The following is a 144,179-nucleotide window of genomic DNA, read 5'->3' as shown; positions in this document are numbered from 1 at the left end:
TTGAAAATATTCATCGCACGCCATCAGTGTGACATTTTTTTTCACGTTGTAATCTATATGTCTTATGTGATAAACAACCGGTAACTGTAATTCTGACGATTCATTTTTCGTCAACGTCTAATGTAGGATATCTCTAATGAAACGATGTCCTTTCTACATCTACATCTAGATCCATACTCCGCAAGCCACCTGACGGTGTGTGGCGGAGGGTACCCTGAGTACCTCTATCGGTTCTCCCTTCTATTCCAGTCTCGTATCGTTCGTGGAAAGAAGGATTGTCGGTATGCTTCTGTGTGGGCTCTAATCTCTCTGATTTTATCCTCATGGTCTCTTCGCGAGATATACGTAGGAGGGAGCAATATACTGCTTGACTCTTCGGTGAAGGTATGTTCTCGAAACTTTAACAAAAGCCCGTACCGAGCTACTGAGCGTCTCTCCCGCAGAGTCTTCCACTGGAGTTTATCTATCATCTCCGTAACGCTTTCGCGATTACTAAATGATCCTGTAACGAAGCGCGCTGCTCTCCGTTGGATCTTCTCTATCTCTTCTATCAACCCTATCTGGTACGGATCCCACACTGCTGAGCAGTATTCAAACAGTGAGCGAACAAGCGTACTGTAACCTACTTCCTTTGCTTTCGGATTGCATTTCGTTAGGATTCTTCCAATGAACCTCAGTCTGGCATCTGCTTTACCGACGATCAACTTTATATGATCATTCCATTTTAAATCACTCCTAATGCGTACTCCCAGATAATTTATGGAATTAGCTGCTTCCAGTTGCTGACCTGCTATTTTGTAGCTAAATGATAATGGATCTATCTTTCTATGTATTCGCAGTACATTACACTTGTCTACATTGAGATTCAATTGCCATTCCCTGCACCATGCGTCAATTCGCTGCAGATCCTCCTGCATTTCAGTACAATTTTCCATTGCTACAACCTCTCGATACACCACAGCATCACCTGCAAAAAGCCTCAGTGAACTTCCGATGTCATCCACAAGGTCATCTATGTATATTGTGAATAGCAACGGTCCTATGACACTACCCTGCGGCACACCTGAAATCACTCTTACTTCGGAAGACTTCTCTCCATTGAGAATGACATGCTGCGTTCTGTCATCTAGCAACTCTTCAATCCAATTACACAATTGGTCTGATAGTCCATATGCTCTTACTTTTTTCATTAAACGACTGTGGGGAACTGTATCGAACGCCTTGCCGAAGTCAAGAAACACAGCATCTACCTGTGAACCCGTGTCAATGGCCCTCTGAGTCTCGTGGACGAATAGCGCGAGCTGGGTTTCGCACGACCGTCTTTTTCGAAACCCATGCTGATTCCTACAGAGTAGATTTCTAGTCTCCAGAAAAGTCATTATACTCGAACATAATACGTGTTCCAAAATTCTACAACTGATCGACGTTAGAGATATAGGTCTATAGTTTCTTTCGCTCATGACCTCTCGTTTATTCTGTGGCCTTTTAAAGGGAAATCCCATAAGCAGAAATATTTTTTTTTTTTTAAATTTCTTACTAAACATGACGTCAAATTTCGAGCAACAGAACCTGAAAACGTTTTACGAAGCTTGTGTTTGTATTTTTATAATATCGCCGAAATTTCCGTTTTATAGCACAGTAATCCACCACACTGTCAACTCAATGTTTATTGTCTGATCATATTCTGTTAACTTAGGTTCACAGTCCTGGAATACCAACATTTTCTACCTTGCCGCCTGTGGAATCCTGCCACCGGTTCTGGAATACTCCGGGCACAGCACGGAAGCATAGCCCATTCCGCTGCCGTGTGGAGATGGATTTCCCTGCCACAACAAAGCTCGGCAGACCAAAAAAAAAAAAAAAAAAAAAACGAGACGCTACTAGACCTGATGACACCAGGGATCACGCCGGTGCTACCAAGAGGGTATCACGACCAGGGTGACTTCACCCGTCTCTGGGCGTCTCCAAGTCGTCCTCGTTTGAGGGCCTGCTAACAATCTACCGCAAACGTGTGTAACACATGACTAAATAACGAAAAGTGACACGTTATCCACATGAGTGCTAAAAGGAATCCGTTTACCTTCGGTTACACGATAAATCAGTCAAGTCTAAAGGCCGTAAATTCAACAAAATACCTAGGTATTATAATACGGACAAATTAAATTGGAAGGAACACACAGAAAATGTTGTGTGGAAGGCTAACCGAAGACTGTATTTTATTGGCAGGACACTTAGAAAATGTAACAGTCCTACTAAGGAAACTGCCTACACTACCCTTGTCCGTCCTCTTTTAGAATACTGCTGCGCGGTATGAAATTCTTACCAGATAGAATTGACTGAGTACATCGAAAAAGTTCAAAGAAGGACAGCAGGTTTTCTTTTATCGTGAAATATGGGAGAGAGTGTGTCACTAAAATGACACAGGATTTGGGCTGGACATAATTTAAACAAAGGCCTTTTTCGTTTCGACGCAATCTTCTCACGAAATTCCAATCACCAACTTTCTCCTCCGAATGCAAAAATATTTTGTTGACACCGACTTACATGGGGAGAAACGGTCACCACGATAAAATAAGGGAAATCAGAACTCGTACGGATAGATATAGGTGTTCGTTCTTTTGTAGTGCTGTGCGCGATTGGAATAATAAAGAATTGTGAAGATGGTCCGATGAACCTTCTGCCAGGAACTTAAATGCGATTTGCAGAGTATACATGGAGATTTATTTGTAGGTTGTCTCCTTCAAAACGCCTGACATCAATCTTGCGCCTGCAACGCGACATCAGCCGTTGTCCCTGAGCAGTAGCACTGCTGCAGGCTAAGTACGCTGCCGCGTGCTTTACTGGGTAGCAGTCGCTGCCTTGGAGACTACTCCCTCAACCTCCTTACAAGCGTCTTAATGAATAAGAAATGCTACCGTTAAGTGAGGTCTTGATTTTTCTTTAGCCTTGCTTCCATTATTAGCCGTAACGTCAGAATTGCCTCTCTCGTCCATTTACTTTTCCTAAAGCCAAACTGATCGTCACCTAGCGCATTCTCAATTTTCTTTTCCGTTCTTCTGTATATTATGCTTGTAAGCAGCTTCGATGCATGAGCTGTTAAGCTGATTGTGCGATAATTCTCGCACTTGTCAGCTCTTGCCGTCTTCGGAATTGTGTGGATGATGCTTTTCCGAAAGTCAGATGGTATGTCGCCAGACTCATATATTCTACACACAAACGTGAATAGTCGTTTTGTTGCCACTTCCCCCAATGATTTTAGAAATTCTGATGGAATGTTATCTATCCCTTCTGCCTTATTTGACCGTAAGTCCTCCAAAGCTCTTTTAAATTCCGATTCTAATACTGGATCCCCTATCTCTTCCAAATCGACTCCTGTTTCTTCTTCTATCACATCACTTTCATAGGATTTGTCGACCTGGAAAAAGCGTTCGACAATATAAAATGGTGCTAGCTGTTCGAGATTCTGAAAAAAGTAGGGGTAAGCTATAGGGAGAGACGGGTCATATACAATATGTACAACAACCAAGAGGGAATAATAAGAGTGGACGATCAGGAACGAAGTGCTCGTATTAAGAAGGGTGTAAGACAAGGCAGTAGCCTTTCGCCCCTACTCTTCAATCTGTACATCGAGGAAGCAATGATGGAAATAAATGAAAGGTTCAGGAGTGGAATTAAAATACAAGGTGAAAGGATATCAAGGATACGATTCGCTGATGACGTTGCTATCCTGAGTGAAACTGAAGAAGAATTAAATGATCTGCTGAACGGAATGAACAGTCTAATGAGTACACAGTATGGTTTGAGAGTAAATCGGAGAAAGACGAAGGTAATGAGAAGTAGTAGAAATGAGAACAGCAAGAAACTTAACATCAGGATTGATGGTCACGAAGTCAATGAACTTAAGGAATTCCGCTACCTAGGCAGTAAAATAACCAATGACGGACGGAGCAAGGAGGACATCAAAAGCAGACTCGCTATGGCAAAAAAGGCATTTCTGGCCAAGAGAAGTCTACTAATATCAACTACCGGCCTTAATTTGAGGAAGAAATTTCTGAGGATGTACGTCTGGAGTACAGCATTGTATGGTAGTGAAACATGGACTGTGGAAAAACCGGAACAGAAGAGAATCGAAGCATTTGAGATGTGGTGCTATAGACGAATGTTGAAAATTAGGTGGACTGATAAGGTAAGGAATGAGGAGGTTCTACGCAGAATCGGAGAGGAAAGGAATATGTGGAAAACACTGATAAGGAGAAGGGACAGGACATCTGCTAAGACATGAGGGAATGACTTCCATGGTACCAAAGGGAGCTGTAGAGGGCAAAAACTGTAGAGGAAGACAGAGATTGGAATACGTCAAGCAAATATGAGGACGTAGGTTGCAAGTGCTACTCTGAGATGAAGAGGTTAGCACAGGTAAGGAATTCGTGGCGGGCCGCATAAAACCAGTCAGTAGACTGATGACCAAAAAAAAAAAAAAAAAAAAGTGAGGTCTTCTGACTCAATGACCACCAGCAAGCCAGTGGTAAGAAACGCATTCCCCGCCACTTGCCATCCTGAGGGTTGGGTTGTTTGGGGGGAGGAGACCAGACAGCAAGGTCATCGGTCTCATCGGATTAGGGAAGGACAGGGAAGGAAGTCGGCCGTGCTCTTTCAAAGGAGCCATCCCGGCATTTACCTGGAGCGATTTAGGGACATCACGGAAAACCTAAATCAGGATGGCCGGACGCGGTGCCATCCTGAGACGACCATCCTGGTACTTAATGGTGTCCGCACCCTCGATATTAATAAAAATATTATTACAAAAGACCGTAGCACTTCACGCGACAATTCTTATCGAATTTATGTCATCTGCGCTCCTGATTTTCATTGCACGTGCACGATGTATGAAATTTGAAATCTAACATTAGTTGTCGAATGTCACACAGCAAAACTAAATTCTGAATTATAACATTCTGCCGCAATGGTCGTTATGGGTAGGAGTAAAATACCATTTGATCTGTTTAGTCACCACTAAGCAGTTTTGGCTAAAAACGGGAAGCCCGTCTCCGCTGGTGCGGCCACGTCATGAGAAATCAAGACAACTCAGTCGCAAAAACGGCGCTCCACATCAATCCAGGGATCACAATGAAGAAAACAACTTTCATCACCTCTGAGACTTCGCTTCAGTAATTCTGGGTTCAGTTCCACTTATTCCAAGGTATCAGCTGGCGTAACCCTCCGTTTATCTTGCTGTGTGACATATTTGGGAATCATTTTAGTACAATGTTTTCTCATTCCAGGATTTTCAGTCAGTATCAGGCGAACACTTGACAATTACTGTACTGTACGTTTGCAGTCGTTTTCACGGTCAATCTTCGAGCAGCTCGCACAAGTTGACTCGTCATTGCTGTGTTCTCATCTCTTCATACTGTTGACAGTCACCCTGTGTGGTGTTCATCTTCCATATCAGTTCCGCCATCAGGAAATAATTTGTGGCAGCGCAATAGTAGTGCATTTGATAAAACCTCGTTCCTTAAAGCCTGATGAAGCTTCTCGTATGTTACAGTGACGTTGTCACCGAGTTTCACACAGGAAGAGATGGCCTACCACTCCACAGTTTTTCGAGATTCCGCCGTTACGTCGAGGAGCGACACAGGACTTCACTCTTCAAGTTCATACTCCTAATTGAAACAATGAACTTGGATGCCACTTGTGGTTGCGGTTGAAAACATCGATGTTACACGCTGCCTCCGGTAGTAGCTTGGAGGTTTGCCATCCTACGATGGAAAACAATGAGTCTCATTACTTTATTTTCTCACGTCACATAAAAACTCAGTATTTATTCTTTAAATTTTTTGAGGTACAGAGCTGCCACAAGGTGAGCTCAGTCACATTATACATGACGTTGTCGCCTCCTGCTGGATTCTGTGATTGCTCACACCCACTGAAAAAGAACAGCGAACTGACACAGATCACTTCTTCATTCCCCTAGTAACCATTGACTAGTTCAATATGTATCAAAGTGACTCAAAGACCACGGACCAGAGCAAGAAGTGGAAACATGTGGATTCACCACCGCGGAAATAAGCATAGATCAAATGGTTCAAATGGCTCTGAGCACTATGGGACTTAACATCTGAGGTCATCAGTCCCCTAGAACTTAAAACTACTTAAACCTTACTAACATAAGGACAGCACACACATCCATGCCCGAGGCAGGGTTCGAACCTGCGACCGTAGCAGCAGCGCGGTTCCAGACTGTAGCGCCTAGAACCGCTCGGCCACCACTGCCGGCTAAGCATAGATCCTGCCATCATCTCGTCAGATTATGTTGTGCGTTTTTCGGGACTGCTACTGTATGGTCCTAATGTATTATACTCGTAACGATCAATTAGTCACAGAATAATACTAGAAAAGCCTTTTGACGAGGTTGCAGGAGTATGTCAAGAGGAAGTGTCCAGAGAAGTCGTCCAACGGGTGTCTTTGTTGTGCAACAGCGTCCCAACTCCTCCTGCACAGAACTCATTCATATGTCCAACTTCCTTGGACTATCAAATTTTGCTTCGACTCCGGTATTGTCCAGAAATGGCACGCAGTGACTTCGTACTCTTACCTCGGACGAAGAAACCATTGTGAGGCACGCATTTCTAGAACAGCGACGAGGAACCTGTGAAATGGCGGAACGGTATTCCCAGCTATGTGGCTTGGAAACAAGAATCAATTTTCCTCTTCTCTGTACTAACCGAACAGAAGCCATGACATTCATTTCCTACTAAGAACGTAATTCAACCCTGTCCACAAGACCACAGGAGAGTATATTCTGCGCGATGTGGACGTGGAAAAAGGTGGGGTAGCACAAGTGTACTGAAATAATAGTCGACTACAGATTGTTTTAAGCAGGTGTAATGTGAAAGGAAAAGACTAAAGTTACATCAATAACGAAAGTTGCTGAAAGTAAAATGACACTGACATAGGTGGTGAACGTGTCTGGATACGAGGTAATGATTATAGGAGTAAGAGGCAACGATTTGTATCTCAAGATAAACTGCATACATACATTATATTAGAGAACACTTGCAAAAGGAAAAAGTGAAACACGTAACTAAGGGCAAGTGAGAGACATACGGTTTACTGATAGCACATGAGAATGGATAAGGCATATTTACTTAGCAGGGCCGTGGAGGTTTCGCTGGTCCGGTTGCGATCCTACGAGGCCTGTTCAGAAAGTAAGCTCCGATTGATTGCCAAATTGAAACCACAGTGAACATCAGAAATGTTTTACTTGTAACAATTAGCTACACCTTTCAGCTACTTCTCTACGTAGTCGCCGTTCTGACTTAGACTTTTGTCATAGCGTTGTACCAACTTTTCAATAGCCTCATCATAGAAGGCAGCCGCCAGTGCTTTCCGCCAATTCTCCACGCTGGCCTACACCTCGTTGTCTGTGTCAAAATGTTGTCTTCAAAGACAGCGGTTCATGTGACCAGAGATGAAACTCAGGGGGAGACAATTGCGGACTGTATTGTGGGTAATCTCACATTTCCATTTGAAAACGATGCAGGAGCATCTTCATTGCCCCTGCAGAATGCGGCTGAGAATTGTCTTGAAGAAGAAACAGCACGACAGTTATGTAATGTTAGCTGCATAGCTTCAGGCGAAATTTCTCACCAGGCCCTCGTACTTGGCGGCAGACACTATTTTCTAGACATCTTTACGCACTCACTGCGAGCTCAGAAATGAGAAGAGCGACGTGATGCTAACTGGGGTTATACTAGAGACACTACCCAACACATCTGTGCAAAGCTTTATCGGATTTTCATATTCGTTTCCATTTCGCGACCGATCGGAGCTTACTTTCTGAACGCCCCTCGTAATTACAAGTGGCCCTCACAATTTAGAATGACTGTCGCAACTAGCGGGCAAGGAGGCCGTGTATTGATTCTTTAACGACCCGAAGATATTAGATCGACCTCCTGGTGGTAGCTAAATAGTTAACAGGTAAATTATTTCCCAGTGGCTCCTGTGGGTAGGCCCGTTTGATCTGGAGGCCACGGAAACGCAAGTTCGCAGCGGAATAACTTGGGCCCCAAAAATGCGCAGTTCTAACTGTGAGGGTTATGTAACACCTTGGGTTTCAGAAGAATCAGCCAACTGCGCAGAGGACTCTACTTTTCATAGCCAGCCTAAATGGGCTCATTTGCTCAGTTTTGGGAAGGCTGCAAAGACAGGTAGCCTTGCACTACCTTCCTCTGATGGCCAGTATCATTTATTCTGAGGCCGCTCTGGTATATTCCTCCACGAAAGACCGTTTAAACACAGCACATAAAAATCCATATTTGCCAAAAATACCAACCTTTGAATTATTGGTAGTCACTACCCGAAAAATGGGTAAGCTATACTCCTGCACTGTAGCATTACCACTATCTACACGAAATTGAGTACGAAAATAACTTTAGCATGATGTTTCAGGAGTAAAACAGCTTGATGAAACTTGTGCCACAAGTAGTAATAACTTCTACAGTAAGTTGAGTACATTACAGAAAAGAACAGAATGGAACAGAACAGAGGGTAACGGAAGATTTACGGAATGAGACGAACAGAAATGAAACATTTACTCAAAGACAGTAATGACACTGATGTCACGGTGATTCATGAATCTCCCCTGGACATTAGAAACCACGGTAAATGTTTCTTAATAGGGTGATCCATCACTACGGTCGGCGTTGTATCGTCTGCGACGTGCTCCCATGCTAAACACAAGTTTGGCAAGGAGTTCCTTTCGTAGGGCGTTCTATTCCTGCAACAGCGCGGTTAGCAAATGCTGTATGATCGTTGGTGCATGTGCACGTGCTGCGATACGTCTCCCCAACATAAAAAATGGTTCAAGTGGCTCTGAGAACTATGGGACTTAACTGCTGAGGTCATCAGTCCCCTAGAACTTAGAACTACTTAAACCTAACTAACCTAAGGACATCACACACATCCATGCCCGAGGCAGGATTCGAACCTGCGACCGTAGCGGTCGCGCGGTTCCAGACTGTAGCGCCTAGAACCGCTCGGCCACCCCGGCCGGCTCCCCAACACATCCCGCAAGGGGGATTTATGTCGGGAAAACGAGCAGGGCAGTCAATTCATCGAATATTCTTTCGATCTAAGAACTCCTCCACTTCCCCTGTTAGAGTCAGTCAAGCATTGTCATCCATAAAGATAAACTAAGGCTCGAAAGCATCCCTGAAGATATGTGCATGCGGAAGTATATTTTCACAATAACTCTGATGATCAGTGTTCCGTGTTCAGAAATTTTCAGGTCAGAACGGACTGACATGAAACATTATCCCTCCCCATGCGTAAAACCTGGATAACCAAAACGATCATGTTCGACAATGCCGAACTTGTCCTCCTGCGGCGAGAGGTGGAAACGGGTAAGGCTCGCAGTTACATTACTACTGTTTCGGTGATCCAAGTGGTGTTGTACTGGCAGATATAATGTTGCGTGGGCACATTACCCTCCAAATCTTTGAACTCGATACTCTCATTAGTGAATGTTATCCTGATACTGCACTCATTCCGCATGTGCGTATTTTGAGAGACGCATTCGGGCCTGACTTCATTTTTAGGATTCTGTGGCTTGGTAAAAACGGAACCTTCATAGGATCTTAATTTTAATTTTAATAGTCAACAGCCTCAGTTGCACCGTTTGCCTAGAATTTACCTAGGTTTCCGTCTGGATAACCCAACCTTCTCCAGAATAAAAGTAACTACCGTTTGTCCACAGTGGACATCGTCAAGATAAAACCACAAATCCATAAATTGTCGTCAGACTATAAAACTTATTTGGAACTGCCTCCGCCCCAGTTCGCGACCGCTATGCGGCAGCCACGAGTGCTGTACTGGAATTCTACAGTTTTTAGAAGGAGTATCGCCAAGATTCACGGTCGCAGCTTGATTTTTCTCGAAGAACTGTAGAGTTCCAGTACACCTCTCGTGGCTGCCGCATCGCGGTCGCGAAGTGGGGCTGAGGCAGTTTCCGATAAGTTTTTACAGTCTGACGATAATTTATGGATTTGTAACTTTAGCTTGACGATGCCCACTATGGACAAACGGTAGTTACTGTTATTCTGAAGAAGGCTGGGTTATCCCGATTGAAACGTAGGTAAATTCTAGGCAAACGGTGCAACTGAGGCTATTGACTTTTAAAATTAATATTAATATTTTTACAGTTGCTGATAGGGCCGCGAAATGTTGAAGATATTTAACTTCATAGGATCACTTTGTTGTCAGTTTGTCTGTATGTCTGCCTGTCTGTCTTTCCGTCCGACTATTCAAAACTCTTTTCCTCGTGTAGGGATAAACATATCAAGTTGGAATCTGTGTTACATACTAACGTCTATGGTTTCTTGGCGTTAAGTTTGTAGTCAAAATATACGGCCATTTACATAACACATTTTGATATCCGCAACTTAACTAATTTATTGCCTGTTAACCTAGAATCACGAAACTGGGTATGAAGAAAGGGTTCACAGTACAAATAAAGGAAGAAGAAGATAAAAAATTGTCAATCTGTAATGGTATCTCACGAAATGTTATTTCTTTTTTCGTTTGTTATAGGACTTCAGACCTCAAGTTAAAACATTATAGAAATCCCTGTGACGAATATGTTCCCAATGTCAATGTCAATAACGGGAAAAAATCATGAAAGGCCTCAATTTCCGAAGTGAATTAACCGACTGTATGCATAGTTAAGATTGTAAGGAACCCTCGGTGGCCGGCCGCGGTGGCCGTGTGGTCCTAGGCGCTCCAGTCCGGAGCCGCGCTGCTGCTACGGTCGCAGGTTCGAATCCTGCCTCGGGCATGGGTGTGTGTGATGTCCTTAGGTTAGTTAGGTTTAAGTAGTTGTAAGTTCTAGGGGAGTGATGACCACAGCAGTTGAGTCCCATAGTGCTAGAGCCATTTGAACCATTTTGAACCCTTGGTGCGTGAGTCCTACGTGCAGTTGGGCAATTTTATGAACGACTAGATCTCGCTGACGTGAGTGTGGCTATTGTCTTCGAATAAAAGTGTCACTCCTTTTGGTCTCAATGCGTATTAGTTTCACTTACCTCGCGTACTATACTGTATTAGTTGTTTTTTTCTTTATGGTACAAGGTTCATCGAGCTTTGTTACTTGGAAGTGATACATAACGCGAAATTTGTTTTCGTGCTTAAACTTTGCACGCCATTGTGTTTCGTATCTGACGTCAGTCCCAGAAACACACAACTTGAATTAATTTGTATAGAAATATCTTTTATAGAATTTGAGGCTTTATAAGTAGCAATCCCCCTAGCACAGATCTGGCACCACAAACAATTCCTGAATAGCCAAACAGCTCACCTTTACAGCCAAGGTATCCGCCAAATCATCCATCGTTGTAAAAATGTGACGTATTTTGTGTGAATATGTAGAGAGGGAGCATCGCCAAGTTCCACGCTCGCAGCTGGATTTTCCTAGAAGTGATAATTAACTACCCCTTATAGTTCACATTCGTGAGCCACCGTAGTGTCACTTGCCAGCAGATATTATGAAATTCGAAGGATTGCTGGTGGATTCTCCTTACTACGTCCATCAGCTGACGGCTGCTCCCGTGGCCAGATAATTACGAGTGCCGGAAGACGCCCCGAGTACTGCGAGTGGCGATTCCTGCACTCTTCCGCGTAGCGAGCGCTCTGGAGTCCTCCAGAGCTGAGAACAGTACGGGAGAGGCCAGGAGAGGCTCTCGAAAGAGCGATGCGTCGCGTCGCGCGCCCTGCCTTTCATTACGGCCGAGACCCCGGCCGTCATTAAGCAAACGACGGCTCGAGCCGGCCTGAGCCGAGCCGCGCTGAGGTGGCGCTTCCTTTCTTCGGGGCCCGCCTGTCCAAAGAAAAGTCGCCAGATGCGACACTCCGCTACTTTTATTGTCTGCATTTAGGCGCCGCGCGGCGCCGGCTGCAAAGGAGAGCCTACTCAAAGGCAGGTGCAGCCTAAATTTTTTGCGGAACGAGCCTGTGACGAGTAACAGTATGCATAACTGAGCCGCTTCCTTTGTTCCCTGAATAGCGTAACTTGCTCTGTGTAACAGTATGGAGTCCAGTCTAACACAAGTTTCTGCATATATCCTCGGGAGGTTAGGCTTCGCCTTGCGATTACAAATTCTCCAGTGGTCTCAGACTAAACTGCCTAGAAAATATAGTCAAGCACCCAGCAGTGCAAGAGAAAATGGAATAAAATTTCATGAATTCAGCGACGGCTCATCCTCTGACGGAAACACCAAGAAATAATTAATATCGAGTGATAAAATTTCTGTAATAAATTTATCCAGGTAACATATTTAAGTGATCCACATTGTAAGGTAATAGATTAAGGGGCTCCGGAAAGGCTCAAAATCATGAAAAGTTCAATTTTTACTTTTTTGCGTTTTCTGAATCTGCAGACTATTACCTTTTAATAGATATATAATTTATTCAATTCCGAAGACTACAACTATTTTTAAATTTTTTTTGAAATGTGTTCTACATGGGCGTGACCCACTGTGGCGCTGTTAAACTGCTGTCAAATGGTGTTACTATTAACGTCCGTGTTCATCAGGTACATTTTAGTGATGTGAGATAAAGTATGTGTTGTGGCTAACCTGTGATGGTTCAATATATATCGCTGGTGTGATTGTCGATTGTTTCATATTTATTTACTCTGTCGTTATTTCGAAAATATTCGTAATTAATTCTGTTTCTTGAGTCTCTGTTTTGTTGAAGTATAATAATGAGTAAAAGTAAAGTTATTAGAAATCCTCTGAAGGCTTTTAAGAAAAGGAGAAATGTTGGAAAGCCAAAGGTATGTGTTATTACTGTAAACAATAAAGACGATGAAAATCCCCAACATAGCTTGTGTCCCTAAGAAGAAGACAGTTGGTGTAAATATAACAAAGGATTGCTAACTGGTGAAGTGTACACTCATAAGCATAGTCTGCCTCATGCAATAATGGAGGTGATAAAACCTATTTTCAGAGACATAGCAGCACCTGAACTGTTGAAAAAGTGTATTCACGGAAAAACTCAAAACCCCAATGAAAGTGTAAATAGTGTTATATGGTCGAGAATCCCCAAGACTGTATTTGTTGGAATAGAAACACTTCACTTTGGTGTGTATGATGCTGTTGCGACTTTCAATGATGGCAACATTGTAAGGTGCAAGGTATTTAGAAATATGGGAATGAAGATAGGTTCTAACATGGTACGAGCGATGCTTGCTTTAGACAAGGAACGCCTTCGGGCTGCAGACAGGGCTGTAAAGAGTCTAGAAATACAAGCAAGAGTAAACAGGGGGAGGAACAAGAGGAAGCTGGAGGAGGAGTTTGCAGAGGATGAAGATAATCCATCCTATGGACCTGGAATGCACTAAAAAGTTAATCCAATCTTTGTCGCTCGATTCCCAAAACTTTTATTTTCTCATACTAATTACATGTTTTCTAAGGATCTTCCAAACATATTTGTTTCAAACTTTCAGTAAATGTTACACAGTACCTTCTGCATAATTTAACACAGCCTTTTTCCAAAAAACTGTATATTTTTGAATATATAAATAAAAAATTGCAAAAAAATGTTGTGAATTTTCATTACAATTGAAAAAAAAATCATCTTTAATAACTGAACTAAAATTTTGTAAAATCCCTGTGTTAAGTAGTAGCCCATATTCCAATAAATAATCTGTAAAAAGTTCAACTTCCTACCTCAAATACTTTGTGAGGAAAGATGTAATTTATAAGCGTTATTTTAACATTGCAAGTATAGGGCGTTCCGGAGCCCCTTAATGGAAGCACGAGGAAAGACATTGCAAATATGAAATGCTGTTAAATTAATAACCTTTGTAGCCGTCAGAATATCGAATGCAAGCATGCAAATTTTGAATTTATTTAGTCGTACAAGTGCCGGATGTCAGATTGTGGGATTGAGTTTCCATTCTGTTGCTCTTAGTCGGTCAATACTGGTCCCTAGCCCGGTTGATAAACACCTGCTGGAAGACACGACTTTTATACAGGATGGCGCCCCACCCCATATTGCGACACGTGTGAATGATCTCTTGCGCGGTTCGCTTGGTGAGTATCGCGTGCTGTGACGCCACGTCCGTCATGCTATGCCTCCTAGGTCCGTGTGATCACCTGAAATCGCAAATCTATTGCCATCGTCCACCTCATTAGGAGTACCAAAAGACAACAACCGATGATAGTTTCTCACCGTAGCTACTGACAGGACACTGTACAGTTAATGCTGGTTGTGGATCACGCTGGAAATTTCATCTGATGATGTTCCACACGTACTCGATTAGAGACAGGTCTGCTTCTCAAGCAGGGCAAGGAAATGTGTCGACACTGTGTAGAGAGTGTTGGGTTAAAACAGCAGTATGTGGCTGAGCGTTATGCTGTTGGAAAATCATCCCCTGGGATGAAGATCAGGAATGAAAACATGTCAAATCACCATAATGACCCACAGATTTGCAGTCAGGGAGCGTGGGATAACCACGAATGTGCTCCAGCTGCCATACGAAATCGCATCACAGACTATAACTCAAGGTGTGGCCCCTCTAGGCTGCAGACAAGTTGGTTCCAGGCGCTCATCATCCCTTCATCTAACCAAAACACGGTCGTCACTGGCACCGAGGCAGAAGTCGGTTTCATCAGAAAACACAATGGACCTCCATTCCGCACTCCAATGAGCTCTGGCTCGACATCACTGAAGTCGTGAGTGGCGGTAGTCTGGGGTCAGCGGAATGCACGCCCCGGGGTGTCTGTATCGGACTTACGTCATAAACAATGAGACGCCTGCAAAACTGCCGCATCATAAAAATGGTTCAAATGGCTCTGAGCACTATGGGACTCAACTGCTGTGGTCATCAGTCCCCTAGAACTTAGAACTACTGAAACCTAACTAACCTAAGGACATTACACACATCCATGCCCGAGGCAGGATTCGAACCTGCGACCGTAGCAGTCGCACGGTTCCGGACTGCGCGCCTAGAACCGCGAGACCACCGCGGCCGGCTGCCTCATCATAGATGACGTTTGATTGTATTACGTCTGTGCAGCGAAAGGCATTCACAAAAAATTTCGCAGGCAGTATTTTGATTGCATTACGTCTGTGCAGCCAATTGTATTCGCAATAAACTTCGCAAGCAGTATTCACATACACCTTTAAATGAACCTACAAAAGCATATCATGGTAACACACACAGTTCAGGAGATATTACATCAGAAATACTGAGATGCGTGAAAAACTGCTGCATCATGCTTGACGTTTAAATGTGTAACTCCTTTGCTACTATCTCTATTGACAACATAACAAGCAGACAGTATCTACATATGCTGCTGAATGTACCTGCACAAATACATCATTGTACGACACATAGTTCGAGAGTTATGACGTCATAAATACTGAGATGTGTGAAAATTTGCGTATCATGTATGAACTTTTGATACATTTATTCTTTAGTATTACTAAGCCACTCGTACAGTCGCGTGACCTTAAGGAAATCCTTCACACGGGGCAGTGCTTTTTATAGCTTTCAACTGCGAAGCGCCTTCGGCTGTAGGCAGAAACGATTGCCGTATGTAGAGCTATGAAGAGGCGTTGCCATAGGCAATTTTTGAGAATCGCGTCGAAGACATGCAGAGCAGCTGCGTCCAGAGCACATAAACTGTCTGGAGTCGTGTTTCATACTTTTAGACACTGTGTTTATACGTTCATGCATTATGCATATTTATTTGTATGACTATTTGATTTCAAAGTTATTTTCGAGAATATACGTAAATTAAAGTTCTTCGATACTACAGTAGAAACAGAATGCATTGTTGTTTTCGTTTCTCATAAAAAATTTTAATACCTGGCAATTTAGAGTTTCTCGGATACTATCGGAATAAATAAACATAAAAATTCCATCATTACACGCTCTTAGGAAGACACAGTGACCATATAAGAACTTTGACACGAATCCATTCATTGCAGTCAGCAGATCAAGACACATTATTAACCACGATAAGTCGCTAGGAAAGACGTATCTGTACTGTATACGCTATAACTGCATCTTGTGCCGATGCCTGTCGCCACATTTTCGGGCAAAGTCTCGAGAGCGGCGTTTCAGCACACAGGAAATGCCAGAAAGGAAACGAAGATTAAGAGCGGGCAGTGCCAGGGGCGGGAATGGGCGTCGCAGTAACAGACGGCGCTCTCAGTGAGTGTGCTGCCCCAACAGGACTCGCCACTCAACGGCGGACCCCCGCGTCCGCCCGGCGCCGTATAGCCACAAGTTACACAGCCATTCGAGGCGATTTAGGCGGCTCAGGCTGTGTACACACCCATACACCGCCACAAGTGGCATGCTGCGAACTACTTTTTCTAAGGAAAAACAAAATGAACGAGGCATCAAAATTATCGTAAGAAACCTACAGTTGTCTTTAAAATCTAAATGTGGGAGGAAAATCTCACACTCTTCCGATGCGTGAGTGTCCTATTTCTCACTCTGAAGAAGTAATTTATCTATATTCACATTTAATTTCAATCTGTTTTGGTAGCCCCAAAATATTTTGTCGAAAAAAAAAATTATTACACCTTGAAAGACGACGTAGATTTTGATCCGATAGTGGAATATGCCACCTGGGATATAGTAGCTATACTGATAATGGCTATAAATGCATCGGCCAAAAGACAGCATAGTGGCATAGCTAGCAGGGCACCATATCTGCTCTTTAATAGGGAATGCTCACAGCCAGATGGCAGGCTTTGGTGCAAATGTGTGAAGCAAGCAGGCAAATGAGGCACGGAGACGTACTCGTGCTTCCAACAACCAACCAAGCGAGTTTGAAAGGGGTCAAATTGTGGCATTCCGACAGGTTGGATGGTCATTTCTGAGAACTGTCGCATAACTGGGACGTGCTACGTCAATTGTGCAACGAAGCTAGTAACAGTGGTCAGGCCCGCCCGGTTATCTGTGCGGTCTGACGCACTGCTTTTCGGGTGGGAAGGCGTGCCGGTCCCCGGGACGATTCCGCCTGGCGTATTAATGTTAAGGTCTGGTGTGTCGAGAAGTTTGTGGATGGTTTGTAAGGCGGTTTTCCATCTGCCTCGGCGAATGCGGGCTGGTCAGTATCAGTTACACTATGTTGGCTATTGCCGCTCAAACACTTTCTCCACGTACGCGTACACCATAATCACTCTGCGAAGCAAACTAGTCTAGTGTGAGACGTTCCCGGGGGGGGGGGGGGGGGGAGGGGTAGTTCCACTGGGGACCGGACCGCTCAATAACCCTGGGTTCGGTGTGGGGCGGCGGTGGGGTGAGTGGACTGCTGTAGCGTGTGAGGGCTACGGCAGTGACGAAGCCTCTACGTCGTTTCTTGGTCCCCAGTTCCATACAGTACAATACAATCAGTGGTCACGTGAATATCGTCTTACAAGCAGGCGAGGCCCTGGACGTCAAGGCAGCGCAGAGCCCCGCCTGGATCGTTGTACTGTGACGGCAGATAGTACAACTACCACAGCACAGAAAAGAGGCCTTTTGAGCCCAGACGTGTCGACACGAACTATTGCTAACTGGTTATTATCAGTTTGACTACGAGCAGGTACACTTCTAGCTCGTCTTCCACTTACACCACACGATCGATTGCACGGCTCGACTGGTGCAATCAGAGCATTACTTGGAAAGTGGAAGCTAATTATCTCTGCACGTAAATGATGGTCGTTTGCATATACGACGTAGGCCTGGTGAGCACTGTTTCGTAGAACGCATTCTTCCGCGACACAGTGGACAGCAGGCCCATGATCTGGGTTGCGATGAGATGCTACTCTCGTTCACCTTTGTTGTTACTGAAGGGGACGCCAACCAGCGCCAGGTTTCAACAGGAAGGGGATGTATTCGTCAACAGGATAAATCTCGCCCGCACGCTGCGCAGGAGACTCAACGTCCTCTGCAAGACGTGCAGCAACGTCCCTGGTCAGCACGATCTCCAGATTTGTCTCCAGTCGAGGTCATGTGGGATATGGTGGGACGAAAAGTCACTCGTGCGACTAGTCAACCAACAAATCGTACCCAACTACGTGAACAGATCGAGCACTCGTGGAATAACGTATCGCAGGAAACTATTCGCCGTCCGTACTTTTCATTAGAAATGAGCGTCTACTTTACCGCCCTTGGAGGCTACTCCACGTACTAACAAGGGTGTTTCAGCATAGGGCGATACCTGGAAATTGAGAACCATTTGTGCTTGTGATTTGTTAATGTAACCATTTCATGTACTCCGTATGCACTTCTGCAACAATAAATCTTAAGTAAACTGGAAGCCTCTAAAACGGTGTACTTTTTTTATTTTCTTTCTTTTGCGGCAGCCTGATATATACAGAAATATCGAGGCCATAGCACTTTCCTTTCTTCATCAGTCTGTCGATTGGTCTTATCCAGTCTTCAATCTTTCCCTACTTTCTGTTATCCTTTCCATCTCTATGTAATTAAAAACTCAACGTATTCTATAACCTGGTTTCCATGCCAGAGTTCTTTATGTAAAGCCACATTTTTTTCATATTCCTAATTCCAACGTCAAATATTCCAACGTCTGACCACCTGTACATCATTCTGGAAAGGGTCTTCTACACACTTCGTTGCACATCAGTTCACTTGTATAACTCTTCATTTCGTAGCTCATCTGCCTACTTCATTTTTAAGGTTCGCGATGCGCTCACATTTAAAATTCTTCCACTTTCTTCTTCTCTGACTTTCCTATGAGCCACGTTTCATTTCGTTTCAATACTACACTACAGTCTTTCACTTTCGAAAACAATGTTATCATTTCCGTATCAGTATCCATTACATCAGGTGTAGCTATTAAATAACGGGATTATTGCTGTAAAACATTTTATTTCAGTAAATCCGATGATGTCCCAAAAGGGCGAAACGCGTCAGTTCCTGTAAATAAAAAATGTCTTTGTATCCGAGACTGTCTCATTTCAAGTATGGAATGGAACCAATTTTACATGCATATATAGTTACTGTCACCTTCAATATACTCCCCTCTTGTATCACTACGTTGCTCCATTGTGAATTTTCCATTGGTGAAAATAGTGATGGAGGTCATCCATTGTGAGGTCTTTGACGAAGCGTGCCGTTTTATCTCTCACTGCTGCACTGGACTGAAATCTTGTTTCTTGTAATGCAGATTTGAACTTGGGCAATAGACAAAAGTCACATGGTGCTACGTCAGCCTAATAAGGTGGCAGTCCAACACCGCCATGCTGTACTTTGCTAGAAACCCCTTAAAAGACAATGCGTTAAGAGCCGGTGCGTGGTCTTGATGCAAAACCACTGACTTGTTCTCCTACAAATCGTGTCTCTTTTTTGCTTTCTCACGGAGATGTGCAAGAGTCCCAAGGTAGTAACGCTGATTAATAGTTTGATCTTTAGGAACACAGACAAAATACATAGTTCCATGAATATCCAGTAAAAGAGAACCAATCGTCATCGCCTTTAACCTAGATTTTCTCATTCGCGCTTTTTACTTTCTCAGTGAATCTGGGCGCTCCCAGTGCATAGATTTATGCTTATTTTCTGGTTTATATATGAAAAAACAAGATTCTACGCATGTTGTCATGCTTTCCATGTAATTAGGATGATTTTCAGTGGTCTTCAAAGTATCGGTGCAAACAATTTAACGATCTTCTTTTCATTCAATCTTGACAATTTTCGGCAACAGTTTCCCACACCCTTTTCTTGTGTTAAACTGATCATGTAACATTTGCCTTACACAATCTTTATCAATTCCTATAGTTTCAGCAAATGTTCGAATACCCAAGACACGGTAAAATCAAATCAGATTAACTACTTCTGCGGTATTTACATCTTTTTTTGATGTAGAATGATGACTAGGGCATCAGTCACCAGCGTCTTCTCGGACATCTTGGAAATGCTTGAATCAATCAAAAACTTACGTACGTGATAAACAATCTACGTCATACACTTCTTTTTGCAGCAGATTTTCGAGTTTCATGTAAAACTTCACAACAGTTCGTTGCTTCATTATTACACATCAATTTTCCGGCCAAACAAAATATCAGCTCTTAAGCTGCTGAAGGCCACGGACACACCAATTTGTTTGCAGACACCAGTGATGCCGCATTCGTCTTAGAAGGCTTGACGCTTCACAACTATTTGTCTTTCATCTTTTGGTTTTGCGTACTTAGTCTGTGACAGCATCAGTACCGTTAAGTTACAGCTACATCTCGTCTGTAGAGCTCTGCTGTTTAAGAAAGCTTTTTTTGCAAGTGCTTATCTACTCCTGCTACCTTCTGTACCTCGACAATTTCGTGTATTTTATTTTTATTTTTAAGAGAATCTGTAACCTGACATTTTATCTTTTATAGTTTTCTATAGCCTATACGTAATGGTTTGCTTTTTTTGTGTATATTCAGCCATTATTTACGTTTATTTTTACTTTGTATTAATTATTAGCCATTAATACATATGTAAAAGCTGTGAAAATATTATCTGGATTATATAATTGTAATGACAGAATGGGAAAAGCTGGAGGGAGGCCCCTCTGATCTGATCAGGCAAAAGCCCCAATGGAGAAGATGCCTGTAGTACAGCCCACCGCGCATTCCTCTGCCCTGTTGTATTCTTCTGAAATGGCACCCGGCGATTTCTTCGTCTTTCCTCGGTGAAGAAACCATTGTGTAGTGGGCATATCAATAATGACAACGAGTTGGTTTTCGATGTGGAATAATTCCTGAATAAGATCAATGCAGCCTTCCATAACCAACGTCTCCGCAATGTCATCCATCGGTAGGAAATGTGTCCCATTAAAAGGTGAATCTGTACATGGGGACTGAAACCACCACCGGGTTTTATGTCGCTACTGACAAACGTTGTAAGCCGCTAAAATTAGAATTGGTCCTGTATAACACATGTGAAATCATAAAATAGCATAGGATTCTGCGGCTAACGTCAGTCAACACACAAGCTTTTCGAGTACAATGAAAAAAATTGTACTGAGGAAACTAACGTTTCGGTCACTGTTACAGTGGCCTTCATCTGAATTTACTGGTGATCCAGAAGGAGGTCACTGTATCCGCGGCCAAAACGTTGATTTCTGCCATATAAGTTTTAATAACAGGCGATCAAGATATTTCCGTTCAAAGGGCCGTACAGATCAGAATCGGTATGCCAATCAGGCAAAAACGTTGTGAGCATTGAGGCAATCATGCAAAGTCCGTAGCTGCCTGCTGCACGTCATTGTTAGATAGGAATTGTTCACCCTTCAAGGCTTTTTTAAGAAATTCAAATGGTTCTGATCACTATGGGACTTAGATTCTGTGATAATCAGTCCCATAGAAATTAGAACTATTTAAACCTAACTAACCTAAGGACATCACACACATCCAAGCCCGAGGCAGGATTCGAACCTGCGACCGTAGCGGTCGCACGGTTCCCGACTGAAGCGCCAAGAACCGCACGGCCACACCGGCCGGCTTTTTTTTAAGAGACCTAAAGCTTGGTAACCACAAGGGGAGAAATGAGGACTATAGGACAGGTGCTCGAGTGCTTCCCATTTCTTGTTATCCGTAGCCTATAAGGGTGGGCTCCCAAATCGACTGGCGTCTTGTGTCGAATCGCGACCAGCACGGAACTTTGCGCACCATTCCACAACGTTGGTTTTTGGCAGAAATGGTTCCCCATACACCTTCATTCTCCGATAGCACTCTACTGGTGTCTGTCCTTCGGTAGTCAAGAAGAGAATAACAGCACGTTGCTCCTGTCTATTTGGTTACAACGTCGCTATTCTTCACGTTTCTGCATGTACCGCACGCACGTCACAAGGACACAAATGCGGCACAGATCTCTTCCCTACATCTCCACTCGCTTCTGAGTCGCTCTACGTTGCATATATGCTGCTGCAACACCCTCAAACAGAAACTTCTTGGTCCCACCTTATGCATTATCAAGGGGGATCATATTAGAAAAAACTTTTATACCACCCGTGAAATCATTTTAAAGTAGCGGTCGAATATGGAATACTGTGCAATTCTATATGACCGACGTAGGGTCGCACAATTCTCCCCTTTGACTGTTTATTACAGGAAACTTCAAAGTATTCTGTAAATTTTTTTCTTTATTTTTCGCGTAATATCGAGACCTCACCCTAACGCGTGTACCTACAGCAGGATGTTCAGACTCTCTCCGTGGGAAACTGTGTCTGCTTCCTCCCCTGAGACCGACTGTGTACACAAGTTTTAAAGGAAACATACCGACAGTCAGTAGACGGGGGACAGGCACACAGCCAGTGCGGCCAGCTCAGCAGGTGTGTTTCTGCCGCTCTGCCAGCAGAGGCGAGGGTCGCGCGACCTCCTTTTGTTCCAACTTCCGGGACCCTCGCGACTTAATTTTTAATCCTGCGCTCCCCCGCCTGTAATCACAGGGCACACGCACGTAAAGCGCGCAGAAAAATAGTCCCTTCCGTACAATGCGGCCGCAACGCAGCACGCGGCTTTTGTCCGCTGTAACTCTCGGCGTGGTATTAATAGCTAACACACGGCATGTTCCTTGTACCACAGTATCCCTCGCACCGTTTGGGTTCGTACAGTGGATCAGTTGCGCAACACTACCACCCGCGGAAATTTACCATGTTTTCGTTTAAGGCTTGTTTTCCGATTATAGTGAGACGGATTTCTCCGGTCCCCCGTTTTTCCAGCTATTCTCTATATTTCAGAATAACAGCTGCGTCTTATATTACTAACGATATGCCTCTCCTAATGTGTTAGATCTATGGTGCCGAAATTCGTATAAACAAAATGTAGACGATCCGTAACCTGGTGTCAAGAAGGGACGTTCATGAAATTGACCAAAAATTACAGTTTTCAATTTTTTTTTCTTAGTACAACTCATGGACAGTAATTTCCCAAAGATTCAATATCGGAATCGCATCCGAAGTGTCTGAAAATTAATTAAAAGTGTGACGTGGCCTCCCTGCCACGCCCACGTTTTGAAGCAGCACTTCAATACCAGCTCAGTGAACAACGATTCTGTGTATTAATTTCAACCAAACGTGTGCGGGATGCATCTAGAAGGCCGTGATAAATACTCTTTGGTTTTATAGATCATCTTTGGCCGATCCTGCACTACTCAAAAAGTGTGTTCATGGCAAAACCCAAAATCCAAATGGGTCTCTAAATTCACACATATGGAAACGATGCCCTGAAAACACATTTGCATCTGCTACAGTTGTCAGAATTGCAACTTATGATGCAGTTATTGTATTTAATGATGTGAACGTCGGGAGAATGAAGGTATTAGAAAGAATGGGCTTCAAGGTAGGTAATTTTACTCAAGACGTCCTGAGAAAAATAGATTTACAAAGCGTCTCTGCAGCTGAAAAGTCAGTTGCAGACCTGGTAAAGGAAAGAAGACAGACAACAAGAAACCAGGAGAGAAGCCCTGAAGGGAAAGACGACCTAGATTACAAATGTGGTGCCTTCTGAAGAAGTGACATAAGGAAAAAAGTTATGTTGAACTTTAAATTGCGTTTCTGACAAGTTTGTTCTTCATGTACCTTTCCCTCAGGTTCTATGAATTCTACAATTATGAAATTTTGTACACATATTTCTGTAAACCTAATAAACGTTGTCTCAAGAGAAAATTTTGAAATACTAATTGCAAGCTGAGATATGGGGCAAAGTGCTTGGAATTTTACGTGAATTTAAAATTGAACTTGTGGAACTATAATTAAAAAATTACGAAAATTCTCCAATTTGACCTATTTCAAAAACCTCATGAGAGAAGCTCACAACATATAAAGAGATGAAACAAAGAAATTTTTGTAGAAATCTCTTGAATGTTTTCCAAGAAACAGGAACATACATTATTTTTTGAAAATAAAACTTCAAATTTCATTCAAAAAAAGTAGAATATATATAATCAAGGGATTTTATATGTAAATGTGTTACTTTCATGTAGAGCGTGGTACAATATTTCATTGCCATATCTCCAAAACTGTGGATTTGATGCTTTTTTGAAATAGTGTGTGTTCATCAACGTCCTCCCTTAAGGGGACGAAATAGATAGATATAAATTCCGGGAGCACCCAAATACGACTTACAGGGCCATTAATATTTCCTATATAACTGCTGAAAAAAATGCAACACCATCGGGGTAAGGTACTTGTTCTTAAAGGGACCAACTCGACAGATGTAAATTTCGGGAGTACCCCAATACGAATTTATAGGACCATTACTATTTCCTGTATACACTGCAAGAAAAAATTGCAACACCATCAAGGACAAGGTCATTTCTTGACAAGTAAAATGTCAAGTATTTCATCACTGTAAGTGTATATGATGACAAATGACTCTGAGCACTATGGGACTTAACATCTGAGGTCATCAGTCCCCTAGAACTTAGAACTACTTAAACCTAACTAACCTAAGGACATCACACACATCCATGCCCGAGGCAGGATTCGAACCTGCGACCGTAGCGGTCGCGCGGTTCCAGACTGTAGCACCTAGAACCGCTCGGCCACCCCGGTCGGCGTATATGATAACAAATGAGACCTAATGAATCATAAAAGTCACAGTAAAGGGCGGCCATACAGTCGCATCAATACACAGTGTACCCACCCTAGCGAAAACGCAGACGTGGATTCTTATATGGAAACGGAAATAGAAGTAGCTAATGGCATCCTGCCGTAGACTGTCCCAAGCATCTTACACCTGTGGTTGCAATTCGGCATTGGGTTTTGCAGCAGGACGATTTAGTTCCTGCGCCGTAATGTCACGTACATCTTCAATCGATGAGAGGGCAATTGTTGTACACAACGAATAGCACGTACGTCGCAGCAGTTGTATGTGAACGTGCAGTTAGCTGCTGAAGAAGTATATCATGTTCCCGTCGGAGAAATGACAGCAGCAAGGGGACAATACCTCATGCAAATTAACAGGCACTGACTACTTTACCCTGCAGAAACAGCAAATGTGACAGCGAGTTGTAACTCATAGGCTCAACACATGAAGCCTGAGATGTGACCTGTGTATCGTGGGCTAAAGCACTACGGAATAGGCAGCTCACCAGACCTATGCCATACACGTGTACATTCATCACTGGCATACAGACAGAACCTACTCTCGCTCTTCAGTTAACTCTTGCACGACACCTGAGTAGCAATGCTTTGCGGTGTTGCAGTCTCAGACGTATGCTGGCCAGATTCACACATGATCATAACCCTGCTGCAAGCGTAGGACACCCAGTAGTCCCTGATTGACACAGCAGGGGCAAAATGTTCCCGGATTTCGTCCCTGGATGATGTTTTGTCGGCCGACACTGCTCGCGCGATGCGGACGTCCAGCACTCAGTTTACAGGTAAGGGAATGTGATAGAGATCACTGTTGCAAGCATGGACACACCACTGATACGTTGTACCCATCCGCCGATATGTCCACCTAGCTTCCCGCTTGGTGGTGGGGCATGGGTGAACCTTAGAATAAATGTTACGAACACAGTTCACCTCTAAAATCAGCATAGATACTGCCTATAGCTTTATAACAGAGGCTGCTAGGACAGGCCTCCAGGGCTCCATCTGATGTTCAAATGTTCAAATGTGTTTGCATTCCTAAGGGACTAAACTGCTGAGGTCTTCGGTCCCTAGACTTATACACTACTTAAACTAATTTATGCTATGATCAACACACGCACACACACACACACACACACACACACACACACACACACACACACATCCATGCTCGAGGGAGGTTGCGAACTTCCGGCGGGAGAGGACGCGCAATCCGTCACATACTTCCGTAAACCGCGCGGCCACTCCGTGCGATTCCCATCTGATTACCACGACGAGTGAATCAATAACATTACAAACCTACAATATGCACATAATATACCCTGGTGCCACTGAACACAGGCTGTGTTTATATGAGTTATGTAGTAGATAGAGTCAGAAACCTCAAGGCACTGTTCACACACGATTCTTTTGTATAGGAAGAATAAAACGCCAGAAGGCTGTAGCGAGATCCAGGAAGACGTCCGTAGGTCTGTGATTGATGCAGTGATTGGCCTTTCGCCCTGAACTACGTGAACGTAGATTAGCAGAATTACTATTGTTCGATTACACTTCTATGCCTACCGGGCACGGAGTCTCACGAAGTACAGCAGTCACCGGGGTTGGCTGAGCGGCAGGTATGCAAGGGGACACCGTAGCAGCAGCCGAGCTGGCAGGGGACGCCACTGTCGCACTGAGGCAGCTCCTGTCTCGTGGGGGTATCAGAGTGCTACGTAAACTAAAACCTCCATATATCAGTCAGTCAGATCGGTACCAAATTCTGTATACTGACAGAGTACCAGGCAGAACTCCGATATAGGTTGTGCTACGTGCTCCCATCCACGTGAACGTGTGTAAACGATAGGTAATAAGAAACACGTAACCCAAGGGCTACAGGAAAAAATATAACTGCGAGTGTCTCTCATATAGAGCTCCCGTTAGACGGTCAGTTATTCATACCAAATGTACCAGGTTGTTGCCCTAGGTAGGCCAGTTTCTGTACTGTAGTACGTGTGAAACTGTTACAGGGTACAACACGTTCCTGACACTCAAAACGTCTGTTTGGACTTTATAACAATTTTCTATTGGCAGTCCGCCTCCGTTTCGTTTATTTGAATGTAACGAACGTAGATGACAGATTGGTTTAGAAGCTGAGGAAAGGGACCAAACAGCTAAGTCATCGGGCCCTTGTTTCGAATAAGACAATGCCACAAGAGTGAGAATAAAACAAGCAAGACTGACAACACAAAATGGAGAGAAAGGAAAAAAAACAACAATAACGACGGAAGTGTAACAAACACTTAAATGGAAAAAAGAGGAGAAGAAAACCATAGATACGAAGGAAACAGGAGGATGAGATTAAAATGACAAAACAGATTACCATGGCTGGATGACCATGAGAATAAAAAGGAGAAGCCAGGAATATGCAACACATTAATATGGCTGGCTCTGAGCACTATGGGACTTAACTTCTGAGGTCATCAGTCCCCTAGAACTTAGAACTACCCTGAAAGCACTAGGGTGGAGGACACGGAGCGACAAAGGACATGCGCTAAAATTTAGATCAAATGATAAAACCCACCCTCACGAATAAAAGGTAAAAATAAATTAGCCGAAGAGTCGTTGTCAGATAAAATTAGCGGCAACGAATCCGGTAACCGAAGATTTCGTCGCAGGGCAGTCAAAGTGGGACAGTGCACCAGAATATGGGTCACTGTCCACCAGGCGCCGCGTCGACGCTGAGGTGGCTCAGGACCTATACTTGAGTATTGCTCATCAGTGTGGGATCCGGACCAGATCGGGTTGACGGAGGAGATAGAGAAGATCCAAAGAAGAGCGGCGCGTTTCGTCACAGGGTTATTTGGTAACCGTGATAGCGTTACGGAGATGTTTAGCAAACTCAAGTGGCAGACTGTGCAAGGGAGGCGCTCTGCATCGCGGTGTAGCTTGCTCGCCAGGTTTCAAGAGGGTGCATATCTGGATGAGGTATCGAATATATTGCTTCCCCCTACTTATACCTCCCGAGGAGATCACGAATGTAAAATTAGAGAGGTTCGAGCGCGCACGGAGGCTTTCCGGCAGTCGTTCTTCCCGCGAACCATACGCGACTGGAACAGGAAAGGGAGGTAATGACAGTGGCACGTAAAGTGCCCTCCGCCACATACCGTTGGGTGGCGTGCTGAGTATAAATGTAGACGTAGATGTAGATGATGTCGTCAGTTTCCACAGGCCGCTGCCGGGTATTATCAGGTTGGCGCCGACTGCTGTCAGACTATTCTTTCCCCACTCAAAGGGGTGGAATCAGTCGTTAGTATAGGATGCAAACTGCCAACGGACTTTTCATGGCAAAGTTTAATATGGGGAACCACTAATGACAGCAAGAGCTCCAATAAAACCACTTTCCGATTGTAGATCTGTAATTGTTGACTACAAAGGCTCCCAGGGGAAGTTCAGTGACTGTAGGAAGAGACAAGGTGACTTAAACAGAATTTCCAGATGTTGAGATGATGGAAAATGTAAGTTAATGCGGATTAATAGCAAGATAAAATTTGTAATGTTCGGATGCAGGAGAACTAGTGACTTGCTTGACAAAGTCATATCATTTACATATCTGGTCATAACGTTGGAAAGCGATATAAGGTGGAACGAGCATGTGAGAACTGTGGTAAGGAAGGCGAATCGTCGACTTCGATTTATTGGGAGAATTCCAGGAACGAGTGGTTCACCTGTAAAGTAGACCGCATGTAGGACGCTGGTGCGACTTAGTCTTGAGTACTGCTCCAGTATTTGGGGCCCATGAAATGCCGGATTGAAGGAATACGTCGAAGCAAATCAGAGGATGGCTGCTAGATTTGCTACCGGAGGTTCGAACAACACGTAAGTGTTACCGAGAGGCATCGGGAAATCAAATGGGAATCCCTGGAGGGAAGACGACGTAAAATTAATTGTTGAGATTCATTGGGAGAGTTCTTAGAAAATGTAGTCCATCAACAAAGGAGGTGGCTTACAAAACACTCGTTCGACCTATACTTGAGTATTGCTCATCAGTATGGGATCCGTACCAGGTCGGGTTGGCGGAGGAGACAGAGAAGATCCACAGAAGAGCGGCGCGTTTCGTCACAGGGTTATTTGGTAAGCGTGATAGCGTTACGGAGATGTTTAATAAACTCAAGTGGCAGACTGTGCAAGAGAGGCGCTCTGAATCGCGGTGTAGCTTGCTCGCCAGGTCTCAAGAGGGTGCGTATCTGGATGAGGTATCGAATATATTGCTTCCCTCTACTTATATCTTCCGAGGAGATCACGAATGTAAAATTAGAGAGATTAGAGCGAGCACGGAGGCTTTCAGTCGTTCTTCCCGCGAACTATACGCGACTGGAACAGGAAAGGGAGGTAATGACAGTGGCATGTTAAGTGCCCTCGGCCACACACCGTTGGGTGGCTTGCGGAGCATAAATGTAGAAATTTAGATGTAGAGGTAGCTGTGGGTTGCCCAAGTGTGACCAATGCGGAGCCGGCAGAGAACCACAGAGGCCCGCATGGAGGACAGCCACACATTCGTAGTCTCCTTAGTGGCAAGCAGTTTATTGTGCATACTGAGACAATTCCATTCCGTCTCCCAAAGCCGAAAAACCTGGTGACGTAAAAACGAAAGAAGGTCAGTTAATGGAATGTCGATCTCCATAAGCGCTTTCCTGTTTGTCCAGCGTGTCAGCAAGTTCGTAGCCTGGGATCCCGACGTGTCCTGGGGTCCACACAACCACCACTCAACGACCGGACCGTTCCAGGGCATAGATTGACTCTTGGATGGTCGCTACCAAAAGGCGACGAGGGTAGCACTGGTCGATAGCTTGTAACCTGCTCAAGGAACAGTACACAGAAGAAACGACTACCCAGGGCATGAACGGATGTGCTCAGGAGCACGACATATAGCCACCAGCTCCATCGGGCAAGAAACGCTGTTCAATACGTCTTCCACGGACATACGCAAAGACGACGTGACAATTAGCCATCGAGCCGTCGGTGTAAATCACTTTATGGCCTCGGTACATGTCAAGAATCGAAATGGAGTGACAGCAGAGAGCCGCGGGGTGAAGTGAGTCCGCTGGGCCATGTCAAATGTCCAGGCGAAGCCGCGGCCTAGGTGTACACCATGGAGGTGTACGCGATTGGACCTCGAGTATAGGTGGTAAAGGCAATGGCTTCAGTTCAGATAGAAAAGATCGGACGTGAACTGCAATTGTAAGCCCTGACCTAGGCCGCCGATGCGGGAGATGAACCGCCATGCGTGGGAAAAGGAGACGGTAATTTGGATGGACAGCAGAACTACGAACGTGTTCAACGTGACTGGCTAGCAGTTGTCCACGTCTGACCTGCAGTGGAAGAATTCCGCAAGGACGCAGGTCACTGGACTCGTCCTAAAAGCTTCCGTCGCTAGTCGAAGGCCACAGTGGTGGAATAGGTCGCGTAAACGCAACGCTGAGGGCGCAACCGAACTATAAACCAGACTCCCATAGTAGGGGGGGGGGGAGTGAACAAGGGCTCTGTATAGCTGCAGCAGCGTAGACCGATCTGCACCCCAGTTGGTGTTGCTCAGGCAGCAGAGGGCATTGAGGTGCTGCCAGCACTTCCGCTTAAGCTGACGAAAACCAGTTCTAAAAATTGATACGTCTCCACTATAGTTAGGAGATCGTGAGGAAGTTAAAATTCTGGTTCCAGATGCACGGTACGACGCCGACAGAAGTGCATAGCACACGACTTTGCGGCCAAAAACTGAAAGCCGTGGGCTAGGGATCATGACTGGGCCTTGTGGATGGCTCCTTGTAGGGGTCGCTCACCAACACCAGTACTGGAGCAGTATGAAATGCAGAGGTCGTCTGCATACAGAGATCGTGAGGCGGATAGCCCTACTGCTGCTGCTAGACCGTTAATGGCCACTAAAAATAGAGATACACTCAATACAGAGCCCTGCGGGATGCCATTCACCTGTATATGGGGGGAACTATGGGAGGCACCAACATGGACACGGAAAGTACTAAGAGACAGGAAATTCTGGATAAAATCGGGAGCGGGCCTCGTATATCCCACTCGTATAATGAGCCAAGGATATGATGTCACCAGGTGGGCGGCGCCCCCCGTAGGAGGTTCGAGTCCTCCGTCGAGTCCTCCTTAGCGTAAGTTAGTTTAAGTTAGAATAAGTAGTGTGTAAGCTTAGGGACCGATGACCTCAGCAGTTCGGTCCCATAAAACCTTACCGCAAATTTCTAAATTTTACCAGGTGGTGTAATACGTTTTTCGTAAATCAAAAAAGACGGCAACAAGGTGTTGGGATCTGGAAAATTCTGTTCGGAAGGCAGAACCGAGGGACCAAGATTATCAGTGGTAGAGCGTCCGAGGCTGAAGCCAACCTGGCACGGAGCCAGTAAGCCACGTGACTCCAGGACCCAACCCAACCACCGACACACCATACGTTCCAGCAGCTTACAAAGAACGTTGGTGAGGCTTATAGGTCGATAGCTATCCGCACCAAGTAGGTTTTTGCCGGGTTTGAGCACCGTTATGATGGTGATATCCCGCTAGTGCGATGGAAAGACGCCATCGCACCAGATCCAGTTGAAGATGACAAGGAGATGTCGATTGTAGTCAGACGAGAGATGTTTAATCATTTGACATTGGATCAGCAAGTGCAAGAGCACTGAGGAGATCCACTCTCTAAATGGGGCATTAGAGGGTTCACTGTGGCGTGTAGTGAACGAGAGGACTTTCTCTTCCATGCGCCGTTTGAGAGTGCGAAAGGCTGGGGTAATTCTCCGACGCAGAGTCGCGAGCATAGTGCTCGGCAAAATGCTAAGCAATCGCCTTTGCGTCGGTAAATAACACGCCATTTACGGTAATACCAGGAACACCTGTTGGGGTCTGATACCCAAAAATTTGTCTGACCTTTTCCCAGACTTGGGAAGGTGACGTATGGCACCCAATGGTCGACACTTACATGTCCCAAGACTCCTGTTTCCGCCTTTTGATAAGCTGGTGAATGCGGGTACGGAGCCGTTTAAAGGCTATGACGTGCTCCGGGAAGTGTGCCACTTATGCCGCTGTAGAGCTCGCCGATGCTCCTTAATAGCGTCAGCGACTTCCGGCGACCACCAAGGTACTGTCTTTCGCCGGGGAACCCTAAAGAGCGAGGGATCACGTTTTCCACTGCAGTAACGATGGTTGTAGTCACCTGCTCAACCACCACATCGATTTAACCGTCTGAGGTAGATTCAACAGTGACAGAAGAGGTGAAGGTTCTCAGTCCACCTTCTTTAAAGTCCATCTGGGCAGGCGTCCTTGGGCCTGACGCCGGGGCAGTGACAGGAAGATGGGGAAGTGGTCACTACCACACAGGTTGTCATGGGCTCTGCAATGGACAGATGGGAGAAGGCCAGGACTGCAAACCATCAATGGCCGAATATGTATATGTGCCACACTGAAATGTGTGGTGGCCCCAGTGTTTAAGAGGCAGGGGTCGAATGGTGACAGTAAATTTTCGACATCTCTGCCTCGGCCAGTAAGAACCCTGCCACCCCACACGGGGTTATGAGCGTTGAAATCTCCCAATAGTAGGAAAGGTTTAGGGAGTTGATCAATCAGTGCAGCCAATGCATTCAAGGGTACTGCGCCATCTGTAGGAAGATATATGCTGCAGACAGTTATTTCCTGCGTCGTCCAAATCCTGACAGCCACTGCTTCAAGAGGGATTTGAAGGGGCGCAGGTTCACTGCGTACTCAGGACATAGACACAAAATGCACCTGACAATTATAGTTGCTACGGTTTCTGTAATATCCCTCATAGCCACGGAGGGTAGGGGTCCACATTGCCGGGAACCAGGTTTCCTGTAGGGAAATGCAAAAAGCAGGTGTAAAGCTTAACTGTTGCTGTAGCTCATCCAGGTGGTGGAAAAAACAGCCGCATTCCACTCGAGGATTACGTTATCGAAAGGCTGGGAAGGCATGAAAGGCGCAGAAAGTCTGTTGCTTCTCCAGCTGGGGGGAGGGGATCGATGTCCCCAGCGTTTGGGGGGTCGTGCTCCCGAAGTAGGTGCTTTGGGAGCAATGGAGGAAGATTTGCCCCCTACCACCAAGGGTGCGGATGTATTCTGGTGGACTGTAGGGCCCACGGTTCGTGGCACAGAGTGAGGAACCACTGGCACTTGGGACGGCGATGGTGATGTAGCTGCAGCGTCTGTCGACGTCAACCGAGTGGAGTGTAATCTTTCGAATTTTCGTTTAGCCTCTGTGTAAGTCAACGGTCCAGGGTATTGTACTCCATAATTTTCTGCTACTTTCGGAGTATTGGGCAGTCTGGTGAGCAGGGGGGAGTGGTGCTCTCCACAGTTGGTGCAAGTTAGAGGTGGCGCACATGACACTGACAGTGTGAAAAGCAGCATTTCCTCGAAGAAAAAGGGCCCGATCACAATTGATATGGTAAATCGACACAGCTGCGTGACCTTCTCGTAGTGTGGGGTTTCCATGATAATTCTACGATTTTCGGTAGCCCGAATTCTTTAGTTTTAATTGTCGACCGATCCTTGGAGTGTGAAATATGTGCTATATGTTTTCTAGGTCTTGCACTCATTTTAGATTTCAATAAATCGCGTTTTACCTCTCTCTACCTTCATTATTCAGTAAATTAGTTCGCCTTGAAATAATACTTACCTTTTTGGTCATCCTATACTATTTATTAATACTGGTACCATATTGAAAACCAAGTGGATGATTCTTTTGTAGCTCGGAAATGAGACACGACTGAAAATATGCTTGCACCTCTAACTTCAAGATCTCAAAACTAGGCAAATACACGTTTAGAAACCAGATGCTGAAACAAATTCAATTTGTTGAATGGTGTTCACGTCCAAAATTAAAAAGATCCCATTGTACGTCACTGGTATAGGTACAAATGCCAGGCAGAGGTCGCAGGCACGAGGTGAACGCTAATTTCCGACGTCGCGGCGTTATCAGAGTCCAGTAGGAGGAGCAGACGCCTGGGGTCGTGACGCCACAGCAATTTCCCCTTTGTTTGCGCGGCCGCGCGCGTGATTTCGGACCGCGCTGACACCGCCTGCCGCGTCGCCTCTTATTGGACGCGGACGGCCAGATACGCTATCACCGGCAGGCCGCTGAAAGCTGATGCGCGCTATCGCCAACCGCAAACATTTTTTGTGTCGCGGGCGCCGAGCGTTTATGCAGCGGCCCGGCATATGGTGCTGCCGGCGCGTAATTTATGACCGGGTGGCGTACGGTCAGAATCCGGAAGGCGTGACGGGGAGTGGGCTGCATTGTTCATCCCACGCCGCACCTGCAACTGGGCTGTTACGGATGTAGGCAGGTCCAACAAGACAACAGTGATAGCTTTACAGCAGCTAACATGAACGCATTTTTTACCTTCTCAGCACCCGAAATCCATCAGCTTCCCAAAACGTCCCTTACTCCCAATATCAATATCATTGAAACTCTCCCCGAAGAGGTCATGAAGGCACAACGATATCGACCGCCCGCCATATCACCCTCAGCTTACAGGCGTCACTGGATGCGTATACGGAGGAGCATATAGCCAGCACACGGTCCTCCGCAACGTACATCTACATCTACATCTACATCCATACTCCGCAAGCCACCTGACGGTGTGTAACGGAGAGTACCTTGAGTACCTCTGTCGGTTCTCCCTTCTATTCCAGTCTCGTATTTTTCGTGGAAGAAGGATTGTCGGTATGCCTCTGTGTAGGCTCTAACCTCTGATTTGATCATCATGGTCTCTTCGCGAGATATACGTAGGAGGGAGCAATATACTGCTTGACTCCTCGGTGAAGGTATGTTCTCTAAGCTTCAACAAAAGCCCGTACTGAGCTACTGTGTGTCTCTCCTACAGAGTATTCCACTGGAGTTTATCTATCATCTCCGTAACGCTTTCGTGATTACTAACTGATCCTGTAACGAAGCGCGCTGCTCTCCGTTGGATCTTCTCTACCTCTTCTATCAACCCTATCTGGTACGGATCCCACACTGCTGAGCAGTATTCAAGCAGTGGGCGAACAAGTGTACTGTAACCTACTTCCTGTGTTTTCGCATTGCATTTCCTTAGGATTCTTCCAATGAATCTCAGTCTGGCATCTGTTTTACCGACGATCAACTTTATATGATCATTCCATTTTAAATCACTCCTAATGCGTACTCCCAGATAATTTATGGAATTAACTGTTTCCAGTTGCTGACCTGCTATATTGTAGCGAAATGATAAGGGATCTTTCTTTCTATGTATTCGCAACACATTACACTTGTCTACATTGAGATTCAATTGCTATTCCCTGCATCACGCGTCAATTCGCTGCAGATCCTCCTGCATTTCAGTACAATTTTCCATTGTTACAACCTCTCGATATACCACTGCATCATCCGCAAAAAGCCTCAGTGAACATCCGATGTCATCCACAAGGTCATTTATGTATATTGTGAATAGCAACAGTCCTACGACACTCCCCTGCGGCACACCTGAACTCACTCTTACTTCGGAAGACTTCTCTCCATTGAGAATGAACGTATGTGAGTTTACGAGACAGGAGTCGCTATTTCTCAATCAAGTAGCAGCTTGCCTCACAAGGGCTAAGTGCATCCTGCTTGCGAACAGCGCTCGGCAGACCGGCTAGTCATCCGTCCAAGTACTAGCCCAGCCCCACAGCACTTGACTTCGGTGATCTGAAGGGAACCGGTGTTACCACTGCGGGAAGGGCGTTGGCCCGAATACCCATACCCTGCAAATAACAGCAGACTTCTCATTATCTCTTGGGCAGAAAGTCGTACTGTGGAAATGTAGAAAAAAATGGTTCAAATGGCTCTGAGCACTATCGAACTTAACTTCTGAGGTCATCAGTCCTCTAGAACTTAGAACTACTTAAACCTAAGTAACCTAAGGACATCACACACATCCATTCCCGAGGCAGGATTCGAACCTGCGACGGAAGCGGTCGTGCGGTTCCAGACTGTAGCGCCTAGAACCGCTCGGCCACCACGGCCGACGGAAATGTAGAAATGGTGAGTTAAAGAGCACTAATTTTTGTTACATTATTTTGAAACACTAGATTGTAATCTTATATGTCCTAAATGGATGGGATAACGAAAAGTGTTTAAACAAAAGTAAGTAATGAGGTGCTGCAATTACAAGTCCCGTTACTGAGAAAATATTCTTAAGCTGATGGGACCATTCACTTTTGCACGAAAAAAAATTCTATATCTGTACTCCGCCATCCACATTACGGCGCGTGGTGGCGTCTACATCATACTCCGCAAGCCACCAATGGTGTGCGGTGGAGAGTACTTACGGTACTACTAACTGAGCCCTCTAACCCTGTTCCACTCGCGAATAGTGCGTGGGAAGAATGATTGTCGGTAAGCCTCTGTATTGGCTCTAATTTTTCGAATTTTCTCCTTGTGGTCAATACACGAGATGTATGTCGGGGGAAGTAATATGTTGCCTGACTCCTCCTGAAAAGTACTGTCCCGAAATTTCGATAGTAAATCTCTTCGTGATGCAAAACGTTTCTCTTGTAACATCTACCACTGGAGTTTGTTTAGCGTTTCTGTAACGCTCTCCCCCCAGCTAAACGATCCCGCGACGAAACGCGCCGCTCTTCATTGGATCTTCTCTGTCTCTTCTATCAGTCCTACCTGATAGGGACCCCAGACAGATGAACAACACTCAAGAATCAGGCGAACAAGCGCCTTATAAACCACCTCTTTCGTGGATGAGTTACGTTTTCTTAAGATTTTACCGATGATTCTGAGTCTAGTGTCTGCTTTTCCCACTATCTGTTTGATATGGTCATTTCACTTAAGGTCGCTCTGGATAGTTACGCCTAAATATTTTACGGCAGACGCTGTCTCCAGCTGTCTGTCATCCATAGTGTAGTTGTACAGTAATGGATTTCTTTTTCAATGTATGCGCATTATGTTACATTTATTCACATTCAGGGTCAACTGCCAGAATCTGTACCATTCAATAATTCTCTGCCGGTCGTTCTGCAAATTCTTACTATCTTCTGGTGCTGCAACATCGGTAGAAACAAGTGCATCACCTGCTCAATAGCCTTAAAGAGCTTCCGACGCTTTCTGCTACATCATTTATTTATACTGTGAACAGCAACGGTCCTATCACACTTCCCTATGGTACTCCGGATATTACCTTTACATCTGTCGATTTAGTTCCGTTAAGAGCCACGTGTTGAGTTCTATCTGCAAGAATGTCTTGAATCCAATCGCAGGTCTGCTCCGATACTCCGTAAGCTCGTATTTTTTTCATTTAACGGCAATACGGGACGGTGTCAAATACCTTACTGAAATCAAGGAACACGGCATCAACCTGAGCGCCGTTGTCCACTGCGCTGTGGATCTCATGGAGGAACAGAGCGATCTGAGTTTCGCAGGATCTCTGCTTGCGGAATCCATGATGATTTTCAAAGAGGGTCTGTTCATTTTCCAAGAACGTCATAACATGAAACATGTTCCATAATTCTACAACAGATCGACGTCAACGATATATGTCTATAATTGTGTGGATCTGTCTTATGGCCTTTCTTAAAAACGGGAATGACCTAATCTTTTTTCCAGTCATTAGGTACCTTACGTTGATCAAACGATCTACTATAGATTACTGCTAGACAGGGAGCCAGTTTTTGGAGTAATATTTATAGTATCTCATCTGGTCCTGAAGTCTTTCCACTACTAAGCGATTGTAGCTGCTTTTCAATTCCGCGATCGGCTATCTCAATATCTGCCATTTCGTCGTTCGCACGACGGTTGAAAGAAGGGACAGTGTTACGATCTTCCACGGTGAAACAACTTCCGAAGACCAAATTCAGTATTTCGGCCTACTCTCTCTTACCTTACCTTTCGGTGCCGGTGTGGTTGCTGAGAGAATGAAAAGATGATTTTCACTCATTGATTTTACATACGACCAAAGTTTCTTAGAGTTTTTACTCCGGTGATCGACAACGTCTTGCTTTCAAAATCATTGAACGTTTCTCTCATTGCTCTCCTTACGCTTATTTTCACTTCATTCAGGTTTTGTTTGTCAGCTAGGTTTTTACTTCTCTTGAATCTGAAATGAAGTGCTCTTCCTTTCCTTAGCGCTTTTCTAACACGGCTAGTAAACCATGGTGGGTTTTTCCCATCACTTGTAACCTTACTCGGAACATACTTGTATAGGGCATATTGAACGATGATTTTGAATTTTTTCCGTTTGTTCTTCACATATTCGTCCTCATCGCCGAGAGTTTGATGCTGACTGCTGAGATATTCTGAATTTTGTATCCTGTCACCCTTGCTGAGCGAATATATCTTCCTACCTTCCTTAACATTCCTTGTAGGACCAGTCGTAATAGACGGCATCTCCTTTCCTGTTTCACTCCAAAATAGAACTAGGGAAAAACGACTTCTCATATCATGTATTCGTGGTCCTTACGTGCAATGTACACTACTGGCCATTAAAACTGCTACACCAAGATGGAATACAGATGAACAACGGGTATTCATTGGACAAATATATTATGCTAGAACTGACATGTGATTACATTTTCACGCAATTTGGGTACATAGATCCTGAGAAATCAGTAACAAGAACAACCATCTCTAGCCGTAATAACGGCCTTGATACGCCTGGGCATTGAGTCAAACAGAGCTTGGATGGCGTGTACAAGTACAGCTGCCCATGCAGCTTCAACACGATACTTCATCAAGAGTAGTGACTGGCGTATTGTGACGAGCCGGCTGCTCGGCCACCATTCACCAGACGTTTTCAATTGATGAGAGATCTGGAGAATGTGCTGGCCACGGTAGCAGTCGAAGATTTTCTGTATCCAGATAGGCCCGTAGAGGACCTGCAACATGTGGTCGTGCATTATCCTGCTGAAATGTAGGGTTTAGCAGGGATCGAATGAAGGGTAGAGCCATGGGTCGTAACACATCTGAAACGTAACGTGCACTGTTCAAAGTGCCGTCAATACGAACAAGACGTGACCGAGGCGTGTAAACAATGGCATCCCATACCATCACGCCCGGTGATACGCCAGTATGGCGATGACGAATACACGCTTCCAATGTGCGTTCACGGCGATGTCGACAATCACGGATGCGACCACCATGATGCTGTAAACAGAACCTGGATTCATCCGAAAAAATGACGTTTTGCTATGTGTGCACCCAGGTTCGTCGTTGAGTTCACTATCGCAGGCGCTCCTGTCTGTGATGCTGCGTCAAGGGTAACCGCAGCCATCGTCTCCGAGCTGATAGTCCATGCTCCTGCAAACGTCGTCGAACTGTTCGTGCAGATGGTTGTTGTCTTGCAAACGTCAACATCTGTTGACTCAGGGATCGAGACGTGGCTGCACGATCCGTTACAGCCATGCGGTTAAGATGCCTGTCATCTCGACTGCTAGTGATACGAGGCCGTTGGGATCCAGCACAGCGTTCCTTGTTACCCTCCTGAACCCACCGATTCCATATTCTGCTAACAGTCATTGGATCTCGACCAACGCGAGCAGCAATGTCGCGATACGATAAACCGCAATCGCGATAGGCTACAATCCGACCTTTATCAACGTCGGAAACGTGATGGTACGCATTTCTCCTCCTCACACGAGGCATCACAACAACGCTTCACCAGGCGAAGCCGGTCAACGGCTGTCTGTGTATGAGCAATCGGTTGGAAACATTCTGCATGTCAGCACGTTGTAGGTATCGCCACCGGCGCCAACCTTTTGTGAATGCTCTGAAAAGCTAATCATTTGCATATCACTGCATCTTCTTCCTGTCGATTAAATTTCTCGTCTGTAGCACGTCATCTTCGTGGTGTAGCAATTTTAATGCCAGTAGTGTATTCTGGAAGCAACAGAATCGTGTTGAAGTTAACTTCAAACGCCGGTTCTCTGAATTTTCTGAATAGTATTCCCCGAAAAGGCCAACGGCCTTGCCACGCTGGTACCACTGATTCCAGTCAGATCACCGAAGTTAAGCGCTGCAGAGCTTGGCTAGCGCTTGAATATGTCACTGGCCGAGTCTTCCGCGTACTACTGGCACTCAGCCCTCGTCAGCCCAATTGGGGAGCTACTTGAGTGAGAAGTAGCGACACCGGTCACGAAAAGTGACTTCGGCCGGGAGAGCGGTCTGCTGACCACATGCTCCTCCGCATCCGCGTAAGGCAACGCCTAAAGGCTGATTCTGAGACGTAAGCCGGTCTGTATCGTTGCGCCCTCATGACCTACTCGGACGGTGTTTGTTTGTATTTTTCCTCGGAAAGAATGTCGCCTCCGTGAAGGGCTTCTCATTTGAGCTCCAGAAGAATCTTCATAAGACTTGCATGTTGTTCGAACCCACCAGTACCAAGTCTAGCAACCAGCCTCTGAATCGCTTCGATGTCTTTCCTTAATCCGACCTGGTACAATGCCAAACACTCGAGCAGTATTTAAGAACAGGTCGCAGTGTCGTCCTATACGCGGTCTCCTTTACCCATGAACCAGACTTATCTTGAATTATCCCAATAAACCGATGTCGACCATTCAACTTTCCATCTTCAAATGCTCGTTCTATTTCATATCGCCGTGCAACGTTAAATCCAAATACTGTGTCAAGCAGTATACTAATAGGGCTGTATCCAGACATTACAAGTTTGTTTTTCTTATTATCCACATTACCTAATATTTTTCTGCATTTAGAGATAGTTGCCATTCATCGCTCAAGCATCAAGAGGGGATGTCTCTCCACTACACCGTTTTGCTGTCAGTTAGATAAACATTTACTTGACAAACAACATGTCAAACTAAGACTATTTCCCTGTTCCTTCCGCCAAGCTCTGTCTTTCACGACTTTTACCAATAGTTCACAACATGTTGAATGACGATGTAGATGGTGGCCGTCCTCTCCTTCGCCACCTACCCCTCAGATGCCACACAGTCCTTGTCCAGTTACCACTGTCTGTCCTCGACAATTACCCACGCCACTCCACTTCTTGGCGCAAAGTGTTTTTCCAAACAACCGTTACCCTGGTTGTACCACTTGTGTATACAGGATGTTTTGAAGTCTTTGCATCAAAAGTATAGAAGCGACAGATCACGTCATGGTTAAACTCTTAGAGAATAAATGTTCGGTTATCTCTCCCAGCGATGCTAAACATCGAGTTTTATTGGTTATGCCCCTGATAGGTGGCAAGGCGTAAGCACACATACTTTACGTGCCTTGTGTGTTATCAATAACCCAGTCATCTGTATGAAAGAGGGGGGGGGGGGTACTCTAAAGTACTTGAGTCGCTTCTAATGTGCAAGGTATAACTAAACTCCATTTACAGTCTTTGAGAATAGGTCCCTTACACCAAAACAAGAAAAAATATTGAAGTCCTTAAGAGCTTCGGGTTCTTGTTTATGTTCGATACTGTGAAACACATCTCTTCTATTTGACAAGTGCTCATAGCTCTCACAGTATACCTTTTACTCCTGAGAACATTGCTGAGTAAATTTTACTTCTGAAATATTAATGAAGAATGTCAGCCACCCGAATGCAATATTAGAAATTAATTACTGAACAGTCCAGATCGCAAAGGCACATTTATTAATAGGTGACCGGTTTCGATCATAACATGATCATCTTCGTATCTTCAATCATAATAATGACCAATGGCTGCGCATAGAGCAGGGACAGCTTAATAACGGTAATCGCCTGCAGCAGTTGACTGTCGTCATTCAGCGGTTCCTCCTCCATGCATAGTCATCGGCCATCAATACGGCTGAAGGTCTGAAAATGATCCTGATATGATCAAAGCTGGTCACCTTTTAATAAACGTGCCTTTTCCATCCACACAGTTTTATAATTAATTTCAGGTAAACATTTGTGTCATATTTAGTGGATATTTTTTTCTTGTTTTGGCCCATACTACCTCCTCCCAAAATGCGGACGGCAAAGAGCCTGCTGGAGAAGAGAACTAAGGTATGCATTTTAGAGTCTACTAGACTTTTCTTCCTGCCTTGGTGTAAGGAACCTGTCTTCAAAGTTACCCCCTGTATTCTTCACCGCTTACATTCATTGTTGATTTTCTTGTTCAAAATTCAGATAGGTAGTAAGAAACACAAGTGTTTCGTAAACTGTGCTAGTTCGATGAAATCTCGTCGCTCTAAGACCGACGAATACTAAAGGACGCTTAGCGTCACGGGAAAGCGTCAGTGGACATTTAACCTTTAAGAACCGTTACTCCAGGTGACGTAATGTATCACCGACAGACGTTTGATGCAAAAGCTTTGAAACACACTGCATATTCTAGTGTGACATCGGAAAACTTCATCTTTCTCTGGTCTGCTATAAATTGCTTCTGCAATTTGATAAATGACGAAGCACCATAAATAAAGAAAACAAAAAAAACAAGTGAAAGTTTTTCTCTCCTGACCTTAACAATGTGATTCTTATTAAGACAGAAACTGAGTGAAAAATATCTGTTTTAAGTGTTTTCTGCTTTTATCCCCGTTTTGTTGCTCTAAAAATTTAATGAAGTACTACAAAAGCAGTGGCTATCACTCCAATATGTTGAGCAGAAGCATATCTAGCTTTATTCATTGAGTTAAGTTATTTCCTATCGAGTAAAACTCTACATATCTCTCTTCATAGCCGACCATGGTATGGGAGTAATCTCACTTTACAATATTTTTAACCATTCTATGTGTTGGAATGTATCACGAAGTAGACAGTTAGCAGACTTACGGGATACTGCACTATCTTTATGGACTTCTAATTTTGAAGGATCTTCCAGCTGACTGAAGGTTGCAGTTCACTCATTTTGGAGGATCTTCCAGCTGACTGAAGGTTCCATTTCACTCTGTTTCATTGATATGTCGGTTGAGAAGCTATGGAAATCGGCTTCTCAACTGCTTAATCTGCTAGAGTATTCAAGAAATATGTCTTTACACGAAACCAATAACATAGTTATTTAAATTCAGACAAAGAATACATGAGCGTTCAACGAAATCTGTGTAATTTCATTTACAATTTCTTTCATTATAATCACTACTAACTAATCTCACATTTACTATCTACGGACAGCGTAGCTCTATTAAGATACAGTGACAGAGAAGAGGAAGATTACAAAGAAGAAGTGATAACAACCAATACGTGTATAGCAACAGAGAAATCAAGAGGTAAGCGAAAGTTTACACATACGAAGAATGCCAGTATGAAAGTTCAGACAGAGGTAGAAGTAACTACGTGATATCAACGCCTTCTTTCTACAGCATCTACACTGGTACACATTTGACAACAACTTAGCTACAGAGAAGGGTGAAGACAGTCGTAGAGAGACAGAAGACAGATTGCGAAGTGTTAAGTCGGAGTACTTACTCGAGTTGTGCCCTGGAAGTCCGCAGGAGGCCAGCAGGAAAGACACAGAGACAAGCAGCGTTAGTTTCAAGAGAATGGCTGCCGCCTTGCGAAGAGTGCTAGCGCGCTGCCCGTAAGCGGGTAAACAAACTCTGGTCGTTTATCAGTCCAACGGTTAGCGTGTAAGAGAGTTATGTGTTTGGGGACCCTCCAGGAAGAGCATAGCATACGGCAAATTTGAAATATGTACTTGCACAAAACACGTGTTTCATAACTGTTGTAGGAATTGCTCTAACAATTCATACATAAGCTTTTCTGCTTCTGTGCAACACTACACACGGTCTTATTGTTACAGCTCAGCTGAAAGGACGGTCATTAATTGTAATGAAGCAAATAATTTCTCGGTGAATGTTACTGCTTCCTCTTTTGCTTCTGGACACAGAATATTCGAAGTGTAGAGTCGAAGTGAAGTTGAACTGAAAAAAAGAGGTTACCATTTGTAGGAGCATCATGCAAACGTGGACAATTGACAATGGTTGGTCATTTGTAACAGGTATAGCCCTAAACAGTTTATAAAAATCTAAACTGAAATAAGCTTTATGCTTTTCACTACATAATGTTTCACAGAAATAGGTAAATATTTGTAACACATGATTGCTGTTTCTGGAGCCGGTACCGAACCGAACAATGCCGCATTACGTTGTATAGCAGAATAATATACAGGATGGTCAGCAACACTGTGAAAAGTCTGAAATGGCGTTGCTGGATAGGTTTTTCTGAGAATTCGCTGCTTAGCGCCGTTTGTGACTTAATTGACATTAAAATTAGGCAGTCAGGTCTTTGCCGGCGGAAATTCAGGTGGCCCGCTAGAGACAGTGTCGCCAAATGTATTCTTCGTTTTGTTTCGTAAAACCGAAAAAGACAGCGATACAGAAGTTGGACACAGGATGGTAATTATGCTGGAACACGTGACAAGGGTTGACCAGTGTCGCGAGCTATCGTGTGCACCTGATTGGCTAACATTTATGATAATTAACTCGGAAACAGTGCAACGTACCGATTTTCTTTTAACAATTATTTCTCAGCACTAAACAGTCTGCAACAACTTACAAGCTTTGCAAACTCCTCCTGATCACTCGCTATAGCTTAAAAAAATATAGCAAATCTCCTACGTTCACTTTCAGTCAACTTCAATATGATATCTAAGTTTTATTTCATTGCATTTTGTATTATAATGCAGCATTTTTCACAGCTGGATTTTGTCCAGACCACGTTCGGCAGCTTTCCCTAACAGTTGTAACAGGTTTGACGACGTGGCTGATACTAAGAAAACATTGCAAATTAAGAAGAGCGGCATGATTGATTTCAACAGTACAAGAGGTAATAGCAGAATTACGTATGAATTATTTTTCCCCTCGTGTCTGTGTTTTATTCACATCTCAGTCTGCCACCAAACCAAGTAAAAATATCTCTTACGATTATCGTATAGGAATAATATGGTGCTTTTAATTACTTTAATAGCCTCCTACACGCGAGACGGTTCCCCTTTCAGGTGTTCTTTTGAAGGAAGTGAAAGGAAGCGACGCTCCTAATAAGTTTAAAGGGGCTTATTTTGGCAGCTAGCGTGGGCACCTTCTGCGGAGTGACTGTGGCCCTGTCCTTTGTAAAGCCGCTTACCAGAGCTTGCATTATCGGCTTAGGGCAGCGTGAGGTAACTACCGCTTAAGCGACGCCCGGGAAGGAGAAGATCGGTCCCAAGGAGAACGGAGCCAAATAGGTGGTGGAGGGGTTGGGGGGTAAGGTTTGGGGGTGGGACAGGGAGAGTGTTGCGGGAGGAGGAAAAGGCTGAAAGGGATGTGCAGGTAACATTCAGGAAAAAGAAACAACAATAATAAACACAGAGATCGCCAAGCAGTATACTTTGTTAGCCTTCTTCTTAATTGTTACCGACATTTCAGTTTTTGTTAAACAAAATTTTGATTTTCTTTGCAAATGAACAATGTGATAATATAAATAACGACTGCATAAACTACTGTTCCACGAGTAGGAAACAAGTTCTAGTGAAAATAAGCCCGTAATTAAGAAATATTCTTTCGATACAAAATCAATAGTGATTATTAAATATTACATTTGTCAATACAGAATCGATTTTTTGTACAGAATGGGCATAATAAAACTGACTTTTAAAATTGTTCGAGTAATTTAAAACAGACGACCGAACTCCACGTACATGAAATATTTTCTGGGCCAGAAGCAACCATAGATGATGTTTACTGCTACAATTTTGAGTAGAGAGTAGAACTGAACAGGTGGCAGGCAGTTTATTTCCTTATCATTTACTGTGAAAACTACTTGCATTGTAAACTGCAGGTAAGACACGTTTCTCTCGGAGTATTCCTCGCTAGCGATGCTCTAAATCACAAAAGATCTACAGTATAGAATGACTACTGCGGTAGCGTACGAGCTATACATCGAATGTTAAGGTTTCAAGCTGAAGTGAGTGAGGATGTGCCATACCATTCACTATGCAGAGTAGTTAATGGTGTGGGGAGGCATGAGGGAAAGTGCATATGATGGCATGAAGTTTGTGGCTTGGTGGGAGGAGGTTATCATGGTATGGTGAAACTGTGGCGAATGGTCATAGCTGGCATTTCTTTGTCTGCTTCTTTTCCTATATGAGTTTTGAATTTCATGTATAGGTAGGATTAAAGTCAACAGCTTGAAACGTGTTTTCTCGGTCGGATCAAGCAATCCATTTCAGTATATCTAATAGGGGAATGAATACCCTCTTAACTGTATATGATTACACGCAATTCCAGCTATGCTACCTTCTCTGGATTATGTGCTTGGTGCAAAGATTAAATATTCAGAGGATATGGGCCAAAGCACGTGAAATTAGTTAATTAAATAGCAAAATCCAAACTTGGACATCACAGAAGGGTGTTGTATCGAGTTGAGACACGTTCCACACTTCACGTAACGTGTCTGTCTCTCATTTTTACAATAATTCTCATATGGTATGCGTATTTCTCGCATCTAACAGAGCATAAATAGGAGAATAAAAAGGATCAGCTGATAGGTGGTCAGTTATAGAAACATAGTATTCTTTTTATAATGCCCAGTGACGATTTACAGTCTAAGAAAAAAAATTAAAAAAGCAACACTCACCATGAAGAAAATATCCGCATGGTACGGAACTCAGTAGTGTGATGTACATATACAGATAAACTAATGATCACAATTTCGGAAAAATTTGATGATTTATTTAGAGAGAAACCGTTCCAGAGATGGAGCAAGACAATAACGTGTTGTTTAAGCTCTCGTCTTTACCAAAAACCACACCCACGCAAAAGTGCTCTAGCATCAGGGAGAGAATTAAGTAAGTTTGTTTCTTTATTTCTTTCTTTACTCATTTATCTACTTTTCCCAAAAGATCCTATGGTTACCGTAATGAATCTTAGAACACGGGTGTAGGAATATATGTCATCAAAGCAGTCTAAAAACTATCGGCTGGTTGCATACATTTCTTCGCCGGTGGGAAAAGTAAAAAAGCATATCTTTCACGTAATTTTTGGTTTTTATTTTACTTTGGAAGTGGTTTAGCTACTCTACAGCCCACCTAAATACTGTTCATGGCTTTATGGATGTTTTATGCACTGTTTTGACGATGTTTACACAGTCGGCATACTCTATAGTTACGACTTTCTTTTCTTTTTCCACCACATGCCACAGTGACCTGTTCTTAATAGGTGATACTCATTTGTATTTGCTATTCAGTGTCTATTTGTACTTCGATGATCTTCTGGCGTACTGCTAGATCCAGTCGTTTCAAACCCTTGACGTTTCCGCGGAACGTCGAACAAGTGAAGCATCACATACTCTGGAATGCCGCAGATCCTACACTTGATTTATGTTTATAGCGTATTTCCATATCTTTAGTTATACATGGTCGTAAGACACAGGGTCCAACCATTCATAGTTCCTTTTTTATTTATGGAATGTTAACGAGGTCCGCTCTTGGACTGTTCGTTCGGATAAATTCATGGAATAGTTACAAATTCGTTCCTTCTTCATGACAAATATCTCTCTTGCAAAGGACAGAAACAACCAGCGTGGAGCACATCTTTCCACATGATCAAAAGTATAAAGAAATGACTAGAGGAGCGAAAACTTTCTTGGCTCTTAATGACTGAAGTGTTTACTGAACATGCAAGAGTACTGCGGTCATTGCTTTCACTGTCTGAACCCTCCACCATACTGCGTAGAAGCACAGACGCATTTAATGGTATGTGGCTCCTTATTTTTGAGTGTACAAGAACTAATCAAAGAATAACCAACATTTAATAAGCAACTTTTTATTAGGAGAACAACTTTTCAAGTAACATCAGTTCTATACTAATACCCGTCAGCCTTTAATTACTTGGTTCGTTCTCTTGATTAGCTTCCTACTCAGTCCTGGAATAAGGTACGTTGCAGTGTGGTCTTACATTTCTGCACCAGCTTCGAAACTTCGACATTCCGTTAAAGATTTGATTAAACCAGGTGTTCCTTCAATATATGAAAAGAATTTGAGTTACTTTAAATCTATACGATGTTTGCTCCAGGATCTCAAATCAGCGATTCTAAAAGTGCTTGATTATTTTCACACCTGTATGAGAACAGACGTAATCTTGAAGAAAACTCACACAGTCCCTCTTCTTCGTTTGTATTTTCGATTTCATATCTCATTGCAATGCTCACTATCCACGGTTTGACCTTTAGGAGTGTAATGAATCAGGAGTGGACATTTCAGATCCAAAAATATAGTCGTTTATCAGCTGCCCAGTAGAAGCAATGTTTGTGAACACTTCTTACTGTAGGCAAAGTTGGAGTTTACTACACCATACTCCAATGCTTACGCTGTGGGCTGTAGCAATGGACCCACGTCTCATCCACCGTTTCCACGCGACCGCGAAAAAAAAAAAAATGGTTCAAATGGTTGGTTGGTTGGGTTGTTTTGGGGAAGGAGACCAGACAGCGAGGTCAACGGTCTCATCGGATTAGGGAAGGATGTCGGCCGTGCCTTTTCAAAGGAACCATCCCGGCATTTGGCTGGAGCGGTTTAGGGAAATCACGGAAATCCTAAATCAGGATGGCTGGACGCGGGATTGAACCGTCGTCCTCCCGAATGCGAGGCCAGTGTGCTAACCACTGCGATGGTTCAAATGGCTTTGAGCACTATGGGACTTACCTTCTGAGATCATCAGTCCCCTAGAACAGAACTACTTAAACCTAACCTAAGCACATCACACATCCATGCCCGAGGCAGGAATCCAAATTGCGACCGTAGCGACCGCGAAAGTATTATCCTTTCCCTTCAGTATCTTGTTGGTGTTTGTCAGATGACGTGGTGCCCAGCAATATAAAAACAATAAAATAAAAAAATAACAACTTTTTAACAGTTTAGAGACTGAAGGACGGTTGCGTATGCTGAACCGTTGCTAGTGTTCATCTCATGCGCAATATAATCAGTTCTAACTGATGATCATTCGGTCATCTGTCTCGATGTTCCTGCCCATATTCAAATTGGGTGACCTACCCGGACGCTCTTCATCTGACACAGATACACTTCCAGTTTTAAATTGATTTATACACTCGTAAATTTATCGTGTATAAAGACAGCTATGAACAAACTGCAGGTTCGTTATTCGATTTATCTATCCCAACTTTACTCCCTGCAGAGTGCAACAAAACGAATATTTCAACTCATTTCCTCCTAGGAGCAAACAGAAAATGGAGCACACATAGTAAAGTGCTCCGAAATTACTTAGGGATAGAGCTCTTCACTGAACCAACGCATCTTAAATCACAGCAGGCTATCGCCGGGATGGTTCCTTTGGAAGCGCATGACCGATTTCCTTCCACTTCCTTGCCACAATCGGAGCTTGTTGCACCCTATCTGATGACCTCGATATTGACTGGAGGTTAAAACGAATCTTCATTCCTTCGTGACGCATAAAAATAACAGCGAAGTTGTTTCGAATTAGCAATTCATTCCTATGGCGATTGTAAAATGTTTGCTATTTACGTTTTACCATTATTTACAAAAACATCCTTGTCAGAAATACTATTCAATGGGCTAGGAATTTGAAACATAGGCCGCAAAAGAAAGTAACTACGGAAACAAGAGGTGAGTGTGTGTGTTTGTACGCAATATTGTATCTCCAGGTGCATTCCAATGAAATCAAGATAAATTAAAAATTTATAATCTTTACACATCAAGTTGCCGTTGCAAATTAGACAAAAGGAAGAGGTCACGAAAAGAAATTGCTAACTCAGAAGGGTGTACTTGGCATTACTGCATGCTACAGGTCACGTTCAATTCAGAGATTCGAACATAAATACGCTACGTCAGCGCCGTTTTAGCAGGGAATTTCAATAGAAATGGTAAATTCTTTAGGAGATGGTAGCATAGACAATGCAACGTTACATAAGACACGTGTGCAAATTTTATTGGTTACGAAGATAGAGCTAGTTACAAAAATAAGTTTTCGTTTTGCTTGCTGGTATTCTAGTTACTCTGTGTTGTCAGTTTTGCTTCAAGAATTTTTCAGTTCTGCTGGTATTTACATAATTGAGTTTTTCTGGTTTGTAGCAGTGTACCTTTCAAGCATGGTGGTCGTGTTTGGAAACAGTGTGTATCCCGAAATGATACTTGCGTACGGTGTCCTTAACAGAAACACTACTGTTGCCTTTAGAGTAAACGGTGGACAATTATCTAACCACACAGTACCAGATTAACGATGGTTAACTTAGATTTTTTGTTTTCACTAAAATGAGCGACTCCAGTGCAATGCTTAGTACTTATTTTCCATCAGAACGTTGAAATGAATAATAGCTGAATGAAGTACAAAATGTTATTCTGTTGCATTTTTTTTTCATTCGGTAGTTGCAAATCGTTGAATAATCGCATTAATACTCTTTACAGATGATGCCACTTTCATCCGTGGCTGTATCAATATCATTCGTAAGTCACATATGTGATCCGTCAAAATACCACGTACCTTTATGGAGACACAATTTCAAAAACACTTCTCTCTAAATATGTGGTGTGGTATGATTGAAATTCTGTTGATTGTGTCTGTTCTGTTTTTAAATGAGTCTCACAATGTCCCATGACTGTATCATATCGAAAACTGGCTTCCAGCGTTATTGGAAGAAATTCCTTTAGCTACAAGGATAATGGAGCCTCAGCACGTACTAGCCATCATGTTACATATCTTCTACACGTGACACTTTCTGGACGATGGGTAAGCAGAGACTGTCACGTGCCCTCGAGATCACTATTCCTGGACTTCAGCACTTTACATTTTGCCTTTTGAGACGACATCAGAAGAGCTACACATGGTGCTGTCAGGCAAATTAGGATGTGCGTTGAAGTCCGAGGTGCAATTAATGCAAATCAACTTGATCCTAATCATTTATGTTTACATAAAACCGTGTGTATATATTTATTTGGGTTATTTCTTAACAGCTGCATCACTAAAAAATAAAAACAGGAGACACCTTTAGCTGAGTTAGCGCTATCCTGCTGCAGTAGAGGCTTCCTCCAGCAAATCTGAGAGGTGCAAAGGGTTTGCCCGCCTAGAGCCATCTACGAATTCGTCAAGAGTTATCTCTGTACATGTACGTTTTTAAGATGCTAACAGAGGTGCTTGGGTGGCGCCGGAGGTCTCAGAAAGACGATTTTCTGTTTTATTCACGCATTTGGCTATGTTGTGCCCCCCACACCCCTATCCTTGTGATCACACCATAGGAGGGCAGAAAAAGAATAACCACCCTTTGCTGATTCAGATTATGTTCAGATTTTTTGAATAGTTTTGAAAGGTCTTTAGTGGTTTCACCCTGTATATGAGAGCAAAAATTGTTGTCGCACTGCGCTTCAAATGAGTCAGATCACGTTAGGTGGGGTTACAGTGCCCAGTGTCCTCAGAGAAGGGCTGAGTCATCCGGTGGGTGTCAGCAGTAGCAAAGGTGATCAAGAACGTCGTTCTGTAACACGTTACAATGGCAACTGTTGTTGCCGATCATGAAATGTGTGTTATGAGAGCCCTAAGGGAAGCGGTGGTGTCATAGACACCCATCAACCAACCACCTGAGACCTTTTCGTGTCAATTCTGAGCAGCAGTCAATCTAAAATGTCTTACTCAGACACAAATATTAAAACCATGTGACTGTAACGCAGGGCGTCGTAAGTCAGAGATGTGAAGAGAGAGTGGTAGCTGTGTAAGAAATGGGTTGTAATCACCATCGCATCGTATGAGACGTCCACAGTGTCGTTGAGGAGAATTGTAGTGAAATGTGGTCCCAGCCTAAGCTCTTTAATCCCAACCTAAGATCTTTAAGCGACTGTACGGCTAACTTTTGCCTCTGACCTCTGACGTTTCCTTTCACATGTGTCGACACATTGGTGTTTTAGGCGTCACTGTGCCCAGGAGCGACGTCGTGGGGAGTCACGTTTTTGCACGTTTACAAAGATATGTTGTAGAGGCCTTTAAGCCAAATGTTAAATTCCTATGTCGCAGTAGGGGATAAGTGTTCCAAAAAAGCCATTCTTCACTTTCTTATGCATTGTATTTACTATTACTCCTGTAGCACTCTGCATTGTAGAAAGAATTTTCTGGGGATGCATATGGAACCACTTGTTGCCAACATCTTGTTGAATTCTAAAATACAACAGATTCTTTCTTTCTTTCACTGGTGCCATGTCCCGTGTTGACGCAGGGTCGGCATTGTATGGAACGGATTTGGCAAGGTTAGTGGAAAGGGGTGGCCGGATGCCATTCCTGCCGCCACCCCGAACCCCCCGGGACGGAATTAATGTACCCCTGCTGTCTGCGTCGGGTGTAATTAATGGAATAGTGCGAGCGAGTTCAGATGTCTGCGAGTCGTGTAACTGAAGCGGAACGTGGGGACCATCCCGGTATTCACCTAGTGGGATGTGGAAAACCGCCTGAAACCCACATCCAGGCTGGCCGGCACACTGACCGACGACGGTACTCCGCCGGGCGGATTCGATCCGGGTCCGGTGCGCCTACCTGAGTCCAGGAAGCAGGTCATTAGCGCTCTCGGCTAACCTGGCGGGTCTCTAAAACGCAACAGATAATGTAGTCATATTAATCCTTACGAAATTGGGGTTAACAGGCTCTTCCGCCGACTTCTTGAATTTGTGAAGTGTGCTATCTTTAAACACGTCGCTCGGATTGTAAAAGGCTGTTGATCAAACGCAGGAGACGAGCACACGGACTGGAGCGGTAGCCAGCGGTGCGTGTTCCCCGCTACCGGCGGCGAGCTCCTCTGGCGCGGCTGCGAGTCAAGGGAGCCGCGCGGCCTGTGACCTTTGGACGCTCTTAGCCGCGCTGCGCGCTAAGCGAGGGCGCCTGTTGGCAGCGGCGGAAAATTCTTTGATGTCGGCTGCACTGTGTCTGTAGGCCTGCACGGCGGCACCTGTAGGAGGAACCGTCGCGCCCCACTGCCCCTCATCGCTGGCGACGCGTCCTCCACCTCCTACGGCCGCCATTGACCCAATTACAGGTCTCACGCAACCACAGCAAGGTCCCCTGCCACTAAGAAGTTATCGCTTCTCGTTGATTCTATAACGACACCATCGTAAGCACTTCAATACTACGAAGTAGTGTTAATTGAAGCCTTCGATACCAACCGTAGACTCTAAACAACGATCTCATCGAAATAGTTGGGCTCTGAGCACTATGGGACTTAACATCTATGGTCATCAGTCCCCTAGAACTTAGAACTACTTAAACCTAACTAACCTAAGGACAGCACACAACACCCAGCCATCACGAGGCAGAGAAAATCCCAGACCCCGCCGGGAATCGAACCCGGGAACCCGGGCGTGGGAAGCGAGAACGCTACCGCACGACCACGAGATGCGGGCTCGAAATAGTTCACGTGTAAGATGGATAAGAGGAATTTTAGTTATTCTGATGACATTACTTTCGTTGGTTTCGCCAAATAACAACTAAATTGTCGCATTTCAATCTAACCTAGACGTCGGGCTACGATACACAGCAATCAGTAACCACAAAATATATTCAACAACATAATATTAACCGAAGAAGAGGTTCTGTCCCGTTTCAGTTTGTACACGAATGAAGTCACACGCCACAGCACCGTCATGTCGCGGGTCAAGGCTCGTAGGTTAAGTGACTCACGAAATTTGTCGCTAACACACCCTGCTGTAATGAACGGTCCATTATATTAGCAAAGGATTATTATCTCGTAGTACCTGTCCGGTACCACACGCCATGGAATTTGAATCCCTGCCAGACGTCATGGACGTCGGAAACCGGTCTGACTGCTGCGCCTGAGTCGCCGTTCCAGACAGTCAAGAAGTACCAGAGATTTTGTATGGGATTAAAATCGAACGATTCAGCCTGCCAGCGGAGGTTGAGATATGGTGCCTGAGTGTTTGTCAAACCAGGAACCTAGACTACGAACATGACTGTTTCAGAATGAGATTTTCACTCTGCAGCGGATTGTGCGCTGGTATGAAACGTCCTAGCAGATTAAAACTGTGTGCCGGACCGAGACTCGAACTCGGGACATTTGCCTTTCGCGGGAAAGTGCTCAACCATCTGAGCTACCCAAGCACGACTCTCGACCCTTCCTCACAGCTCAAATTCTGCCAGTATCTTGTCTCCACAGAAGCTCTTCCGTGAACCTAAGAGAACTAGCACCCCTGGAAGAAAGGATATTGCGGAGACATGGCTTAGCCACAGCCTGGGGGATGTTTCCAGAACGAGATTTTCACTCTGCAGCGGAGCTGCTGTGAAGTTTGGACGGTAGGAGACGAGGTACTGGCAGAAGCTGTGAGGACGGGTCGTGAGTCGTGCTTGGGTAGCTCAGGTGGTAGAGCATTTTCCCGCGAAAGGCAAATGTCCAGAGTTCGAGTCTGGGTCCGGCACACAGTTTTCATCTGCCAGGAAGTTTCATGACCGAGTATTGCTATACGGGACTATGCTCAACACACTCATTAGTCAGGTACAAATGCAAATACAACACTTGGTGGCAGAAAATGGTAAAATAAATACATGGAGTTTCACCACACGGTTAAAAATTTCCAGGATGGACAGTATAAACTTAGACTATGCATTGTAACATAGTAGCCTATTGTCGGAAATGACTTCTCGCCACGGTAGAGACGGAACAAATCACAAGAAAGAAAGGACATGAACAGTGTGAGAAAACATGCTTAGTACACCAGAAAACAAGAAATAACAAGAAAAACAGACAACGATCGTAATCAAAGAAGGTGTTAGAAATTACGAGCCTGGACATTGATGCAGGTCTCACATCTCTGGCACCTGTCATGTGATGTTCTGAAAAATACCGGGCATGTCCAGGCCTTCCACAGAAGCTGCCACGATGTGTGCAACAAGTTCCTCAGCACTGTTAACACGGGTTTTCTACACCAGTATCTTGATGTATACCGAGAGGTAGTATTCCAGCCAAGAGAGGTCTGGTGATCTCGCTGGGCCGGCCGCGGTGGTCTAGCGGTTCTAGGCGCTCAGTCCGGAACCGCGCGACTGCTACGGTCGCAGGTTCGAATCCTGCCTCGGGCATGGATGTGTGTGATGTCCTTAGGTTAGTTAGGTTTAAGTAGTTCTAAGTTCTAGGGGACTGATGACCACAGATGTTCCATAGTGCTCAGAGCCATTTGAACCATTTTTGATCTCGCTGGCCAATGCACTGGACCACAGTGGTCGATCTGAAACTGACGCTATATTCCATTTAGATGACAATGCACATCAAGCCTGTTATATGACGTTGCTCCATCGTGCTGAAACCATATGGCAGAAGGCATGGCAGTGGATACGTGTGCGTCTTCCAATAGCTGCGTCACTTCTTGCCAAAAAAGATGAAATTTGTTGAACCTGTCAAATATCGGGGCAAAATGTATAGCCCAGAGGATGCCGGCCTGTACGTTAAATGAAAACCGTCTCTGGGAAACAGAGGTTCCTGCTGGATGCGGGTCCTCCTTCGACAGTATGTGGATCTAATGTGAGTAGAACGTTCCCTTCCGTGTGAAGATTGCCTCATCGATGAACAACATGTTGACTGGGAAACGGGGATCTGATGCACGCAGCAATAAACACAACTGTGTAGTGGCCACCCATAGAGCGAAATCGTCTTCGTCCAGTGACTGAAAGGCTTGGTTGTGATAGGAATGCATCGAGTCGTTATGCAGGATGCGCCAGAGGCTGGTGTGGGAAATCCCGGCATAGCTGGGATACAGTACGTGTGTTGGTACCAGCCCCAGCGCGGTCTCCTCATTGGATACTGTTCAACTGTTCACTCACTCTGTTGTGTCTGGTCGCTGAAGCACCCCCATTTTGGTCAACCTTATGTGTAAGCGTGCAATGAAGGTGCGGCAGGAGTTTTCCTCATGGGTCGTAAGACCGCAGTGGGCCTCGCCCGGTGCAATCACCGGCCTTACAGGCTAGATGAGTATCAGCGAGTTTCGCGTTCGTGCAACGTGCCATGCTACATCCATTCTGTCGGCTGGCGAAATGAGCGACGCCGCAGCGAATGGACACATGCTGCGTCATCTGAATTTCAGGTGTATGTAGCTCCATCTACAGCGTTCACCTGCCGAAACTGTCCCAGCATTTTAAATGCAGCAAGAATAATTAACGTTTTTATCATCCTGTTCGTGTGCTTCCTTTCTTGTTTTGTGTGTCGTCACTACCGCAACAGGAAAGCTGCTATGTGATTTTTGATCATCCAGGTGTATTCTAGCCCTGCTGAATGTTTGTAGCCGCTATACTGAATTACCCTGTATATTCGCTCAGATTCACTGTCATCTGAAACGACGGAAATTACGTTACGAGAAACACTCCCGAAACATCACACAGTCACCTCGACCATTGTTGAATCCTCCACGCTGAGTGTTAAACGGCCCATTGGGCTGTCACTGCACTCCTCAGTTGAAGAGATGTGAAATCGCGATTCGGAGGATCATACTGTACCTTATTGTGCAATCACTAGCCTGTCGGGCTTAAAACCGGTTGTTATTACGGAGGCAAGATAGTCGTCTGCGGGTCCTGTCGGTTAGGATCTTATTAACAGCACAGCACTTATGTTGTTCTGGCTGTGATTAGTACACTAGCCACGTTAGACAGTCCGCGTCAATGCACCGAAAATTTGGACAACTCGCGGTGTGGTCATGGACACGTCCAGGCACGACAGCTGTTTCTGAAACTCTTTGGTTTGACCAAATTTCCTGCATCGTTTCTTGAAAGTGTCAACCATCATTCTCACGGGCTCGTCAGAATGAAATTTTCACTCTACAGCGGAGTGTGGGCTGATATGAAACTTCCTGGCACATTAAAACCTTGTGCCGGACCGAGAGATGGAAATGCCGTGTCGCTAGGGTCTCCCGTCGGATAGACCGTTCGCCTGGTGCAAGTCTTTCGAGTTGACGCCACTTGTCGATGGGCATGAAATGATCATGATACAGACAACACAACATCCAGTCTCTGAGCCGAGAAAATCTCCGACCCAGCCGGGAATCGAACCCGGGCCTTTAGGTATGACATTCCGTCGCTCTGACCACACAGCTACCAGGGGCGGACACCGAGAGATTACTGGCGGAATTAAAGCCTTGAGGACGGGTAGGCAGTCGGTAGAGCACTTGCCCGCGATAGGTGAGTGTCGCTCCGGCACAGAGTTTTAATCTGCCAGTAAGATTCTCACAGTGTGTTCGTTTTTTAGATGGAGTGGGCCAGTCTTTCCTCTTCTTCAAATTCACATACAGTCAGCATTTGTGCTCACTTATCGAGTGGTACCAAGGAATAACATGTGTCTACGAAAAGCCAAACAGTAAAGGGCCAGCGAGGAGGAACATACTGTTATTGGCTGGTTTTTTGGTGACGCATAAGAGACGTATAAGTAAGCACTGAATTTCCGCAGCTAATCCAACGAATGCAACTGGCGCATAGTGCGGTCACATTCCGCCTCTGGCCTTCGTTCCGAAATCGAGAAAAGTGTTGGACAGCCCCCGATTCCCCGTAGAACGGCCCCAGCCACGTCGCCACTGTGCGGTCGATGCTGGGACCGGGACGGACGGCCAGCGACAGTTTTTGCAGAGCCGCTGCAGGTGATTTAGCGGTGGCTCTATCAGCTGCGTCTCCCGGATGAGCTGCCGCGACCTTTCGCGACTCCCAGGTGGCGCGTGGGCGTTCTTGCGGGGACACATCGCGCCAAACTAGCCAGTGGCGAACGGGCGATGGGCGGGCAGCACGATCTCTGGTTTACCGATGTGGGCGCTCTGCTTGAGACGCAAAGGTTACGCATCGGAATTTGCACGGTTTAAGTGAGGCGTAAGGTCAAAAGTCGGTGCCCTCTGACATCGAGGTCAGCGTGTGGCCTATGTCGCGCGTCTTACGAGGTAAAGCTCTCAGACAGGGCCAACCGATGCGGCTCGTATTTGGTACGTGGCTTGTGTATAACTGAAATTGAAAGTCTCTAAAATACTTAGGCTCAACACCTGTCTGGTAAACTACCCCAAAATTCCATGTCGCTCTATCGACTCAGGTTTGACTGGATCGCTAAACAATTGAAAACTCGGCATTTTTCATCGTCGTATACAATGTACTGAAACCCATGCTTTCCTAGAACTCGAGGTAAGAAACTGTTACGACTAATTTATTTGTATTTTGTTCCTTGTCGGAATTGCTAGGGGGATTAATGAGGTAATCAGTAAGGAGCATAGCAAGGTAGGCATACAAATTTCTCAAACGATGGATATTCGTAAATCCAGTTCACACCAACATTAAGCGGAACTGGAAGGACGTGCTGGAAAGTAATGTCTCCGAATTTTTTTTACATCAAAACCGTTATTGTTATTAATATTCTGTGTCTTTAGTCTTCATATTCACATATTTCCAGCACTGTCTCGCTAAAGGCCTGCTAATTGTAGTTTGTAACATCGCGGTATGTAACGTAAGTATGTCAGTTCATGAGAAACAGTGTGCTGTAATTGAGTTTCGAAATCGAACAGTTCGTCCACACTTCGAGAACCCTCAGCAAGTGATTGCCAGACTGGACATGAGCACTATCACGTCTGCAATAGTTCACTGTCATCAATCACCCTGCATACAAATCAGACTAGGCGCCATTAAATTTTCTTATGTTTCAAAAACATAATAAATTTTACCTTTGTAGAGAAGAAGCGGTGCAAGCAGAGGTGAGGTTGTGGCTCCGCCACTAAGTAAAACATTCTGCATTGATAGTATCAACAAACTGAACTTTCCTTGGTAGAGTGCTTCGTCGCCAAGGTGACTGTTGAGATAGAAGTGTTTAGATATGAAGAACCAAGGAGGCGGGATGTTAATGGCGATTCTTTTACTTTAATGGCTTTAGAGGGTTTTCAAATACAAAAATTGGTGTAATTACTTTTCAGCGCTCCTTGTATTTTCTTACAACAAGGTTTAAAATTTTAATTCTGTACAAAACCATGTCGTAAGAGAAATTTTTTTGCTTACCATGTCATTATTCGTTATTTATTACCTTATTAACCTTCCCATGCACACCAATTTCGATACGGGAAAGATACAAATGGGAAAAAAAAATTGCAGTTCCATTTGAGACTCGGAGATGTCTGCTCCGCAGCCAGATGCCTCGGTCGCTATGCCACTGGGGCTTTGCTTGAAGATTTTACCTTATGGGTGCTTAAACAGCAGTCATAACAATTCCTAGCCTCGGTTTCTAGGAAAATACGAGTTTGCGACTGCACACATGACGATGAAAAACGCTCATCCTTCAGTAATCTGTCGATGAGTTTAATTTTGAATCGATTACGCGTCTTGAACTCTAGGGGCGATTGCGTCAAAAATGGAAGGATAGTGCTGTGTTAGAAAGGGGGGGGGGGCGTGGAGCCAGCATACTTCATTCTTACATTTGTGGTTGCAGAGCTGCCACATATGAGGCAAAATGGTTGCCCTTGAGTGGGGCCTTGTCCCTGCCGGGCCATACCATCGAACGCTACTCTCTTTTGCGGGAAGGCGCAAGACAGGATATGCAGCTCTTTTTGAGCTGTAAAACTACTTCTTCCATCGGCAGCCATCTCTCGTAATTTATTTCGATGAGAGTAATAATTTTTGAACGACATCTGTCCTGGCTGATAATAGTAATTGAATGTTACTTGCCACAATGACAACTTTCAGAACTAATCTTTTCTTCACATTTTCTGTACCGTACGTTTACTGCAAAAGTACTCTGTACGGACTGATCGATCAGTGAAGGTATCACTGTCTTTGTCTAGCCGAGAAGGGGTCTCTGATGTAAGCCAGCTTGGTGAGATGAAGCGGTAGCCAATAGTTATTCAGCACGGACGGCTGCTCTCTGTGTGCATGAGCGTTTGAAAAACAGAAAGCGGTCTAGGGGGGGGGGGGGGGCTGGTCTGCTCATTTCCTCTCGGCGCTTCCGCGCGGTCACTCGCTGCAGCTCCGCTACGGACGAGTGGTGGGTTTTGAAGCTGCTATCTGATGGTCGTTCTCATATGCCGCGTTACGAATGGATGGTGAGATTTCAGTTAGCATCGCGCAGGTCGGCATAATACCGTTTGCAACATTTTCCGAATTCTGTTGTGCATTCACTTATATTCAAAGTTAAGGTTTGTTGTTGAGAGAGGCTACGCGCTTCGTTCAGAATCAACTTTCCACCAACCCACCCGAACAAAAGGGTTGTGAATTTCATCACACTCTTTTTTTGAGTAAATGTATAGAGCATTTTCCTAAGCATGTATAATTCGTTGGTGTTGAAGTCTTTTTTTCGTGCTTAAGTATTATGCCACGTGTATCACGTGCAGACTGTTACATTCTTTCTTAACTATATCAGTGATAATGCCTTGAGCTGAAATTATTATTACGGCAACATAAAGAGCTTATAAGTTTTGTTGAAGTTCCTGTTCTGATTATAAATTCATTTCTAGGGACTATTATGTTAGTAGCACTGTGTGCACGTTTTAACGTGCATTTAACTACAGCTTGTGCCTTTGTATCCTCTCTACCTTCAGCAGAAATATTAGTCAATGTGTGCCTATATGGTAAACAGTATACACATTTCGGGCTTTTGCCGTTCTTCGCATGCGCTGAAAGTTAGAACGCAAGTGACAGCTTGGTGTTTCCGAGAATGGTGACTGCTTATCGGATCAAGTTCCACGTATGAGATTTTCACACTGCAGCCGAGTGTGCGCTAATATGAAACTTCCTGAAGATTAAAACTGTGTGCCGGAACGAGACTCGAAATCGGGACCTTTGCCTTTCACGGGCAAGTGCTCTACTTGCCGGGAGAGCACTTTCCCGTGAAAGGCAAAGGTCCCGAGTTCGAGTCTCGGTCCGGCACGCAATTTTAATCTGTCAGGAAGTTTCAAGTTCTACGTGATTGTCTTTCAAGTATCAGACTCAGCCAAGTAACATACCCCGCCTATAAGGTGAGTTACAGACACGTTCTCTAAATCAAACTATGAACTCGCAGGAAGTAACTGTCGTCATAAAATTCACTTAAATTTTCATTAATACCGTCTATCTTTACAATTGGAAATAGTAAGCAGTAACTACACTATATGACATTCCTCTTTAACAAAAATTCAATTATGTTATAAAACGTCTTGGATCTAAACGTCACGCAAAAATGGACATTTCATTCAAGACATGTTTCTAATTACGTACTTTTATGAACTCAGGACCAAGTGGAATAGAGTAGTTCACTTACATATTTGTATAAAATAGTCTCTTAGAGTTGCAACATAATTTTAGTGATTGAAGTCTTAAATAGCACTGCTTTTATTAACATATTGCTTTAACACAACTATTCCTTTCAATATTAATTTATATTTCCAAAATTAACATTTTTGCTTGACTTGAAACACATATCACAGCTTCTTCAAAATGCGGAATAATCACTACAAGTTTTCCAAAGGAAATAATATTAGGTCTACTCTTGTGCTTGTTATATTTAAACGATTTTCCATCAATGCAATGACTTCGCACTTTCTAAGCGGAAGACAATTTTGTCGATATGCAGTGTGAGAAAAGGTATAGTCTCTAAAGTGAAAAATTGGATCACTTACTTGATGACCTGAAACTTCGAAGTGATGAACAGAGTGAAGAAACCCATAAAATGAGTCCTTGTTTAACCAAATAAATACCTGAGCACATACTAGGAGGGAACGTCTCACATTCATTGTGAAGTGTTGAAACAAGCCCTTGCTCTTTTGATCTCACTGCCACCTCCAACCAGCGATCCCAGGGGACACACCGATTCATAAAAGACCGCCTGCGATGAATTACTGAAAACATCATGTTTGTTAGAGTGAATCTAGTAATAAGTAAGCAACTTATACGTGACGTGTGGCCAGGTGACTTTATACTAATACCACAACTACTACATGTTGAAAGTGCATTTAGGGCAATTTCAATTAATCGTATTAAAGGTAGACATGTTTTTTTTTTACCAGTGCCTGTTATTTGAATAAAATCTCCTGTTGCTGCATGACCAATGAAACATTTCATTCAAATTACAGACAGCCTCAGCGGAGTCATGACTCCTTTTAAACGATGTTCGATGATTGTGGACGGAAAAATAACAAAATCGTTTAGAAATACTGTGCCCAACATATAATTGGCGGAAAAGTTACCTTGATTTAGCCCATGTTGAAAATAGCACATGGAAGAACTGTAGCAAAAAATTAAATACGTAATAGTAAATCATCCACTGCGAAACATTTTGCTGCCAAAACTTAGTGAAAATAAATAAATATGGTAATTGCTGTTTGTCCGTCCCCTCCGGCTTTCCTGCAGACTTTAACCTTAATCAGCATTACACTCCATCTAACCATGAGATAAGGTTCGTTATTAACTTTCCATCAACGTGAACTGGATGAAGATATTCTTGAGGGCCGTAGTATACCTTTTTTCCCGTACAGTCAACACGTGGCAAGTTTGTAATTCTGTTTGCAGAGGTAAGTGTTGACTAACTTCTTTTCTTTAACCTACGCACCGGAAGTTTCGGAAACTCCATCTCGCGCGTCACCTAACTTCTCGTAGTAGGGGCGTTGCGCTGGTAATCTGGCTCCTCCACATTCCCAGTGATCTGATGGAAGAGGCGACTTCGTGTGATGGAACCTCCACTGTACTGTCCTAAACTGTGGGCGGAAGCGAGTGTCGACAGCCTTCATGAGGGTATAAAACTATCAATGAAAGAAAAATAAAATAATCCTCACGTTACAGTTTGTGCATTCAGAAAAATTTTGGCGATTTTCTTCTACAGTTCTGTCTCGATGCGGTTTTGTTTTCCAAACTGTAAATATTCAGTCACATAAACTTCATTAAGTTCCTCCATACTGATGCAGGGTAGGACCAGCAACTGCCGAAGCAATTTTTTCCCAGTATCCGTATAGTTGCAAGAATAGTCATTTGTTTATGGTGACTAGTTTCGGACTATCACATAAATGGATCTAAGTTCATCTTACTGCCGACTGGCGAGACTGGCGCGCAGACGAAGTATTCTGTCTACATCACAAAACTTCGTAGCTTTTCGTTCATCTTTGTCAGTTTAACGATATTCATCTGTCTACTGAATTAACGCGTTTACTACATGGTGATATTATGGCATGAAAACCCTGGTAACCCGTAGTATTTGCTATGTCAAAAGTGGACTTTAATATCTAATATTAAGGACAGGAAATTCTGAGATCCGCATAAGAACGCTTGTGGTTCCTTTCGTATCGACTGCGAAGTAAGATTAGCTGTCGGGGCTCCGAACGTCTCCCCACTCCTATTATTCACTAACGCGCATCATGGTCCACTGTCCACTAATCAACCACTACCCTTGTGGGAACCAACTTCCTACTCGCTGACATCGTCCTTCGCAGCCCTACATTAGGCAGCGAATTACATCTGCTACTTGATGATTTCTAATAAACGTAAAATTTCGAAAATGGGGTGTTCAATAAGCAATCCAACACAGTTTTTGGAAAGCTTGTTGGTTTTACTCACAATTCCAATACATCATAAAATTCCCCTCTCTTTTGGCTTCGACATAATCTCCACTCAATGCGACCGCCTTACTCCACGTCGCTGGTAGGGCCTGTATGCCCGCGTAGTACCACTCTGCTGGTCAACGATGGAGCCAAAGACCAGCTGAATCAATAACCTCCTCCTCATCCACGTACTTTTTCTTGCAGAGTACATCCTTCATTGCGTCAAACAGATGGAAGTGTGAAGGTGCGAGGTCCTAGCTGTAGGGAGGATCCCAGCTGGAACAAACGTCTGAGTATGCCAAGTGGTGGGTGAAAGTGTGTCACTACTACCGACAGAGACGGCCACTTGTATAGCGAAATGTTTGTCATCCGTCGATAACCGTGAATGAGAGTGTCCGCACGTTCCAATACTGCTGCAGTCACATTTGTCTGCGACCGGCGGGCACGTGGGAGATCGGGCAAGTTCGAGCTCTCCGAACTTTTCCCTACTCCTCCCACTCCTATTACTCACTAACGCGGTAATGGCAGACCCCTCCCCCTTCGAACGACTCTCCGCGCTTTTGTTCAGTGACATATCTTTGTACATATTCTACAAAGGCCTATGAATAACTACGATGCTCTGGTTTTCCGCTGGAAGAAACTCAATGGCAGCTTTTGTATGTATATCCTTGTGACTGGAGGTTTGTGGACCTTCGCAGTTCACTTATGTAATAAAATGGAACACCTACAACTGTTCTTACGATGTTATTTATTGTATGGCAACCATATTATATGATTGCCATTCAATAATTAACATCATACGGACCTCTGCTGGGTTTCATTTTATTACGTCAATGACGCTTCTGCTAGGAATGTACTCCCTCTATAGACGCTATTTTTAAGGCTACGTATAGCGTCACCTCGTATCGGAAGTTCATCAAAATATAGGCCCTGAAGCGGGAATATCGCACGCTTTGTATGTTTGTTTTGTTATGTTTTAGGGCCTAAAAACAACTGGGGTCGGAAATGCCCAAGTCAAAACTGTAGAACACAAAGAGGAGTTAAAACATGACATAATACAAGACAAATAAAAACAAGCACGTGGAAAAAGGACTAAAAAGATACCATACAGAAACGAAGGTCCAAAACTAATAATTAAATGCCCGTCGCCATATTGCTTTAGTCCGCAGCTCGTGGTCGTGCAGTAACGTTCTCGCTTACCGCGCCCGGGTTCCCGGGTTCGATTCCCGGCGGGGTTAGGGATTTTCTCTGCCTCGTGATGACTGGGTGTTGTGTGATGTCCTTAGGTTAGTTAGGTTTAATTAGTTCTAAGTTCTAGGGGACTGATGACCGTAGATGTTAAGTCCCATAGTGCTCAGAGCCATTTGAACCATATTGCTTTAGCGGGTAAAAAGTAAAACTCGGTCAACAGTCCGAGCGTCTTTTGCTAAAACGGCCGATAACTCAGACGGCAAACCCAAACGGGAAGGTTAAAAAATGGACATTCCATCAGCAAGTGTCGGACAGTTAAAACTTGGACCCAATGTGTACAAAGTGGTGGGGTAGCGCCACTTAGCAAATGACGATGGTTAAAAAAGCAGTGCCCAATACGCAGTCGAGTTAAAATAACTTCCTCATGGCGGGAGGGCCGAGAGGAGTTCGTCCAAGCCACTGCAAGATGCTTAATAAGCGGGAGTTTATTCTGGTGGAGGGAGGACCATTGGCGGTGCCAAAGGAACAGAACGTACTGACATATGGCAACACAGAGATCATCTGAGTGAACACAGGTACTTGCGGGCTGAGGTACAAGGACAGCAGCTTTGGCAACAGCGTCAGAAACATCGTTTCCTGGCAGACCGACATGATCAGGGACCCACAGAATCTTCGTACTGGCTCCATCAGGAGTGAGCAGTTGGCAGTTTTCCTGGACCCGCTGCACTAAGGGATGGGCAGTGTACAGCGCACAAAGACTTTGAAGGGCACTGAGTGAGTCTGAGCAGAGGACACAATTGTAAAGGCGATGTCGCCGGATGTACTCCTTGGCCTGATACAAGGCGAAGAGTTCGCCTGTAAATACTGAGGAGTGTGCCGGAAGCCGGTATCGAGAGACACGGGTGCCAGTGACAAAGGCACATCCGACCCCACTGTAAGTCCGAGAGTCATCAGTGTATACGAAGGTACTATCGAGAAGTTCCATGTGAAGGTCGTGAAACTGAAGGCGATAGACCGAGGCCGAGTAGTGTCCTTAGGAAGCGAATTAAGGCCTAGGTTAACATGGGCCGCTTCAAGAAGCCAAAATGGTTAAGGGTTCACACCCACTGGCTGGGAAATATGCAGGTAGTGTGAAGTTCAGCCGCCGTAGTAAGTGTCGAAAGTGGACTCCAGGAGATAACAGAGGAGGGACGCACCCCATACTGACGATCAAAGGAATCATCAAAGAAGGACGCATAGGATGGCTGGCCACGCATGGCAGACAAGTTGCATGCATACCTGCTGAGGAGCGAGTCACGGGAGTAGGACAGGGGTATTTCAGCAGCTTCAGCATACAGAATCTCAACCGGACTGGTGTAAAATGCACTCGTTGCCAAACAGATGCCACGATGGTGGACAGTGTTGAGACAGCGTAAGAGTGAGAGCAGGCAGACGCATAAACAAAGCACCCATAGTCGAGTTTCGAATGGAAAAGGGACCTGTGCAAACGAAGGAGGTTGGTTCTATCGGCACCCCAGGAAATACCATTGAGGACACATAGGATATTGAGGAACTGCGTAGGTAAGATACATGGGAGAATCAGAATGTCGTAGTTTCAACGAACGGAAGGGCACCAGGTCCGAGATGTAAAGATGGTGGGAGAAACCTCTTACGGCACCAAACATTCACACAGACGGTCTTGTAAGTGGAAAAGCAAAAGCCATTATAGATGTGCCAGGAGTAAAGACGATCAAGACACCGCTGAAGACGCTGCTCAATGGGACAGGTCTGTGGAGAACTACAGTACAACAGATGGCAAAATCTTCCACAAAAAGGGAGCCGGAAATGCCCGGTGGAAGGCCATGATAGGATTGATGGCGATAGCTAAAAGGACGACACTAAGGACGGAACCCTGAGGCACACCGTTTTCCTGGATAAAAGTGTCCGACAAGGCAGAATCCGCACGCACCCTGAAAACTCGATTTTTTAAAAATGCGTGAAGGAAGCCTTACATGTAAAGAGTACGGAGGATACCGTTCCCCAGCAGGTTCGTAGGCCTTCGCCAAATCGAGAAACACGGCCACAATCTGGGATTTCCGCAGGAAACCATTCATGACATGGGTGGACAATGTAAAGAGATGGGCGGCTGCAGAACGCCGCACTAGAAATCCACACTGTGCATTCGTCAGTAAGTTGCGTGACTCGAGCCACCAACCGTGCGACTGCTACGGTCGCAGGTTCGAATCCTGCCTCGGGCATGGATGTGTGTGATGTCCTTAGGTTAGTTAGGTTTAACTAGTTCTAAGTTCTAGGGGACTAATGACCACAGCAGTTGAGTCCCATAGTGCTCAGAGCCATTTTTTTCAAGCCACCGTACCGGCCGGGCATAAATAGTATGTCACATCACGTGGCAAACGCAGCTTTTAAGAGAGATGGGGCTGTAGCTAGAAGGAAGGTTTTTGTCCTTACCGAGCTTAGGTATTGGTATGACGGTGGCTTCACGCCAACGTCCAGGAAATGTGCCCTCTGCCCAGATGCGGTTGTGCAAGTTAAGCAAAAATTTCTTGTCCACAAGAGAAAGGTGCTGAAACATCTGAATGTGGAAGGCGTCCGGCCCTTGGGCAGATGATCGCGAGAGCATGATCGAGCTCCCTCATGGTAATGGTGACATTGTAGCTTTCGCGATTCGGAGAAGAGAAGGATATCACCCGAGCCTCCTCCGCTCGTTTCCGATGAGGGAAGGCAGGGTGATAGTGGGAAGAGCTCGAAACTTCCGCAGAATGGTGGCCCAAGGTATTGGAGGTAGCAATAGGGTCCACGATAACATCGGCTGCTACTGTGTGGCCGGAAATGGGGGAATGGATCTTGGTCCCAGAGAGCCGTCGGAGGTTGGCCCACACGACAGAGGAAGGGATGGAACTGTTAAAAGATCTAGTGAATGAAATCCAGCTAGCTCGTTTGCTATGCTGAAGAAAGTGACTACACTTTTCACGCATCTGTTTGTAATGAATGCAGTTTGCCACATTAGGATGATGGATGAAAACGCGGATAGCACGTCTCCGTGCGCGAATTTCATGGTGGCATGCCTCAGTCCACTATGGAAAGGGGCATATCGTGGTAAAGAGGAAGTGCGAGGAATGGAACGTTCTGCAGCAGTAAGGAGAACGTTGGTGAGATAGTCCACTTTGTCATCACAACTGGGGAAACCTTGTTCTTCGAAGGTCGCCAGGGAGGGGTAAAGCTGCCAGTCAGCCTTAGTAAGTTGCCATTTGGGCGTGCACGCAGATGGGGTAGGAGTCAGCAAACGGACAGCACACGAGAAGTGGTCGTTCGAGTAGGTGGCAGAAAGAACGAACCACTCAAGACGATGGGCAAGCTGGGCAGTGCAAAAGGATAGGCTCACATGGGAATAGGTGTGCGAGGAGTTGGGAAGGAAAGTGGGTGCTCCTGTGTTGAGGCAGAAGAGGTTCAGTCAGTTAAGAAGGTCAGCCAAGAGGGCACCTCTCTGACAAGTCCCGGGAGAACCCCAAAGTGTATCACGTGCATTAAAGTCACTGAGTAGAAAAAGTGGGGTAGGTGCCCAATAAACTGCAGGAAGTCTGCCCTGGTGACGTACAATGACTGAGGTACATGAATGGTGCAGAGGGAAAAAGTTAGGCGGGGAACGAAAAGGCGAACTGCAACAGCCCACGATGGGGCTCGAAACGAATAGGTAATTAATGTGAAAAGTGAAAGCGTTCGTGAGGGCGCAATTTCGTTTCCTGAAGGCAGTGTACAAGACGATTCTGGGATTCTAAAGGCAGCCATAAATCCTGTTTGTGGGATCGAAGGCCACGATCGTTCCATTGAAGGACAGTCATGAGGAGGTAGAGATGTAGGGGTGTCAACTCTGCGGCCGCCGAGAAATAGCCCGTGTAGAGCCGCTGTTACAGGTCACAGAAGCAGGAAGATCGTGCTCCACGAAGTGCAAAGAAGCACTGGCGTGCGTGTGCGGTCGGTCTGTGGAGTCCAACGCTGAAAATATGTTGCCGGTGCGCATTTCCGAGGTGCTCGGGTGGAGAAGAGTTTGTAGCTATTCAATTCAGACGAATTTTGAATGAGAACTGGACATGCACTCTACCCCTCCTTACATACCACCTAATTGATTATGTGCGCAACGTTAACGGAAGAAAATGATGGTGGACCCTGCTAATTGGTAAAATACGGAGTGCACACTCACAATAATTTAATAAAAATCGTAATCTACTAAGAAAAAAGAGAACTTTATCATAATAAACAATATAAAATGGGATTCTGCATATATCTACGAAATGATATGCAGATTAAATATTACAATGAGATTTATTATACATCACAACATAAATGTACATGATTATCGACACGAATAGTGGATTAAAGGACAGGGTACACTGAAATATTATGAGAATAAGAGTTGGCTCGAGAACAAGGGGCTCTTACTCTCTGTGATGCAAACGATTGACGATAATGACTGGAGGCCCTAATGAATCAAATAGTAATCTCCCGACTACATAGCAGTATCGCAATTAGTAGTGAGAGCTCAAATGGGATCACATGGAGAAACAAGCAAGGTGGACTTGTAGCAAAGCGAATGCGCGTGCTGCTGAGGGATTCAGTATAAAATTGATAAGGTCCTACAATGCCAGAGTCGCAAGATACTGTGCCAGTACTGAAACCTGCAGCACGTCCTGATGATGTAGGCGCCGACTTCTGCCGTGCAGCAACTCTGCGTCAAACCCTGGCCGCGAGGGCTGTCCAAGAATTCTAAGTTCTTCCGAAAACGAGCGACCAAGTCGCAAGACCGTCCAACTCTGAGGAAGATCATATCCCGAATTCCCTCTGTGATGCAATGCAAGAACGAAGCCAGCATCGCCCAACTCCCTAATCTCCTCGAAAAATCGCGAATCAGCATTCAGTTCTGATTCCAAAATTCCCCCACACTGACCCTGAACATCATTCGCGCCAATAGCGACCCTTCCCTCCAATTTCGAGCAGGGCTTTATGACGTCAAATAGCCTCAGTTTAAGTTGGACAATCATGCCTCTGCTATTCAGCTGGCACTGAACTTGCCGTTTGACCGTCTCCGAAAACAACCTGCCTAGACCACCGGCCATCCTGTGCCAGACAGTCGCACTCAGCAGGGTACAGTCCACAAATTTTCTCCGAATCAAGTAGACAATGCAGTCAGTCGGTGCCGAGAATCTTTGTTCCGAGCGCTCCGGTACGGTAAACACACAAACTGCGGCGACACTCAGACGTCTCGCAGGTCTTTTCGGCCCGCATACAATAGGCGAAACTCGACCAACGTCAGTCGTTCCGCCAGGCGCTTAAGCCTATTGTAGGAACCCCTCAGAATTCAGGGAAGTGCTGCTCCCAACCGGAAACGCAGTGTGCCGTGTCCTAAGATGCTCGCCTTGCCACGGAAGTAAAACAACATGTTTAGGAACCAAGTGAAAAGTATTTTTTGAGCTCTCAGTACAAATACTCTCATGACAAAAACGTTATTCGGTCTGTTACTACCGTGCAGTGACATAGGACATTAATAAAATTGATAAAAATGAGAGGAGACATGCAAAAGAGGACATGGAACTCTCACACTGGCGATACAGATGCCAGCTGGGCTATGGTACCACGTGATGACACTGCCGAAGAGGACCAGTGAGTTGGTGAAGAAGAACTTTTGCCTTTGGTGGACTTCTTCGAGGCCTTCCATGTAGAGGAAGAGTCAGGTGTTGTTTGGCTGGAGGGATGGAGGAAGTCTTCATTGGAGTACTCCTTCTGTCCTTTCTAGCCTACCGATTGTGTAACTGGTGGCTTTGCCCCTTGAGGCGACAGTTTGACGGCTTGTTGCACAGCTGGGCGGGGTCATGGCGATGCCACTTTGTGCGATTTCACAACATGTCGGATGTCTTTGTGGCCATGCCCTTCATGGAACAAGGTGTAACAAGAACAGAACTGTAGGTACCAGGCGGGAGAACGCAGGGTTTCCGACTATCCAGTAACTTGCGAGAGACTGGGTCAGGCACTTTTCCTTTACTCGGATCTCTTTAACAGCCCACTCTTCAATATACACGGGACAAGCTAAAGAGGAGGCGGCATGGCCGCCATTGCAGTTGATACAGTGGAGAGAAGGAGGTGTACAATCCCCCTCGTGTGAATCCCTACCACAGGTGACACATTTGGCTGGATGTCAACAAGACGTTCTAGTGTGGTTGAAACGATGACACTGCTACCAGTGTATCAGTTTCGCAATGTACGGCCAGACAGTGACTATTTGGACGCAAGCACAACTTTATCAAAGGTGAGAAAGCGAGTGTGGGTGGGCACTAAGGAGGAATCAACCTTTTTCATTACGTAAAGGACGGCAGTGACACCCTGATCAGAGAGGTAAGATTGGATTTCGGCTCCGGTTAGACCGTTGATCAGCCTGGTGTAACTTACACCACGGGAAGAATTCAAATTTCTATGGGCCTCGACACGAACAAGGTAACCGTGGAGAAGCGGGGCAGCCTGCAGTTGTTGTGCTTGGGAATCAGAAGCGGTCTCCAAAAGCAAAGTGCCATTCCGTAAACGAGAGGAGGATTTCACAGAGCTAGCAAATTGCGTCAACACCTTTCTGAATATTGAACCGATTTACTGGGGTGAAGGACTGACTGTCTTCAGTACCTCAGACTTCTAGGAACCGTGTTGCAGCGTCATTACGTTTACGTTCAGTAGATGTTGAATGGGAAGAAGATTGACTCATCGCGAGGAAATCCCCCATGACTGCCAGCATCTCTGATGGCGTGCTCGTTCCAACTGGTGGCTGCTTTCACAAGGGAGCACACACCGCCTTACATGATTGTTGACACCTCAGGTCACATCTCCCGAACATCTGACAGAGGGACAAATCGGCAATTTCGGAAGGTTGCAGCTCAGGAAATCACCCCTCAAAAAAATGGTTCAAATGGCTCTGAGCACTATGGGACACAACTGTTGTGGTTATCAGTCCCCTAGAACTTAGAACTACTTAAACCTAACTAACCTAAGGACATCACACACATCCATGACCCTAGGCAGGATTCGAACCTGCGACCGTAGCAGTCGCACGGTTCCGGACTGCGCGCCTAGAACCGCGAGACCACCGCGGCCGGCAATCACACCTCCCTCGGCCTGGCCTGTACCAGGGGATACGTGAGAATCCTACCTGTTGACCCAGGGCTGGGAATTACGAGTTACCCAGTGACCTGTTACGCGTCAGACGCGTGGTCCAGCCTTCAGGAGCGCACAGGCAGGAAGAAGAAAAAAAAAAGAGGATCCCCAAACGCCAAAGCGGAGGAATGAGAGGAGAAGGGAAACAAAGAAAGGGAGCGCAAAACAAAGGTCAGACTGTTTGTACATCAGCTACAGAATGCTGGTGGCCCCCTTCACAAGGGGCACATCCACCTTAGGTGACTGTTCACATGTCAAGTCACACCTCCCGAACATCTGACAGAGGGAAAAATCGGCTGTTTCGGAAGGTTGCAGCTCAGGATATCACCCCTCCTGGGCCTGGCCTGTACCAGGGGATACGTGAGAATCCTACCTGTTGACCCAGGGCTGGGAATTACGAGTTACCCAGTGACCTGTTACGCGTCAGACGCGTGGTCCAGCCTTCAGGAGCGCACAGGCAGGAAGAAGAAAAAAAGAGGATCCGCTAATGCCAAAGCGGAGGAATGAGAGGAGAAGGGAAACAAAGAAAGGGACCGAAAAACAAAGGTCAGACTGTTTGTACATCAGCGGCAGAATTTTGGTGGCCCCCTTCACAAGGGGCACACCCACCTTAGGTGACTGTTCACACGTCAAGTCACACCTCCCGAACATCTGACAGAGGGAAAAATCGGCTGTTTCGGAAGGTTGCAGCTCAAGAAATCACCCCTCCCTGGGCCTGGCCTCTACCAGGGGATACGTGACAACCCTACCTGTCGACCCGGGGCTCTGAATTACGAGTTACCCAGTGACCTGTTACGCGTCAGACGCGTGGTCCGGCCTTCAGGAGCGCACAGGCAGGAAGAAGAAAGGATCCTCAAACGCCGAAGAGGAGGAATGAGGGAAGAAGGGAAACAAAGAAAGGGACCGAAAAACAACGGTTAGACTGTTTGTACGTCAGCGACAGAATGCAGAACATTCCAAATCCTACTTGAGACACGTTCCCCAAGGGAGGGGAAAAAGAACAGCAAGAGGACAGACGTCCGGCACGGAAGGGAAAAAGTGCTGCAATGGCTGGGGCCCCTTGATAGAGACACACGAACCCACCGTATTTTTTCAACCGAAACTGGTCGAGAAAAAAATGTGTTGCATTACTTACTGAGCGCCACTGGTAAATTACATTCAGAAAGAGGAGGAACCTCACAGGTGATATGATTGCATATGAGGTTCTCTGTAGAATCATCGAGAGGCCGAACATGTGGAAAGCATGGAAAATAAGAAGGGAAACAAATGTTGTGAAGACATATTTGAGGAAACTATACATGGTAGAAACTGTAGGGGAAGACGGAAATTGGAATATATCCACCAAATAACTGAATATTGCTTTGAGATGAAGTGTTTGGCACAGGGGAGAAGTATTCGTGGTGGGTCGCATCAAACCAGACAGAAAGAAAGGAAGCTACAAGAGGATTGTATAATTACACCCGGCAGTAAGAAACACCTGTTCTGGTTATTTTTCTTACTTGTAGCCCCGAATGTACCAGCGTGTAACAAATTACCTTAGGACGGGACCATGGCTCGCCAGTGCTTAACTCTTTCCGGTGCAATAGGCAGCACTTGCGTCCTAAAACAGTTGACGTCCGGCCTGAGCCAAATGAGCGCACGGAAGGCTCGCCGACGCTCCCGCATGCTCGAAGGAGAGTGGCTGGATGGTGGGAGGGGGAGGGGGGGTGGGAAGGTGGCGAGGGTGTGGGATGGATTGCAGCCTGCGCCGCACAGCACGTGGCGCGCCTGCGCTCACAAATTCGCACGCGTGCCCCGCAGCGACGGCCGCGGAAATTGTCCGCAGCCGGTACTGGACATTGTGCAGTGGCTCTCCCCCACACAGTAACAGCGCTAGCGAATGTGGCACAGTATTTAAATAGTACGGCTCGCAGTGGGTAAAATAACACCAAAAAGTTTTTATGATATCATGAGCAAGAAACTGATATCGTTCGGCACTTCCCCCAGGTCGAATTAAACCTTACAAACCAAAATCATTACAAGGAAGGAAAAGAAAAATAAACGACTGTCGTTGGTCTTGTTGGCTATCTTTTAGACGTACAAGTTGATCAATACATCGCATAGAACTTCGTTAATATTAATGTGACGACAAAATGTTTCAGATTAGGATTGTTTAGCTTCGAAGGCCAATCTCAGAGTACTGATGCTAATGTGTTACCCATGTTGCCCGTCTTACCTCTTACAGTACGAAGTTCATTCAATAGGAAATGAAAATTATTTTTATAAGAACCTATTACGCAAATGGAATACAATACTTATTTTTCAGCGTGATTCCCCTCAACTTCTATGCAACGCTGGACAAGCTTCTCACTTCAACGTGCAAAGAACTTCTTTTATTGTGCAGAGGATGGGGACGTGTCCAAAGCCAATTACGTACTGTTGCCTGGACTTTCACATCGTCAGCCAACCTTGAGCCACTAACAGCATCTATCAGTGGGTTAAACATGCACGGAACTTCTATCTGCCATTAAAATACGGTGAAAAAATGCCCCAACCCCTTTTTTTTAGCCTCGTACTGTCTCAGAACCTCCCTACACACATCTGTGTGCCATTCTTTCATTTCTAATGTCCGATGTTTTGTAGCCCACGTCGCATACACAGTCTGGAGCATCCGTACGTCACGAACGAGTAACAAAAGAATGGGAAAGCAATTCTAAACGATTTCAGTGTAACAAAATTCTAATTAAATTTGTACCGATAACTAAAAACCCTGCTGCAAGAATAAACATCAAAACAAATATAATAGAACTAGTCATATTTCTTCAACAGAAGTGGGATCAGACATTAATGTTCATCGTTATTGCAATATCACTCACCATCTCACCATATTACGCGTGTTTCCCAGTGTCACCTCATCCACTCGCAATTTTGTTCTCCGTTACTGCCAAAACAGAGCACCCTTGGAGTGGAAAATCTTTAACATTTGTTACAACCCGTTTGAAATTATTTGCCCAGTCATACACTTGTGTTCGACTCGAACAACTTTCACGATACTATACTGCAATCCGGCGGTGAATTCAGATTGGTTTAAACCCTACAGCTAACAGAATTCTAATGACAGTCGGTTGCCCCGAAGCCCCGTGCGCATCTGCATGGATGCCGCCAGCTTGTTTCATTGATTCCCAGCATCGGGTTCAAGAGGCTGCCGTGCCAGGCCCAGCTGATAGTAGTTACACCAAACTACTAAAAAATTACAGAGAAGAACAATTTCGTCTAAGGATTGTGATTTCTATGCTGCACTTCTGGTTGTTTATTGGAATGACGTTTCGTATTCGTCGCGAGAGTATTGAGCACAGGAAGGCCCCGATTATCCGCGCGCGGATTATCCGATTTGTGAATGGTCAAAGAAACAACTGCGAAAAGTATAGAAGGATGAAAATACTCAGCTCCGTCTGCAAAGTAAATCCCAGTGTAATAAATATTCAGCTTAAGAGATAATCAATTTAATACCTTGAGCAAAAGGCGTAAGATTTAGAGGAAGTCGTACATGCACACGTATCTTCACGGTAAAACAAATACTTTAAACGTGCCGAGAATTTAACCTGAAGCTTCATACTGCATTTCATCAACTTCAAAGAAGCATTCGCTAAAGTAAAAATATCGAACTATGGGGAATTGAACGGAATGGACAATGTCTTGAAAGGAGGGTATAAGATGGACATCAACAAAAGCAAAACGAGGATTTTGGAATGTAGTCGAATCAAATCGGGTGATGCTGCGGGAATTATATTAGGAAATGAGACGCTTAAAGTAGTAAAGGAGTTTGGCTGTTTGGGGAGCAAAATAACTGATGATGGGCGAAGTGGAGGGGATATAAAATGTAGACTGGCAATGGCAAGGAAAGCGTTTCTGAAGAAGAGAAATTTGTTAACATTGAGTATAGATTTAAGTGTCAGGAAGCCGTTTCTGAAAGTATTTGTATGGAGTGTAGCCATGTATGGAAGTGAAACATGGACGGTAAGTAGTTTGGACAAGAAGGGAATAGAAGTTTTCGAAATGTGGTGCTACAGAAGGATGCTGAAGTTTAGATGGGTAGACCACATAACTTATGAGGAGGTATTGAATAGAATTGGGGAGAACAGCAGTTTGTGGCACAACTTGACTAGAAGAAGGGATCGGTTGGTAGGACATGTTCTGAGGCATCAAGGGATCACCAATTTAGTACTGGAGGGCAGCGTGGAGGTAAAAATCGTAGAGGGAGACGAAGAGATGAATACACTAAGCAGATTCAGAAGGATGTAGGCTGCAGTACGTACTGGGAGATGAAGCAGCCTGCACAGGATAGAGTGGCATGGAGAGCTGCATCATTCTCAGGACTGAAGACCACAACAACAACAACATGGGGAATTATAAGTGGCGATCAAAGAGTTTCCGTCTGAGGGACTTGGTGGAGCGTATATGCCACCCAGCTCGACTCAGATGCGGCTATACAAGCACCGGCAGTTAGTCAAGGGGATAGTGTGGCCTTCGAACGGAACTTTCTGCTCACCGTTTCTAAGAAACTCAGCGGACACCCTGGCCATTTAATTCAAATTATAAAAGGAATATACCAAACAGGTATTATTTTAATCAATTCCGGAAGAACTAGGAACATTATTAGGAAGAACTAAGAGAAAGGTGCAAAAAAAAAAAAAAAAAGGTTCAAATGGCTCTGAGCACTATGGGACTCAACTGCTGTGGTCATAAGTCCCCTAGAACTTAGAACTACTTAAACCTAACTAACCTAAGGACAGCACACAACACCCAGCCATCACGAGGCAGAGAAAATCCCTGACCCCGCCGGGAATCGAACCCGGGAACCCGGGCGTGGGAAGCGAGAACGCTGCCGCACGACCACGAGATGCGGGCGAGAAAGGTGAAACATTTTGCTGGTATACGACATACCATTTCATGAACATCTGCGTTAATAACTCGCCGTTTGAGGGAGACAGGTGACCTGTGATCATCAATTCTGATAGGCTGCGACTGTCGCGGGACAGTCGCGGTGTCGAAGGCAATACTGCATTTAGTGGAACGCTCACCGAATACGAACACTCAGAGACTAGCTGCACGGCACCAACTCTCAAAGCAGTCCCTGTAGAGAACAGGAAACGAACCATTATTGAATCCCTTCCACGTGCAACTTCTGCAGGAATTGAATCCAGATAGTGATATTCAACAGAGTAGAATATCCTGCGGTCGACTGTCTCTCAAGACGACACAGATCAGCCATTTGTCAGTGGACAATGGCATTTTCAGTCAACATAACAACAATATTTGGTCTCACCTCAATTACCACCGTTAGCGGTCCACCAACCTTTCGGCAGGTAACGTTGGTGACTGCCTTCGTTGAACTTGAACTGCTGGACAACTAGGAAGTGCCAATTATGTGCAGTTTCTTCATACCGTTCCTTTAGCGTAATATGTTCCACTGGCAACACGGCAGAACATGTAGCTGCTTCACGATGGAGCCGCTCCTGTGGCACGCTATTCAAATGAGCATTACCCAGGAAATCTGTTTGGACGTGACGCACCCGTTGTCTGGCCAGCACTATCTCCTCAACTCTCACCATCTGATAACTGGTTATGAGGCCACATTAAAGAGCTTGTGTACTCCCAACGACATAACGGAACATAATCCAGCAGTGGCTGCTGCGAATACGATCCGGGATATGTGACAGATTTTATAAGTATAATAGTCCTAGTGCATAGGAATGGTCCGAATTGACAATCGGAGATTACTCAATACAGTTTCTCGACTGTATGAATATGTAAATCTATTCGAAGTTGAAAATAATGTTCCCTGCCTTGCCGGTAGTAAGTCTGTATGCCTGCAGTCTTCACTCAAATTTCAACACTGCAGGCGTTACTCGATAAAAAGACGACATGTGCTTGCGTAGTTTCTGCTTGTGGTTCTGGATAATGTACGACATCCGATTTTGTTCTGGTTTTCTACGAAAATATTGCTGTAAACATTTGTATTATAGGTCCAACGGCAGATTCAGATTCACAACTAAAGAGCGTCTTCTTCTTAGCATATGGATGCATGAAGAGCACTATTTGGGTGAGAATTGGGGAAAAAGTTTTAATCGCCTCAAAAATAAACCCCAACGGAGGCTAACCTTTCCAAACTGGAAGGAAAGGCCTTTGTAACTGGGTCTGTGACAGATCCACCACACAGTGAAACCACTAAGGAATATGATAACGATAATTATGTCATTGAAAGCTTTAAAAAAATTACTGATTAGTTCACTAGCAAACTCGACAAAAATGCAGTGGGCTAAGATAAACATTCCTAAGACGTCCACACGTAGTTGGATGACGAAAGAAGGTTAACAGATCGTTTCGATCAGGCAGCCTCAATAAATTATGTAATCATGGTGTGAATACGTGATTTCAAAAATAGCTGCTCGTCGTATGTTTATGATGACAGAAGTGTGTGCCGTGTATCTTAGGTGCTGATCTTGAAATGTTTTCGTCTGGGCGGAAGAGAACCCCGAGGATATCACCCCCGGAAAGTTGATTCGGACAAGCAGACCAAAATAGTAGCTAATACAACTCAGCGCCAAGAGTGATTGTTGTCGTACATGGAGAGTTTCAAATACGTAAGAAGTAAGTAAGAACATTCGTTTGTCTGTTATTCCATTCTTTCATGTCTATGTTAAATACAGTTTTGCTGGAGCTAGGGAATCGTCTCACGCTCCTGTTTGCCTTTCGTATTGGAATATTTCAATAAAATAATGATAAACATTTCTGATCGGGCTTCCGTCCCACCCTGTAGAAGGCCAGAACTGTGTTGTGAATACAGTAACGGACATTTTCAACATATTCTGTAGTCAGTTTTGAGGATTATGTAAATAAGAAATGTAATCCTTCAGTATGAAGAGGACAAACCCTTTACGACTCTCTTCTGTATCTAAGCGTCCCTGGCAATAAGTTACAACGACACTTCTTTTGTCTTTTTGGAGAGTCCTAGAGCTACACAGACACTCCGCAAGCCGCCATGCGGTTCGTTGCGGACGGTACTCTGTACCTCTACTTGTCATTTCCTTTCCTGTTCTAATCGCAAATCGAGGAAAGAACGACTGTTTGTATGACTCCGTATGAAGCCTAATTTCTCGTATCTTATCTTCGTGGTCCTCACGTTCAAAAATGGTTCAAATGGCTCTGAGCACTATGGGACTTAACATCTATGGTCATCAGTCCCCTAGAACTTAGAACTACTTAAACCTAACTAACCTAAGGACATCACACAACACCCAGCCATCACGAGGCAGAGAAAATCCCTGACCCCGCCGGGAATCGAACCCGGGAACCCGGGCGTGGGAAGCGAGAACGCTACCGCACGACCACGAGATGCGGGCGGTCCTCACGTGCAATGTATGTTGGTGACAGTAGAATCGTTCGGCAGTCAGCTTCCAATGCCGGTTCCCTAATTTTTCTCAATAAGGTTTCCCGAAAACAACGTCGTCTTCAAATGGTTCAAATGGCTCTGAGCACTATGGGACTTAACTTCTGATGTCATCACTCCCCTAGAACTTAGAACTACTCAAACCTAACTAACCTAAGGACATCACACACATCCATGCCCGCGGCAGGAGTCGAACCTGCGACCGTAGCGCCTAGAACCGCTCGGCCACTCCGGCCGGCTGTCGTCGTCTTCCCTCCAGGGATTCCCATTTGATTTCCCGATGCCTCTCGGTAACACTTACGTGTTGTTCGAACCTCCGGTAGCAAATCTAGCAGCCGTCCTCTGATTTACTTCGACGTATTCCTTCAATCCGGCATTTCATGGGCCCCAAATACTGGAGCAGTACTCAAGACTAAGTCGCACCAGCGTCCTACATGCGGTCTACTTTACAGGTGAACCACTCGTTCCTGGAATTCTCCCAATAGATCGAAGTCGACGATTCGCCTTCCTTACCACAGTTCTCACATGCTCGTTCCACCTTATATCGCTTTCCAACGTTATGACCAGATATACAGATTGTTTCAAAAATGACCGGTATATTTTAAACGGCAATAAAAACTAAACGTGCAGCGATATAAATGCACCGTTTGTTGCAATATGCTTGGGACAACAGTACATTTTCAGGCAGACAAACTGTCGAAATTACAGTAGTTACAATTGTCAACAACAGATGGCGCTGCGGTCTGGGAAACTCTATAGTACGATATTTTCCACATATCCACCATGCGTAGCAATAATATGGCGTAGTCTCTGAATGATATTACCCGAAAGCTTTGACAACGTGTCTGGCGGAATGGCTTCACATGCAGATGAGATGTACTGCTTCAGCTGTTCAATTGTTTTTGGATTCTGGCGGTACACCTGGTCTTTCAAGTGTCCCCACAGAAAGAAGTCACAGGGGTTCATGTCTGGCGAATAGGGAGGCCAATCCACGCCGCCTCCTGTATGTTTCGGATAGCCCAAAGCAATCACACGATCATCGAAATATTCATTCAGGAAATTAAAGACGTCGGCCGTGCTATGTGGCCGGGCACCATCTTGCATAAACCACGAGGTGTTCGCAGTGTCGTCTAAGACAGTTTGTACCGCCACAAATTCACGAAGAATGTCCAGATAGCGTGATGCAGTAATCGTTTCGGATCTGAAAAATGGGCCAATGATTCCTTTGGAAGACATGGCGGCCCAGACCAGTACTTTTTGAGGATGTAGGGACGATGGGACTGCAACATGGGGCTTTTCGGTTCCCCATATGCGCCAGTTATGTTTATTGACGAAGCCGTCCAGGTAAAAATAAGCTTCGTCAGTAAACCAAATGCTGCCCACATGCATATCGCCGTCATCAATCCTGTGCACTATATCGTTAGCGAATGTCTCTCGTGCAGCAATGGTAGCGGCGCTGAGGGGTTGCCGCGTTTGAATTTTGTATGGATAGAAGTGTAAACTCTGGCGCATGAGAGGATACGTGGACGTTGGCGTCATTTGGACCGCAGCTGCAACACGGCGAACGGAAACCCGAGGCCGCTGTTGGATCACCTGCTGCACTAGCTGCGCGTTGCCCTCCGTGGTTGCCGTACGCAGTCGCCCTACCTTTCCAGCACGTTCATCCGTCACGTTCCCAGTCCGTTGAAATTTTTCAAACAGATCCTTTATTGTATCGCTTTTCGGTCCTTTGGTTACATTAAACCTCCATGTTCTAGGCGGTGGAATTCCAACACCAGAAAAATCCTCTGTTCTAAGGAATAAACCAGGTTGTCTACAGCACACTTGCACGTTGTGAACAGCACACGCTTACAGCAGAAAGACGACGTACAGAATGGCGCACCCACAGACTGCGTTGTCGTCTATATCTTTCACATCACTTGCAGCGCCATCTGTTGTTGAAAATTGTAACTACTGTAATTTCGAAAGTTTGTCCGCCTGAAAATGTACTGTTGCCCCAAGCATATTGCAACAAACGGTGTATTTCTATCGCTGCTCGTTTAGTTTTTATTGCCGTTTCAAATATACCGGTCATTTTTGAAACACCCTGTATAAATGATATGACTTTGTCAAGCAAGTCACTAGTTTTCCTGCATCCGAACATTACAAATTTTATCTTGCTATTAATCTGCATTAACTTACATTTTCCATCATCTCAACATCTGGAAATTCTGTTTAAGTCACCTTGTCTCTTCCTACAGTCACTGAACTTCCCCAGGGAGCCTTTGTAGTCAACAATTACAGATCTACAATAGGAAAGTGGTTTTATTGAAGCTCTTGCTGTCATTAGTGGTTCCCCATATTAAACTTTGCCATTAAAAGTCCGTTGGCAGTTTGCATCCTATACTAACGACTGATTCCACCCCTTCGAGTGGGGAAAGAATAGTCTGACAGCAGTCGGCGCAAACCTGATAATACCCGGCAGCGGCCTGTGTAAACTGACGACATCATCTACATCTACATCTACGTCTACATTTATACTCAGCAAGCCACCCAACGGTATGTGGCGGAGGGCACTTTACGTGCCACTGTCATTACCTCCCTCTCCTGTTCCAGTCGCGTATGGTTCGCGGGAAGAACGACTGCCGGAAAGCCTCCGTGCGCGCTCGAACCTCTCTAATTTTACATTCGTGATCTCTTCGAGAGGTATAAGTAGGGGGAAGCAATATATTCGATACCTCATCCAGAAACGAACCCTCTCGAAATCTGGACAGCAAGCTACACCGCGATGCAGAGCGCCTCTCTTGCAGAGTCTGCCATTTGAGTTTGCTAAACATCTCCGTAACGCTATCACGCTTACCAAATAACCCTGTGACGAAACGCGCCGCTCTTCTTTGGATCTTCTCTATCTCCTCCGCCAACCCGACCTGGTACGGATCCCATACTGATGAGCAATACTCAAGTATAGGTCGAACGAGTGTTTTGTAAGCCACCTCCTTTGTTGATGGACTACATTTTCCAAGAACTCTCCCAATGAATCTCAACAATTAATTTTACATGATCATTCCACTTCAAATCGTTCCGCACGCACATTCACGGATATTTTACAGAAGTAACTGCTACCAGTGTTTGTTCCGCCATCATATAATCATACAATAAAGGATTCTTCTTTCTAAGTATTCGCAATACATTACATTTGTCTATGTTAAGGGTCAGTTGCCACTCTCTGCACCAAGTGCCTATCTGCTGCAGATCTTCCTGCATTTCGCTGCAATTTTCTAATGCTGCAACTTCTTTGTATGCTACAGCATCATCCGCGAAAAGCCTTCCTGGTACCACCTTTTCGGGATGTATGTCGCGCCCTACGCTGTGATAAATGGCTGGCGCATGACGTCACGCGCCCCGACCCTCTGTGTAGCTCGCGCCCTGACAATGTGGTCACGCACGTGTGCAGAGCCCACTTCCGTACACAGCACGCCCAGCGAGGCTGATACCGCGTAACGAACCGAGTTGCTACTTGCGCGCTTGAAAGGGCTACCTGTGTCTCATTGTACGTATATCTCGTTCTCGTGCTCCCCGATCTAATGACAAAGCAAAACCAAGAATGTCACGCGAGGAAAAAGTCATAGCATATATCCGACAATGATAAACTAATAACAATAGTTTGTAAATTATTTTGATACAGATGGAAAATTGTGCTCACTGCATATGCACTGACGTTCGCCTTCGGTGATTTACCCAAAACCAAAATCTATATTAACAATTATTAAACCCTCCGTCGTCCCAAACAATGGCCCACTGTCTTCCTGCTGCCCCACCTCGTCCGATCATATGCATCCAAGGCAATCTAGGGTCTACAGGGTGGTGCGAAACAGTCTGAAACTTGTAACGGTGTTGCAGGGTAGATTTAGCTGAGAAATAAGCATTAAAGTTAAGGAATCAGGCCGTTGCGCCTCAAATTCTAGAGTGCCACCAGATACAATCGGCGCCAATCGTTATTGATGCGTGAATGATAGAGTACTAGACCGCTGAGACTTTGGCTCAGGTTCCGTCCTTAAAACAGTCTTACGTCCAATTTTCGTACCAGTCTCTTATTCATCTTTAGGAAACCAAACGAAGAACACGTTCGGCGACAGCGTCTCTGGTGAGCCGCTTGAATTTTCACGCGCACTGGCCTGAATGGCTAACTTCAGAGCTAATTTTCTCTAAAACAGAGCTAGCTAACGAACTATTCTCCTAACAATTATTTCTCGTCACAAACATACACTGCAACATCTCGAAAAACTTTAGGACTGTTTCTGACCACCCGTGTGTATCGAGGGGAGTGCCGCAGTAGTTAGCACATTGGACTCGGATTCGTAAGGATGACAGTTCAAATCCACGTTCAGCAACTACGGTTTAGGATTTTCATAGTTGACCTGAATTGCTCCAGCCAAATGCTGGGATGGTTCCTGTGACACGGCACGGCCAATATTTTCCCAATTTTTGAAACCACCTGAGATTGTGGTAGTAGTGAGGTCGTTGCCTAGGACACGTTAAACCCTACTCTTCCTCCCTTCCTTCATGTGGTGGCTACGCAGAAAGGAAAATAACTAGACACCTTCAGCAGGCATAGGGATGTCACCGCGCAACACAGTCTATGACCTTCTTTATGGCCACAATTAGCCAGAGAAGAGGTTCCACGTGTTATAAATGTTCGACTTCATGTTACGCTGGACGAGTGGTCACAAGTCTTCGTAACCCCCAACCCCGAAAAAAATCAGAGAACCACCTCCAACTTGAACAGCACCAACTACACACTGCGCAATGCCCCACCATGCCTTCGATGCACATGACAACTTGTGTTACTTGAAAAGAAGCAACATCGCGACTTCGCAGATCGCCCTACACAATTCCCGTCTGTTACTGTCAAATTTTTGAGTTTTTATTTTCTTTTTTTTTTTGCCTACTGTAGACGAGAAGCCTCCTGTGTCGCTGTAAGCAATGGCCTTACTTTAGGTCCACGACAAAAGAATGTCCATTGCATGCTATTCCCGTTGCAATGGTCGCTTGGAAAATTGCTGAAATGGGCATTCATTCACTTGTCGCAGTAGTTATCGTCGGGTCTGAAACATTTTAATTGAAAACTTGTGACAATTGTCTTCAGCCCCTGTAGGTTAGAGTCCTTTTTTATTACCACTGCTCTTAAATCGTGTTAATTTTCTGTTGTGATATACCATTCCCTTTACAAGTGTTCGACATTCCTCGTCGATCCACCAAAAATCGGACATCTACATTCACTGTGTCACCGTCTTGTCCAAACGAGATATCCTTTTTGGCATGTTGTCATGTCTCCACGTCGATCCATATAATTACGCTGATTCCATAGAACGAATGGACTCACACATACCACTTCACTGTCAGGGCATATGCCAGACGTGGAGGATCACAAGGCACCAGTCCTACACCAACTACGGTGCTCCAAATGCACCAGTGATATCATTTAAGAGACTGTCAAATACATTCTAAGACAAAAATCACACACCCCACGAATGAATTACCCGAATGATACCGATACCGGCAGATGTGATGTACATGTGCGGACAAGCAAGAGACTACACTTCCGTAACAATTATATGATTTATACAAGAGAGTTTCACAGACTGAGCAAGTCAATAACGCTTTGGTCCACCCCTCGTCCTATTCAAGAAATTTTTCGGCTTTGCATTGTTTGATAGAGTTACTGGATGTCCTCCAGAGGGATATCGCGTCATATTTGGCCCATGCGACGCGTTAGATCGTCGAATTCCTGAGCTGTTTGGAGGATCCCGCATGTAATTCTCGAGACGTTCATAATTGGGGAGAGATTAGGCAACCTTGCTGGACAAATTAGGGTTTGGCAACAACTAAGAGAGACAGTAGAAACTCTAGTCGTGCGCCAGCGGGCAAAATCTTGCTGAAATGTAAGCCTAGAATGACTTGCTGTGTGCCGTGCGGGATTAGTCGAGCGGTCTGGGGCGCTGCAGTCCTGGACTGGTCCCGGCGAAGATTCGAGTCCTCCCTCGGGCATGTGTGTGTGTGTTTGTCCTTAGGATAACTTAGGTTAAGTAGTGTGCAAGATTTAACACACATTTGAACATTTCTTTGACTTGCTGTGAAGGTCAACAAAATGGGGAGTAGATTATCATCGATGTAACGCTGTGCTGTAAGGATACTGCGGATAACAACTAAAGTTGTCCTGCTTTGAACAGAAATAGCGCCCCAGACCATTACTCCATGTTGTTGCCCAATATAGCGGGCGACAGTCACGTTGGTATCCCACCGCAGTCTGGGGGTCGCCAAACGTCTTCGGTCTGAAATCTTATTAACTGGAGAATAATGTCTTCCGTTTCCAACTCTCCCCATCAACAGCGAAGACATGTGCCGAGACGCTGCAAACAGCGGTGGGTTACAACCCTGACTGTCGCGCGCCATAGATCGCAACAACCAGGAGTGATGGGCTGAAGTGCCATTTCTTTTCATGGCATGACTGCTTGGTCGTCATCCGAGACACCTTTACAGCATATTTGTACGTCGACGACAGTCTGCGCTCCGTTTTGTTCCCTTTCATAGCAAACCATGCTGGGCATACATTTCAGCAAGATAATTACCGCCCGCACCCAGTGACAGTTTCTGGTGCTTGTCTTCGTGCTTGCCAAACCCTACATTGTCGAGCAAGTTCTCCGGATCTCTCGCCATCTGAGCACGTTTCGGGTATTATGGCTACGGATCTGCTATCACCTCTGTAATTTGACGACCTAACGCGCCAGTGGGACCGAGTTTGGCACATTACGCCTCAGGAAGACCTCCAGCAATTCCGTAGATCAATGCATAGCCTAACAACTACTTGCATAAGGGCCAGAGGTGGACCACCGTGTTATTGACTTGATCAATTTCTGTAGCCTTCTCTAATACAGGGTGACACACGGGAGACGGTTTTTAGTGAAATAATACTCAACCAACATTAAAATTAATGCATGTTTATTTACACAAATTCAAAGCTCAATATTTGCATTTTAGTTAACAAAGTTATTTGTGAAAAATAATGTCGTCAAGGTGACGTCCATCATTTCGAATGCAGGAGTCTCTTCTGAAAATCCTCCATCACGTGACTAAAATCTCTGCAGGGACGGCAGCAATTTCTTGAATGATTGCATTCTTCAACTCGTCCCAGTTTCGTGGTATGTGGTTATAAACGTAGTTCTTAAGGTACCCCCACAGAAAAAAGTCACATACTGACAAGTCGGGAGACCTGTGTGGCCAAGGAACATTGCCAAAACGTGAGATAATCCGGCCAGGAAACATGCGTCTAAGATCTGTCATTAAAGTGTTTGAGGTGTGCGATATTGCCCCATCCTGCTGGAACCAAACGTATTTTAAAGGGCTTCGTCGTCTTCTTAGTTCTAGTTTCAAGAATGTCTGAAGCATACGAATGTAACGAACCGAATTAACAGAGACCGTGGCCCCGTTCTCTTCAAAGAAATGTGGCCCAATAATGCCAACAGAGCCAAGAGCACACTGTTACATTTTCTGAGTGTCGAGGACGCTGGTGGATAAGGTGTGGATGCTCTGGAGACCAGTAACGTAGGTTTTGCTTATTCACGGTCCCGTTTAAATGAAAATGAGTTTCATCGCTCATCAATAAGATTTCATTTTCATACTATCCCAAAATCACTTGCACTCTGTAAGTGAAGTCTTCTCGTACAGAAAAATCAGTTGTTTGACAATGAGCATTTTGTAGGGATGGAATTTTAATTCTTTATGCAAAATTCGTCTAACCGATTCACGATTGATTCGTAACTTACAAGCATAACGTCTAGCTGACCGTCCTGGGTTTCTGACTGACGCTTCCCTTACCCTTTCAACATTTTCTGCTGTCGTTACTCTGCGTCTCGAGCCAGGATGCTTCTTATCCAGTATGTTCCCAGTTGAAGTTTTCCACCCATCTGAGGCTTGTAAAACGGCCCGGAACAGTTCCATGTCGACCGACGTTAAGCCGCGCACGAAACAATGGCTGCGTAGCAATAATAGAGTCACCACTTTTCACGAAACTGTCATAGACAAACACTCGAGTTGCAAGTCCCACTGCTCCATAGTGACTGAGTAAATGAGATGTTGAAACTTCCTGGCAGATTAAAACTGTGTGCCCGACCGACTCGAACTCGGGACCTATGACTTTCGAGGGCAAGTGCTCTACCAACTGAGCTACCGAAGCACGACTCACGCCCGGTCTCACAGCTTTACTTCTGCCAGTATCTCGTCTCCTACCTTCCAAACTTTACAGAAGCTCTCCTGCGAAACTTGCAGAACTAGCACTCCTGAAAGGAAGGATATTGCGGAGACATGGCTTAGTCCCAGCCTGGGGGATGTTTCCAGAATGAGATTTTCACTCTGCAGCGGAGTGTGTGCTGATATGAAACTTCCTGGCAGATTAAAACTGTGTGCCCGACCGAGACTCGAACTCAGGACCTTTGCCTTTCGCGGGCAAGTGCTCTACCAACTGAGCTACCGAAGCACGACTCACGCCCGGTCTCACAGCTTTACTTCTGCCAGTATCTCGTCTCCTACCTTCCAAACTTTACAGAAGCTCTCCTGCAAAACTTGCAGAACTAGCACTCCTGAAAGGAAGGATATTGCGGAGACATGGCTTAGCCACAGCCTGGGGGATGTTTCCAGAATGAGATTTTCACTCTGCAGCGGAGTGTGCGCTGATATGAAACTTCCTGGCAAATTAAAACTGTGTGCCCGACCGAGACTCGAACTCGGGACCTTTGCCTTTCGCGGGCAAAGGTCCCGAGTTCGAGTGTCGGTCGGGCACACAGTTTTAATCTGCTAGGAAGTTCCATATCAGCGCACACTCCGCTGCAGAGTGAAAATCACATTCTGGAAATGAAATGTTGTCTTGTGTGGATCAGAACTATCCCCACCACGACCACCTCCCACCACCGCGCCCTCAGTACTACGCAGTTCAAATCCATCCGCCTCCGGTGTGTCATCCTGTAAATCAGTCAGTTTTCCTGGAATTCTGATCATTTGTTTGTCTGCTCATGTACATCAAATTTACCGATTTCAACTCTGATTATTCCTCTGGGGTGAGCAGTTTCTGTGCCTTAGAGTGCATTATTTTCGATAATCTTGTTGCGAGCGTTGCAAAATTACAGGAGTGAGGCAGTTTCGGTCTACTGAGGGGGAATTACGCTGTGCTAGGTGGTACGGCGCTCAGTGTGTATCTGCCCGCCCCTTGGCGGCGTCAGCTTACAGTGCAAACAGACCACCCTGGGCGCCCTGTTGCTTGACAAAGCGTGGCGCGGAGGCTTGCCGTGTAGCGCCGGTGTACGCGTTAATTGGCTTGTAAATGAGCGCCGCGGTGCCGACTGTGCAAAGACGCCAAACAGGTCCTTGCAAGCGGCGCCAAGCGGTGATGTCGGTGAGGACGACGCTTAGCAGTTTGTAGCTAAGCGGTCCAGGGCACGGAAGTGGAGCATGCCTGCGGAACCCGCGTTATTACGGTCATTGGCATTCCCACTTAAGTGCTCAGCTGTGCAGTATGGCATGCTGTCTATATCCTGAATACGGCTCTGGGTGCTTCCGCTATTCCTCCTAATTCAACCCGTCATTGACAAACGCACTGCCGAGCAGCTGAATTAGAGGCTTCTACCCACACCGCTTGTTTCTCACCGGGTGTGGGTATGATGTACCGTAGCGTACACGAGGTAATGAAATCGTTGGGAAGCAAGAAAGGAAGACTGTGGTACTACAAAGCCACGTCGAGGATAAGGTCATTACAGATGGAGAACAAAAACGGATATGGAAGTGAGGGGAAAGGAAATCGGAGATGTCCCTTTCCAAAGCACTATCCTGACAATTTCCTTATGCGATTTTGGAAAAGAACAGAATGGCTATTATGAGTCTACTGAAACTTGATGAAATAAGTAGCAGCTAGGTCCAGAGGGCAGACATCGATTGAGTTTTAGATATGCTCCATATCATTGAGATAACATAGCCCAAGGGACCATATAATTCCCATCACATGCATGAAGTGTTCTTGAAACCACTAAAGTTCAGGACTGGATCGTGAGTCCCATGCGAGGTCCTCTACTCCAACGAACAGATCCAAACAATCGGACGAAAAGTTCTTGTAATTATCGCCAGTTAGATGCGATCATGGGCAAATTATGAACCGCATTCAATCTCATACGGAAGTCCAGTTGTGTTGTCCATCGACATATGCTGGGGCCGTAGCTTTGTGTCGTGCGGCAAGCTATTGCACACGTGTAGATCACTACGAAACAGATGATACGTCGGCTTGTAGTGAGGTTTTGCAGAGACTCAATATGTATCACCAAAGAACTTCAGTCGTCTGACCACATTAATGCAGGCATTACGTGTCTTGTGTTGCTCATAACGAGAACACACTATATCGAATTAGTTACAAGCAGTTGAAAGAACGTTGCTAGTACAATCATAGTCTTTACTGCAGTGCGCTTTTATTAAAAAATATGCTAGTAGTTGAAGCTGTCACTCGTTTTTTTAGTTTTTCTGACACTTAAAATATTCACAACAAATTTCCGGTGCATGGGGAGAGACTCTCTCTCTCTCTCTCTCTCTCTCTCTCTCTCTCTCTCTCCCTCTCCCTCTCTCACCGAGCGAGGTGGCGCAGTGGTTAGCACACTGGACTCACATTCGGGAGGACGACGGTTCAATCCCGCGTCCGGCCATCCTGATTTAGGTTTTCCGTGATTTTCCTAAATCGCTCCAGGCAAATGCCTGGATGGTTCCTTTGAAAGGGCACGGCCGACTTCCTTCCCTATTCCGATGAGACCGATGACCTCGTTGTTTGCTCTCTTCCCCCAAATAACCCAACCCAACTCACTCTCTCTCTCTCTCTCTCTCTCTCTCTCTCTCTCTTTCTCTCTCTCTCTCTCTCCGTCTGATTACCAGACTGCCACCATTGAAACGCTGTTAATAATCTATACTACTGTATAAGAGCAAGACGTGTTCCTAAAGACCTAGAAATATCTTGACAGATTTACATCAAATATTTACAACATACTCTAATAAACAATAAGAAACGTATTGTTAACATATATGGTATACAAAAATATGTCTACTGTTGAAAGGGGAAACATTGTTATCAAGAATCCGAAAAGTTCTTGCCCGGTTTAGTTCAAATTTTAAGAGTATACGTCAATAAATATTCAAGCGCATGCAGGCTACCTTTTTTTTAAAAGCAACAGTGTACAGGTTTTCCGTTAAAGGCGATTGCGAGAAATAAAATGCAATGCTGTGAAAACGTTCGGATTCGTTTTCTTTTGCGTAATCAGTTTTAGGTACGATAGCAGAGCATTTAAACCGTGAAGTGTTGCTGCCATAGAACTACATTCTTCCTCCTTAAATATAATTTTAAACAACAGCTTATACACAATAGTGAGGTATTTTGTTTTCATAATGGTTTTGACAGAAAAGTGGAAAGTTGTATTTATGGCTGATCGGCTTATTATCAGGATACTACTGAGGAATCCAATAACGGTTAGCCAGCCGTTGTGGGCGAGAGGTTCTAGGTGCCTCAGTCCGGAACCGCACTGCTGCTACGATCGCAGGTTCGAATCCTGCCTCGGGCATGGATGTGTTTGCTGTTCTTAGGTTAGTTAGGTTTAAGTGGTTCTAAGTCTAGGGAATTGATGGCCTCAGATGTTAAGTCCCGCTGTGCTCAGAGCAATTTGAAACAATAACGGGTAGGATTTGAATGTTTTGGACGTTTCAGAGTAAACCTTTGAGAAATACTGTCAATGAAAGTACTATCCTCACAGATCCAGTAGCTGGAGAGGTCTGTGTCATACCCTGTATGACACATTATCACAACTGTTTCACCCTTTCATTTTGTGCAACCTCAGTTCTCAATCAAGTTTTCGTTAGCAATAACAATAAACAAGGCTCCTGCTGGTGTCAGGTGGGGGTGGGGGAGGGGGAGGAGGACGGGGAGGAGAGAGAGAGAGTGAGGGAGAGAGACAGAGAGAGAGAGAGAGAGAGAGAGGAAATAGACCGAGACGAGTGGGGAGGAAATGGACATAGAGAGGGGGAAGATGGACGGAGAGAGAGAGAGAGAAGAAGAGAGAGAGAGAGAGAGAGAAGTGATGGAAGAGAGAGGCAGGCTGAGGAGACAAACAGAGCGAGTGGGAGAGGTGATGGACCGAGAGGGGCAAATGAACAGGGGCGGGCGAAGGGAGGTGGGTGGAGGTGGACTAAGAGTGGAGGAGGAAGAGATTAGTATGTATATCCAATTCTCTCACCTATTTAGCAATCGTGAAGCATTGCCGGTTCGCTAGCGTGTTTATAAAATTAACCTGTGATGGATGAAAAAAAAAATGCCAGCTGGTAACGTCAGTTAAATAATACTACAGCTTCTTTGTCAAATGCAGCTAAGAAATAACCATTTCGAGGAATTTTTCCAGCTGATTTGCCTTTCCGTGGCGCAGGGAGGAAGATGTTTGGACTCAGGGCTTCTACCGACTGTTTGTCAATCTCCGGTGATTTAAGACGTCTTGGAATGCGATGGTTTGGTTGTTCTTTCATAATTTTAGTATTAGCCTTTAATGAGTAATGGAATGCCTGCAGGGCGTGAGAACCTGGTGAGGCGCAAAGAATGACCCATATTATAAGTAGTGTCTTGCGTTACTGTTGGTAATACAGACATTTCTCATAGTTTTGCGTTTGGAAATGATAGTGGCCTCCGTACAGAGATTAATAAATATTCTAGATATTAACTGCAGATTAGCTTGTACTTACTCGTGTCGTAGCCAGTGGCGACCTTATATTCGGCCGTTTATCAGATTTGCACGCTAACATTTCGCCTTTCCGAAACGGATGACGTTGCTGTAGTGACATTCAGCAGTACGAATATCCGTAAGATCATAGACCAGGTACGACATACCAGCCAAATTCTAGGGTATCTATCATCACAATATGTTTAGGCCCCATGTTGCAGATATATATCTTCATTTACCAGACCTGACGTTACCGTTCACTTTGGATTAGCTTATAAGCCTACTCATAACTTATCTTGCTGTGAAATATGTTTTTCTGTGAGTAACGAAAGAAACTGTTGTCAACGATGTAATATTGCTTTCAATGTAGGTGCAACATTTTTAAAGGAATATCACTTCCTCGGATGCTGTTCATAACTTGAAACGCGATCAAGTTACTGATCAGTGTTGAAGCGCCTTGGTCATAGTGAGGAAGACGTTTGCTTACCATTATAATCAATGAGAGAGGACTGAACCCAAGTGGCCTCATGACGAGTACGGGGGAGATACGTCGTAGAAGTTGGGGCTCCGCTATGAAAGAGCTAACACCAAAGACTAAGAGCTTGGTTTACTCATCGGCACGAGCCCAACGGAAATGAAGCGAATGATGTCTTTAACGCAGAGTACATGAGTATCAAGTCAAAACAATGTTGTGCTCTTAGCCAGGTTGAACGAAGGCGTTTTCGGTCAAAATAGTAGCGATCTGGAGATATGTAGAGACAATCGTTAACGAAGCAACAAGTTAGCTGCATTTGGTGGTGCATTAATAACTAACACTTTAATGGCATTCTCCAGTCTCTAATCAGACTGTTTTTTGGCTTACTTCATTTTTAATGAAATGCTGGTGTGGTTCCACATTAATTAAATATGCAACAGGTAACGAGTTAAAATATTCTGAAATTGAGATTCAATAAGCTGATGAACGTGGGAGTCCATTCGGCGAGCCGGCATCAGCATATCAAATTAAAACCATGAGGTAAAAAATTTGGCTTTTGCTATCTAACACATCCTTTTTTTTTAAATACATGAAATGTGTTCATTGTCCAATATATATACAAATCAAAGCTTTTTTCAAATAGCTTTTCAAGTATTCAGTTTTTGTGTATCATTCCCTCCAAGCAAATACCGATATGTGATATGGAGTTCACTGCATCGCGAGTGACTTAATTCGAAGGCAAATAACGCCAGCATACACATGTCTCATAGGCAGTAGTGAGCCTACTTTTGTACATAATCGAAGCGTTTCGTGCAAGTAACTGCATTATCAATGGCTTAATAAATAAATACCAAATACCAGGTTTTGGTGACCAGGTCAGATTAGGCCACTTATAGTAATCTTACAGAATGTCATTAAGTTTAGAATCGTATGAGCATCTCAGCATACGCTACGTAAAATTAAAATGTATGCTGCCTGTGTCTTGAGACTAATTGGAGAAAATCATAACGTCCACCTCGTTCATAGCGATGAAAGCGTGTCTTTTAAACAATTGTAAACAAGAGAGTTTACAGACACGGATGACTGATCGCCATCGCAGTGAGCTTGAGACGTCATGAATGAAAGTAGGGCAGCAGCTGAAACTTGTAACTGAGGTCTTATTCTGAAAAATTATTCGTGGAATAAGATAACTGAACAACAACATGTTGATGTGCTAGCGTCGAGAAATTGAATATCCGTCCTCTACCGCATCTAGGTGCCTTGTACAAAACATTATCGTAAGTCTCATCGATCACTCAGTATTTATTTTCCTAGTCTGATGTGTCTATTACTCTTTTCTTCATGCTTTCATTATTTTGTCTACATAAAGTTTTAACAAGTTTTGGTAGAGGCTGCATTGCTGGCGTAGTCCTCTGATAGTTGTGACTTCATATGAAATGCTATATCTCGTTTGCACTTTAGTCTTTGTTTCGTTGTTACTGAATCCATGAAGCGTTCAGGATAACCTGCTCCTTTTACCAGATTTCTCGCAGTACCCGTCGACCTCTTACCTAATCTCTAATTTTCAATTTTACACGGTGAACCTGTACTCCAATAACAGAAAGGGGTTGTTCCGGAATATTTTGTGGAAATGTTTTATATTACAGACCCATAGTTTCTGATGGCTCAACTGGCAGTAATTTCTTATTATGATTTATTCTGGTGTTTTTTAACGCAATTATCTTTGTTTCTGTGAATAATCCGCCAAACAGTGAAATATTCTGCACTCGTCAAACCGTTCGAGAAACACAAAGCACAGAATAATACAACAATGCTCAGTTACAGAAGTGCTATGATGTGTTCGCTGTCGCTGCAGAATCAGCTCAACATAGAGCCATATTGCCACCGTTTCGTTGAATTCCGTGACACGAGCTACAAATCAGCCAACTCTCCGTCAGTAAACCTATCCATTCATCTGTGTGTCGCTCTCAAAATAAAACTAATGCTGTCGGAAGTGCAGACCTGAGAGAAGACTGAACCGTACTAAATGCAAGTTGGTGGATGAGGAGTGAAGTAGGTCCTCTGCTATCATCGCCAGTTACAGTGAGGAAATTTAACAAGTTTATTTACACAAAAGAATTTGCTCTGTTACGAAGATACTAACCGCTGCAACAGCCACACAACAGCCACAGGCAACACCTGAAACCCAACAAGCATCGGTACCAACACCTATGCCCCCAAACAACACGACCCCACTCCCGGAAATCACGTGCTGCGAAGAAACGCACCTTATACAGGAAAACACACCCACACAAGAACCCCCCGAACCCCAAGCCCAGAGGAGGAATAGACGTACACGCAAACACAGGGCGGGGAACACGAAATCACCACAACAGGCCACACAGCAACAACAGAACAGCAACACACAGGAAAACAGTCAACAAGACACCGAGACTGTAACGCACACTACCATCCCCCTCACCACAGAAGTAACACAGGCGCCACAACCTCTGTCACAAAGCACAAATGCCGCTCCTAACAACACACCAATACCCGCACAAGCGGCCGCTAACTCCATAACAGCATCTCAGGCTGCCACACCCAACACCATCACACCACCTGGGGGAATACTGGAAACACTATTCCCCCGACACACGACCGTTCAAATCCTTACCTAGGTGCTGACGGCCCTCACTACACTCATCACCCAGCTCATGAGCGACGAACCCGGGCAATACTGGGCTGTCATACACACTGCCATCACAACACTCTTTCACACTCTTACATGAATAATATACCACACCCGGCCCATAACGCAGACCCGCATACACTATCACAGATCCTGTTCTGGAATGCAGACTCGATCCACAACAAAAGGGCAGAATTTGCCGCGTTCATGGAGCGCTAGGGAATCCTTGTCGCGCTACTGAGCGAAACTAAACTTAAACCGCACAAACAATTAAACTTTCCTGGCTATTGTGTCTATCGTACCGACCGACCGAGCGACGCCGTGGCAGGTGGAACTGCAATCGTCATACACAAAGACATTGAGTACACAAAAATAGAGCTCCCTGAACTGGAAAAAATCGAGGCTACGGCCGTCAGAGTCAAGTTCAATGGAGCCTACACCACACTGATATCGGTATACAACAGCCCTGTAGGCATCTCAACACGCGATATCAGCACATTACTCAACATTTCACCGCGAGTAATAGTCGCTGGAGATCTGAACGCAAAACACCCAGAATGGAATTCACGCGTACGACATCCCAACGGCAAAAAACTGTACGAACATTCGCTAGGCAGAAACTACATTATACTAGCGCCGACTGAACCGACGCACATTCCCTATCAGAGGGGACACAGGCCAGACGTGATAGACATGGCCCTCATCAAGGGCATTACAGCGACACTCAACGTTGCCGTTGAAAACGATCTGCCCTCAAACCACCAACCTGTAATACTATACATTGAGGAAACACTGCAGCACACGGAACAACGCAAGATGTTGGACTACGGGCGTGCGAATTGGACATTGTTCAAGCAAACGCTTGATAGCCACATCCCACCTATACACGAAATTAACGAAACAGGACAAATTGACGAGGCAGTAGAAACCCTCACTAACGCCGTCCGGGACGCAATGGCAGACACCATACCTGATCGTACCTCACAACAACGCAGTGCGGCCCTGCCCCAGGAAATCCTGGGCCTAATCTCAATGAGGAATCGCCTCGGGAGACAATGGCAGCGCACCAGGCGTCCGTACTTCAAACGGCACATTAACAGACTACAGGGCATCGTACACGATAAAATACAAACATATAAAACACAACAGTGGAATCAAAAACTCGAAGGGCTGGACACCGCACGACCTGGCGTGTGGCAACTAGCCCGACACTTCACCAGGGAGAAAATATACACCCCAACGCTTCAAGGGCCTGACGGACCTGCATACTCAGCGGGAGAGAAAGCAGAACTAATGGCTCGAACACTCGCAGCGTCATTCACACCGAACCTGGTACCATCAGATCCAGTGTTCACACTTGCTACTGACCAAGAGGTTCCACGCATTCTAGCCCAACCATCGCGCGACGACATTCGACATGCTAGCACAGCCGAAGTCTCCTGGGCTATAATGCATTCCGCTGCTAGGAAAGCCCCTGGTCATGATGGCATTCAAAACCGTGTCCTCCAGGAGTTCACTGTTAAAGCAACTGAGAACCTAACACACATAACGAATGCCATACTAAAACACCAACACTTCCCCGCCTTTTGGAAGACGGCCAAGGTCCTGATGTTCAGGAAACCGGGGAAAAGCCAAAGCCTCCCACAAAATTACCGACCCATCAGCCTTCTGAGCTCGCTCAGTAAGATTGTTGAGAAGGTGATTCTCAAAAGCATCACTAGGCACTGCATAACAAATGACATCCTGAGACCGGAGCAATTCGGCTTCAGGAATCACCACTCCACAACACAACAACTCCTACGGGTCGTTGAACATATAGCACATGGCTTCAACATAAACAAAGCTACAGGGGTAGTGTTCCTGGACATCGAAAAGGCTTTCGACCGTCTATGGCACAACGGCCTCATCCGCAAACTCAGCGACGCGGGATTCCCCGACTGGCTGCTGCGTCTAATACACTCATACCTCACAGACAGGAGTTTCAACACTGACGTGCAGGGAAAACAATCAACACGACACGGTATACACGCGGGAATATCCCAGGGAAGCCTCCTAGGGCCCCTACTGTTTAACCTCTACATAAACTATCTCCCAACCACACACAACACAATGATGGCAATCTACGCGGATGACACAGCCATCCTTGCGCAAGATTGGAAACTATCAAACATTACGTCACGCCTACAAACTGCACTCAGAGTGGCCGAGCCTTGGTTGGAGAAATGGCGTGTTAGAGTAAACGTCGACAAGTGCGAAGCCGTTCTGTTCACTAGAAGACCGAAGCAACTGCGCAAACACCGCTACTGCAGACCAATAACTCTACATGCACGTCCAATACGTTTCCGCGAGAAAGTCAAATACCTCGGTGTCTGGCTGGACCGGAAATTACTCTGGGGTGACCACACATGACCAACCGAGCTAGCGCGAGGCTCAAACAGCTCTATCCTATGCTCAACAGGCGTAGCACACTGAACAGAAGGGTGTCGAGGTCCATGTACATGACACTTATCCGACCCCTGATGACGTTCGCAGCTCCTGTCTGGGGATACGCTGCGCCTACACGCCTGCGCCGTCTGCAGCTCATACAAAACAAAGTACTCAAAATCATAAGGAATGCTCCACGATACACAAGCATCGCTGACCTTCACCGGGAATAACGACTTGAGACTCTCACGGAGGTAATCTACAAACTCACCACAAGACTATACAGAAACTCCAGACATTCGCAGAACCCGTTTATTCTGAATCTGGGGAACTACGACCACAACCATAGATGGAAACATAAAAGACCAAAAGACATACTTGTAAGGACATAACATCTATGGCCAAGCATACGCAAACATAACGGCACAGGCGAGCCCCTGTTAATCAGACGCCATTACTGGATATCCAGCTGAAATACACTGACGAATAACTGACACCACACAGGGAAGCCGTACCGTACACAGCATGCAAACAAGCTCCACACATCCCCCACACAGTGAGATGATCTATGGCCGATCTCCCACTACTGTATAACGAACTTGATTGTTCCAGGAATGTAGCAGCTGCAGCAACTGGGACACATCGCCATCGCTTGTCACGGTAATGATGCATGATACCTATACTAACAAATCCAACCTTGCATGAGCTATCGCAGCTAGTAAGCCACTACTGCTCTTACTACGTATCCCACTGTCGCAGAGGTTTTTTTCCCACGGCACGGGCCATGGCACTTTTTTCCCTCTGCTCTTCAAATCGCTACCCTCACTCGCGTTTCGTCCACTATCTATCAGCTGATGGACCGTGTTAATGCGTAGCCTTACCCAGACGCACGGACAACATCACAGCCCAGCATCCTGTGATCCACTTACTAGACAACAAACATGTTTACGGAGGTGACAGTAGAACTTTTGGTTTGGTCACCACGTTGGTGCGGGCGTGGAGGGGCCCCATCTCTTTTTTAGTGCAGTCTGTACATATTACTAAATAAAAATCCGTGTTTTTCTTTCTGTATGTGAGGGCAAATCTCGAGAACTACAGTAGGTATTTTGATGTTTTCCATTAATAGGTAGACTGATTCGTGACAAATGTTCGTGTCTATAGTTTACACTTAGAGTGATAATGAGTGAGTAATATATGTAACGTTAACTGTCCCTTATTTAACTGGCGTTTGAAGCGACGTCTCGTGGCGATGATGCGATCTACCTACAAGTTGGCCATCTACAGAAGAAGCGGTATCCGGGTGATGGTGATTGGGGGGGAATCAGTATACAGCCTCTACGAATCGAGGAAACAGCAAATCTGCGCCAGATTCTATGTATACATCACGGCTTACTCAAAAGTAATACCTCAGAGTTTCTTACGTGAACACTATTGGAGCTTCTTAGATGTAACTAACATTATTAACATTCTGCGTCTTTATTCTTCACTTTTACACATCTCTTTCTTAACATAGTCATCCTGGCGACGAACACATTTCTCCCAACGCGAGACCAGTTTTTTCATTTCATCACTGTATGAAGTTTGAACGCCGGCTGGTGTGGCCGCGCGATTCTAGTCGCTTCAGCCCGGAACCGCGCGACCGCTACGGTCGCAGGTTCCAGTCCTGCCTCGAGCATTGATGTGTGTGATGTCTTTAGGTTACTTACGTTTAAGTAGTTCTAAGTCTAGTGTACTGATGACCTCAGATGTTAAGTCCCATAGTGCTTAGAGCCATTTGAACCATTTGAATTTGAAGTTTGAACTTTCTGACGGAGCCATAATCTCACCTCTCCTTTCACCTCTTCATCAATATCAAGTTTGAATGTTGGAAACTGATGAAATTCTGATAGGGCCCAGTCGGGATTGTATGGAGGATTGTCGATGATATTGAAAACAAGGCGTCGGATCGTTGCAGATGTCGCAATGTTCGCGTGTGGTCTGGCATTGTCGTGCTGAAGGAAATTCGAATCTCTATTGCAGTACGCTATTTCTAATGCACTGAAATATTTACGTTACACGCCGCTCTGATATTCGCTACAATTCAAAGCATTCCAGCGACTTAGGACTGAAACTACGTAGAGATGAAGAATGAAGTTGTCGAATCTTAGCAACATTTTTTTAAAAATAAATGCTATAAGAGTTTTCATGCAAACAATTTGGAGGCTTACTTTTCTGCACGCCCTAGCATCATTTGTATATATTTTACATAAAAGTAAACCACCACGTTGTTGTCTCTCTATGTGAAGACTAATCTGGGGAACTACTGCAGGGATGTTGATATTGTATATGCTAACAGACGGACTGATTCACAAGAAAGTTTTGTGTGTATAAGTTAAAAATACTTCGTGCAGATTGGTTGAACTTTGGTGAATTAATGTCTCCTACAGCGTTTTTCCAATTGCATGTGATGAATGACATCAGGAACTGAGGTTTCCCCTAATAAATAAACTGAATCAGGAGGAACGTTTCTGGATATAATTTACTACTGCTATGCGAGACAAGTCATTGCGCCATAGGTGCTTGCAGCTTCCCGTGCGAAGATACAAAGCCACCAGAGACCACGTGGACTTTATATAGAGCGAAAATATCGATGGAAGGCCTCATAAATATTTTTAAAGACATTATACTTCTACCGTTGACTGTAATTTTTTTATTTTGCCGTGTTTGATTTCTGTTTCGGCACTTGCAACTTTTCAAGTGCTTAAAACAATGTCCAGTCTCAAATCAAAGATATCTGGTCCTGATGCAAGCATCTAAATATTGAAGGACTTGGTCAAGAGAGTGAACCATAAATCCACCTTTAAATGAAAATGCTATCAAACAAACTAAATTATTCTGAAATTTAGGTGGGCGGATAGAGGAACTTCTGAGGAGATACTGAATAGAATGTGGGGCGTGGGAAAGAGAAGTATATGGCAGAACTTGACGAAAAATATTGGTTCGTCTGATAGGACGTATTTTGTTATCATGGAATGGTCAATTTGGTAAGCAAAGGAAGTGTAGGAGGCTAAAAACTGTAAAGACAGACCACGGTTTAATACAATAACCACATTCAAAAGCACTTAGTCTGCGGTAGTTATGCAGTGCTGGAAGAGTTCTCACACGGTCGATTATGAAAGGCGAACGCTGGGTAGCGAACGCCTTTAGTAAATCGCGCACCTGCACAGCAGTGCAGGACACTCGTCAAACATCTTTGCAAACTGGAAAGAACAAGTACTTCTTGTGGAAGACAAAGGTTTGACTGATGTTAGCCAATCAGCGCTCTAGTCACCTGATGCAGTTTAGTTACAAAGCAGTCTCTTCTTCGGCGGCACTTTATGTAGAAGAGTTCCGACTCTTATTTTGTCTGTTTGATATGGCCACATTCGACCAGGAGCTTTCAGCATAATGTTGAGACTCAAGCCAGCTGTGAAATTGTATTCATGTGGATGCAAAACATGATAGTGTTGCAATTACGTAAAATAATGCACTTTTCGCGTTGCATTTTGCATTATGGTTTGTCGTGGAAAAATGTTACGCCTTTCATCGCGATTTTGATCGTCAGAACACGTGATGATCCGTGTCCATCGCTGAGTTAATCACCAGTATATTGAAGTGGCCTACAAATCGTTTGTCTGTTCGCAAGATGATTGTAAATTTACCTTAAAGTATCTTGTGTTATTATATTCAGAGGATACGTAAAATGTTCTTAAACGATGTTTATTTTCTGTATACATTTCATACTTATACAGTATGTTAGGTTTATCATGTGTTTGGTCTTTGTGAAATTGATTATCTTACACCTTCGTTTCGATGACAAATTCCCCAACGTGTACCTAACATCAATGTGTGAGTGTTTCAGATTTGCTTCATCCAAAACGTGATCCAGTCACTTACAATGCAGTTTGATTAGGGGTTACAATACATATCCTAACAGCGTTTGCTATTATCTTCCGTGAGAACCTTCAGCAATTGAGGTAAGTCGCAAATGCAGTGTTTCGATGTATACGGCGGCGACAGAGATGGGGTGACCGTAAATTATCGCTTTCATGAGAGAAGTTGTAATGTTTACAGGTAACAGCAAATGACGTGTCCTAATGCTGCGCAGTATGTCTAAAGCCCCAATGTGGGTAGCGTATTGCGTCATTACTGCGCTTGGGTCGCAGGTCGTGGCAGTTCACTTGCAGACAGCGTGTCCATTTCTTACTGGCTCTCCACAGCATGTCCTTATATGACAGCGTATCTTTTCGTTGACGCTGATTGGCCAATACTATGAGCCAGAAACTATACTGTTACTGAAGGAGGAGTTGGGCTTACAAGACCACTGCATAGGAACTTTTGATCTAAGTAAAACTGCGTTAATCATTGACGAGATTATTTAATAATAAAGAGAGCGACACAATTCATAAACAGAAACACGATTAAGGGGTATCTGTGAGAGGAACACACTGTTTTAGAAGATGCAAGTTGAAAAGTTTGAAACCTGCAACATGCGACTGATGCTACACACATCCAACTACGACTCTTGCACACACAACCCAACAGTTACAGCCACCCACCGAGGCATGGCTTTCAGAGAAGAGATGTTGGATTGTGCTCTGTTTTAAGGTTAATATGTAGTCTAGGCAACACGTGAAAAACGCATATCTATTGCACAAACTGAGCCTCTAAGGCCCAATTTCAAACGCACTTTGATGCAGTATAGTATGGTGCTTGCAGTCTAGTTTTTAGGTCAAAACTCAGTTGTATGACTTCGAAGTAACCGCCGCTTTTGTTGTAATATCTGCAAGGTTTTCATCCCGGAAACTTAAAATTTGAACACAGATTAAGACGTTAACGAATTATATTCAGTGTGCTAGGGTATATTTCAGTTCTCAGGTACAGGTTCAAAAGGATGTTTTGACCTATCATCGTCAATGAAAAGCTAAGCTGTTGTATATTAGCACACTGTGGAGAGCCAGAGAGAAATAGAAACACCGTCTGGGCCGGCCGAAGTGGCCGCGCGGTTCTGGCGCTGCAGTCTGGAACCGCGAGACCGCTACGGTCGAAGGTTCGAATCCTGCCTCGGGCATGGATGTGTGTGATGTCCTTAGGTTAGTTAGGTTTAACTAGTTCTAAGTTCTAGGGGACTAATGACCTCAGCAGTTGAGTCCCATAGTGCTCAGAGCCATTTGAACCATTTGAAACACCGTCTGCAAGTGAATTGTCACGACTTGCGACAAAAGCTGAGAAATGACCCACAGTGGAGCTTGAGGCAAATTGCACAGCGTAACGACATGCCAAGTGCCAATTATCTGTAAACAGAACAACCCGTGTGGTAAATTAGCGCGGCTAACCACAGTTTTCGAACTGAAGACCTCCACAGCAAAAATAATGCGACAACTGGTAAACACTGGGAGATATCGCCTGGGTAGTAGACTCCACGCCGCACAGTGGTGTGATGCGTGTGGCTGCGTGGTCTACTGTATCGACTGCTTGCGGCACGCCCACCACGGCACAACAGGTAGCGCCGCGCCGCTGGTCGATAGTCGAGGCCGCGGGTTGGCGCCTTCACGGCTGCAACACGCTACCTCTGGGACTGGCATATAGCCAGACCCCAGTAAGCGTCTTCAGAACGAAAGCGAGCCAAAATAGGACGTCTAGCGAAGTTGTGAAACCCAGAACATCCCATCATGGGTAGAACAACAGATTTTCTTCTTTGACTGTAGCAAACACGCTGTGATCCAGTGATTCACAATAAGGGTTTGGCTGATAAGATAAATGCCAAACTGTAGACGAAATCTTTTACTTGTGCCTGCATCAGCATGCAGAGACATTAAAATTTTGTAAAATTCTAATTCAAAAGCTAAGTTGCATCTTTAGGAGTAGACTTATGCTTTTCACGATTTTTCATCTGCTGACCTCAAACTAATTAATTTATCAGGGGCAGTCAAATGAAAAGGAAACAGATTGTAACAAATAAGTAAGTTATTTATCGTTTCAAAACTAATTGCCTCAACTGTTAACACATTTATCCCACTGAGACAAGACGGACAGTACCTTCATGGAAAATTTTCTGGTGGCCTACAGAGCCACGATTGTAGCCATGCGTGCACATCTTGGTCCGCAACAAATTGACGGTCACTAATGTCCTCCATTAGAGATCCAAAAATATGGATATCACATGGGAAGAGTCGGCACTGTATGGAACATGTGTAAGGACCCGCCCACACGCTGCCGAAGTTGTCTCGACTATGCTGCAGAAGTTTCGTTGAGAGACACTAACACATCCTCCACATAGTTTAGATCTCTTCCCAAACGATTTCCATATTTTTGGCTGCTTGAAGAAAGTCATTCGTTGCCGACGATGTGCTTCGGAAGAAAAGGTGTACGGTAGGGTACAATCATGCTACTGTAGGCAACTGTCAACGTTTTTGCAACATGACATTGACTGTAGGGTCTCTCAGTAGAATAAACATATGAACAGTTATGGCGATTACCTGTGAAATAATGATCACTTTACTTACTCTTTTTACATCTTTTCCGTTAACAGTTGACTGCCCCATTAAATTCCGTTGACTGAAAATATAGAAATTGGTCCTCACCACATTTTAATAAATAGCCTGTCATGTTCTTAACAGAATTTAAATTCTTATACCGTAATAAAAGAAATCATTTTTATGAACTCTTTCTGTGGAATATGTCGGCAGTATTGAGAAGTCAAATTAAGAAGTTACAGGTTGTCACATTTTGTACACTGTCAAATGTTTGTGATATAATGACAAAATGAACTGTGCCTTGTATTGTATTGTGTTGAACTGGGACCTGGAAACGACGGAAAGGCTTTTTCCCCGCCGTAGCCCTGAGTGGTTCACAACCCCACAACAGGCTACAGCAGTCCACTCGCCCCACTGCCGCCCCACACCGAAGCCAGGGTTACTGTGCGGTTCGGCCCTCAGTGGACTCCCCCTGGGAACCTCTCAGACCAGTCGAGCGTAAGCCCAAATGTTTGCGTGGTAGAGTAATTATGGTGTACGCGTACGTGGAGACAGTGTTTGCGCAGCAATCGCTGACATAGTGTAACTGTGGCGGAGTAAGGGGAACCAGCCGGCATTCGCCGACGAGATGGAAAACCGCCTAAAAAACCAGCCACAGACTGGCCGGCACACTGGCCGGGCGGATTCGTGACTGGGACCGGCACGCCTTCCCGCCCGGAAAGCTGTGCGTTAGACCGTACGGCTAAACGGGCGGGCGCAACTGTGCCTTAATCCACTTCCATAATGAAGTAAATCAATATGTGGCACGTTTAAGTTAATATGCGTTGCATTGTTCACTTGTGTATATACGTACAAATGAAAGAGGCGCGTACAGGACAATGAAACAAGCAAACAATCTTCATAATCACCGGTTCTCGAGTCGACGTATTATGAATGAGTACATGGACAACTTATAAAGGAGTAGTTGTGGAACCGCAACGCGGAAATACACTTGAGAATAACATATTACAAAAACTGTAGCTCACGACCACCGCTCAGCTGAAACTAGGCTTCTGCACGTCTGCCCATAGCTGCCTGTAGACATTCAAAAATCCCAGACGTGTTCCAAAACCATTGACAGCCAATCAAAATGCATTCATGGAGTTCACCGACTGTATCAATGGAGCTGGAATTCACCAGCGCTTTTGTTGCTGAAGGTTCGTGCTGGATCACTCTTCACCTCAGACCGATGAAAGTAACGTGAACAACTAGGCAACAACGATGACCCAGCCGCGGAACAGCAATACAAACGTAGCGTTAGTCAGTAACAGTGTTGTAACATTGGTGTAACAGCACTCGTGAATAAGTCGTATTGGGGAAACCGTTTGTTTCCTGGCCAAAGTTTACAAGTGTGTGCTCAAACGTAATGCTTTAAAACATTTTTACTTGTAAACTCTTAAAGCTTTTTAAATAAAACAAACATTATTAACATTCTTCGCTCTTATTCTTCATGTCTACATATTTGCAGACGTTTTCCGCTTGAAGGCTCCGAAATGTACCGGTGTGTAACGTAACTATGACGGTTTGTGACAAACAGAGTGCTGTAATCGAGTTTCGAGTTCGAAGAATTCGTATACACGGAGCACCCTCTCGTTCCGCATGGAAACCCCAGACGACACAAGAGCACTGCGACTTCTGTAACAATCCGACGCCCTTGGGCTCTTTGTCATATATCATCATACAATTCCGATTTGGCCGCATCCGATTTTCATGTTTCCCAAAGTTAAATAAGACCTTCGCGGACTTCACTTTGCCAGTAATGAAGCGGTGCAAGCAGAGGTGAGCTTCTAGCTCCGTCAACAAAGTCAAACGTTCAACAGCAATTTGTCAACAAATTGATCTCACGTTGGGAGAAATGTGTTCGTCGCCAACTTGACTAAGTTGAGAAAGATATATTTAAGCATGAAGAATAAAGATGCATAACGTTAGTAAAGTTTCTTTTATCTGAAAAGATTGAAGGCATTGCTCTTTATATATATATATATATATATATATATATATATATATATATATATATATATATATATAGTGTGGACATATGGAGATTAGATATTGTATGCTGCTGCAGTGACTGAGATGAGGTTGTGAGGAAGGATCAGATTTACCCTTACCCTCCTTCTGCTACAGCGCAGCGGCATTGAGGATGCCCCATCGATGAAGAAAGGGTAGGTTGGTGCCCAGAGATCTTTTGGGAGGAATGCGTTAGTCCAGCCTGAGAAATCATACAAAGCAGGTCCCAGGAGCAAGTGCTCCACGAACCGCCCGTAAATAGTGACCCAGTTTTGTGATATTGCGGAATATAGTCAGGCGAGCCGGAGCATGGTTACAGGGCAGATCCTGAGTGCCTGCGCTTCTCGCGGTCGCTCATAAAACATTTTACTGGTACACTCCTGGAAATGGAAAAAAGACCCACCATACCTGCTCCGGACACTGCGAGAGGGCTGTACAAGCAATGGTCACACGCACGGCACAGCGGACACACCAGGAACCGCGGTGTTGGCCGTCGAATGGCGCTAGCTGCGCAGCATTTGTGCACCGCCGCCGTCAGTGTCAGCCAGTTTGCCGTGGCCTACGGAGCTCCATCGCAGTCTTTAACACTGGTAGCATGCCGCGACAGCGTGGACGTGAACCGTATGTGCAGTTGACGGACTTTGAGCGAGGGCGTATAGTGGGCATGCGGGAGGCCGGGTGGACGTACCGCCGAATTGCTCAACACGTGGGGCTTGAGGTCTCCACAGTACATCGATGTTGTCGCCAGTGGTCGGCGGATGGTGCACGTGCCCGTCGACCTGGGACCGGACCGCAGCGACGCACGGATGCACGCCAAGACCGTAGGATCCTACGCAGTGCCGTAGGGGACCGCACCGCCACTTCCCAGCAAATTAGGGACACTGTTGCTCCTGGGGTATCGGCGAGGACCATTCGCAACCGTCTCCATGAAGCTGGGCTACGGTCCCGCACACCGTTAGGCCGTCTTCCGCTCACGCCCCAACATCGTGCAGCCCGCCTCCAGTGGTGTCGCGACAGGCGTGAATGGAGGGACGAATGGAGACGTGTCGTCTTCAGCGATGAGAGTCGCTTCTGCCTTGGTGCCAATGATGGTCGTATGCGTGTTTGGCGCCGTTCAGGTGAGCGCCACAATCAGGACTGCATACGACCGAGGCACACAGGGCCAACACCCGGCATCATGGTGTGGGGAGCGATCTCCTACACTGGCCGTACACCACTGGTGATCGTCGAGGGGACACTGAATAGTGCACGGTACATCCAAACCGTCATCGAACCCATCGTTCTACCATTCCTAGACCGGCAAGGGAACTTGCTGTTCCAACAGGACAATGCACGTCCGCATGTATCCCGTGCCACCCAACGTGCTCTAGAAGGTGTAAGTCAACTACCCTGGCCAGCAAGATCTCCGGATCTGTCCCCCATTGAGCATGTTTGGGACTGGATGAAGCGTCGTCTCAGGCGGTCTGCACGTCCAGCACGAACGCTGGTCCAACTGAGGCGCCAGGTGGAAATGGCATGGCAAGCCGTTCCACAGGACTACATCCAGCATCTCTACGATCGTCTCCATGGGAGAATAGCAGCCTGCATTGCTGCGAAAGGTGGATATACACTGTACTAGTGCCGACATTGTGCATGCTCTGTTGCCTGTGTCTATGTGCCTGTGGTTCTGTCAGTGTGATCATGTGATGTATCTGACCCCAGGAATGTGTCAATAAAGTTTCCCCTTCCTGGGACAATGAATTCACGGTGTTCTTATTTCAATTTCCAGGAGTGTAGTTGCACTAGAGATCAAACGCGAGTATAACGCATGTGTGTGAGAGAAAAGTAGGAATTATGATGCTCAGAATTATCTTTCGTATACTGAGAAATTGCTTTGTTATGACAGGAGTTCGTACAGTAACGAAACGGCAAAACTCATAAAAGCTGGCGATAAAAGAGTGTCTGCAATGACAGGGTGTAAGCAATCGGAACAATTAGGGACTTGTTACATGATTTTGAAGTGGGATACAATTGACTGTGTCGTACAAAAGGGTTCACATACCACAACCTCATCAGTATTAATGGAATATTTTGGAAGGGACAGAGTCATAGAACAGTGTGGGAGAATAGATAGCCCATGCATCGTTGGCCCACGGTCAGAACCTTAGTTATCGCCGCATGTACCTCGGCAGTAAGTTCGCACTCTATAACTGGCTACATAGTAATGTCCGACCCCTAATTTTACTAACCAGCCTGACTACAGCAGTTAAGTAGTAGGGGTTTACAAGCTCCATCAACGCAGTAAATCATTCCGCTTTTTTTTATGTTCTGTCTAAAACACAGACAGCTGTCAGTATACTGACGGAGTAACCAAAAATAGCCTTCATATTCTTTGGGAAAGCCTTCTGTAACTACATAAGTGACACCTGCTGATGAGTACAAAGTGGTATAAATCTGTCACTACGCTACTGTTACTGCGACTGGAAATATGATTTGTGTGTGGCTGCGCAGAAAAACAGAAATAAGGGTTTTTTTCCCCTCTTTAACTCTTGCAGTAATCATTAATGTCACTTCACTTCCCAGGACACTGCTCATTGTGACAACATGCAGGCCCTCCATCGAGAATGTATGATAATAGAGAATTACACTACTGGCCATTAAAATTGTTACACCAAGAAGAAATGCAGATGATAAACGAGTATTCATTGGACAAATACATTATACTAGAACTGACATGTGATTACATTTTCACTCAGTTTTGGTGCATAGCTCCTGAGAAATCAGAAGCCAGAACAACCACCTCTGGCCGTAATAACGGCCTTGATACGCCTGAGAATTGCGTCAAACAGAGCTTGGATGGCGTGTACAGGTACAGCTGCCCATGCAGCTTCAACGCGATACCACAGTTCATCAATAGTAGTGACTGGCGTATTGTGACGAGCCAGTTGCTATGCCACCGTTGACCAGTTGGTGAGAGATCTGGAGAATGTGCTGGCCAGGGCAGCAGTCGAAAATTTTCTGTATCCAGAAAGGCCCGTACAGGACCTGCAACATGCGGTCGTGCATTATCCTGCTGAAATGTAGGGTTTCCTAGGGATCGAATGAAGGGTGGAGCCACGGGCCGTAACACATCTGAAATTTAGCGTCCACTGCAAAGTGCCGTCAATGCGAACAAGAGGTGACAGAGACGTGTAACCAATGGCACCCCATTCCATCACGCCAGGTGATACGCCAGTATGGCGATGACGAATACACGCTTCCAATGTGCGTTCACCGCCATGTCGCCAGACACGGATGTGACTATCATAATGCTGTAAACAGAACCTGGATTCATCCGAATAAATGACGTTTTGCCATTCGTGCACTCAGGTTCGTCGTTGAGTACACCATTGCAGGCGCTCTTGTCTATGATGCAGCGTCAAGGATAAGCGCAGCCATGGTCTCCGAGCTGATAGTCTATGCTGCTACAAACGTCGTCAAACTGTTCCTGCAGATGGTTGTTGTCGTGCAAACGTCCCCATCTGTAGACTTAGGACTCGAGACGTGGCTGCACGATCCGTTACAGCCATGCGGATAAGATGCCTGTTATCTCGACTGCTAGTGATACGAGGCCGTTGGGATCCAGCACGGCGTTCCGTATTACCCTCCTGAACCCACCGATTCCATATTCTGCTAACAGTCATTGGATCTCGACCAATGCGAGCAGCAATGTTGCGATACGATAAACCGCAATCGCGATAGGCTACAATCCGACCTTTATCAAAGTCGGAAACGTGATGATACGCATTTCTCCTCCTTACACATGGCATCACAACAACGTTTCACCAGGCAACGCCGGTCAGCTGCTGTTCGTGTGTGAGATATCGGTTGGAAACTTTCCTGATGTCAGCGCGTTGTAGGTGCCGCCACCGGCGCCAACCTTGTGTGAATGCTCTGAAAAGCTAATCATTTGCGTATCACAGCATCTTCTTCCTGTCTGTTCAATTTCGCGTCTGTAGCACGTCATCTTCCTGGTGTAGCATTTGTAAAGGCCAGTAGTGTATTATAATGGTTATTCCTACGAATGTATATAAATATTGTCAGTATTCTTCAAATTTTATCCACAAAATAATCATTATCATGAGTGCTGAACTACCAAAGGATATCTGCATCCGTGTGGGATTCTATTCGCAAAGTATTTGTCATTTTAGGCATCCACTGAAGTATTCTCATATATGTACACACCTCTTAGTACGAAGGGTTTCAGTAAGATTTTTGAGACAGTGAACGTATTGTGTTATGTTATGTCGGATCATGTCTTGGATACTATTGTAGGCAGCATTCGTTCGGTTGGATTATTTTTGATGGTTTATACGTGGTATAAAGTTCGTATCTTTCAGGTTGAAGGTGTCTGAGTGTCATGGTATACTGTATGTTGACCAGATGATTAGATCAAGGACCATTCGTACCAAATGCTATTTATCGTATGACATCAAGTTAAAGCCATTGCATGGTGTCGGCGATAAGAGCGTATAACCAAACCCATATGTTATCACCATGTTAGAAAAAGTCTGCGATTCGTAAATTAACCAAGATAGCACAACAAATCGGTAACGCTGACAGCTTGAAGAACATTATAAGCTACGAAACATTTTGACAACTAAAGTGAGAGTTTTCAAGTGGCTTACAGTTTAAAATGTTCCATGCTGATCGTTCTATAGGCGTAAGATTCCGTATTAGCAATAAAATGTAGAATAACCAACAAAAATACTTCATTCTATTACTCGGAGTGTAGGATGTCAGATGTTTTGTCGTGACAGGGAAGCTAGAAAGGCTGAAAAAGTAAATGAAGAAGATCAATATAGATTGAGTGAAGGCTCAGTGAAGTGAAATGGAGAGAAGAATTTATTTTCAGAAAAATATAGTGTAATATCAATAACAGCGAAAAGTATCGTAATGGTAGTAGGATTCGTTATGGACAGGATAGTAGTGGAAAGAGCGAATACCTGTGAATCTTTCGTTGAGAGTGTTGTTCTTATCAGGTCCGACAGCAAAACAAAGCTAACAATAACAACTTAATATGCATGCTGACGGCACAAGGGGAAGACGACGAAATGAAGTGTATGAGGATTGTCAACGGGTAGGTCAGTAGTAGTGGGAAACTATAATTATCATGCGAAATTTGAACGCAGTTGTAGGGGAAAAATGTAGGACAGACGTATAGGAGAATATGGGCTCGTCGCAGAAGTGAGAGAGGAGAAAGATTAATTGAGTTCTGCATTAAATTTCATCTAGTAGTATTAAATACAATGTTCAAAGCTACAAAAAATGAAAATACTTGGCCCGCAGCCACAGAAAAGAACCGGTTGTGTTACATCATAGTCAAAGATTACGAAATCAGGAATTAGATTTTAAGGTGTACCAAGGAGCAATTTTTTAATAATGGTTAGGCTGAAGCTTAATTGTATCGCCTGGAAAAACCAAATTTAACTGAAGTTGGATACAACTGGCCGGGATGGCCGAGCGGTTCTAGGCGCTATAGTTTGGAACCGCGAGACCACTACGGTCGAAGGTTCGAATCCTGCCTCGGGCATGGATGTGTGGGATGTCCTTAGGTTGGATAGGTTCAAGTAGTTCTAAGATCTAGGGGACTGATGACAGCAGAAGTTAAGTCCCATAGTGCTCAGAGTCGTTTGAAGTGGGATACAGAAGTATTGAATTCCTTGAGTCTCCTACAGTGATCGGCATTAGTCCAAGTGATCAGCCTGCCACCACTAAAAGTTTGTCCTTCGGCATTTCCTCCCTACCGCTGGGTAGCTACTGACTAACCTAAGCCGAGTAGAGATCTCGCACGCTCCCTGTATCTTACCCCAGGACAGGACAATACAGAAACGTAAAACAATGTTTGGTGAAATTACAAATAAGGGAGGCAACATCAGTATTAAACTGCGAATTCCAATTAAACGCAGAGGTGAGAATGGGCAGGTGGAAAGAGTACCCTGAAGTGCTATATGAGGGGAGGAACTGTCCAATGATATGATAGAGGAAGAAATGGGAGTCGATTTACAAGACAATAGGGGTTCAAAGTTAAATTAAGAATTTAACAGAGCTTTGGAAGACTTGGTATCAAGTTAGGGCGAATGGACAAATGACATCCCTTTCTAATTTCTAAAAAAAAAAAACAACTGTTCAAGTTGTTGTGTAGAATGTATGAAACTGTGTACATAGCATCACATTCTAAAAAATGTCATCCACAGAGTCCTGAAGACAGCAAGGGCAAACAGATGCAAGAACTATGGCACATTAAGCTAATAGTTCATATATCCAAGATGCTAGTAAGAATGATATACAGTAGAATGAATAATAATAAATAATGAGCGTCTGGCATTGGTGGCCCGGAGAAAACTCGCGAGGCGGTTCGCCCCCTGCTCCACAACGCCACTACGGCGACTTGCGAGTGAATGAGGAAGAAATGATGAAAGACCCACAACACCCAGGCATCTCGAGGCAGAGAAAATCCCTGACTCCGCTGGGAATCGAACCCGGGACACCGTGCGAGGGAAGCGAGAACGCTAACGCAAGACAACGAGCCGCGGACTACAGTAGAATGTAAAAGAAAATTGAGGAATTGTTAGTAAACTTTGGGAGAGGTAAAGGCACTAAGGAAGCAGTTTTTATATTGTGTTTGACACTGGATGCAAGACTTAAGGAAAAATCAAGGTACATTCGTAGTATATGTCAACCTATAAAAAGCTGTAATATATCTCGAAATTCCGAGAACTATAGGGGTTGTGGAATATATGCACGAACCAAGAGGGTACAAGAAGAATGGAAGACACGACGAGTTAACGGTGTAAGACCAGAATGTAGTCTTTCACAACCCCCCCCCCCAACCCCCCAACCCTCACCCAATTCCGACGTGTACATCGAAGAAGCAGCGATACCACCACACAGGCGTCGCAATGTTGACAACGGAATTGCAAGTTTCTGTCAGACACCGCTAACAGTTCCACTGGATCAGATAGATCTGTTGGTGCACGCCTGCAGTAGCTCTGGATTATGAATGCCCTCAGCAAGAAGACAACTCTTAGCTATGACCCCATCGTTAGTGCTTAGTACAGCGAGCTCCATCTTTGTTGACATTACAACAGCTGGAATCTGTTTCTCGCTTGTAATGAGTCCTTGTTCGCTTCGAGAAATACAAGTTAAGTAAATCCTATGTATGCCATGTTAACTCGTTCGCTAATCATTTCTTCTCCTGTTAAGCATTCCTCTGACGACAGCTGCAACACGACTGTGTAGCCCAGCACTGCTTATCGTTGTGTACGATGTACACAGCAGAAATAAACAAGGAAAGCGAAAAAGGATTAATGGACATGTTGAATGAAATGACCTGTCTAATGAGTACAGAATATCGAAAGTAAATGAAAGTACGGTAGTAATTATAAGTATCTCAAATGAGATTAGCGATAAACCAGAAAAGAACAGAATAGAAGTTATATACAAGGATGTTGAAAATTAGGTGGACTGATTAGACAAGGAATGAAAAGACACAGTTATACCCAAAAATAATTGAACACATAGGGTGCAAATGCTACATTCCACCTCTGCAGTGCCATACGCGACGAACTTCGGGTTTCTGTGTCAGATCACCGCCGATTTGAATGTTGGGACCCAGGAACCTATTTCTAATAGGACAGGAAGGATGAAAATGTACAAAAGGACCAAACGAGCTCCAGCACCCGTCTGCGGACACGTGTCTCCTTGCCTTCCCATACTATTAGGCAACACAGCGCATTAAAAAGCTATGGCGACAATGACATGTAGTATGATGAACACTATCTGTGTTTAAATTACATGTTACAAGTTAAAATGTAAGAAAGGCGTAAACGAATATCGCGTTTTACCTCTTGAATCTGCGGTTCTACTGAAAAATAATAGCTGACTACGACAGGCGGCTCTGCGACGACGTCAACTACATAATTTTACTTTCAAAGGATTTCCTGAACACTGGAAGAGAATTTGGCAACAACCCATAGGCACGTTCTACCGTTTATCATGCTCGCTACGATTTGAATTTCAATATTTTGTAATCGTCATAAACATACCGCTACAAAGGACAAATTAAACGTTCAAAAAATGGAAAGTACGACAAGTACAACGTTATTTCTTCTTCACTGTCTATTTTGTGCGGTTCATGTTACTCACCCTTTAGTTTCACATTTTTACACCTAGCAGAGGAACGGCAATTACGTTTCCATTTACAGGGAGTCCCAGGAAGAACAGTCTGTACTCAAGGGTACGAGAGGTACGGCGATTCGAAGTAAAAATGCATTTTATTGGAATATTTTTTGGGGTGTTGGCCCATATTACCTCCTCCAGAAACATGGAAAACGAATAGCTTGCAGTATAAGGGATATATTTTGCAGCATCGAAATTAGGGAGTGTTTATAGCTCTTAAGGAATCCATTTTAGAGAATGTTTACGTGACATTTTTGCTTCCGTTGATCGTTCCTGTCATAACCCTGAATATTGGTCATTCGTCAATGGACTGTTTGCATCGATCAGTCATAACATTGCGACTACCTACCTAATAGCCAGTATGTACAGCTTTGGAAGGGATAACAACAGCTACGCGTTTTGCCATGGAAACAATGAGCCCTTGGTAGGTCGCTGGAGGGAGATTCTACCACACAAGTTACCTTATTCCTCTAAATTCCGGGGGGGGGGGGGGGGGGGAGGAGAGGAAGCGATGATCTCTGACGCCACGTTCAGTCACATCCCAGATGTAGTCGATCGGGTTCAGATCTGGCGGGTTGGGGGGCCAGCACATCAGCTTAACTTGCGACTGTTTCTCGAACCATTCCATCACACTCCTGGCTTTGTAACACGATGCATTATCTTGTTGAAAAATGCCACTGCCGACCAGAAAAATGATCGTCATGAAGGGGTGCACGTGGTCTGCAACCAGTGTACGACACTCCTTACCCGTCATGGTGCCTTGCACGAGCTCCACCGGACCCAGGAATGCTCAAGTGAACGTGCCTCAGACCGCCAGCTGGTCTCTGTCCCGTAGCACAAGTGTCAAGGACGTGTTTACGGATTCGCGCCTTGTCATTGGCATGATAAAGAAGGAATAGGGATGCATCAGATCATGCAGCGCTCTGACACTGCACCAATGTCCAGTACCGACGGTCACGTGCCAATTTCAGGCGTATTTTCTGCTCTCGTTCTCTTAACATTAATTCATGCACTGGTCGTCGGCTACAGAGGCTCATCGTTAGTAGTATTCGGTGCAGTGTATGTTCAGACACACTTGTAGTCTACCCAGCATTTAAGTCTGATGTTAGTTTCACCACAATTTGGCACCTGTCCGGTTTTACCAGTCTGTCCACCCTACAACGTCTGATATTTGTAATGGCGGGCGGCCGCCCAATCCCTTAAGTCTGTACGTGATTTCGTCTTGGTGTCTCTACGTGTTTAATACAGTCACCATATCACTCATCGAACACTCGACAGGTCGCGCAGTTTCGGAAATACTCGTGCCGAGTATCCAGACGGTCAAAATCTGCCCTCGGTAAAACTCATTCTTCACACGCTCACTGATACTACATGCCAGCCGGAGTGGCCGAGCGGTTCTAGACACTACAGTCTGGAACCGCATGACCGCTACATTCACAGGTTCGAATCCTGCCTCGGGCATGGGTGTGTGTGATGTCCTTAGGTTAGTTAGGTTTAAGTAGTTCTAAGTTCTAGGGGACTGATGACCTCAGAAGTTAAGTCCCATAGTTCTCAGAGCCATTTGAACCATTTGATACTACATGCACTGTGTGTGTGTCTCGCAATCATTCCTAGCTAGGTGACACTGCTAAAGCCTGGACTGGTTTATATCGATAGTTGGTTCGTGGTGATAATGTTCTGGCTAATCAGTGTACAGCTGAACCTTCATCATTTGAAGTAAACCTGTGCTGTTACAATGGGGAAGCACGGAAAGCTCTAACTTCTCACCCAAAGGAGCCAGTCGCAGTTGACAGAACGTCATGCCTTCCTACGCTGCGGTATGGTGGGTTCAGGTGTCATCACATTCTTCACCCGGCCATTGTTGGGTTTATAGATCTTGCAGGAGCTGAAATAACTCAAGAAACTTCTCCGTTGTCATTACGAAGGTGAGAGTACTCCATTCTAGTTCTCCCACCAAGGAAAAATCACTGGCAGTACCTTGAATCGAAGCCGGGTCCTCCACATAGCTATCAGACATGCTGGCCACTCAACTACGGGGGAGAACTAGTGTTACAACAAATATACCGAAAACGATGTTCCTTTTCTATGTTACTATTCCACAAACCACAGATTTTGTGGACAAGCACAGCCGTTACGGACGCAACTTCCCCTCCCCACGAACCTACCATTCAATGTTCAAATGTGTGTCTGATCTTATGGGACGTAACTGCTAAGGTCATCAGTCCCTAAGCTTACACACTACTTTACCTAAATTATCTTAAGGACAAACACACACACACCCATGCCCGAGGGAGGACTCGAACCTCCGCCAGGACCAGCCACAGAGCCCATGAATGTAGCGCCTAAGACCGCTCGGCTAATCCCGAGCGGCGAACCTTCCATTAAAATGAAGAGTAACATCAAAGTACTGAGTAACACAGTTACGTTTCTTGGCTCTCAAAGTCTATGCGGCAATACGGCGTAATTCAACTGAAACTTTTGAGCAACTTACAGTTAATCGGACAGCCAACTCAGCAAAGAAAGTACGAAGCGCACGGGCATTTTACGCAAGGGGGAAGCTCTTAAGTACTGCACATAAATCCAGTGACAACTAAACGCAGCTAAGCATCTGAAACGACATGACTTGGGTCGAAGTTAATCACAGTCCCTTACTTTAATGCAGCTCGTGCCATCAAAAAGGTACATCGAACGTCCTCTGAAAGTGCAGTAAACTTTATCGTTAAACGGAGCAGCTATTCGTACTAGCAAGTGAGCTTAGTGAAATGAAGGCTAATATTCACCGACTCAACACTGCCGTGAGAATAACACCTGGCAGGTCTCACACCAGCTGAAATCGTCATACTCTCTACGGTTTACTGCCGCACTGGCAACCATTACGAAGATAGTGTTTCTTGTCACTTCGTTTACTCCTCGATTTCGTTTCCACTGTGTCGTATGTGTAATTCTTAACCGACGCATCAAATTCTGGTATTCTGGACAGTTCTCATTATTTCGTTAGTTAGGCTTCTTTAGTCCGTGCAAGTACTCTGATTGTCTTAGGAATTATTCTGCCAAGACTAGTTCTTTGGTTTTACCAAACAGTTGATATTGACATTGTATGGAACTCGGACATCTCAGATAGCACCTCATAAATATATTATCCAAAATTGTAATGACTTTTAATATGTAAATTTATGTCTGACACAAAGCGTACACAGGCTTCCAGTTTCTGCAAGTACTCCAGAATTAAAGTGATTTATAAACAGTGGGCTTAAATATGAGTATACATTTTAATTTGGTAAATTTTAAATGAGAATACAGGTGGTGGGTGAAGCAAGTATCGCTAGGGAGAGGAGTGGCGTAGAGTTACGTGTTTTATCAGATTTGATTCCATGTGGAAAAAGATTAACCAGTGATTGTATTTATTTCAAGCAGTAAAGGGTATATCAATCAGTAGCAAATATTGTTTCCTGGAAATTCGGTGCAGTAAATGTAAGTTAATACATTAAAATCACTTATGTACACACAAATTCCACTGTTCACACTCAACCACTGACATGAATAGTCTAGTCGGGACTAGTATATATAAAGTAGTTATAATGCTTTAGCCAACCCAATAGCTGAGTGGTCAGCGCGTCGGTCTGTTACGCGAAGGGGCCCGGGTTCGATTCCCGGCTCTGTCGGAGATTTTCTCCGCTCAGGGACTGGGTGTTGCGTTGTCCTCGCTATCATTTCATCACCATCAGTGAAAGGCGACGGGAAACCCCCACTGGAAGCACTTCCCTAGACGCTCATGCGGTGGACTTCTCTGACGAGACTTCCCTCATGATATGACCTGCCGTAAGGCAGAACACAAAGGTAAGTTACTACATGTAAGATAATCACGCAGTGACCGAAATCTGGATTTACAGATTCACAATAAACGTTATTTCTGACCGACTGCTGTATCCTTTACCACATGAAGTATGTTTTATAACAACTGTCTTCCCTCAGTGTAAAGAGTTAGCTTTCTTTTCGGAAAATACGGTTCAGGTAACACTTGCAGTGCACTGAGAATTGCTTCATCATTCCATAAGAAAAAAGGGCGTCACAAATAAGACGTATCGATTGTGTCATAGTTTAATATAGCACCTACAAAAATTAAACATTATTTATCTAACACCTTTTTAAAATGAAAGTGTTAGAAGAAAAACTTTTTCCAGTCTAAGGTTTGGGTAGTTGCTGACGAAGCTGATGTTTGGGGCACTGGCTATTGACAGTTCTGACAAGCACTATACTTTCTGAATTTTTCCTTTCCTCATGGTTCTTTTGTAACGAAAGAATAAATACCTCCGGACCTCGTAACATCATAAATATGTTTCCTGATCCTCTCATCAGAACAGTCTCGGGATATGGCTCAAACAAAACAAATTTAATAAGAAAATTCATGCAGGGGTATGACACAATGTCCCCTTTCTGTAACAGCAGATGTCACATGAGGCTTGTCTTACATTAGATTTGCCACCTGATTACAGTGCCGCCCCAAGAGAGAGACACAAAACTGTCTCGTTAGGTAATAGGTTTCTTTAATACAGAAAACTAGTGACCACATGTTTAGTAGCGTGATGGTCGACGTTTGAAACGTAATAGTACAGTGACTCTGTGTGGTATGGATTTCACACGTCTTCGTACGGTTCCGGAGGTATTTAGCACCAGTGTTTTTCGCATAGACCACGCAGTTCCCCTAAATTAAACGGCCGACGGTTTGTGAGAGTTTTAACTTGTTTGATAACGGGGTTGCGGTGTGTTGGTGAAACAGTTGTCACAAGGGACAGAAGTGTTGTAATGGAAGGTTGTTTCGTGAGGCGTGTCCGCACGCAAGATGGATACCTAGCTCCTAGAGTTGTAGGCAGCGTTCGCGGTGCACTATAAATTGCTTCATCATCCTATAAAAGCCCGGTAAGTATTAATGTTTCATTGATTCATTAGCTAGTGGCATAATAAAACTAACGCTTTCTCTAGAAGACCAGAAAACTCTCTATAGCATCTACTAGTATGTATATCAGATCGTTGCAGATCATTCCTCTACCAGCAATTCGCGGTTCAAACCGTCCTACTCGCGGTATTTTCCACAAATGCTAACAGAGTTAAAGCAGGTTTTTCACGAGGGTCCAGTTTCCATTTTACAGATTGCACTCAGGGATAATGGTCTCAGAAAGATTAGGGAACAATGAAGTAAAAGAGACATAAACAAGTACAGGTTGCTGCGCTGTACGCAGTATAAGTCCCTTTCAGTTTGGATTTTTCCTTTTACTGTGGGTTAGAAATTGTACCTTTATCCTGTAACAAACATTCCCTGGTACAGTTTGCAGTCTTAGCTGCTTCATTTCAATTTTGGCCGTAGTAACAAACCAACTTTTGGTCCACTTTCACGCCAACCCACGACACATATGGATTCGAACTTCCGCTGGGATGGTGTTAAGCAAAATTTTTAGAAAGACCATATCACCACTGATACTCATAAGCTATACGCTGATTTGGCCTTAGGTGCGCTCAGCTATTCTGTGAAGGCTGGGATAGAGATAAGGGAACTGACAGTACAGTAAATTGTTTAAGTCTCAGTATGCTCCCTGCTTGCTGCGGAAACCAACCAAATAAGAAATCCGGTAGCAGCGACTTTCAGGGGTGCAGGAGCAAAAGGAAGGAGACGCAGAAAATCAGCCACTGTAATGTATCAGTTTTCAGTATGTAACGAGGATGAAAAGAAAGAATCAGCTGACAAGGAAAATAAAATGAGAAAGGGACGAAGGACACGAAGGAAGACGAGAAAGATACGGCTAGAGCGGATTAGAGGATAGAGAGCACGCGATCGATTCAAAATTCACGGGAGGAAGACCAGGAAATAAGGATGGAAGGGAAGCAGCACGAAAAAAAGCACTCAAATTCCGTAGAACAGAGTACTCATTACTTGTAAACACCAGACTCCAAACCGCTAATGGTATCGTCCTCGTATTCACATACTGGGTAAACAGTCGCCTGTTATTTAGTTCACTGTTAACATTCTGTGCAGTAGCGCGCGTAGAAGTCCGCGCTGTTGTGTGTGTGTGTATGTGTGAGAGATAGATAGATAGATAGATAGATAGAGAGAGAGAGAGAGAGAGCTTGTGTGCATGCTCTCTTCTCATAATCTGTAAGAGAGAGATACTACAGGAGAAGAATCCATATACTCACGTTACACGTTTCTTGGAAATTTATCCGCTACATCTAGTGTTGAAACAGAAGACAGCAGTTCCACGTTTTCAGATAATTAACCATTACATATAATTCCTCTGCTTCCACACTCGCAGCCAAATCGTAAGACCAAATTTGTTGTTATAATAGTATTTTACATAGTAAAATTTCCAGAATCCCTTCTGATTATAGTGAATAGCTGGAAGTGTTACGGCACTGAATAACAACTTTGTAGAGCTTTTACCAGTAATGTGAGCAACTCCTGGATATATGATTCATAGTTACGTACACCTATTTTAGAGAATACTGGCCGTGCCTGATTGACACTGGAGGTGATTCGCTCACGTTAGATTGGCGTGTTACAAATATCGTTATCTGTTCGTCGGCGAAATATTTTCCTAATTTAGGTACAACGCAAGAATCTCATTTTTCATGTTATGTTTCTAACTTTATGTGCACCATGTTCCCTTTCAAAATAATGTAAAGCGTGATCCTTACGTGTGGAATCAGTCTTCTAAGATAGAAACAGGTGAAAAAAGAGAAATTTTATGCCAAGCAATATGGGATGTGAGAGAGGAAATACCTGTGAGACTGTGTTGCCATCGTGGTGGCCATGTACACATAAGTACTTCTGAGAAAGATGATATGTTGACGAATATATACACTGACGAAAAAGGCCTACCACCCCAAAGGAAAAAGCATTTCATTAACAAATAATATAAAAAGTAGTTATTTTGAGAGTATATGGTAACGAATTCAAACCAAATTAAACACATATGTCACAGCAAAAGATGCCAAAACAGTTGCATCGATACATAATGCATCCCTCCTCTGGTAGCAACGGAGGCGTGTATTCCAGTACGCAAACGATCGGAGAGGTACTGAATGACGTCGTGTAACACACTGTCCCACCAATACGTGGAGGCTGGCCGCCCAAGGAGAAATGCTGGCAGTCATCTGAGACATGAAAGCTATGAACAATTCCTACAATTTAATATCATTCTGAGTGAGTGTGTGTCGCAGTTTTATCAACTTACGTGTCCGAGAAGCACATCGATCTGATTTGGTGGAAGGCTGGCTTGTAAATTGGTCAAAAATTTGTGGCTACAAATTTCACAGGCAAAGTGGATTACTCAGCTATAGTCATCAACACTTGTTAGACTTGTTTGATGAGCACCTTAATATGTAGATTCCATGAACAGTTATTCAGAGATACTCAATGTGCCGAAGGTCTCGTTACAGTATTGCTGTTAGGTTTGGGTTAATATCGATTTTATTTAAAACGTTACCCATCCCATCTCGGTTAAGTTAGACTGCAAACTGTGTCTGTATATCCATGCAACCGTTATTTCTGTTGTGTCTTTTATGCCACATCTCTGCCTACATTCATTTACATTTAATTGCTACTTTTAACATTCAACGTAGGGAGATTCATATCCCTGTAAGGTAGAAAGGAGTATACACGTCACGTTAGATAGTTTAAGAGCATGAGAACGATGGATGGGTTGGAGTCATATTGTGCTGGGACTTACACAGGTAGCAAGGATTCGCCTGCGAGACTTTGCACGAAGGACTTTAACTTCCATCATTTTTATTTATTGTTTGAATATAAATATACACCTAAAAATGTGCTGCTGACATGTCTTGGGCTGATAGCTTGTTAATAATCATATCAACAACTTTCAATCCAAGCTAAATACACATTTCGTTTAATGTTGATCGTCACTGGTGAAAATAACGGATCAATCACAGACACTCCCTAAGTGGTCAGGTGCCAAACTGTTACTAGTCTGTGATCATTGTAAGTGGAGGCAATACATGAATCCGTATGTAAAATGTAATATCGCGGTACAACTGAATAATTTATTAAAATTCCTGGTATGACATACATGTACGATATTGTGTTAATTTTGTGACTTCTAAAATCATGTGGAACTTTTCGGTGTGCCTTTTGCGGGGCCCTAAGACTAATTATTATGCAAAAATGTCCCCATGGATGATGATATTACAATAACTGTCAAAATCCTTATCTTGATTTTTTTGGTTCCATAAATAGAAATAAAATTTGGCATCCCAATACCCTGTAAATTCATTTGAATAGAACTTAATTTTTCCCATTTGTCACTTCGCCATTTTTACTGCATGCACGTTAGAGCCTGCGTCCAGTGGAGAAGTAATCAGTCAGGACGACACCTTTACACTACTAGAGGTAAAGGTGTTACCTCCAGTTGTACCAGGGAAATTGAGAATAGTCATTACTTTCTGAGATCCACTGTGTCTGTTGTTCCTGGCACATCTTTTTGATGGGAAGGATTACATTCAGGAATCCACCGGGTTGAGTACGAGGTCTAAAATTTGGGTTTGTCGGGAGAATGGTAACAGCACGATCATTGACGGTATTAACTATTGCACTTAGCATTTCTCTCATTACTCTCAGAAATCACTTGGCATCCCTGTGCATGGACAAGTGACTAAAGCGGCAAACTACACTTTCAGCAAATACAAAATACACCTACGAACACCTTACTGGCTATGGTATTTGAGCCTGGTTTGTAATTTCTTAACTTTATTTCTGATGGTCTTCTGTAATTTGAGTTTTTACTAACGATTAATTTTACAGCATTGATGTTACAGCTTGCTGTTATGGTCGAAGGCTTTTGGGCGTGGAGTTTAAATTTTATCTATACATTCACTTATGGAACTAACCTGAGCTATTTTCATTCTACTTATGAACCTCAAGGACCTAAGTAAAGTTTATATATTGGATTACTTTATATTATTCCATTGGTTGTTTTGATTGCTAGACTTGCAGGTATGGATAGATGTATTGACATGTTTAGCGATCACTAACGTATTTTATTTCTTCGGAACGTGCATTGACTGAAATGTTTTTCAGCCTGCTTTAGTAAAGTCTAAATGCTTAATACGCTTTATTGAATATACAGGGTGATTCAAAAAGAATACCAAAACTTTAGGAATTTAAAACTCTGCAACGACAAAAGGCAGAGCTAAGCACTATCTGTCGGCGAATTAAGGGAGCTATAGAGTTTCATTTAGTTGTACATTTGTTCTCTTGAGGCGCTGTTGACTAGGCGTCAGCGTCGGTTGATGCTAAGATGGCGACCGCTCAACAGAAAGCTTTTTGTGTTATTGAGTACGGCAGAAGTGAATCGACGACAGTTGTTCAGCGTGCATTTCGAACGAAGTATGGTGGTAAACCTCCTGATAGGTGGTGTATTAAACGTTGGTATAAACAGTTTACAGAGAATGGGTGTTTGTGCAAAGGGAAAAGTTCTGGACGGCCGAGAACGAGTGATGAAAATGTAGCACGCATCCAGCAAGCATTTGTTCGCAACTTTCCACACTAACGGGTAAGTCAACCGTCACAATGTCTGTATATGGGGCACTGAGAATCCGCGGGAAACAACTCAGTATGAACGTGACTCGCCTAAGGTGAACGTTTTCTTTGCCATTTCAGCCAATAAAGTTTTTGGTCCCTTTTTCTTCGCAGGTGCTACTGTAACTGGACTATAGTATCTGGAGATGTTAGAGAATTGGCTGTTCCCTCAGCTCGAACAAGAAGCACAACAATTCATATTTCAGCAGGATGGAGCGCCACCACATTGGCACTTATCTGTCCGTAACTACCTGAACGTCAACTACCCGAGGCGATGGATCGGCCGCCAGGCAGCCCGTGACAGAGCACTTCATCACTGGCCTCCAAGAAGCCCTGATCTTACCCCCTGCGATTTTTTTCTTATGGGGGTATGTTAAGGATATGGTGTTTCGGCCACCTCTCCCAGCCACCATTGATGATTTGAAACGAGAAATAACAGCAGCTATCCAAACTGTTACGCCTGATATGCTACAGAGAGTGTGGAACGAGTTGGAGTATCGGGTTGATATTGCTCCTGTGACTGGAGGGGGCCATATTGAACATCTCTGAATTTGTTTTTGAGTGAAAAAAAAGCTTTTTAAAGACTCTCTGTAATGATGTATAACAGAAGATTATATTACGTCTCTTTCATTAAATACACATTTTTAAAGTTGTGGTATTATTTTTGAATCACCCTGTACTAAAGGCAGAATTTCTACGTGATGTCACCACCGCAAACCTAAACTGAAAGAAGTTTTAACTTTCAAATATTAACGACCTATTGGTAATGTTCTTGCATTCACTATGGACAGACAGGTTTATCATGTTAAAAGTTGTTGGATAATTTTTCTTTAAATAAATTTGTCTTTTCTGAATGAAATATTTATGACGCGGCACCTTATTCCTCACACTTCCTGGCTGTCAACCGTATTTCACATCTTGAAAAAGAAAGCCAAGAAAGTAAATCAAAGAATGTAGCAAAATCACATCTGTGGTCTGAATGCTTTTCCCTCACCAGTAGGGCCAGTTCCTGTATTGTACCATATGCCCCGGAAAGCAGAAATGAACAACAAACGATTAAGTGAACAGTCGTCTTTCGGATCATCTCTAACATATTTCATATTTAGGAAGACGAAAGGCGAATTGTGATTAGCCATAAAAATGTTCCAGCTATACTGATGTTATACCGATTTAATAAATCATTTTTTGAAAAAATGGTTCAAATGGCTCTGAGCACTATGGGACTCAACTGCTGAGGTCATTAGTCCCCTAGAACTTAGAACTAGTTAAACCTAACTAACGTAAGGACATCACAAACATCCATGCCCGAGGCAGGATTCGAACCTGCGACCGTAGCGGTCTTGCGGTTCCAGACTGCAGCGCCTTTAACCGCACGGCCACTTCGGCCGGCCATTTTTTGAAAGAAAAACACCTAAGTACACTATATTTTTCCTTCCCCTCAATTAGGGGAAGGTAAGGGGGAGGGGAGAGCCGCAGACCATAAGTTGTCCTGGGGAAGGGGCATCCTTCCCTCATTTAAAAATAAACGGAGTACAGAGAGAAAAAAAAAAGCCAATGACTGAAAAGAGCGGAAATTCGCTCATCATCCAACTTTCTCTATTCAAGAGAGAGGAAGAAAAATTACAATAAAACTATCGTTTTACTTCGGCCAGGAATTCACAGTTCCGTAGGCCGTATCTCTCAACTGCAACACCCGTCATGTCCAATAAAACGGGCTCCGGTGCAGTCAGAGAAGCTACGCTGGTACTACACCATTCTAACACGGAGACAAGAAGAGTTAAGCATGCTTTATTACCCAGCCTTCCACTTTTTGAATGACCACCAAGTGAGGACGAGAGAGGGAGCCTCTCCAACTACTTTTCGGTTTGGTCACTGACGAAAGTTCAGAGCTACTTGAAGCGGCACTTGTTTTCTTGGAGCCGGTGAACAATTAACGGTGCAACAGGTGGAAAATCGGACAGAGCTGATCCTTTCATACCTGAGCTTCGACGACTGCGGTCGTAATTAAAAAGGAGATCGTTTCCTGCCTTGATCTTTGAGGAGGGGAGGAAAGGAGAGGAGGCGTCACTCCCGGTAAGATCGATCTACAGCCGAGTGTTTGCAGAGAATAGCTTCTGAATCACCAGCTGTCTCTCTCTCTCTCTCTCTCTCTCTCTCTCTCTCTCTCTCTCTCTCTCTCTGTGTGTGTGTGTGTGTGTGTGTGTGTGTGTGTGTGTGTGTGTGTGTGTGTGTGTGTACCAACTGGTATGTACCATGATCACACTTGAATCTCATCTTCTGTATATACTGTTCCTGCTCACCATCAAACCTATCTCAATACGTTAAGTGCAGATTGTAACACCATTCCTCCATCGTCTGACTACTTAGCGATTGAGCAAGTAACTCGACAACAAGGACGAATTTTCCGTGATAAAGTGCTAATGTTGTTCACTTCGACTCCAGATCTGTCCATGAGCATGTGTTACGCCGGTACGATACCGAAAATAACTGTATCCATTTCTGTATTTCGAAGTCCAAGGACGGCGCAACGTAGATGCGGTCAGTAGAAACTCTGTTCTCAAATATATCTGAAGCGTACTGAAGTTCGTTGTATTTAGTACAGTACGTATTTATTAGTTACGCATATAAGCCAAGAAAAATACTTTACTTCCACTGAAATGTAAGGAAACAGTTCTAAAATCTACTTTGTTCTCATTTCTGCTCAGTATGTCTAGTGCCGATGTATAAAGGGTGATTTACAATTGCTGTTACAGGTTTCTAAGGTTGTAGAGGACACTTAGTACATGAAGTTTCAACAAGGAACCTATATTCCGGAAACAATCGCTTGGTTGTAAAATAAATCTGAGGATCGAGACGCTTTTAAATGTCCCGCTGCAAGCTACGCACACAAGGTGAGAAAGCAGCCACATAGCATTTCCGACCGTCTACAAAAACGGCTGCAGGAAACTGGTACGTTCTCAACCAGGAGGACTGACTGTGGTGCTCCACGGATTTGTCGCACTCTGGCCGTTGAAGATCACGACCTTCGTCACGTAGAGACACAAAGGTCAGTTTACATACCGTGAAGCCGGAGATTTGAAACTGATCCAGTTTTCTAACTAAATTTATGTAAAACCGATACATTTTCGGACCTGGATATGGCAATTGCCGTTCACAGGAGCATATTTGATACGATTAAAGAAGTCACCCCCATAATTAATAGACTAATGAAAATACGCATACATTGTGCAAATAAAAAATACACACTAATTAATGTAAATGCACCAAGGAACATGGAAAATAGTACAGATCCGCAGAAGGTAGAACAGTTCTGGTCTAAACTCGAGAAGAGTATGGCATTACTACGCCTTTAGTGCCCAGATTGGCCGAGAGAAGGAGTACCAAAAGACTATAGGCAAATTCCGGGCCAATAAATTCACCAACAAGAATGCCATGAGACTTATTGAGATGTGCCAACAGAACAATCTGAAAATAATGTCCACCTCCCTGAGGAAACATCCTCGAAAACGGAAGACTAGGCGATCTCCTGTACAGTCTCTCAGACAATATCAGATCGACCAAATGGTTATATCACACCCTTCATGGAAGGAAATTCATGACGTGCAAGTCCGAAGAGGAGCCAACATTGATTCTGACAACAATCTAGTACGTATCAGAGTGAAATTTATTCCGAAAAGAATCCACCACAAGACAACTCATCTTCAAAAATTCGACACCAAAAAATCAAGGAAAGCAACATGGAAGAAGACTGGGAAAAGGAAATGGCAGGTACCTGGCATCAATTTCGTAACAAGATAAACAAGAGAGCCAAAGAGACAGTATCATTGAAGAAGAATACGAAACACCCTTGGTGGGAGTCCGCATGTGAAGAAGGACTGGAAGAACGAAAGATTGCTTTCCAGAAATATAACACTAAGAAGTCACAGGAGACTCAACAACATTATTTTCACACCAGAAAGGAAGCCTCAAAAATTATCAGGCAAACAGAGAGGAGGCACATGAATGACCAATTCGACTCGATACAAAAACACTTCCGAGGCCACAACACTTGAGACTTTTACAGGACGTTCACAGGGAGGATTCGAGGATACACCCCTCAGGACTCATGTTTCCGAAAACCAGACGGCAAACTCGCACTGACCAACCGAGATAATTGTACTGAAATGGCTCGATATTTCTCAGAGATACTCAATTGCCAGGAGACCACATCAAGATGGCCCCAAAATGTACACAAGTAAACCCAGATTCTCCACCACCTAACAAAGAAGATATCGGTAGACACATCTTCATACTCAAGAATAACAGGGGATCTGATGAATATGGTATAGTTGCAGAACTAATGAAGAACATAGACCCAAATACACTTGAGCAGCTCACACAAATCATTATAGACATCTGGAAAACGGAAAAGGTACCTGTTGTGCGCCGGCCGTTGGTGGCCGTGCGGTTCTGGCGCTACAGTCTGGAACCGCGCGACCGCTACGGTCGCAGGTTCGAATCCTGCCTCGGGCATGGATGTGTGTGTTGTCCTTAGGTTAGTTAGGTTTAAGTAGTTCTAAGTTCTAGGGGACTTATGACCTCAGCAGTTGAGTCCCATAGTGCTCAGAGCCATTTGAACCATTTGAACCTGTTGTGTACATAGTTCCGCGTAGTCAGCGCGTACACAACTTTCCCACTAGAGCGCGTCCCGCTAAGCACAACAGCACAGGCGCAGCGCTCGTCCGTCTCCGCACTACGAGATGGCGCTGCCTTAGAGACGGACCAAACTTTGCTTCCGCCGATCCGCGTATTAATATGTAATGCAGCCAATGAGATTGCTGCTTACGTAGAAACTTTTTTCCTCGCGGATCACACTCGCGCAGTGATACCTGAACGCGCGAGGTATTATAACGAGTGTACAGACCTCCGATTACTCAGTCTACATTTGTCTGCAACAGTCTGTACCAGTCTACATTAGTCTGTACCAGCCTATAGTTAAGTTTCAGTCTGCGCCAAATAAGATTATTATATTCCTGTACTTAGCCATGAAGATAAATGTATAGACACTTTGTCAAGTATCACAGATATGTGAGAATAAGATTAACGTACCAATACCAAGGGAACTTCAGATTGTCAATTGTAAATAGCATCCAGAACGAAGTTAAGTAATTTTATGCTTGTTATTATTTCAATAAATGGGTGTGAAAATTAATCAAGTTCTGTTTCAAGTTGGTCACCGTCAATCTGCTACTCTAAGCGTGCAAGTGGCATTTCTATCGTCTGACCTAACGGCAGAAGATAAACACGTCACAATAAGACCACGAGATATATTGCTGACATTCGCCTACTTCGTTAGAGCGACAAGTCAAATAACGTGATGGTGTGTGTATGGAAGGTCTTACAGTATGCACACCACAATACCTCAGGATTGGAAATGTGCACTCATCCATCCGTTACACATGAGAGGTGACAGAACACATGACAATAACTACAAAGGGATTTCTCTCCTTGAAGTTACATATAAAATTCTAACAGCGTGCCTTCTTCAAGGAACACAAGAACAGCTTGAAAACGAAATTGGTGACAATCAAGCCGGTTTCCGACCGGGGCGTTCTTGTGTTGAAAAAATTTTCAATTTGAAGATGCTATTGAAATATAGAGCAACCCAAATCTCTCCGATCATCCGTAAGTTCGTCGACTTCAAGAAAGCATATGATTCGGTTGATCGACAGTCACTAACATCAGAAGAACAAGAACCTGATTGAAAGACATTAAGACTCATCAAAGAAACACTCACGGGCACGAAGTCAAAAGTGAACTTCATGGGCGAATTGTCAGACCCTTTGAGATAAAGATCGATGTGCGACAAGGTGAAGGATTGCCACCACTGCTCTTCAACCTATTTCTGGATGAGGTCATCCGAGAATGGCAGAAAGAACTGAAAACCCAGGACCACTGGAAACCCATTCAATATAGAGCAAAGAATGATGACATGAGGTCAGTTGTTTAGCTTTCGCAAACGACCTAGCGACACTAGTGGCCTGCGAAAATACAGCTATCGAACAGATTGAAGTCCTCAAAGAATGCGCTGAGAAAACTGGACTACAAATTTCATTCTAGAATTCCAAGTTCATTTGCACTACATTCGACATGTAGGAATTGAACATAAAATATGGGCAGATCAAACGATTTCTACACTTCAAATATCTCGGTCCAATTATAGAAACAACAGAGTTGGAAAAGGAAGCACAGAAAATTCGATTACAAAAGCTCGAACGAGTATATGGGAGAACGCGTGAAATGTACAGCAAGAAATGTATGTCCATTCTCACAAAGATCAAACTTTATAATACAGTGATTAAACCTGAAGTGCTGTACGTGAGCGAAATCTTTGTACTTAACAGAAAGGCGATCTGGAGAACATCTTGAAGGAGGAAAGAAAGATCATGAGGAAAATTCTTCGAGCAGATAAAACAGAAGAGTGGTATAGACTCAAATCACGCAAAGCAACAGAAGAACTGTCCAACACTGCCGCAGATATCAGGAAACGTAGGCTGAAATTCACACATTCATACTCATCTTCAACGACAACTTAGATTTTGACATCTGAAGAACGTTCATTGGATAGAAGAAGTCAAATACGACTCGGAAAGGTCACAAACAGGAAAATTTACTGTGAGAAGATAAATAGATAGGTAGTAAAGCAAGAGAATGAAGTCCCTAAAAGATCAGGGACCAAGTGGTTAGAAGAAAGGAAGAAAGCATATAGCGAAAGAATGAAAGTTATATGGGCTAATAGAAAGGCGAATCATAAATTTAATGTGTGAATGCGTGATCTAACAGGGTCCGTAAGCACATAATAATATATATACAGGGTAGTCCATCTGATATTTCGAATGAGATTAACTCAATAACTGTACATCGCATAAAAATAGTGGGTAAGACAAGTTTGTAAGCTCAAAGGGAGATATCAAATGACTACACGTGACCTCCAGCTCCCGCCCCATTGGGTGGGGCGGGGGAAACTTTTTAAATCTTAAATGGAAACACCCATTTTCTATTCCAGATTGGGATTTCCATAAAATAGTAATCAAGCTTTTTCAGAAACATGTTTTTTATATGTATGTGAATCAAGGTGTGTGTGTGCGCGCGCGCGTGTGTGTGTGTGTGTGTGTGTGTGTGTGTGTGTGTGTGTGTGTGTGTGTGTGTGTGTGTGTGTGTGAGAGAGAGAGAGAGAGAGAGAGAGAGAGAGAGAGAGATTACTTTATAGTTACTTGAAATTACCTCAGGCTCGCAAAACTGTTTGGATATTTATAGCTGATATGATTATATCATGACAGGAAACAAAGCTTCACCACGGGTTTCAGTCGTTGATTTTGCACTTTCGTATTGCATCCTGAAATGGCAAATACAGGGAGACTGAAGGCAAAACATTAACGGATATTCAGTATGACGATGACAAATTTCAAAACAAGACAAAGCAAAGTGTGTTCTGATACAACCAATTACATCTACTTTTGGGAGTGATATTTCATCAACATTCTGACGCAAAAGTAATTTGAACGATGATGTGTGGTTAAGGAGGGGTGAATTAATTAATAATGATTGGCTAATAAACAGATGACAACACGAAAAGAGAAACGCGGGTGTCAGCCGCATGGATACAGCGATATAGTTCATGTACAAACAAACTGCCACAGGTATATGACTTCGTTTATTAGTACTGTAGCACAGTCGTGAGCAAATTCCGGAACTATTTTCCCTGGGTTTATTACTGTCGTACTTTCACAGGAGTACATTCAGATGGTTATTGCCCTGCTGGCAAAGCGTAACAGGTATGAATCCAAGCTCTGTACTACAGTCAACACAAGGTGCTGCGGTTTATATCTGTATTACGACAAGGTAAATTCAATCAACGGTAATGTGCGGAAATCAATTATTGGAAAGAAATGTAACAGCAGATGAGAGACCGAGAACGATATGAGATTACCATTAAAGCAAAGTACATTCTGCTAGAAGGTGTTTGACGCAGCAGTTGATTGACGACAATAATTCCAGTTTTGTAATTTTATGTGTTGAATCTTCTTAAAAAAATAAAAGAAAATTTATGTCATAATTAACCCACTCAGCATGTTGCACTTTTTTATTAAATGCATAGGACATAGTGGTAACACAGACAAAACTTTTTTAAGAATGCCAGAGCTAAGCTTATAATTCCCTTCTAAGAGGAAATTCCTCCGTGAACGACATCTGCTGCAATAAGCTCACTGGACAAAGATTAATCAACGCAAAGAGAAAGCTTCATTTAATACCGTCTAATTGCGCCACTGCACTTTGGTCGCGCCACTGCACTTTGGTCGCGCAGTTCCGGGGGTGCTCATGTCAGCGTTTCTCTCGCTGTTCCAACATTTTCTATGGGGGTTCAAATCAGATGATTTTGCAGGCCAGTCGATAGTTTTTATGGGCTTAAGTGAACAATGGTCTTTTGCGAGGTGACCGACTCCAGATATTCATTACATGCAGTTCCAGTCACAATCATTTCCCGGTATTAGGTTGGGAGGAACCTTCATTCGCTGCCTGCGGCAACTGACGTCTCCGGTCCATCTCGGTCAGCATCTTTTTCGAGATACAACTGCGATATCATCTTTTGTGTCCATATTGTGTTACACTGCTACTTCTAACCACGATGATCAGTCCGCCACGAAACACCGACAAATCCAGCAACTTCCCACAACGGATGGCCTAGGGCACGGCTAAGCCCGGTTGCCACTTCTTACCATTCTGTTATATCTTTCAATGGTCTCATACAATGTCCCATTGAAATATGAATGTCTTACTGATAGTTACTATCTTATGCTCACACGGAGGCTATATAAATAAATGTCGTGTGATTAGGGCCTCCGGTTGGGTATACCGTTCGCCTGGTGCAAGTCTTTCGATTTCACGCCACTTCGGCGACTTGCGCGTCGAACATAGAGGATGTTCCCTCACGGCAGAAAACAAGACTCGACTGCTGCGAAGCGTGTACAGGTTTAACGATTCATCTGTAGGTTTGCGCCAGGGCGACTAATTTTTTGTCCGGTGAATTTATGAATTACTTCTGCTGCAGCTTAGCGTAGACGGAGTACGTTAGTACAAGAAATCGTTGTTGTTGTGGTCTTCAGTCCAGAGACTGGTTTGATGCAGCTGTCTATGCTGCTCTATCCTGTGCAAGCTTCTTCATCTCATCTCTGTTTAGTGTATTCATCTCTTGGTCTCCCTCTAGGATTTTTACCTTCCACGCTGCCCTCCAATCCTGAATTGGTGATCCCTTTATGCCTTAGAATATGCCCTACCAACCGTTCCCTTCTTCTAGTTAAGTTCTGCCACAGATTTCTCTGCTCTCCAATTCTATTCAATACCTCCTCATTAGTTACGTGATCTACCCATCTACAGCATTCTTCTGTAGCAACACATTTCGAAAGCTTCTATTCTCTTCTTGTCCAAACTACTTATCGTCCGTGTCTAAGTAGGCTGAATAAGTTTCTATGTTCGTAACGCCATGTAGCGCTCTATATGAAAATCACTGACTGTGCTGTGTGAAGGCTGTGGTTGGTTTGCATAGTTGGAGTAATATTCGCCATTGTAGTGTTGGGCAGTTGGCTGTTAACAGCGCAGTTGGAGGTGAGCCGCCAGTAGTGGTGGATGTGGGGAGAGAGATGGAAGAATTTTAAGAGCGGACGATCTGGACGTGTGTCCGCCAGAAAGAGTAAATTTGTAATATTGGATATCATGGACTGATATATATATATATATATATATATATATATATATATATATATATATATATATATATATATATATAATGACTTTTGAACACTATTAAGGTAAATACATTGTTTGTTTTCTATCAAAATCTTTCTTTTGCTAACTATGCCTATCAGTAGTTAGTGCCTTCAATATTTTGAATCTTTTATTTAGCTGGCAGTAGTGGCGCTCGCTGTATTGCAGTAGTTCGAGTAACGAAGATTTTTGTGCGGTAAGTGATTTGTGAAAGGTATAGATTAATGTTAGTCAGGGCCATTCTCTTGTAGGGATTATTGAAAGTCAGATTGCGTTGCGCTAAAAAATATTGTGTGTCAGTTTAAGCATAGTCATGTATAATTTTTCTAAGGGACGTTTCAAATGTTTCACTTCCATACATGGCTATACCCCATACAAATACTTTCAGCATCCACTGTATTATATGTACCAACAGAGTGAACTTAATTACATGTATTCGCAGTAGTCTATACCAAAGAATAGTAAATTTTATACAGGTCCATGATGGACCGAGGTAAAGGTGGAGTTGTTAGACGGTGACGTCATCTGTAGTGTGCACGCAAACGCATACAAACTTAAGACCTATTATTTTAGGAGAATCGATATGCCATTTTATAATTTATTGTGTCATAATAAACTGGGAATTAGTTAAAATTCAACAGTACTCGGGTAAAAATTCTGTCTTATATGAGTGCCTTCCGGCAGTTGTGAGAGTGGCATGTTTAATAATTTTCGCAGCTGTGAGTAATGATTAGGCGTTTTCTCGCAGTGGAACGTCAGCTGTTCTTCGGATCTGGACATCACGAGTCGATGTGGTCCCCACATTTACTGTGCTTACAGAGAGTGGCTTTGCTCAACTAGAGGCGAGTTTGTGGCCGGTCTGCTGACGTCGTGATGTTTAAGGACTACCGCTGTGTGCCGCACCTGTTGGAGGCGGTGGCGACAACAGGTGTCCTTCTGCATCGACCTGCCAGGTCCCCGGTAGAGCTATTTCATGTCTCTGTGGGAAACCATTCCGGCACACAGAACCAGAAAATGCATGTCACGCCTCATATCGATCCGTGTCAAAGTGCAGAAACACGTGAGTTATTTTGTTTGTTATTATCCTCGTCAAACTAAAGACTGGTTCGATCGAGCTCTCCACTCAACTCTGTCCTGAGTGAATCTCTTCATTTCAGCGTAACTACTGCAACTTGATCTTGTGAAAGGTAGCCATCTCTTGCTCTCGCTCCATAATTTTGACCATAACTCTTCCCTTCATTACTAAATTCTTTTTCTTTCTCCTCTTCATATTTCTGGGTAGCTAAAGTGGGGATCGCTAACTTCTTTCAGTTAGCAGTTTTGCCTGATTTTAGAAATTCTGAATAACACGACATGAAACCTGAACCACGTCTGACTCTCGTTGCTGTGTCTTAGAGACGACCTGCCTCTAACAGACATCAAGGATGTTATACTGAACTGATAAACTTGTATTTAAAATAATTGAAAAGCCACGATCGCTCCAATATCGTTTACTAGATGACCGGTTTCAGCACCCTGAAGGTGCCATCATCGGATCTGAAACGTGGATTAACATTTATAACACCATATGGGCATCGTGGACATCATGGCATAGTTTCATCTGATGACCTCAGTTTTATATTTTATGGAAAGAACGACCATGAGAGCAGCTTTTTATTATTTTTTTATTGGTTGTGACAATGATTTTTATCAGATGGTCTGCCTCATGTGCCATGATGTCCATATGGTTTTATAAATGTTAATCCACGTTTCAGATCCGATGATAGCATCTTCAGAGTACTGAAACCGGTCATCTAGTAAACGATATTGAAACGATTGTGGCATTTCAATTATTTAAAAAACCGAGTGATCGCCCCACGACACACCATGTATTCACTGCAATGATAAAATTGTAATAAAACAACTTAAGAAAACAGAATGGTAATCAGGCACGTAATGCTAATGTTGTCTTCTTACTACGGCTTACCGGTCGTAATAAGCACTCTTTCGTGTGGTTAGTTCAAATGGTTCAAATGGCTCTGAGAACTATGGGACTTAACATCTTAGGTCATCAGTCCCCTAGAACTTAGAACTACTTAAACCTAACTAACCTAAGGACACCACACACATCCATGCCCGAGGCAGGATTCGAACCTGCGACCGTAGCAATCACGCGGTTCCGGACTGAAGCGCCTAGAAGCGCTCGGCCATCGCGGCCGGCCGTGTGGTTAGTACTAAAGACACAGCTCAGGTACAACATTCATCGGAAAACGCAAAGATGTAAAAGATTTGTTTAATATACTTTGGTTTCGCTATTTAACGCCTTTACAAATGGTACATATACGTTTTAAGTATTCCCATACGTATTGACCAGGTTATCTCTTAGACGAAACTAACGAAAAAGGGAATGATGAGAAGGAGTAGAGAAGTTTCAGATCCATGAGTGTCTCATCCGCCTCTGATAATGAGTTCGAGGCAAGCGCTGCATGTAATGACAACAGATGAAGGCGATATTAGACGTAGCGACGATGTTTGGTACATAAAATCTACGTAAAACTGGCGGTCATAAAAGGCATCTACGTATTCTGTGGCGTATTGAAGCAGTAGATTATGAGACTGGTCATAAGGTTTCGGTTTGAAGTACTGTACAAAGTGTATTTTGATGTAATGCGCACCTTTTACACCTTTTACTTATTATGCCACATGCTTGCTTATTTGCAGTTTGGCACATAGGCCTCAACAATGTAGAGATTTTTAGCATGAAATAGTCAATAATAAGAGTAAATTAATGTTCATCAGCTCTTTGGCTCAAGGGTCATTTGTATCACTAGCGTCGCACATACGAAAGGGTATATTACTAATGTTAATACAGAGATTTCTAATATTGCTTTAATGTTACAGTGCGTTTTATATATTGCTTATATAAACGAAAAATGTAGTTTCTTTTCTTTGACTAAAATGTATAAGCGCAGACGGAAAAAAATCGCAACATCATAAAATAATTCATGCAGAGTAATTAAATTTCCGTAATAAATTTGTTTAAGTAACACATTAAACTCATTATCATTGTAAGATCACAGGTTATTGTAAGCGTGAGATAAGCCACTGCAGATGTGAAGAACTAATACATTAATAATGAGTGTAGCCGGCACAACGTGCATGCAATTGTCCGAAGGTGTACCGTATATGCTCGATTGGAGACATGTTTTAAGGCAACCTGTCAACCCTCTGTAGTGCATGTTGGTATACAACAGCGGTATGTGGGTAAGCGTTGCCCTGTTGGAAAACACCCCCTGGAATGTTGTTCAAGAATGACAACATGACACGTCGAATCACCAGGTTGGCAAATAGTTTTTCAGTCGGGGTGTGAGATGCCCACGCTAGTGCTCGTGATGGCATACGAAAGCGCACCTCACACCATAACTGCAAGTGTAGTTCCGGAGCGCCTAGCACACAGAAAGGTTGGTTGCAGGCCCTCAACTGGTCTCCTTCTAATCAATACACGGCCATCTCTGACACCGAGGCAGGATCAGCTTTCATCAGCAAACAGACTTCCACCTCTCCCTCCAGTGAGGCGCTTGACACCACTGATGTCGCAAATAGCGGTGGTTTGGGGTCAGCGGGATGCACGGTACTGGGCGTCTGGCTCGGAGCTTTCCTTGAAGCAACAAATTTGCAGCAGTGCGTTGCGTCACGGTGTTGCCAACTGCTGCGGAAATTGCTGCTGCAGATGCAGCACGATGCAGCAGAGCCATGCGCCGATCACGATGGTCTTCTAAATGGCTCTGAGCACTATGGGACTTAACAGCTATGGTCATGAGTCCACTAGAACTTACAACTACTTAAACCTAACTAACCTAAGGACAACACACAACACCCAGTCATCACGAGGCAGAGAAAATCCCTGACCCCGCCGGGAATCGAACCCGGGACCCCGTGCTCGGGAAGCGAGAACGCTACCGCGAGACCACGAGCTGTGGACACACGATGGTCTTCCTTTTCGGTAGTGTCAGGTGGCCGTCCGGAGACTTGTCTTCTTGTGACCGTACGTTCTTGTGATCACTGCTGCCAACAGTCATGTACAGCGGGTACACTCCTGACAAGTCATTCTGCAACATCGAAGAAGCAACATCCAGCTTCTCGTAGCCCTATTACACGACCTCGTTCAAACTCCACGAGGTCTTGATAACGGCATCTTTGTCGCTCTGAAGGCGTTCTAGACTGACGTCAACTCACAATGCCAATCTCAAAGGTAACTAATACTCAAATTGTGCATCCTCATAGTGGCGCTACTAGCGCCACTATTATGGTACTGGCACTAAATTTGAATAGAATCGTCATTAAGACGTAAAAACACGCCTACCATCTTTCGTTTATATCTCACAACTGCTTCGTTTTCTTTGCCGCTAGTGTAGTTCGTACTTAGTCACATGTTTCTCATGATGCGTATTTTCACTGAATGCTTGTAATGACATAATACTCGGATGTTCTATAGAAAATAAAGGACGTGTTTCGTTTTAATTTATGTAAGGAACGGTTTGATAACACCTGGTTATGTAAGACACTGCGTCTGGCTCGTGTTAACGTATTGTCCTGCATTGAACTTGTAGTCCGTAAAGAGTTGTTAGTTCGTCAGTACACAAATTGAACTCTGCAGAACAGCAGATAAAATATAAATGCCATTGTAGTAAGATGACATGAGTGTATACATGAATTTTATCCATTTCACAGCCGGTAACAATAAATTACCGCGTACTATGTATTTCAGATTTCAGTTTCGTCAACTCGTAAGGTTTCTTATGTTTCTTATAACTGTATTTCTATTTTTCCCATCACAATGATAATTCTTTCATATAGGATGCAATAACGCTTTCTTTTTGTTCCTGGAACATTTATGTTATGTTAATTTTCGTATGAACATCCTATATATATGATCAGGAAATTGAATGCTACATAACACACAGGGAAGAGAACCCAGATGAAAATGAGAGAAGAGGTATGATACTATGAGAAGAGGTTGACTGAAGACTGAAAGATCTAAGACCAAATTAAGTCCCTGGAGTAGACGACATTCCATTAGTATTACTGAGAGCTTGGGAGAACCAGCCATGAGAAAACTATTTTGCCTGTTATGCAAGGTATATAATAAATGTGAAATATCCTCAGATATCAAGAAGGACGTAATCAATCTAATTCCAACGGAAGTAGGTGCTGGTAAATGTGGATATTAGCCCAGACAAAACTGGTGATCAAGAAATATAAGACAGGCGAATGTAATAATTGACTGAAACCGACCATTGTCAAAATCGATGTGTCTTCCAAAAAAAAAAAAAAAAAAAGTGTCGAAACACTCGACGCAATACTGACCATACGATGCTTCAGAAAAATAGGTTAAGGAAAGGCAAACTTACCTTTCTGACATTTGTAAACTTAGGGAAAACTTTTGACGTTTCTGACGTAAGTAAAATCTATAAAATTCTGAAGAGAACGGAGTTGAAATACAGGGAGCGAAAGATTATTAACAACTTAAAAAGCAAAATACAGCTATAAGTGTCGAAAGACATAAAGGGGAAGCAATGGTAGAGAAGTGAGGCAAAGATGTAGCCTATCCCCATTATTTTCAACCTGTCCATAGACTAAGCAGTGAAAGAAACCAAACTAATTTTCGGAAACGGAATTTAAGTATGGTGAGAAGACAGAAAACTCTCAAGGTTTGCCGATGACATTGCAATTATGTCAGATACCGCAGAGAACTTGAAAGAGCATCTGATAGGAATGAAGACTGAATTCAAACCAAGAGTAATGGAATATAGTTGAATTCAGTTAGGTGATACTAAGTGAATTAGGTTAGGAAATGAGACACTAAATGGAGCAGATGAGGTTAGCCATTTTTGCAGAAAATTAACTGATCATTGTCGAAGTGGAGAGGATATAGGAGTAAAAAAGCAGATCGGCAATTGAAAGAAAAATGTTTCTGAAAATGAGGAATCACTGTATTAATTTAAGTGTTAGGAAGCGTTGTCTGAGGGTATCTACCTGCAAAGTAGCGTTGTGTGGAAGTGAATTGGGCGCAATAAGCAGTTGAAATAAGAGGATAGTGGGAACTTTGTTACAGAATAGTGTTGCTGATTAGATGGCTAGTTCACTTAGCTAACGTGGACGTAATGAATCGAACTGGGGGGAGAGGAAATTTATAACTATTATTGCCTAAAAGAAGGGATCGGTTTCACAGTAAACAATGTGATCCATAATTGAATCGTCACTTTGTTACTGAAAAGAAGTGTGTGGGTAGGGCTCAGGGTAAAACTCTATACACGGAGATCAAGGGATAAATACTCTGAACAGTTTATACTGATGTAGGCTGCAGTAATTATTCAGTGATGAAGGAGGTATCACCGGATATACTTGTATTCGCATGGACAGCTGGATCAAACCACTCTTCGGATTGAAGACCAAAACAAAAACATGAACAGATAGTCATATGTATCTCACATGTTCTCTGATCGTATACAGATCACCTTTCGATGGTGATGATGACCAGACAAACTAACTGGTCTCAAATAAAGGTTTGTTTAGTACCACCTCATCGATGTTATATATAACTTTCTTCAAAATAATAGGTTTGCTTCTACGACAATCTTTCGGAATTGGTGTTGTATGGTAATTAAATCTGTGTTTCCTCTTTTCGTCTTTGGTGTACAGCGATATATGAGAATTTTGCATCGGGCGCGTTCTTTTTATTGAAAAAAGATCATCAGTGGTGACTAGCACTGGTTGCCCCTCGTTAATGTTTTCGAAGTAAATAGTTTTCCTTCTCATTGTGGACGTTTCAGACGGCGAGAAAATTATTGTAGGTATAGTAGAGTTTATACGAAGTGAATTTCAATGAAGTGTCATAAAATTAAGGTTAGGTACAGGGAAATTAGATATAGTTAAGGAAAAAATGTACTTCTAAATACCGAAATGAGAAGAAGATTGAAACTTCCAGGCAGATTAAAACTGTGTGCCCGACCGAGACTCGAATTCGGGACCTTTGCCTTTCGCGGGCAAGTGCTCTACCAACTGAGCTACCAAAGCACGACACACGCCCGGTACTCACAGTTTTACTTCTGCCAGTACCTCGTCTCCTACCTTCCAAACTTTACACAAGCGCACACTCCGCTGCAGAGTGAAAATCTCATTCTGGAAACATCCCCCAGGCTGTGGCTAAGCCATGTCTCCGCAATATCCTTTCTTTCAGGAGTGCTAGTTCTGCAAGGTTCGCAGGAGAGCTTCTGTAAAGTTTGGAAGGTAGGAGACGAGGTACTGGCTGAAGTAAAGCTCTGAGTACCGGGCGTGTGTCGTGCTTCGGTAGTTCAGTTGGTAGAGCACTTGCCCGCGAAAGGCAAAGGTCCCGAGTTCGAGTTTCGGTCTGGCACACAGTTTTAATCTGCCAGGAAGTTTCATATCAGGGCACACTCCGCTGCAGAGTGAAAATCTCGTTCTGAAAAGAAAATTGTTTGATTTCAAAACAATTCTATCTATGCTGCTTCCTCCGCTAGCGCCGAGGGGAAAGAAAACAGTGATACTGTTTATGCCTGGCTATTGTTTTCATGGAGAACACAGAAATACTAGCTATTTTTCAGCCTGTTGTGTTTCGTAAGTGCACAGTGGATATATATTCACCCTCGTAAGTAGCATGACATAAAAACAACTTACAAGGCTATATGTATCCACACCTGAATCAAATACTCATATAAAATAATAGCGCGCCGGAGTCAAAGTAATTCATTATATTTATCGAGACTGTCACGCCCGCCCACAAGCCTAAGATTTAAAAAGATTAATCTTCAAAATATATAGAAAGGGCGAATGAAAACCAGTAAAGATTAACAATAAAGTGCAATACTCCTGGAAAATAATCTAACATTTTTCACTACGCATAAACCAGAAGAAAAAAAAGCATCTATTGTGAATGAAGAAGTGCAACTATCCTCCAAATTGGTTTTTTTGTAGGTATGGTGAACAACTAGTCATTTTGTAAATTTGGTAACATGACAGAACAAGGAATGGCAGTCAAGATTAAAGACATACCTCATCCAGAGTCAAGAGTTTAATAGAGCTTTGGAAGATTTGCGATTATACAGGGTTCAAGGTGTATATAAAGTTCGTCAATAATTTTTGAAATCATGCCGGGAAATGGCAGCCAAACAACTATTTAAGTTAGTGATTACAGTATGTAAGGTAGAGACATACTTTGAGACTTCCGGAAAAATTTCATCCGCACAATCCCAAAGATAGTAAGGACAGATAAGGGCGAGAACTATCGCACAATTAGCTTACCATCTCATACGACAGAGTTGCTGACTAAAAATCGAAAACAAAATTGAGACCACAACGAGTTCAGTTTTAAGAACTGTAACTATCCTAGAGAGACAGTACTGGGGTTGCATCTGATACTGGAAGAAAAACATAAGAAACATAAAGGCAACTTCACAGGATTTGTTGACATTCAAAAAGTGATCATTAATAAAAGACTGAAGAAGACGATCAAAATTGGTTACCAAAAACTATTCTCACATGGGCTACACGGGCTGCCGCGCTACCAACCGATCAACAATCATACTTGCCACTTCGTTACAGATTACAGACAATCTGATACCAAACGAAGAAAAATTATACGAAGAAAAATAAGTGAAAAATAAAAGGTCAGTACGATGATGAAAATGACGCAGGAAAATATTAAAAATAAATTACAGTTAAATGACTTAAATGAATAAAAATAATAATCACGTGTTTTGACTATATTTAGGGAAATAAAGAAAAATGCGCCTCATGTGAAGAGATTCGAATCTACGACACCTCACACAACAGGTTAATATGTCAACCACGGCTCTATGCCATTCCACTGCGGAAGATGGTTGTATTCATGCCTCTGATGACATAGTCGCAATGATTAATCGCAGTCTTCAGAAATTTGGCTTCATACAATGTCGTGAAAAACTAATTTAACATAAGCCGATCTGTGTGACGACAATGAAACTCTATATACGACACTGAATCGCGTCTAGTGAAGAAGGATCCTATAGCGTTTGGTTAGTGATGTGTATGAAACGTGAGCGTTGTGTGTGTGTGTGTGTGTGTGTGTGTGTGTGTGTGTGTGTGTGTGTGTGGTTGAGTATGATATGTGATGAAATAGGAAATAAAAGAACCAGACCCAGGTTTCGGGATCCAAACACATCGAGAAACGAAGGCATCAAGGAATTGGAAGTGAACTGACTAATCGTTTTGCCAGTCTAGCTACGGGCGACCATTCGGGCGTGTCGCTGAGCGCTCTGTGTGCAGGAATCCAGCTCCAATGCGAAGTGTTAACTACCAATTAATTTTAATCGGACTTCAGTAACAAACACCGGGATCAATTCAAGGAAGAAATTTCTCAAAACTGTGTGGTAGTGAATCATAGGGTATGGAAACCTGGCAGAAGAAAAGAATCGAAGCGTTTGAGATTTGCTGCTATCAGCGGTCTGTGACGTCAGACGAGAGCACCTTGGCCTCCCCTAGCTGCCTGAGGGTGACGGGGTGTAGGGTGAGAGGCGGGAAGTCGTCAGAGGGTCACGGAGGGGCGGTGAAAGGGCGTTCCGCGGCGGTTTTTAATAACCGGAAGGCGGTCGCATCCCGCCCCCTTCCACCCCCGCCGGCCCGCCGTAAGCCTGATAGACGGTGCGGGCGATATGAGGGCCGCCGCCGGCGGGTCCTTATTACGTGCGGGCCGCGAGATTTGGCCTCCCAGACGTTCGCCTGCCGGCGCCGTGTTTGCCTGCACGCTCCTCCGCAGACGTACAGGAAGGGCCTGGCAACGCACCACAACGCAACAGAAGCTGGGCAAGTGTAGCCTCCTGGCACACGGAGCGACAGGCGTGACGTGCCGTCAGTCCACCGTCTGTACACGTACAGAGGGGAAGAAAACGAAAGTTAGAGCGTAGCACGCATATACACTCCTGGAAATTGAAATAAGAACACCGTGAATTCATTGTCCCAGGAAGGGGAAACTTTATTGACACATTCCTGGGGTCAGATACATCACACGATCACACTGACAGAACCACAGGCACATAGACACAGGCAACAGAGCATGCACAATGTCGGCACTAGTACAGTGTATATCCACCTTTCGCAGCAATTCAGGCTGCTATTCTCCCATGGAGACGATCGTAGAGATGCTGGATGTAGTCCTGTGGAACGGCTTGCCATGCCATTTCCATCTGGCGCCTCAGTTGGACCAGCGTTCGTGCTGGACGTGCAGACCGCGTGAGACGACGCTTCATCCAGTCCCAAACATGCTCAATGGGGGACAGATCCGGAGATCTTGCTGGCCAGGGTAGTTGACTTACACCTTCAAGAGCGCGTTGGGTGGCACGGGATACATGCGGACGTGCATTGTCCTGTTGGAACAGCAAGTTCCCTTGCCGGTCTAGGAATGGTAGAACGATGGGTTCGATGACGGTTTGGATGTACCGTGCACTATTCAGTGTCCCCTCGACGATCACCAGTGGTGTACGGCCAGTGTAGGAGATCGCTCCCCACACCATGATGCCGGGTGTTGGCCCTGTGTGCCTCGGTCGTATGCAGACCTAATTGTGGCGCTCACCTGCACGGCGCCAAACACGCATACGACCATCATTGGCACCAAGGCAGAAGCGACTCTCATCGCTGAAGACGACACGTCTCCATTCGTCCCTCCATTCACGCCTGTCGCGACACCACTGGAGGCGGGCTGCACGATGTTGGGGCGTGAGCGGAAGACGGCCTAACGGTGTGCGGGACCGTAGCCCAGCTTCATGGAGACGGTTGCAAATGGTCCTCGCCGATACCCCAGGAGCAACAATGTCTCTAATTTGCTGGGAAGTGGCGGTGCGGTCCCCTACGGCACTGCGTAGGATCCTACGGTCTTGGCGT

This window comes from Schistocerca nitens, chromosome 9, assembly GCF_023898315.1.
Source record: "Schistocerca nitens isolate TAMUIC-IGC-003100 chromosome 9, iqSchNite1.1, whole genome shotgun sequence".
NCBI classification, from domain to species: Eukaryota; Metazoa; Arthropoda; class Insecta; order Orthoptera; family Acrididae; genus Schistocerca; species Schistocerca nitens.
This window is presented reverse-complemented; position numbering follows the sequence as displayed.